The sequence below is a fragment of the Bufo bufo genome, chromosome 1 (genome assembly GCF_905171765.1).
Source record: "Bufo bufo chromosome 1, aBufBuf1.1, whole genome shotgun sequence".
Lineage (NCBI taxonomy): Eukaryota > Metazoa > Chordata > Amphibia > Anura > Bufonidae > Bufo > Bufo bufo.
Genome location: NC_053389.1, coordinates 7,383,700 through 7,527,878, shown reverse-complemented (window position 1 = coordinate 7,527,878; position 144,179 = coordinate 7,383,700). Strand labels below are relative to the sequence as shown.

The 144,179-nt window shown below is 45.4% G+C and overlaps 1 protein-coding gene and 1 long non-coding RNA gene across 4 annotated transcripts; one reads left to right on the top strand and one right to left on the bottom strand.

The window, feature by feature from the left end:
• Nucleotides 1-23,022: 23,022 nt before the first annotated feature.
• Nucleotides 23,023-109,337, top strand: LOC120991112 (guanylate-binding protein 1-like). 2 transcript variants are annotated; one of them, XM_040420003.1, is made up of 11 exons: nt 23,023-23,295; nt 32,996-33,181; nt 33,437-33,564; nt 34,654-34,763; nt 36,433-36,629; nt 71,335-71,577; nt 71,658-71,941; nt 72,579-72,791; nt 83,291-83,393; nt 98,035-98,228; nt 108,866-109,337. In XM_040420003.1, the coding sequence occupies exons 2-11, from the start codon at nt 33,007-33,009 to the stop codon at nt 109,031-109,033; spliced, it is 1,815 nt and encodes a 604-aa protein (XP_040275937.1). In that variant the 5' UTR covers nt 23,023-23,295; nt 32,996-33,006; the 3' UTR covers nt 109,034-109,337. The 2 variants fall into 2 exon arrangements, with proteins under 2 accessions (XP_040275937.1, XP_040275945.1); XM_040420011.1 differs by having other exon boundaries at nt 23,232-23,340.
• On the bottom strand, nt 103,135-130,840 carry LOC120991182. 2 transcript variants are annotated; one of them, XR_005776536.1, is made up of 3 exons: nt 130,695-130,840; nt 109,740-109,745; nt 103,135-103,148 (listed from the first exon to the last, which is right to left on the bottom strand). It is a non-coding gene; the product is annotated as an uncharacterized LOC120991182 (long non-coding RNA). The 2 variants fall into 2 exon arrangements; XR_005776543.1 differs by lacking the exons at nt 103,135-103,148; nt 109,740-109,745 and adding exons at nt 123,940-123,949; nt 124,438-124,441.
• Between the last annotated feature and the right edge of the window lie 13,339 nt (nt 130,841-144,179).

Here is a 144,179-nt window from a genome sequence, read left to right as displayed (position 1 = left end):
AGACTAAGGGCCTGCGAGCTTCTATTCTACGTGTTTCAAGGGTGGAGCGCCCCCTTTATCAGGACAGTAGTACAAGTAACATACACTTTCAGGGATTTAAAAAACACTTTTGGCGCACAGGTTGAGGGGTGAGAGGGGAACAGACAGGGGTTTGTTTATGCATAATTATATACACTCACCTAAAGAATTATTAGTGCCCCCATACTAATACGGTGTTGGACCCCCTTTTGCCTTCAGAACTGCCTTAATTCTACGTGGCATTGATTCCACAAGGTGCTGATAGCATTCTTTAGAAATGTTGGCCCATATTGATAGGATAGCATCTTGCAGTTGATGGAGATTTGAGGGATGCACATCCAGGGCACGAAGCTCCCGTTCCACCACATCCCAAAGATGCTCTATTGGGTTGAGATCTGGTGACTGTGGGGCCATTTTAGTACAGTGAACTCATTGTCATGTTCAAGAAACCAATTTGAAATGATTCGAGCTTTGTGACATGGTGCATTATCCTGCTGGAAGTAGCCATCAGAGGATGGATACATGTTCTCATTCTGTTTACGCCAAATTCGGACTCTACCATTTGAATGTCCCAACAGAAATCGAGACTCATCAGACCAGGCAACATTTTTCCAGTCTTCAACAGTCCAATTTTGGTGAGCTCGTGCAACTTGTAGCCTCTTTTTCCTATTTGTAGGGGAGATGAGTGGTACCCGGTGGGGTCTTCTGCTGTTGTAGCCCATCCGCCTCAAGGTTGTGCGTGTTGTGGCTTCACAAATGCTTTGCTGCAGACCTCGGTTGTAACGAGTGGTTATTTCAGTCAATGTTGCTCTTCTATCAGCTTGAATCAGTCGGCCCATTCTCCTCTGACCTCTAGCATCCACAAGGCATTTTCGCCCACAGGACGGCCGCATACTGGATGTTTTTCCCTTTTCACACCATTCTTTGTAAACCCTAGAAATGGTTGTGCGTGAAAATCCCAGTAACTGAGCAGATTGTGAAATACTCAGACCGGCCCGTCTGGCACCAACAACCATGCCACGCTCAAAATTGTTTAAATCTCCTTTCTTTCCCATTCTGACATTCAGTTTGGAGTTCTGGAGATTGTCTTGACCAGGAGCACCCCCCTAAATGCATTGAAGCAACTGCCATGTGATTGGTTGACTAGATAATTGCATTAATGAGAAATAGAACAGGTGTTCCTAATAATTCTTTAGGTGAGTGTATGTTAATCATACATTAAAATATTTTAAAATACTTTAAAATAGCCTAATTTTATCAGAGTAGGTTTATATACAAAAAGCATAATTCATCGGCTTTACTATTTGCTTTATAGTTCGGCGGTATGTGCTGCTAATAGATGTCAAGCGTGTAGCTGGCCAGCTAAGACCTGTCCTAGGTTGCTAGTATAGCTTATATGTGTATACAGCTAGACCTGCTAATAACCTTAATATAGTTCCTATGTTTATGTGTTAGAGACAAAAGCAGAGTTATTTACTGTGACATCATGTTTGGATGTCATATAACTGTTATATATTTTGTGTTCACATAAGCAGAAAAGATAATATGCCTTTAAGATTCATTATATATTAATGTAAGATAAGCTCAGTAACACAGCAGAAACAACAGAAAGCATAGTGTTAATCTGTTGTTGCTGGGCAGAAATCTAGACCAATCAAAGCCAGCTTCTCACACAGCAAGAGTTTTCACCAATCACAGCCAGCCTCACACACAGCCTGTCTGGGAAATCCCCTAGCAGGAGCTGCTAGAATCATTATTCTCCAGAGACAGGAGCTGAAGAGACATTCACTCCACTGAGAGCTGTGTTTTTATGGAAGCAGAGAGGCCAAAAAAGGTATTTAAAACAGTTATATAATGTTCATATTGTTAGTATTGTGATTAGAACTGTATACTGAACCAGTTATACAGTCCTGATCAAAAGTTTAAGACCACTTGAAAAATGGCAAAAAATCCTATGTATCATGGCTGGATCTTAACAAGGTTCCAAGTAGAGCTTCAACATGCAACAAGAAGAAATGGGAGTGAGACAAAACATTTTTTGAGCATTCAATTTAATGAGAACAATGAATAAACTGAAACAGACTGTTTTTCAGCTGATCAAAAGTTTAGGACCACACCCCAAAAAAAAAAAAAAAAACAGAAATTCAACTTCCAAACATGAACTCAGTAATGAGTAGCTCCGCCGTTATTGTTTATCACTTCAAAAAAAAATTCGGTATGCTTGATGCAAGCGTTTCCATGAGGTGAGTGGGAACATTTCTCCAAGTGGTGAAGACGGCCGCACGAAGGCCATCTACTGTCTGGAACTGTTGTGCATTTTTGTAAACTTCCCTTGCCATCCATCCCCAAAGGTTCTCAATTGGATTTAGATCAGGGGAACACGCAGGATGGACCAAAAGAGTGATGTTATTCTCCTGGAAGAAGTCCCTTGTCCTGGGGGCATTGTGTACTGTAGTGTTGTCCTGTTGAAAAACCCAGTCGTTACCACACAAACGAGGGCCCTCAGTCATGAGGAATGCTCTCTGGAACATCTGGACATAGCCAGCAGCCGTTTGACGCCCCTGCACTTCATGAAGCTCCATTGTTCCACGGAAGAAAAAAGCGCCCCAGACCATTATGGCGCCCCCTCCACTGTGGCGCGTATAAAACATCTCAGGTGGGATCTGCTTGTCATGCCAGTAATGTTGGAAACCATCAGGACCATCAAGGTTACATTTTTTCTCATCAGAGAATAAAACTTTTATCCACCTTTGAATGTCCCATGTTTGGTGCTCTCTTGCAAAGTCCAAACGAGCAGTTCTGTGGAGTTCAAGGAGACGAGGTCTTTGAAGACGTTTTTTGTTTTTGAAGCCCTTCAGTCTCAGATGCCGTCTGATGGTTATGGGGCTGCAGTAAGCACCAGTAAGGGCCTTAACCACCTCAGCCCCTATAGCTTAAACACCCTTAATGACCAGGCCACTTTTTACACTTCTGACCTACCCTACTTTCACCGTTTATTGCTCGGTCATGCAACTTACCACCCAAATGAATTTTACCTCCTTTTCTTCTCACTAATAGAGCTTTCATTTGGTGGTATTTCATTGCTGCTGACATTTTTACTTTTTTTGTTATTAATCGAAATTTAACGATTTTTTGGCCAAAAAATGACATTTTTCACTTTCAGGTGTAAAATTTTGCAAAAAAAAACGAGATCCATATATAAATTTTTGTCTAAATTTATTGTTCTACATGTCTTTGATAAAAAAAAAATGTTTGGGTAAAAAAAAATGGTTTGGGTAAAAGTTATAGCGTTTACAAACTATGGTACAAAAATGTGAATTTCCGCTTTTTGAAGCAGCTCTGACTTTGTGAGCACCTGTCATGTTTCCTGAGGTTCTACAATGGCCAGACAGTACAAACACCCCAGAAATGACCCCATTTCGGAAAGTAGACACCCTAAGGTATTCGCTGATGGGCATAGTGAGTTCATAGAACTTTTTATTTTTTGTCACAAGTTAGTGGAAAATGATGATTTGTATTTTTTTTTTTTTTTCTTACAAAGTCTCATATTCCACTAACTTGTGATAAAAAATAAAAACTTCTATGAACTCACTATGCCCATCAGCGAATACCTTGGGGTGTCTTCTTTCCAAAATGGGGTCACTTGTGGGGTAGTTATAGGGGCCCAAATGTGTGGTAAGTAGTTTGAAATCAAAATGTGTAAAAAATGGCCGGTGAAATCCGAAAGGTGCTCTTTGGAATGTGGGCCCCTTTGCCCACCTAGGCTGCAAAAAAGTGTCACACATCTGGTATCCCCGTACTCAGGAGAAGTTGGGCAATGTGTTTTGGGGTGTCATTTTACATATACCCATGCTGGGTGAGATAAATATCTCGGTCAAATGCCAACTTTGTATAAAAAAATGGGAAAAGTTGTCTTTTGCCAAGATATTTCTCTCACCCAGCATGGGTATATGTAAAAAGACACCCCAAAACACATTGCCCAACTTCTCCTGAGTACGGGGATACCAGATGTGTGACACTTTTTTGCAGCCTAGGTGGGCAAAGGGGCCCACATTCCAAAGTGCACCTTTCGGATTTCACCGGCCATTTTTTACAGATTTTGATTTCAAACCACTTTTCACGCATTCGGCCCCTAAAATGCCAGGGCAGTATAACTACCCCACAAGTGACCCCATTTTGGAAAGAAGACACCCCAAGGTATTTCGTGATGGGCATAGTGAGTTCATGGAAGTTTTTATTTTTTGTCACAAGTTAGTGGAATATGAGACTTTGTAAGAAAAAAAAAATAAAAAATAAAAATCATCATTTTCCGCTATTTTGTGACAAAAAATATAAAATTCTAGGAACTCGCCATGCCCCTCACGGAATACCTTGGGGTGTCTTCTTTCGAAAATGGGGTCACTTGTGGGGTAGTTATACTGCCCTGGCATTCTAGGGGCCCTAATGTGTGGTAAGTAGGTAAATGACCTGTGAAATCCGAAAGGTGCTCTTTGGAATGTGGGCCCCTTTGCCCACCTAGGCTGCAAAAAAGTGTCACACATGTGGTATCGTCGTATTCAGGAGAAGTTGGGCAATGTGTTTTGGGGTGTCTTTTTACATATACTCATGCTGGGTGAGAGAAATATCTCGGCAAAAGACAACTTTTCCCATTTTTTATACAAAGTTGGCATTTGACCAAGATATTTATCTCACCCAGCAGCCTAGATGCGCAAAGGGGCCCACATTCCTTTTATGAGGGCATTTTTAGACATTTGGATCCCAGACTTCTTCTCACGCTTTAGGGGCCCTAGAATGCCAGGGCAGTATAAATACCCCACATGTGACCCCATTTTGGAAAGAAGACACCCCAAGGTATTCAATGAGGGGCATGGCGAGTTCATAGAATTTTATTTTTTTTGGCACAAGTTAGAGGAAATTGATATATTTTTTTTTTCTCACAAAGTCTCCCTTTCCGCTAACTTGGGACAAAAATTTCAATCTTTCATGGACTCAATATGCCCCTCACGGAATACCTTGGGGTGTCTTCTTTCCGAAATGGGGTCACATGTGGGGTATTTATACTGCCCTGGCATTCTAGGGGCCCTAAAGCGTGAGAAGAAGTCTGGAAAATAAATATCTAAAAATTTTTACGCATTTGGATTCCGTGAGGGGTATGGTGAGTTCATGTGAGATTTTATTTTTTGACACAAGTAAGAATAAAAATTATAATTTCTGCTAACTTGGGCCAAAAAAAGTATAAATGGAGGCTTACAGGGGGGTGATCAATGACAGGGGGGTGATCAATGACAGGGGGGTGATCAGGGAGTGTATATGGGGTGATCACCCCCCTGTCATTGATCACCCCCCTGTAAGGCTTCATTCAGACGTCCGTATGTGTTTTGAGGATCCGATCCATGTATCAGTGGATCCGTAAAAATCATACTGACATCTGAATGCAGCCTTACAGGGGGGTGATCAATGACAGGGGGGTGATCAATGACAGGGGGGGATCAGGGAGTCTATATGGGGTGATCACCCCCCTGTAAGGCTCCATTCAGATGTCCGTATGTGTTTTGCGGATCCGATCCATGTATCAGTGGATCCGTAAAAATCATACGGACATCTAAATGCAGCCTTACAGGGGGGTGATCAATGACAGGGGGGTGATCAATGACAGGGGGTGATCAGGGAGTCTATATGGGGTGATCACCCCCCTGTAAGGCTCCATTCAGATGTCCGTATGTGTTTTGCGGATCCGATCCATGTATCAGTGGTACCGTAAAAATCATACAGACATCTGAATGCAGCTTTACAGGGGGGTGATCAATGACAGGGGGGTGATCAATGACAGGGGGGTGATCAGGGAGTCTATATGGGGTGATCACCCTCCTGTAAGGCTCCATTCAGATGTCCGTATGTGTTTTGCGGATCCAATCCATGTATCTGTGGATCCTTAAAAAACATACGGACGTCTGAATTCAGCCTTACAGGGGGGTGATCAATGACAGGGGGGTGATCAATGACAGGGGGGTGATCAGGGAGTCTATATGGGGTGATCACCCTCCTGTAAGGCTCCATTCAGATGTCCGTATGTGTTTTGCGGATCCGATCCATGTATCAGTGGATCCGTAAAAATCATACGGACGTCTGAATGGAGCCTTACAAGGGGTGATCAATGACAGGGGGATGATCAGGGAGTCTATATGGGGTGATCAGGGGAGATCAGGGGTTAATAAGGGGTTAATAAGTGACAGGGGGGTGTAGTGTAGTGTTTGGTGCTACATATTACTGAGCTACCTGTGTCCTCTGGTGGTCGATCCAAACAAAGGGGACCACCAGAGGACCAGGTAGCAGGTATATTAGACGCTGTTATCAAAACAGCGTCTAATATACCTGTTAGGGGTTAAAAAAATCACATCTCCAGCCTGCCAGCGAACGATCGCCGCTGGCAGGCTGGAGATCCACTTGCTTACCTTCCGATCCTGTAAACGCGCGCGCCTGTGTGCGTGCGTTCACAGGAAATCTCGCGTCTCGCGAGATGACGCATATATGCGTGACTCTGCGCAGGGCTGCCGCCTCCGGAACGCGATCCTGCGTTAGGCGGTCCGGAGGCGGTTAATTTGGGTCGAGGATGGTCCAGTGTATTGACAGGCAGCCAATTGGATCCTCCGGCTCAGTGCTGATGACATTTTTTTGGGTCTTCCACTTGACTTTTTTGTTCCATAACCCTCAGGATCATTTAAGAAATTCCAAATGACTGTCTTACTGCGTCCCACCTCAGCAGCGATGGCACGCTGTGAGAGACCCTGCTTATGCAGTTCAACAACCCGACCACGTTCAAAAAGGGAGAGTTTTTTTGCCTTTGCCATCACAACGTGTGACTACCTGACAGAAAATGACAATGAATCCACATCTTTGCACAGATTTGGCCTTTTAAAGGCATGTGGTCCTAAGATTTGGATCAGCTGAAAAACAGCCTGTTTCAGTTTAATCGTTATTTTCAATTAATTGAATGCTCAAAAAATGTTTTGTCTCACTCTCATTTCTTCTTGTTGCATGTTGAAGCTCTACTTGGAACCTTGTTAAGATCCAGCAATGTAAAATATGATTTTTTGCCATTTTTCAAGTGGTCTTAAACTTTTGATCAGGACTGTATAATGTGTTTATTTACAGTTCCACCAAATTGCAAGTATACAGATACAAAATGCAAATGCAAATACAAATACAAATTACAAGCATCCAATTGCAAACTACAAACTTCACAAATACAAATTCAAATTGCCAAATACAAATTGCAAGCATACAAATGAGATTCCATACAAATTGCATATAAACTGCAAACTGCTCATATCGGATCATAAGCAATTGCATACTGCAAACTGCAAACCAAGTTGAGTAAGCAGAACAGTTAGTTAGACCTCAGATATACATCTCTGAGAAATCATAAAGTGCTTAAATAACTTATAGTGAGAGTACAGATACTGAAGAGACAAATATATCCACCATTTTATGTTGAATGAAAAGATTGAACAGTTGAACCACCATCTTATGCATACCGCCATTTTGTGATATCTTTTCAACACGTGTTATGTACATGGACTATCTGCTGAGGAGGCGGCAGTGTTATTTATGAAGAAAAGTTGAAGTTAATAGAGAAGTTATTTTGAGCATTTGTTGTGCTCTTTAAACCTACTGTTTCCATAGAACGGCGCTAGAGGAATTACAGAGTAACAGACAGTCTGGTTGGACTAAAAGTCAGAGATACCAAAATTATTCTAATGCCAGAGCGCAAAAGGCACTTCATAGTGCTGCGCCTGCCACAAAGCGCGATCTCCTGCTTTATTCATTTAGCAGGAGGCGTTTGCGGTTGGCTGTATTTCGGGGTTCTGTGTTGGTAGCTGAATTTGTATTAAGTTCAGTGCTTGTTGCAAAATAATTACTATGTTGAATGGAACCATATGAATAGTCAAACTAAGTGGCTATTTTTATTACATCGCGGCAGTGCTGAGTTCAAGTCACTGGCGTGAACCAGCGTCTTTCACATGGAGCCAGGACTTTAGATGGATCCTGGACCTAGACCTAGAACTCTGTGTTGGCAAAGAGGTTCTGTATAAAGAAGGCTGGGTGTATATCTTCGGCTTGTTTATATGGAGAGGCTGATGTGGCGATGCCTGCATAGATAACGATGTGGATGCTGGGGGAGGGAGAGTTAGATGTCATATTTGTGGATATGTATATCTGTTTGTTGTACATAGGAGCAACAGTATATTGTATATTTTACTATCATGTCGCAGGTTCCCTGTTAAAAATCGCTATCAAAAGAAAAAGAGTGTAAACGGGCAATGAATTAGTTCAAAGGGGGCATAATGAATGCTAAACGACTGTGTGTCTCTCTATCAATTTTGAGTATAATTTAAGATATCATTGGATTAATTTTTCACGACTGGGAGTATCAGATGTTATAGAAAGTTCGGTATGAATAACTAATTAATTATAGCATCAACATAGTAATTATTTTGCAACAAGCACTGAACTTAATATAAATTCATTGAACAAATGTAAGGCTGGCACTCAAATATGCGGGATCAATAGAGGTAACAATTTATTCAAATATAAAATACAGACATCAAATAAGACCATATAATAAATATAAAAACAATGATAAAAAAAATATGTGAAATATGGGTATAATAATATATATGAAAACAGTATATAAAAAACCGCAATTACATAAATAAGCACTGGGGGCAGTGGGCTGTGGGTAGATATCAATAACTCCTGAGATCTGAAAATAGATCTTGATATGAAGTGCTGACCTTCTATCTAAAGTCCTCTGAATCAGGTATGCACTAATCTGAAGATGGCCTCTGGCCAAATGTAGATAACAGTCCAGGGATATGGATATTAGTCCAGGGAGAAAGTGTATAATTCTGACTGCTCACACTGTGTCACAGGATAAATGCCGAAGTAGATACACTGTTGCAGATCGTGGTTAGAGCGGGACCGGTTTAATCTTACCCTCTAGTTCGGGTCCGGACGCTGGGGAGTCTCTCCCTCTCACCGCTACTCACCACGCTGTATCAGCTTCCGTTCGTGTTCTCTGGCGTCCTCGCTCGAGACTATAGTCACGTGATATTAGTCTCGCGGGTTTTGCCTGTTAAAGTGTCCGGTCTGTTTTCTCCTCAAGATAATTAGAGGTAGGATTTCCGTGGAGCGCTCCAATATTCAGAAACCTTCCTTATTGACTCCGGATCCTTGTTGATGGGGGTGAACTCGCCAGACGCGTTTCGGGGACGTCTCTCCCCTTCCTCAGTGGCTCTACCCCCATTGTAGTGTCACTTCCTTTTATAGTCCACTCAGCAACCTTCAAATTCCGGATCAAAACTCCGGTTTTCACTGTTTGCGGTATCAGTGCGTTTATCATGCGGTAATTTTAGGGTATATGCGTTTTTTGTTCTAATCTCTTCTTTTCATTATAATACTCCGATCTATCAAATTAGAGACTTCCACCACATTTATGACAATGTAAAAATATAAAAACTTTATCAAAACTATATCTGTTGATACACAATCGATAGGTTACCATCCTCTATATATAAAAACAATATTAAAACAATAATTTTTGCGGTAATATATATCTGTATAGACATACACAACCCAATTCAAATATAAATATATGAAATAAATACATATATGTAAAAATTACAATGAGAAAGGATATGGAGGAGGAAACGTTATTGCTGGACCGTATGGCCTGATATTCTCTAGTATCCACTATAACTTTTCATCTGTTAAATTCTTTATTAATAGAATAGTGAGGATGTGGGCCTCTCTCCAAGGGGGGATCACAGTGCCGATAAACGGCCTAACATGTCATCCCCCATTAGATGAGAGGCACACAACCTGGATCTATAGGAATCCGAAAATCTCAAGTTCGGCATTTAAGCCTGCCGGAATCAGACTGCCGAAATCATATATATGTCGAGATTCTGCCCGGGACATTCTTTCTACATGTTTCCCCCCTCTCCAGTGTGTGTCTATTTTTTCAAGGGCCATGAATATCAGTCCTTTAGGATCTTGATTATGGGCTTCTTTAAAATGTTTTGAAAGGGAGTGCTTCAGATAGCCCTTTCTAATGTTGGACACATGTTCTGATATCCTCACCTTCAGAGTTCTTTTTGTCCTCCCAATATACTGTCTCGAACAGGGGCACTGTATAAGATATATTACACTGGTCGAGTTACAGGTTAAACAATCTTTAATCTCCCATAGGAAGCTATTGTGTGTCGAACCAATATTTCTGGTGTTTTTTGGGGCTTTGGTTACTTTACAGCCAGCACATTGGCCACATCTGTGAAACCCTTTTAAATGCATCCAATTCTCAGCATTTCGGGATTTCTTCGATCTATTTTTTATTGATGGGGCTACTTTAATTCCCAGATTTGCTGCCCTTGTAAAGGTGATTTGTGGTCTCACTGGGATCAGTGTGCCCAGAATTTTATCTTGTAATAGATGGGGCCAATGCTTCCCAATTATCTCTTTGATTTTCCTATATTGTGTATTATAGGGGAGTATTATACGGAATTGAGATTCTTGTTGTGATTCTTGGGGGGGCTTATTAGTTAAAAGACTGCTTCTAGGTATTTTCCTCACATTTTCCAGTGCGTCATCTAATGTCGCACTTGGATATTGTTTAGAAACAAATCTCTTCCTCATCTCCAAGGCTTCAATTTCGAATTGTGTATTTTCGGTACAGTTCCGTTTCAATCGCCGGAACTGTCCGAATGGTACGTTTAATAGCCAATTAGGTAGATGACAACTTGAATGTAGGATAAAAGCATTTCTTGCTGTAGCTTTTTGATACGTCTGACAGATATATTTGTTATCCTTTTTAGTAACTAACAGGTCCAGGAATTCCGTATTCTCCAATCCAATATTAGCAGTAAAGACTAAATTAAGAACATTATCATTCAATGTGGCTATAAACGAGCGTAAAATTTCCTCTTCTCCTTTCCAAATTAAAATCACGTCGTCTATATACCTTTGCCAGAGCACCAGGTTGCCCCCACGGTATGGATCAATTGCAACCTGTTCCCATTGTGCCAGGAACAGGTTTGCATAACTGGGGGCAAACCTGGTGCCCATGGCAGTCCCTCTTGTCTGTAAATAAAAATCCTTCTCAAAATAAAAATAATTATGTTGTAAAATATGTCTGATACCTTCTAAAATATACTCTATTTGTACCAACTCCATTGCACTATTTCTCTGTAATTGTCTACCAATCGCATCTATCCCTTGGTCGTGGTCTATAACCGTATATAACGATTGTATATCCAATGTGGCCATTATCCAATCTGGTTCAACATTCAGATCTTCTAGGACATCGATAATTTGTGTTGTATCTTTTAGATAGGACGGTGTATTTTTAACCAAAGGCTGTAACCAGGTGTCTATATATCTTGAAAGGTTAGAGGTCAGGGAGCCTATACCCGATACTATGGGGCGACCCGGGGGGCTCTCCATGTCCTTATGTACCTTGGGAAGGCAATAAAAGACTGGGAGTCGTCCGGGCGTCCCCATAATAAAACTGTGTTCTTGGTTTGTCAGGATCCCTATCTGTGACCCCTTCTCGCAATATTTACGTAGATTCTCACAGAATATCATGGTCGGATCGGATGCCAATATCTTATATGTTGAAGCATCGGAAAGCTGTCTTATACATTCTTCTATATATTTCGTTGTTTCGAGAATCACGATTGCTCCGCCTTTATCTGCGGGGCGAATCGTTATATCTTCGTTTTTCTGTAATTCTTTTATAGCCACTATTTCTTTATTTGATAGATTTTTTCTATAGGATATTTTATCTTTTAGTTTTCTAAGGTCAATTTCAACGTTTTTCTGGAAACTCCCAATTTCTGGGCCTATCTCATTGCGGGGGAATTTTTTTGACCTATTTTTTAAGGAGGTATGTCTGAATTTATCCGTTTCTTGAGTATTAATCATTATTGGATTTTTAATAAAATATTTTTTCAAGCAAATATTCTTAATGAACTTTTGGATCCCTATATAAGTACTAAATTTATCCAAATGGTGAGGCGCAGGGCAGCGGGGAACGCAGTGCATCGGGAGGCCGGCAAGAGACGCTGTGTATCGGGGGGCTGGTAAGAGACGCAGTACATCGAGAGTCCGGTAAGAGACACTTACCTTTTAGGTCCGGATAAATTGAGAATTACATTTTAGCAATTAAGGCCGGACTGTTTAGTTTTCTGCTTGGATTGCACATTGCATAAATTGCACGACTGCACTTTATCAATTAAGTTGGCACCATAAATACTGAACAGTACATTGTGGAATTTCATTTTGGAACTGTATTGCAACATCCAACCCAAAGGAGCAGATAGATACAGCGGACGTTTTCCTCTCTAGTGTATTATATGATAAGCTGATTCCATTTCATTTTATTCTAGTTATGTCATTTATGGGATTGTGTTTTAGAGCTTATAGTATTTGTGAATAAATGATTTTCCCTCCCATTGGGTCATATTAACTATTTGTGTGATCCCATATGTGCCCCTCATATCTCTTTGTTGTCACAGTTTGCAACACAGGCCTAGGGTGAGGCCTTTAGAGGTGAGCACCTCTCATCTATAGCCGATTGGTGGGTGTAGCCGCTGTTTTCTATTTTTTGCAAATTTAATATAAATTCAGCTACCAACACAGAACCCCGACACACAGCCGATCGCAAAAACCTCCTGCTAAATGAATGAAGCAGGAGATCGCACTTGATATCTATTAGCAGCACATACCGCCGAACTATAAAGCAAATAGTAAAGCCAATGAATTATGCTTTATGTATATAAACCTTCCCTGATAAAATGAGGTTATTTTAAAGTATTTTAATGTATAATTAACATATATAATTATGCATAAACACACCCCTGTCTGTTCCTCTACCCTCTCACCCCTCAACTTGCGCATCAAAAGTATTTTTTAAATCCCTGAACGTGTATGTTACTTGTACTACTGTCCTGATGAAGGGGGCGCTCCACCCTTGAAATGCGTACACGGTAAATAAACTACTATCTGCCTTTACCAATACTTACCTGGTACTGCATCCCTGCTGACAGCGCCGATATAGAGGTTGCAATTTTCTTCTATTTTCTCAATGAGCTCATGAGATTACTACATACAGATATATACAGCCACCACTAGATTGAGCTCAGGAGATAACTACATACAGATATATACAGCCACCACTAGAGGGAGCTCAGGAGATTACTACATACAGATATATACAGCCACCACTAGAGGGAGCTCAGGAGATAACTACATACAGATATATACAGCCACCACTAGAGGGAGCTCAGGAGATTACTACATACAGATATATACAGCCACCACTAGATTGAGCTCAGGAGATAACTACATACAGATATATACAGCCACCACTAGAGGGAGCTCAGGAGATTACTACATACAGATATATACAGCCACCACTAGAGGGAGCTCAGGAGATTACTACATACAGATATATACAGCCACCACTAGAGGGAGCTCAGGAGATTACTACATACAGATATATACAGCCACCACTAGAGGGAGCTCAGGAGATTACTACATACAGATATATACAGCCACCACTAGAGGGAGCTCAGCAGATAACTACATACAGATATATACAGCCACCACTAGAGGGAGCTCAGGAGATTACTACATACAGATATATACAGCCACCACTAGATTGAGCTCAGGAGATAACTACATACAGATATATACAGCCACCACTAGAGGGAGCTCAGGAGATTACTGCATACAGATATATACAGCCATCACTAGGGGGAGCTCAGGAGATTACTACATACAGATATATACAGCCACCACTAGAGGGAGCTCAGGAGATTACTACATACAGATATATACAGCCACCACTAGAGGGAGCTCAGGAGATTACTACATACAGATATATACAGCTACCACTAGAGGGAGCTCAGGAGATTACTACATACAGATATATACAGCTACCACTAGAGGGAGCTCAGGAGATTACTACATACAGATATATACAGCCACCACTAGAGGGAGCTCAGGAGGTTACTACATACAGATATATATACAGCCACCACTAGAGGGAGCTCAGGAGATTACTACATACAGATATATACAGCTACCACTAGAGGGAGCTCAGGAGATTACTACATACAGATATATACAGCTACCACTAGAGGGAGCTCAGGAGATTACTACATACAGATATATACAGCCACCACTAGAGGGAGCTCAGGAGGTTACTACATACAGATATATATATACAGCCACCACTAGAGGGAGCTCAGGAGATTACTACATACAGATATATACAGCCACCACTAAAGGAAGCTCAGGAGATTACTACATACAGATATATACAGCCACCACTAGAGGGAGCTCAGGAGATTACTACATACAGATATATACAGCCACCACTAAAGGGAGCTCAGGAGATTACTACATACAGATATATACAGCCACCACTAGATTGAGCTCAGGAGATAACTACATACAGATATATACAGCCACCACTAGAGGGAGCTCAGGAGATTACTACATACAGATATATACAGCCACCACTAGAGGGAGCTCATGAGATTACTACATACAGATATATACAGCCACCACTAGATTGAGCTCAGGAGATAACTACATACAGATATATACAGCCACCACTAGAGGGAGCTCAGGAGATTACTACATACAGATATATACAGCCACCACTAGAGGGAGCTCAGGAGATTACTACATACAGATATATACAGCCACCACTAGAGGGAGCTCAGGAGATTACTACATACAGATATATACAGCCACCACTAGAGGGAGCTCAGGAGGTTACTACATACAGATATATATACAGCCACCACTAGAGGGAGCTCAGGAGATTACTACATACAGATATATACAGCCACCACTAAAGGAAGCTCAGGAGATTACTACATACAGATATATAAAGCCACCACTAGAGGGAGCTCAGGAGATTACTACATACAGATATATACAGCCACCACTAGAGGGAGCTCAGGAGATTACTACATACAGATATATACAGCCACCACTAGATTGAGCTTAGGAGATAACTACATACAGATATATACAGCCACCACTAGAGGGAGCTCAGGAGATTACTACATACAGATATATACAGCCACCACTAGAGGGAGCTCAGGAGATTACTACATACAGATATATACAGCCACCACTAGAGGGAGCTCAGGAGATTACTACATACAGATATATACAGCCACCACTAGAGGGAGCTCAGGAGGTTACTACATACAGATATATATACAGCCACCACTAGAGGGAGCTCAGGAGATTACTACATACAGATATATACAGCCACCACTAAAGGAAGCTCAGGAGATTACTACATACAGATATATACAGCCACCACTAGAGGGAGCTCAGGAGATTACTACATACAGATATATACAGCCACCACTAGAGGGAGCTCAGGAGATTACTACATACAGATATATACAGCCACCACTAGATTGAGCTCAGGAGATAACTACATACAGATATATACAGCCACCACTAGAGGGAGCTCAGGAGATTACTACATACAGATATATACAGCCACCACTAGAGGGAGCTCAGGAGATTACTACATACAGATATATACAGCTACCACTAGAGGGAGCTCAGGAGATTACTACATACAGATATATACAGCCACCACTAGAGGGAGCTCAGGAGATTACTGCATACAGATATATACAGCCACCACTAGAGGGAGCTCAGGAAATTACTACATACAGATATATACAACCATCACTAGAGGGAGCTCAGGAGATTACTGCATACAGATATATACAGCCACCACTAGAGGGCGCTCAGGAGATTACTGCATACAGATATATACAGCCACCACTAGAGGGAGCTCAGGAGATTACTACATACAGATATATACAACCATCACTAGAGGGAGCTCAGGAGGTTACTACATACAAATATATACAGCCACCACTAGAGGGAGCTCAGGGGATTACTGCATACAGATATATACAGCCACCACTAGAGGGAGCTCAGGGGATTACTACATACAGATATATACAGCCACCACTAGAGGGAGCTCAGGGGATTACTACATACAGATATATACAGCCACCACTAGAGGGAGCTCAGGAGATTACTACATACAGATATATACAGCCACCACTAGAGGGAGCTCAGGAGATTACTACATACAGATATATACAGCCACCACTAGAGGGAGCTCAGGAGATTACTACATACAGATATATATAGCCACCACTAGAGGGAGCTCAGGAGATTACTACATACAGATATATACAACCATCACTAGAGGGAGCTCAGGAGGTTACTACATACAAATATATACAGCCACCACTAGAGGGAGCTCAGGGGATTACTACATACAGATATATACAGCTACCACTAGAGGGAGCTCAGTAGATTACTACATACAGATATACAGTACAGACCAAAAGTTTGGACACACCTTCTCATTCAAAGAGTTTTCTTTATTTTCATGACTATGAAAATTGTAGATTCACACTGAAGGCATCAAAACTATGAATTAACACATGTGGAATTATATACCTAACAAACAAGTGTGAAACAACTGAAAATACGGTATGTCATATTCTAGGTTCTTCAAAGTAGCCACCTTTTGCTTTGATTACTGCTTCGCACACTCTTGGCATTCTCTTGATGAGCTTCAAGAGGTAGTCCCCTGAAATGGTTTTCACTTCACAGGTGTGCCCTGTCAGGTTTAATAAGTGGTATTTCTTGTCTTATAAATGGGGTTGGGACCATCAGTGGCGTTGAGGAGAAGTCAGGTGGATACACAGCTGATAGTCCTACTGAATAGACTGTTAGAATTTGTATTATGGCAAGAAAAAAGCAGCCAAGTAAAGAAAAACGAGTGGCCATCATTACTTTAAGAAATAAAGGTCAGTCAGTCATCCGAAAAATTAGGAAAACTTTGAAAGTAAGGGCTATTTGACCATGAAGAAGAGTGATGGGGTGCTGCGCCAGATGACCTGGCCTCCAAAGTCACCGGACCTGAACCCAATCGAGATGGTTTGGGGTGAGCTGGACAGCAGAGTGAAGGCAAAAGGGCCAACAAGTGCTAAGCATCTCTGGGAACTCCTTCAAGACTGTTGGAAGACCATTTCAGGGGACTACCTCTTGAAGCTCATCAAGAGAATGCCAAGAGTGTGCAAAGCAGTAATCAAAGCAAAAGGTGGCTACTTTGAAGAACCTAGAATATGACATATTTTCAGTTGTTTCACACTTGTTTGTTATGTATATAATTCCACATGTGTTAATTCATAGTTTTGATGCCTTCATAGTCATGAAAATAAAGAAAACTCTTTGAATGAGAAGGTGTGTCCAAACCTTTGGTCTGTACTGTATACAACCATCACTAGAGGGAGCTCAGGAGATTACTAAATACAGATATATACAGCCACCACTAGAGGGAGCTCATGAGATTACTACATACAGATATATACAGCCACCACTAGAGGGAGCTCAGGCGATTACTACATACAGATATATACAGTCACCACTAGAGGGAGCTCAGGAGATTACTGCATACAGATATATACAGCCACCACTAGAGGGAGCACAGGAGATTACTACATACAGATATATACAGACACCACTAGAGGGAGCTCAGGAGATTACTACATACAGATATACACAATCACCACTAGTGAAAGCTCAGGAGATTACTACATACAGATATATACAGCCACCACTAGAGGGAGCTGAGGAGATTACTACATACAGATATATACAGCCACCACTAGAGGGAGCTCAGGAGATTACTACATACAGATATATACAGCCACCACTAGAGGGAGCTCAGGCAATTACTACATACAGATAAATACAGCCATTACTAGAGGGAACTCAGGAGATCACTACATACAGATATATACAGCCACCACTAGAGGGAGCTCAGGCGATTACTACATACAGATATATACAGCCACCACTAGAGGAAGCTCAGGAGATTACTACATACAGATATACACAATCACCACTAGTGAAAGCTCAGGAGATTACTACATACAGATATATACAGCCACCACTAGAGGGAGCTGAGGAGATTACTACATACAGATATATACAGCCACCACTAGAGGGAGCTCAGGAGATTACTACATACAGATGTATGCAGCCACCACTAGAGGGAGCTCAAGAGATTACTATATACAGATATATACAGACACCACTAGAGGAAGCTTAGAGGATTACTACATACTGATATATACAGTCACCACTAGAGGGAGCTAAGGAGATTACTGCATACATATATATATATATATATATATATATATATATATATATATATATATACAGCCACCGCTAGAGGGAGCTCAGAAGATTGCTACATACAAATATATACAGCCACTATGGCTATTGTGGCTATTTTGTCACTGTTGAGGCCCATGATTGTCTGTAGTGTTTGTGGATGTACAGCCTGGCATTACTTTAGAAATTTTTTCAAATGTTGTGAGGACCACAGAAGTGTTGACACTGCAGCAGTAGAGAACAGAGCAGAGGGGAAATAGAGCAGCAGGGGATGGAGCTGTGGAGAATGGTGCAGCAGGGGATGGAGCTGTGGAGAATGATGCAGCACGGGATGGAGCTATGGAGAATGGTACCTAAGGGGATGGAGCTGTGGAAAATAGTGCAGCAGGGAATGGAGATGTGGAGAATGGTGCAGCAGGGGATGGAGCTGTGGAGAATTGGTGCAGCAGGGGATGGAGCTGTGGAGAATAGTGCATCAGGGGATGGAGATGTGGAGAATGGTACAGCAGGGGAGGGAGCTGTGAAGAATTGGTGCAGCAGGGGATGGAGCTGTGTAGAATGGTGCAGCAGGTGATGGAGATGTGGAGAATGGTGCAGCAGGGGATGGAGCTGTGGAGAATTGGTGCAGCAGGGGATGGAGCTGTGGAAAATTGATGCAGCAGGGGATGGAGCTGTGGAGAATGGTGCAGCAGGGGATGGAGATGTGGAGAATGGTGCAGCAGGGGATGGAGCTGTGGAGAATGGTGCAGCAGGGGATGGAGATGTGGAGAATGGTGCAGCAGGGGATGGAGCTGTGGAGAATTGGTGCAGCAGGGGATGGAGCTGTGGAGAATGGTACCTCAGGGGATGGAGCTGTGGAGAATGGTGCAGTAGGGGATGGAGCTGTGGAGAATGGTACAGTAGAGGATGGAGCTGTGGAGAATGGTACAGCAGGGGATGGAGCTGTGGAGAATGGTACAGCAGGGGATGGAGCTGTGGAGAATGGTACAGCAGAGGATGGAACTGTGGAGAATGGTACAGCAGAGGATGGAGCTGTGGAGAATGGTACAGCAGGGGATGGAGCTGTGGAGAATGGTACAGCAGAGGATGGAACTGTGGAGAATGGTACAGCAGGGGATGGAGCCGTGGAGAATGGTACAGCAGAGGATGGAGCTGTGGAGAATGGTACAGCAGAGGATGGAGCTGTGCAGAATGGTGCAGCAGGGGATGGAGCTGTGAAGAATTGGTGCAGCAGGGGATGGAGCTGTGGAGAATGGTGCAGCAGGGGATGGAGCTGTGGAGAATGGTGCAGCAGGGGATGGAGCTGTGGAGAATGGTACAGCAGGGGATGGAGCTGTGGAGAATGGTGCAGCACGGGATGGAGCTGTGAAGAATGGTACCTAAGGGGATGGAGCTGTGGAAAATAGTGCAGCAGGGAATGGAGATGTGGAGAATGGTGCAGCAGGGGATGGAGCTGTGGAGAATTGGTGCAGCAGGGGATGGAGCTGTGGAGAATGGTACAGCAGGGGAGGGAGCTGTGGAGAATGGTGCAGCAGGGGATGGAGCTGTGGAGAATGGTGCAGCAGGGGATGGAGCTGTGGAGAATTGGTGCAGCAGGGGATGGAGCTGTGGAAAATTGATGCAGCAGGGGATGGAGCTGTGGAGAATGGTGCAGCAGGGGATGGAGATGTGGAGAATGGTGCAGCAGGGGATGGAGCTGTGGAGAATGGTGCAGCAGGGGATGGAGATGTGGAGAATGGTGCAGCAGGGGATGGAGCTGTGGAGAATTGGTGCAGCAGGGGATGGAGCTGTGGAGAATGGTACCTCAGGGGATGGAGCTGTGGAGAATGGTGCAGCAGGGGATGGAGCTGTGGAGAATGGTACAGTAGAGGATGGAGCTGTGGAGAATGGTACAGCAGGGGATGGAGCTGTGGAGAATGGTACAGCAGGGGATGGAGCTGTGGAGAATGGTACAGCAGAGGATGGAGCTGTGCAGAATGGTGCAGCAGGGGATGGAGCTGTGGAGAATGGTACAGCAGGGGATGGAGCTGTGGAGAATGGTACAGCAGAGGATGGAACTGTGGAGAATGGTACAGCAGGGGATGGAGCCGTGGAGAATGGTACAGCAGAGGATGGAGCTGTGGAGAATGGTACAGCAGAGGATGGAGCTGTGCAGAATGGTGCAGCAGGGGATGGAGCTGTGGAGAATTGGTGCAGCAGGGGATGGAGCTGTGGAGAATGGTGCAGCAGGGGATGGAGCTGTGGAGAATGGTGCAGCAGGGGATGGAGCTGTGGAGAATGGTACAGCAGGGGATGGAGCTGTGGAGAATGGTGCAGCACGGGATGGAGCTGTGGAGAATGGTACCTAAGGGGATGGAGCTGTGGAAAATAGTGCAGCAGGGAATGGAGATGTGGAGAATGGTGCAGCAGGGGATGGAGCTGTGGAGAATTGGTGCAGCAGGGGATGGAGCTGTGGAGAATGGTACAGCAGGGGAGGGAGCTGTGAAGAATTGGTGCAGCAGGGGATGGAGCTGTGGAGAATGGTGCAGCAGGTGATGGAGATGTGGAGAATGGTGCAGCAGGGGATGGAGCTGTGGAGAATTGGTGCAGCAGGGGATGGAGCTGTGGAAAATTGATGCAGCAGGGGATGGAGCTGTGGAGAATGGTGCAGCAGGGGATGGAGATGTGGAGAATGGTGCAGCAGGGGATGGAGCTGTGGAGAATGGTGCAGCAGGGGATGGAGATGTGGAGAATGGTGCAGCAGGGGATGGAGCTGTGGAGAATTGGTGCAGCAGGGGATGGAGCTGTGGAGAATAGTACAGCAGGGGATGGAGCTGTGGAGAATGGTACCTCAGGGGATGGAGCTGTGGAGAATGGTGCAGCAGGGGATGGAGCTGTGGAGAATGGTACAGCAGAGGATGGAGCTGTGGAGAATGGTACAGCAGGGGATGGAGCTGTGGAGAATGGTACAGCAGGGGATGGAGCTGTGGAGAATGGTACAGCAGGGGATGGAGCTGTGGAGAATGGTACAGCAGAGGATGGAGCTGTGCAGAATGGTGCAGCAGGGGATGGAGCTGTGGAGAATGGTACAGCAGGGGATGGAGCTGTGGAGAATTGGTGCAGCAGGGCATGGAGCTGTGGAGAATGGTGCAGCAGGGGATGGAGCTGTGGAGAATGGTGCAGCAGGGGATGGAGCTGTGGAGAATTGGTGCAGCAGGGGATGGAGCTGTGGAGAATGGTGCAGCAGGGGATGGAGCTGTGGAGAATGGTACAGCAGAGGATGGAGCTGTGCAGAATGGTGCAGCAGGGGATGGAGCTGTGGAGAATGGTGCAGCAGGGGATGGAGCTGTGGAGAATTGGTGCAGCAGGGGATGGAGCTGTGGAGAATGGTGCAGCAGGGGATGGAGCTGTGGAGAATGGTGCAGCAGGGGATGGAGCTGTGGAGAATGGTACAGCAGAGGATGGAGCTGTGGAGAATTGATGCAGCAGGGGATGATAAGTTTAGTTCTGCTGATACTTTAGTAAATCCTGGACTTTCCCATATTAATATCTTCTGATCTTATTACAGGATGAGCTCGGCTTTAATCTTGGCACTGGGAGGACCCGAATATTAATAATCAGCAGCTTCTAGACTCACAGATGTGTATAAGGAGGACTCCCTGAGTCTGAGGCGTGGAAAGGGTTACCAAACCGATCACAGGAGACGACCGTAGAAGCTAATGATTAAATCCCAAATTATCTCATTTTTGTTGGTCTTTTCTCACATCATATTAATTCGGTTATTATCGCTGCTGCCGGACATTACATTAACATCTGGTCTACGCACACAGCGCTTTGTTTTTGGCTTTTTTGGAGCAGTTTTGGGTACAACTTTCTCTACAGAACCTGAAAAACACCAAATGAAAACGAAAAATGTAGTCAAATAAAAACCAAGATGAAATATGTTTGAAGTTCACGGGAGAGGAACATATGATAGCCCTGAAGGAAAACATGTGAAGAAACTATAAAACTGCAGCGGGTGCCTAGGGGCGGCCATCGGAGACTGTACAGCATCTTGTGACCGGGTGACAACACACAGGATCCAGGAAGACGCCAGGTTAACCCTCTGAGGACCAGAACTTTATACTCACACGCTTCGTCAGCTCTGCTATGTCACTTGTTGCTCTGAGGGTTAAATACTAATGACCGATCCACAAGTTTCTCTTTGTTAATTTTCTATTCTATTTTCTGCACATTATTACGGGGGCGGCCATATTGCCTGAGTTGTCAGCAGCATTCAGAGGTTTGCTTTACAGCAGCGACAGGAACCTGCAGTGCGGAGATGACTCACTGATTTCTGGGAGTGTGTTGTGGGCATGCTCTGTGACCTATGAAGAGGTCATTGTGCAGGGAGGGGGAGGAGGTGAGACGTGACATCATCTATTGTGGCTCTTGTGTTAACTATAGATAGGTGTTATCCGTCATTGTAATCCTGTCTGTGTGAATAAAGAGATGATTGTTGAGAAAACATATCCTGGAAGATTTAATCCCTGCCCCCGATACAGTATAGCTCCACCCACAGGACTCTGGGGACAATTTGCATAAACCCTACCCCCATCCATCCTTCTTCATGATCAGTCTCCTCTTCCAGGACTGAGGATTCAAAAATGAGTCGTACAGGATTAGAAAAACATGGTTTCTGACTTCCAAAAACAGGCCCCCCCCCGTCCATGGCTTGTGTTTAGCCCTGCAGCCCCTGTCCAGTGAGTGGGGCTGAGCTGCAATACCGCACACAGCCTGTGGACAGATGTGGCGCTGTTTATGGAGAAAGCAGCCAGGTTTTTGTAATCCTGTGCAGCAAGGTGTTAATTGTCTAGTGCACGACCAGAAGTATGTGGAGGGAGAGAAGCAGATGAAGTCGTCTTACTTTCACTTTCCGTTGAGAATATATAATAAGGGCGAGCCGGCGGGTGACGACCAGAGAGCTGAGCACGGAGCGGGCGACCTACCTGCACGGTGAGGACGGATTTTCTCATCAGAATTTGCGTCGTGTAAAGTCACGTAAGTCACCGCATTCAGCAACGAGACATAACTCTGCAGCAGAGGCACCGCTTAACCCTTTGAGGGCTGGGGCTTCTTACTTTACCCTTTAGGACTAAGGGAATTTCTTCAAAGAGAAATAACTTTTTTCTTTTTCCGTCGATGCAGCCACGCGGGTATTTCTGTGGGATCAATCACGTTTGGCATTTTTAATTTTCCATTCATATAGTCACATGAGGGGAGAAGTTAGATTTTTATGGCACCATTTAATTTACCGTGTCTTGTATTGGAAAATAGAAAAAATTAAAAAACCCCGACAATTCTGACAATGTTTTTGGGGTTTTGATTTTACAGTGTTCACTGTGCAGGAAGACTGACATGACGTCCTTATAATGTGGTCAGCACCCGGCATACCCGGGCAAGTGCCGGGGCGCACTGCTCTGCTATGAGTGCTGCCATCAGTACAGACGCAATCGCTCATTGCTGGAGCGCAGGGAGCTACTTTCACACTCACGTTTTGTGCGGATCTGTCATGGACGGATCCATTCAGATAATACAGCCGCTCAGAACGGATCCATTTGTATTATCTTTAACATAGCCAAGACGCAGGGCTGGTGCAAGGATTTTTGCCAACACAAGCAAAGCTACATTTTGCGCCCCGCCCCAGAAGTTGAACTCTATGGTTCAGTTGACCCATTGTTGTCCGTTTGTTGCAGCCGTAATACAGACGCTAAAATGCTCCAATAGTTCGGCCATGTGAAAGCAGAGAGGTTTTCATGTTTTATGTAAATATGGCTTAAAAATAAACAAGATGAAAGGCACAATTAAAAAACAAACAAACCAAAATCAGTGTAAAGAACCATAAGAAGGCAGATAGCGCATGCACACAACCGCCATTTTCTGACCCATTAATTTCTATGGGGCTGAATTTTTGCAACTGTTCTGCAAATTACAGAGCAAGTCCTATTCTTGTTCATACTTTCAGACGATAACACCCCCTGCAATTGATTAGTGTGAGAAAAATACAGAACGCACGCAGAAGGACGCCCCCCCCCCCCCCCCCCCCCTCAGCTCACCTGGCCCTGGTCCCGTCTGCATGGCTTCTCCTCTGTGTGGTCCTGGTATCTTCTCTCTGCTTCACACAATCGCTGGTTTGAGGACCGAATTTTTCGCCCTCTAAGACGCACCGGCCCATAAGATGCACCTAGGTTTTAGAGGAGGATAATAAGAAAAAAAAATTCCATTGCACCTCAGACCCCCAATGTTAATCAGACCTCAGATCAGACCCCCAATGCCTCAGATCAGACCCCCATGTCAGACATCAGCCCCCCCATGTCAGACATCAGCCCCCCCATGTCAGACATCAGCCCCCATGTCAAACATCAGCCCCCCATGTCAGACATTAGCCCCCCATGTCAGCCATTAGCCCCCCATGTCAGCCATCATGCCCCCCATGTCAGACATCAGCCCCCCCATGTCAGCCATCATACCCCCCATGTCAGCCATTAGCCCCCCATGTCAGCCATTAGCCCCCCATGTCAGCCATCAAGCCCCCATGTCAGACATCATGCCCCCATGTCAAACATCAGCCCCCCATGTCAGACATCAGCCCCCCATGTCAGACGTCATACCCCCCATGTCAGCCATCATGCCCCCATGTCAGCCATCATACCTCCCATATCAGACATTAGCCCCCCATGTCAGCCATCATGCCCCCCATGTCAGCCATCAGTCCCCTATGTCAGCCATCATGCCCCCCATGTCGGCCATCAAGCCCCCATGTCAGCCATCATCCCCCCATGTCAGCCATCATACCCCCCATGTCAAACATCAGCCCCCCATGTCAGACATCAGCCCCCCCATGTCAGCCATCATACCCCCATGTCAGCCATTAGCCCCCCATGTCAGCCATCAAGCCCCCATGTCAGACATCATCCCCCCATGTCAGTCATCATGCCCCCATGTCAAACATCAGCCCCCCATGTCAGACATCAGCCCCCCCATGTCAGACATCAGCCCCCCCATGTCAGCCATCATGCCTCCCATGTCAGCCATCATACCCCCATGTCAGCCATCATGCCCCCCATGTCAGACATCAGCCCCCCCATGTCAGCCATCATGCCCCCATGTCAGCCATCATACCCCCATGTCAGACATTAGCCCCCCATGTCAGCCATCATGCCCCCATGTCAGACATCATTCCCCCATGTCAGCCATCATGCCCCCCATGTCAGCCATCAAGCCCCCATGTCAGCCATCATCCCCCCATGTCAGCCATCATACCCCCATGTCAAACATCAGCCCCCATATCAGCCATCATACCCCCCATGTCAGACATTAGTCCCCCATGTCAGCCATCATGCCCCCATGTCAGCCATCAAGCCCCCATGTCAGCCATCATGCTCCCATGTCAGCCATCATGCCCCCCATGTCAGCCATCAAGCCCCCATGTCAGCCATCAAGCCCCCATGTCAGCCATCATGCTCCCATGTCAGCCATTAGCCCCTCATGTCAGCCATCAGCCCCCCATGTCAGACATTAGTCCCCCATGTCAGCCATCATGCCCCCATGTCAGCCATCAAGCCCCCATGTCAGCCATCATGCCCCCATGTCAGCCATCAAGCCCCCATGTCAGCCATCATGCCCCCATGTCAGCCATCAAGCCCCCATGTCAGCCATCATGCCCCCATGTCAGCCATCATGCCCCCATGTCAGCCATTAGCCCCTTATGTCAACTTTCTCTCCCTCCATGTTAAATCACCTATGTCACATTTCTCCCCCCATGGAACATCACACACACCCCCCCCCCCCCCCCCGGCTGGCCCTGGCCCCATTCCCATGTCGCAGACTACAGACATTGTCCCCCCTCTCATCATGTCACTGTCACCTTCCCCCCCTCCATTTATCATTGTTGTTTGTGTAATCATTTTTTAAAACACATTTATGCCGTGCGCTCTGGCTCTAGTGCGCTCATCAGTGATCACCCACCTGTCCTGCTGCTACGACAATCTGGCTGTGTGTGAGTCAGACTCACAGACAGTCATCTCCAGTCCCTGCTGCCACCCGCTGCCGAGGCTGCGCCACTCGCCAGTCACGCCACCCTGGCCTGACCCCGTGACCGTGTTGCCGGGCCCGTGCCGCTCTGTGAACTGCAGCGCAACTCACAAATAAGTGATTTAAAAAAAAAAGAAGGTTCACTATTCCACCCTCCCCCAGGGTGCACCCTAAGGCAGCCACTTGGTCTGCCTTATGGTAGCACCGGCCCTGCCAAGACGGATCCGTTTTCTATTGTGCCAGATTGTGTCATAGAAAACGGATCCGTCCCCATTTGGCTCAGTTTCATCAGACGGACACCAAAGTGCTGCAGGCAGCTTCCAGAGAGGAATGGAGACTGAACTGAGGCAAACTGATGCGTTCCGAGCGGATCCTTTTCCATTCAGAATGCATTAGGGCAAAACTGATCCGTTTTGGACCGCTGAGCCCTGAACGTATCTCACAAACGGAAAGCCAAAACGCCCGTGTGAAAGTAGCCTAAGTCACATAAAAGCCATTTTCAGCAGCATACAGACTCTGGCTGCCGCTGCCTCCCTTACAAGCTTCAGTGCTGGGGAGCTTCAGACACGCCCCCTCTTCACTCCAGCAGAGCAGACACGCTCCCTCTTCTCTCCAGCAGAGCAGACACGCCCCCTCTCCGCTCCAGCAGAGCAGACACGCCCCCTCTCCGCTCCAGCAGAGCAGACACGCCCCCTCTGCGCTCCAGCAGAGCAGACACGCCCCCTCTCCGCTCCAGCAGAGCAGACACGCCCCCTCTTCGCTCCAGCAGAGCAGACACGCCCCCTCTTCGCTCCAGCAGAGCAGACACGCCCCCTCTTCGCTCCAGCAGAGCAGACACGCCCCCTCTCCGCTCCAACAGAGCAGACACGCCCCCTCTCCGCTCCAGAAGAGCAGACACGCCCCCTCTCCGCTCTAGCAGAGCAGAGACGCCCCCTCTCCGCTCCAGCAAAGCAGACACGCCCCCTCTCCACTCCAGCAGAGCAGACACGTCCCCTCTTCACTCCAGCAGAGCAGACATGCCCCCTCTTCATAGGAGGTGCTGCCTGAGGAGGAGAGAGACTGCAGGGTTGGAGCAGAAGTGTGAAGACAGTCTGTGAGTGAGTCTGCACTCTGTCTCTTCTCTGTGAGTCTGCACTGTGACTGTCTCTTCTCTGTGAGTGAGTCTGCACTATGACTATCTCTTCTCTGTGAATGAGTCTGCACTGTGACCGTCTCTTCTCTGTGAGTCTGCACTGTGACTGTCTCTTCTCTGTGGGTTGGGGGTGGTCATGGAACTCTTGGAGCTGCTGCTGGATGCTGTAGTAGAGCAGCTGCTGGATGCTATGTAGTTGTTTTACTGCCTCATTAAAGGGAACCTGTCACCTCAAAAACGCATATGACACCGCCAGCATTACCTTATAGTCGCCCCCAGTCTGCTATTAATCATGTGTTTGATCCGGTAATCTGATGTTCCATACATGACAAAAACGATGTTTTAAGCGCCATCAGTGCTATCTTGCCGGTCAGCCTGAAGTCAAGGGGGCAGCGGCCTCCCTGCTTCAAGGCAAGATAAGCCCCCCCTAACCGTCCCCTCTTGGGTGTGATTGACATCCTGCAGTGAGGCCTGGGATCCCGTTAGTCTCGCTCATGCGAGGTGTGCTGATGAAATCCCTTGACTTCAGGCTGACCGGCAAGATAGCGCTGATTGCGCTTAAAACATTGTTTTTGTCATGTATGGAACATCAGATTACCAGATCAAACACATGATTAATAACAGACTGGGGGCTACTATCAGGTACTGCTGGCGGGGTCATATGTGTTTTTGAGGTGACAGGTTCCCTTTAAGCAGTTTGCCTCCATGACACCTGCCCCCCCCCCATATCCTGTCCTATCTCATCCTCATGGAGCCCCTGCCGTCTCCTTTCCTCCCTCATGTATCCAGACCTCTGTTCCACCCTCCTATTGCCCTGCACAGACCTCCTGCCCCTACTTCTTGTATGAATCCCCCTCAGAGCCCCTTCCACCTACTTGCTGTGTCCACCCCTCCTGTCCATCCAGGGCCCCGGGCCCCTGTCTCACTCCTCTGCCTCTCATTATGGTGGCGTCTAAACCACATGCACCATAAGGACCTTCTAATGTCTCAGGGTCACGTGACTGTGCCCCCCACCCCGTACTGTGCCCCTTATGCCCCCTTTATTAAATAAAAGTCTTTATTTTTTTCTGTTACAACGTACACCATGCAGGAAAAATATTTTTATATTTGAATAGTTCCAACATTTTCAGTTGCGGCGATACCTGATACCCGATATTTTTTTAATTGTTTATATATTTTTATATGTACAGTAATATTGAAAAGGGGAAATTATTTGTACTTTTAATATTTTAGTTTTTTTTTTACTTTTCACACAATAAGGCTAGGTCTACACGATGACATTTGTTGCGCAACAATAAGTCGCAAGACAGATAGGGCACAACTACGCTGCAACATTTGTCGCGTGCCAATTTTTATAATGGTAGTCTATGGTGTCGCACTGCGACATGCGACATGCTGCGACTGCGACGCGACCGTGACAGAAATATCCATCCCCAATTGATTTTTTGCGACTGTCGCAGTTGCAGCATGTCGCAGTGCAACACCATAGACTACCATTATAAAAATTGTCGCGCGACATTGGTACGACAATATGTTGCGCGACAAATGTCATTGTGTAGACCTAGCCTAAGGCTACTTTCACACTACTTTCACACCGCATGAACGGATCCAGTTGTATTATGTCTTCTATAGCCATGACGGATCCGTTTTCTATTGTGTCAGATTGTGTCATAGAAAACGGATCCGTCCTGGCACACAATGTAAGTTGTAACGGAACGCCTAGCACCCCGACCGGGTACCTCCGTTGATAGATGCTCCAAGTGCTTCCAGAGGACTCCAAGCACTCCACTTGATACCGTCAGCGCTGCAGACCCCACGAACTGCCGAAGCTTGGTTGAGGTCTCGATGTCTCCTACCCACCCTGGACCTACGACAAGGCTCCAGGCTCCAGTGGGTGAACCTCTCCTAAATCCAGAGACAGGAACCAGGAGCAAGCTCTTACAAGAGCTTATACTCAGGGGAGTATTATGATATAGCAATCCCCAAGAGTGTAGTTATCCCATCCCCCAGACATGAGCCAAGACTTCATAAAGGGGCAAAGCAGGAGCTCTCTTTATTTGAACACACAAGCATTGATTTATACACATCCTCCAACAAGGTTACCACCCACAGGGTTTTGTAAAAACAGCCAATCACATGCATTTACAGTATTCAAACCTTCCCAGCAATTGTACACAAAATCCCCTTCCCTCTGTCTGTAACGCAATCAACAAAATACAATGAGCATTGTCTGAGACGCAATTAACTAACACACTGGCATTGTCTGAGACGCAATCAGCAAAATACAATTACCAAACGTAATGGGCTAACTTAATCACTCACAGACAGAAAACACACATTTTTCCCCAAAACACAGAAAACACCACAAAACCCCACATACCCCCATAATGTATACATCCATGGATAGCTCTGATCTAGGTGAACAACATATCCAAAAATCACCCAGATCCGAGCAGGGGTTCCCGAATTTCATGGAAGTCACATTTGGCCGGCCGCAAGCATGGCTTTCCTGCCCAAAACAGTTCCACAGATTTAAGCTGTGCGGCCGGTCTGTCTTCTCCTTCAAAGTTAGTATGGGCCATAATCCTGGGGCAGGAGGCTGGCAACCAGCCCCCTCCAAAACACTGTGGCGAGGTTGGTTTCGCCACATAAGTCAATAGGGACGGATCCGTTTGGCTACGTCAGGCGGATAGCAGTTCGCATTGCACCCGCACGCAATACTCGCTCGTGTGAAAGGGACCTTATGGTGAATGGGATTCTGCGGCTGTGAAGTGCCTCATGCACAGCTTAGCAGACATCTTACTGTGACAGACCTGGGAACCTTCAGCAGCTCCCAGGTTGTCATGGTAACTGATCGGAGCCCCACTATTTCACTAAGGGGGCTCCTAATAGAAGGCAGCGGGAGCCTTCTCCCTCTACCTACTCCATAGATGCCGCAATTGCTATTAACCGCAGCATCTAAGGGATTAAATGACCAGGTTCGGCGTCATCACCGATCCCAGTCATTGTGGCCAGGTGCTTGCTGTATTATATAGCTGGCACCCGACGCGTATGGAGCAGGCTCACCGATTAAACTTTTTCAACTCTTTCTGGGGGCTAATGGAACAAAAACAACTATTTCGCCCTTGTATTTTTGAGTTTTAAATTCTGAGCTGTTCGCCGTGTGGCACTAATGATGGGGGTCATTTCTTATACCGACTGTTTTTTAGAGCGTGATTAGACCAGCGCAGTTGATTAGACTGTAGTATTTACAAGGAGTCGTGTAGCAAGTGATGAATGAGGCGTCTTTGTATCCGTCAGGGCGCGGGGGGGATCACGTGAATACGACTACGTGTTGGTCACTCACGAATTAGGTGCAAAAGTGCAGACAAAAAGTTGCAGCCATATCGACATGTTTTCTGTTTGTGAAAAGGCGCTCGTCTCCCTGATAATAACACAAAGGGGATGAACAGAACTGCGCCACCGCTGGAGAGGAGTCAAAATTAGAATGTTTTTGCACCTAATTCATGGGTAAAAAAGGCGCACCTACATAGATAGGCCGAAAAAAGGCACAAAAAAAGTCACCAAAATTAGTCTAAAACTGAAAATTGTGGAATGAGGTGCAAACGCTTCGGAAGCAGGAGCGCTTTCATCAGTAAATGCGCCTAAAAAATTAGACCGTCTAAAATAGGAAAAATTAGACTAAAACAGGGGCAAAACACTATAATAAATGACCCCTAATGTGTTTCCTTTGCTCTATGGGTTGGTGCGAATGCAGCGATACCAAATATGTATGTGTTTTTTTCATACGTTTTACTACTTTTACACAATGTAAACAGTTTTAGTTTTTTGTGGTATTTGTTGTTTGTGTTCTCACATTCAAAGAGAAGTAACTTTATTATTTTCCCGTCGATGCAGCAATATGAGGGCGTTTTTTGTGGGATCGATCATGTTTTTAATGCGACCATTTTGAGGTACATATAAATTATTGACTGATTATTTTCCACTTTGTGTTTTTTGTTACTTTATTTGATACCCTGTATCGGCCGCACTGTCAGTACCTGAGATCTGATGGGACGAGGGAGGGGAGTATACAGTATATACAGGGCAGTGGAGGACTTTTTTGCTGTTCTGGGGACCGCACTGTCAGTACCTGAGATCTGATGGGACGAGGGAGGGGAGTATACAGTATATACAGGGCAGTGGAGGACACTTATGCTGTTCTGGGGACCGCACTTGGGACATCTTGCGAGCTGCGCCCTGACCCGATTCAGTTCAATGGCTATCCTGCTACACAGAGATCTCTGGTCATGTGACAGGTGTCTGCGGACAAAGCCATCGTGTAGCCTCAGACCAACCGCTTCTGATCCTGGAGCCTAAAGCAATAACATCCCTACAGCCATATCTGCTCAGGATCGCCAAGATCACCAGGGGAGGGTAACACTATGGCAGTACTGAAGACTGACGAATGCAAGCTGCCGCATTACAGGAGGCACGGCTCTGCTATACACCGGAGGCACGGCTCTGCTATACACCGGAGGCACGGCCTTACTATATACTGGAGGCACTGCTATAGTGGAGGCACGGCTCTGCTATATACTGGAGGAACGGCTCTGCTGTATATCGGAGGCACGGCTCTGCTGTATACCGGAGTCACGGCTCTGCTGTATACCGGAGGCACGGCTCTGCTATATACTGGAGGCTCTGCTATATACCGGAGGCACGGCTCTGCTGTATACTGGAGGCTCTGCTATATACCGGAGGCACGGCTCTGCTATATACTGGAGGCTCTGCTGTATACTGGAGGCTCTGCAGTATATCGGAGGCACGGCTCTGCTGTATACTGGAGGCTCTGCTATACACCGGAGGCACGGCTCTGCTATATACCGGAGGCACGGCTCTGCTATATACCGGAGGCACGGCTCTGCTATATACCGGAGGCAAGGCTCTGCTGTATACCGGAGGCACGGCTCTTCTGTATACCGGAGGCACGGCTCTGCTGTATACCGGAGGCACGGCTCTGCTGTATACCAGAGGCATGGCTCTGCTATATACCGGAAGCACGACTCTGCTATATACCAGAGGCACGGCTCTGCTATATACTGGAGGCACGGCTCTGCTATATACCAGAGGCACGGCTCTGCTATATACCGGAGGCACGGCTCTGCTATATACCGGAGGCACGGCTCTGCTATATACCGGAGGCACGGCTCTGCTATATAATGGAGGCACGGCTCTGCTGTATACTGGAGGCTCTGCTATATACCGGAGGCACTGCTATGCTATATACCGGAGGCACGGCTCTGCTGTATACCGGAGGCACGGCTCTGCTGTATACTGGAGGCACGGCTCTGCTGTATGCCGGAGTCACGGCTCTGCTGTATACCGGAGTCACGGCTCTGCTGTATACCGGAGTCACGGCTCTGCTGTATGCCGGAGTCACGGCTCTGCTGTATACCGGAGGCACGGCTCTGCTATACTGGAGGTAACTTCTATTTCCTTCATTCATAGATTTTCCGATAATGGAGCGTCCAGTGTGTCTGATAGAGAACCACGAGGATGGGACCATCCGGGTGAATCAGGAGGCCCTGGAAATCCTATCCCGCTTTACTCACAAGGTGGTTGTTGTGGCCGTAGTCGGGAAATACCGGACCGGGAAGTCCTATCTGATGAACAGACTGGCGGAAAGTAAAAATGGTGAGAGGCGGAATGTGTGCTGGAGACCCCCGGAAATGAGATTCCTATTCTGTCGAAAGACATGAAATGATAGGACCAGGTCCTGGGCCATATATCTCCTCATGGAGACAATGGAGCGTTAGAGGAAGCGTCTACCACTATTGGCCTCCACCCTCCTTTGCTGACCATGGTCATCTCCACGTTGATGATGGGCACTGCCCTTGGTCTCTTCTTGTATAACCCCTTCCTATTACCTCTGTGTGTTTGTCCATTCAGGCTTCTCCTTGGGCTCGACAGTCCAGTCCATGACTAAAGGTATCTGGATGTGGTGCGTTCCTCACCCTGTGAAACATGGGCACACCCTGGTGCTGCTGGACACAGAAGGCCTGGGTGACGTGAGAAAGGTCAGTGTGAACATTCCTGAAGCCGGAGTCATCGCTGCCGTATATACAGCATAGAGCTAGTGGTGTGAGGTCCATCTAGGGTGGCCACTTTCATAGGCCTTCTGTTGCAGTGATTGGGCTGAGTGCTGGATGATCCTCACGTGCTCAGTCAGGTTCTCCTGTTCTGTGCCTGGTCGAGTGGGATGACACAAGCTGGGCACTCATCTCTGGACTGGTTCAGCAGACAGGGAATAGCTCACGTCACTCCAGTCACAGAGCGGGATGTCCTGTTGGCCCCGGGCCTCTAATGACTAAGCGTGAGAGCCACAGAAAAGGAGGACTTACAGATGGAGGGCAGGGAGCCAGGAAGCTGGACTGTTTGGCCTAAAACCAGACATCTGGCCAGCCTAGATCCATAATCTGTTGTTATCTGTACAGGATCTCTGGTATAACTCCCAGCCAGGTATAACTCCCAGCATCCTATCTGTCTGAGCGCAGTCATCCCTACAGAGGCCGCTATGAGCAGATGCTGCAGACGACTGGTGCTTCTGACCCTAAACCAGATGTAACAATGGAGAGCTAGAGGAATCCATAGACTGACCACACTGCCACACTTCTAACACTGATACCGTGTGATCGGAGCGCATGTGCATTAGAGGCCACACATTAGAGGCCACACATTAGAGGTCACACATTTATTAGATGTCACACATTAGAGGTCATACATTAGAGGTCACACATTAGAAGGTCACACATTTATTAGAGGTCTCGCGTTTGTTACAGATCAGACATTTATTGTGGTCACACATTAGAGGTCTTATTTATTAGCGGTCTCATGTTTATTGGAGGTCACACGTTTATTGGAGGTCACACGTTTATTGGAAGTCACACATTAGAGGTCACACATTAGAGGTCACACATTTATTGGGGTCACACATTTATTGGGGTCACACATTAGAGGTCACACATTTATTGGGGTCACACATTAGAGGTCACACATTTATTGGGGTCACACAGAGGTCACACATTTGGGGTTCGGTTCTGTCGTGTAAACACTTCTCCTTTTTGACCCGGTTTTATTGGATAAAGAAGCCTCTTGTTGTATTTCAGGGAAACAGTCAGAATGATTCCTGGATTTTCGCCCTCGCCGTTCTTCTCAGCAGCACCCTGGTATTTAACAGCGTAGGGACAATCGACCAGCAGGCCATGGATCAGCTCCAGTATCCTTTACATGAGCATGATGGGGGTTGTAGCATCTTACCAGTGGAAGCTGGAGAAATACTAGAAGACTGGCTCTTGGCATCATGCACACTGCGGTGTCATTGTGGCGCCATACAACTCCATATAAGTGATTAACCCTATAAGGTGCTTTCACACCTGCCATATTCATGAAGGAGGGTGAAAAAGGGCACAGGACGGAGTACTGGGCTAATTCTAGAGACAGGTGTGAGTCCCACAGGTGGGACCTGCAACTATCGGATGTTTATAGCATATCATGTGGCTATGCCATACAGATTAAAGATGGGAATACCCCTTTAAAGGTGTTATCCGATTTCTGAAACATCCCCCCAATGTGTCGGGCCCCTCAGAGATAATATACTTACCCCGCTCTTGGTCCCCGCACCGCCACTGCTGCTTCTCCCTGCACATGGATAAAAACATCCGGTGTCGGAGGGAGGGGGGGAGCAGCCAATGGCAGGCGGGGACGAGCCTCCCTAGCATCGCGGAGCAGCCAATGGCAGACGGGGACGAGCCTCCATAGCATCGTGGGTGATGCCAGGGAGGCTCATCCCCATCCCTGCCTGCCATTGGCTGCTATCCCCCTCCCACCCAACACGGGATGTTTTCAACTGTTTGTATGGAGAAGCGGCGCCGGGAGCGGGGTAAGTATATTACCTGTGAGGGGCCCGGCACATGGGAGACATGTTTCAGAAATCAAATAACCCCTTTAACTTAAAGGCTATGTACACCTTCGGAGGCATTATTTTGTATGATTGCATGTTACTCATTTTGGCTAAAAATCTTATTTTCAATTGGCCTTTATTAAAAATATTGAGCTGTTGGGTCACAAAGGGTTAACAGTTTTTCTAGCTGTGTGACTGATACTTTCACTTTCACTTTGTGCCATCTAACAACCCTTAACTCTAAACACTTATTTAAGCCACATTCTTATAGATAAGATAAGAGTTGAGCTATAACGAGTGTTTATAATGTCAGAGAGCAGAGATAAGGAGCCCATCAGCTCCTGGTCTGACGGAAAAGAGAGAAAATCCAAAGGGTGTAAGTAGAGCATCTCAGCTCTGTACAGAAAAAAGGATTCCATATTTTTAATAAAGACCAATTAAAAAAACATATTTTTAGCTCAAAATGTGTACAATGCAGTAATAAAAAAAATTGCCCCCAAAGGTGTACATAGCCTTTAAGAATAAAAGTTGGAGTGACTTTTGTCACTCCTGTTAGCATGTGTTTCTTCTGATCCCCTTTTTTCATTAACCCTCAATTCACTGCTTAAATGCATCTTCCGTGAAGATGGGCTGCCTGCTCACTGAAGGAACAGATTACATGGAAGTGTATTAGAGGTGAGGAGGAAGAGAAGGGACGGTCTTCTGGAGACAGAGAGGCTGACACATAGACTGCTGCTGGTTTGTAAGGGATTTACGTGTAAGCTGCTTAGCTCTGCTGCATAATGGCCTCTATTAATGCGGTTTTGGCCTCATGTGACAGCCGCCCTGTGTGAACGCAGACTGAGAAACAAAGGAAAGGAAGAATGGAGGGAGGGGAAAGTACTTAGCGTTGTGCCCATTCATTGGACATCCTCTTTGGGTCTGGGGAGTAGATCTCCTAGAGAAACCATAGATACTGCACATATTACTCCTTACCTTCTCCTAGTTATGTCACTGAACTGACTGAGAAAATAAAAGTGAAATCCACCGAGCAAGCAGAGTTAGAAGATGATTCATCAGAGTTCAAGAGATTTTTCCCGTCCTTCGTATGGTGTGTTCGAGATTTCAACCTTCAGCTGCAAATAGATGGGAAGGACATCACCGAGGACGAGTATCTGAAAGATGCCTTGAAGCTGAAGCCAGGTACAAACCTTACACTGAAAATGTTCATTCTGATGAAACCAAATCCTGGGGATTGCTATTGGAACCAGTCGACACCCCCCTAATAGTAATGCCTTCTGTTGCACTGCATTTTGGAATACATTACTGTAGTGCCCTAGAGCATAGGTACTTTGGAATATGGATGCTTGGGGACATCCACAACTATCAACTCCCTACTTTATTACACTTAAAGAGGTTGTCCGCTTTTTTATATTGATGACCTTGGATAGGTCTTCAATATCAGATCGGCGGGGGTCTGCCAACCCAGCACTCACACTGATCAGCTGTTTGAAGAAAAGGTCACGCTTAACCCTAACGCAGCTTTCTCTTCATTGTTTACCTGCTTGTTGTCACAACCTCCATGGTGAGAAGGTGTCATTACAAGAAGCCGCCCCAATCACTTCTATGGGACGGCTTCCTCCTATTCTATTCAAACAGCTGATCGGCGGAGTGGACGCCGATCCAGTGCAAGGAGTCAGCAATAGAAAAAGGATAGGTCATCAATAGAAAAAAAGTGGACAACCCCTTTAAGGGTTAAAGTGTGATTTATGTTGTTGTTTATAACTATACTGTTTTATATTGTTGAACTGCATTTTATATGTTTATTGGTTTATTGTTATATATCCTGTTCATTTGCATTGGTATTACACTGTATTTACACTGCAGTGTGGAAAGGGTTAATTCACAGCCAGCTAAGGCTAGTTTCACACTAACGTTAAAATCTTCTGGCAGGCTAATTCAGCAGAGAAACAGCCTATGGGAGATCATTGTATCTAGCATAGCCAAAAAGGAGAAAAGCACTGCCAGGCCCATTGACTATAATGAAATCTGTCCTGTTTCCGGCATTAGTGGCGGTATTCAGCCGGATGAAAAACGCGATGCTTGCAGCATTTATATTTCCGGCTGAATCCCGGCACTAATGCCACAAACAGGCCAGATCCCTGCTGGGTCCCAATATACTCAATGGGCTCGAGCGGGGAAAGGCAGCATCCGGCTATGCTGATACAATGAAGTCGGGCGGGCTACTGCTCTGCTGGAACAGCCTGACGGAAGATTATAACGCTAGTGTGAAACTAGCCTAATACTGAGAGACTTTGGGAATTTCCAGTCTGTACACTGAGAAGCTAGTAATTTCCCACAGTTACTATACATATTTATGCAGAGATGATTTTGGAGGGAAAAAAACAGACACAATGAACTTTTGACTGTCTGCTTTAACTCTGTCAGAAGCATGTTTGTGTCTGGAAACTACTTAGTCATTCCCATTGACTTGTATTGAGGCCTCATACAAGTCCATGGCAGCAGTGAACTGCAACATTGTATCTGTTTAGGCTGTAATCCTTCAGCTTTATCCCTCCCACCAGGAGGTTTCAGATCAGCTACAAACAGTAGAAAAGTAGAGCATTCAGAACCCCTAGAGGTTTCAGTGATAGGAAAGACTCTGACAGACTGTACACCTAGAGGTGGATACTGCGACAGGGATACTTTGACACAGATCTTGGGTCACCATGTTTTGGCCAGGGTATCAATCTTCTAAGAGAGAGAGGGACAGCTAGCTCAGGCCTTTCTTCAGCACAGAACCTTCTTCTGTCCGGGAGGAGAGTGGAAAAGCCAGCCCAGTGCCTCGTCTGTATAATTTTGCAGTTGAGTTCCTACAGTAAGAAGCATACTGGTTCACTGCAGACCCTGACTCTCTGGACTTATTTCCCATTGGGGTGCACCATGCTTTACCATCCCCTCCGGAGAGCAGAATCATGTGGTGATTAGTGTTGATCGAGCACCAAAGTGCTCGGGTGCTCTGGCCGAACACATCGGGATGCTCGGGTGCTCTACCGAGCACCCGAGTACAATGGAAGTCAATGGGAGAACCCGAGCATTAAAGCTTGCACCCCCTGCTCTGAAGAGGGGAGGGTGCCTGGTTCATAAGAAAAGGTCAGAAATTGATGGAAACACCACTGAAATGGATCGGGAACAGTATGGGGAGGATGTCTCAATACTTCTTGGACTCCCAGGTCGCTGCTGGGAACCATGTTGTCCGAGTAGTACGCCACTTTTACAGACTGACAATAATACGCGCCAAACCGAAAAGAAAATCAATTTTAGAGGAAAAATTGTTCGGAAACATTCTTTCCTGTATATTTACTTGTATATAAAGTGCAAGTGCTGCCAAAAATTACAAGGAAGAGGCACTCCGATACAACCTGTATATCACATAAAGGAGGGCCTCATTCACATTGTGGTACAATTGTTCAGGTAGTGGGACTCCTACACTCATAAAGCCTATGCACTAAGTGAAAGGGCTGCCAAAAATACACACCCTTGAAAAATTATGATTGATGGCCTGCTAGTGACCCTCAAAAACATTTGGAGCAAGGGCCTGCTCATCTGACCATCTAAAACATTAGGGGCGAGGGCCTGCTGCCGCATTGGTGACTCTAGATAATCTTTGGGAGATTGCATGTCCCTGTGACGGCAACGATCCATTTGGATGTCTGCCCTATTAACTTTTGATGTTCTTTTCTGTGCCTACCATGGTGATCACGGGTAATGGGCAATCAGTGTTCGATGCCGGAGAGAGAGCCTGAGAAAGGGATTCCACATCCAAGGGAGGTCAATAGCTGAAATCTGATTGGCTGTTGTTGCCTTGCCCCTTTTTTTTACTAATTGGGAACCACCCAGAGAGGGTGGATCAAGTTATTAAAGCAGAAGATTCAAAGGAAGGCAGCAGGAAATTACCCACTCCCGACTCGGTGACGATAAATATCAATACAGCACTCCTAAGCGGCCCTGTTATTGGAATGAGTACACTTTCAGTTAACGAGGATCTATTGGAGGGCAAGTCTGGTGCCAGCAACCAACTTGCTCCCGGCCTCCACAACGTTCACCCAGTGTACCATCATGATGAGGATTGTAAAAAAAAGATTTATGAGACGCACAGGACTGAAGAAAAATCAGGAGGAGGTGCTGCCAGTAAAGAGGATCCGCCCTTCCTCTAACAATTGAATAAATAAAGATAAAAAATACTGGGCACTCTCGCTTATGTAGAATCATACACTTTATTTGTACACATATATAATATAATCAATTGGTCTATAAACGCATAGTCATAATAAAACCATTAAATGGATTAGAATAGAATTGATAACACACAAAAACCACTAGACATTCAACACTATGTATAAAAATGGATATAACCGGCCGTGCTGAGACTAAAACTGGGGGGTGATCAGTCCATATAAATCAATAAATAAGGGGATCCCGACTGGTGGCTTAGGTGGTCTTGTAACTACAGATAATAACCTCGCAATGTCATATAGAGTTCACAATCCTGGTCCTTTGGAGGATTATAAAAATACCGGCGCAATATCGTGACGCAGGTCAGCCGACGCGGGGAAAGGAACTTTGAGTCCCAGAGCTTGCCGGCTCTTAGCTACTACGGAGCGGTAGCCAGAGGACCATAAAGACACGGGAAAGAAAGCCACAGCATTACACAGCTACGACAGGAGCACTCAAGAGCGTTCTTGGACTACAAGTTGACCATCAAAAAGAACCGCACTGCACAGTGAGTAAAAGCGGGACGCCGCGAACATACTCACCTAAGTGAATTTCTCTAACCGCAGTATTTTTATTCTCCTCCAAAGGACCAGGATTGTGAACTGTATATGACATTGCGAGGTTATTATCTGTAGTTACAAGACCACCTAAGCCACCAGTCGGGATCCCCTTATTTATTGATTTATATGGACTGATCACCCCCCAGTTTTAGTCTCAGCACGGCTGGTTATATCCATTTTTATACATAGTGTTGAATGTCTAGTGGTTTTAGTGTGTTATCAATTCTATTCTAATCCATTTAATGGTTTTATTATGACTATGCGTTTATAGACCAATTGATTATATTATATATGTGTACAAATAAAGTGTATGATTCTACATAAGCGAGAGTGCCCAGTATTTTTTTATCTTTATGATGAGGATTGTGTTGACCAGACTCTTGGCTACTGAGGCTACATTTGTAGGTGAGGGCCTGCTGCCGCATTGTTGACTCTAGATAACTTTTAGGCGATCACATGTCCACCTGACAGCGACGATCTATTTGGATGTCTGCCCTATCAACTTTGTAGCAATTTTTCAACAAGGACCTTCTGGTAAAGCACAGTTTTGCTTGTCCTCTCCACCAGAGGGATGAGAGATGAAAAGTTCTCTTTGTAGCGGGGGTCGAGAAGGGTGAACAACCAGTAATCCGTGTTGTCTAAAATGCGTATAACGCGCGGGTCGTGGAAAAGGCAGACTAACATGAAGTCAGCCATGTGTGCCAGAGTACCAACAGGCAAGACTTTGCTGTCGTCATCAGAAGGTGAGCTGACCCTGTAATAAAACATTATACGCGAGGGCCTGCAGTTGAGCTGACCCTGTAAAAAATTATATGCGAGGGCATTATATGCGACGAATAAACATGTTGATATGATGGAAGAGGAGGAGGAAGATGAGAAAAGGAAGATTTAACCATATACCCTTTTTTGTGGTGGAAGGGGTGCATGGGAATACAGTGTATTCAGTACATTAAACAACACATTTAGAGTGCCTTTGTTCATCCGCTTTCCTCTGGTGGAGTAGAGAAGTCTGGGGCAATCCAGGCCTTGTTCATTTTTCTAAGAGTCAACCTGTCAGCATTTTCAGTTGACAGGCGGATGCGCTTATCTGTTATAATGCCACCAGCAGCACTAAATACCCGCTCAGACAAAACGCTGGCGGCAGGGCAAATAAGCATCTCCAAGGCGTGCCACGTGTCCAGGTTGGACACCCAGTAGTTGTAAGGCACAGAGGGATCATTGAGGACGCTGACACGGTCTGCTACTTACTCCTTCACCATCTTCCTAAACTTTTCCCCCTTGTGACACTAGGTCGCGCATCAGGGTGGCGTTGCTGGCAGTGTGTCAAAAAACTGTCCCAGACCTTTGAGAGTGTTGCCCTGCCTCTGTTGGAACTGCTGTGTGTTCCCCTTGTCTCCCCTCCTCGGTTGGCCAAGGAAGTACGCTAGTGTTGTCAGATGGAAATTTTTGGAGCAATTTTTCAACAAGGACCTTCTGGTAAAGCACCGTTTTTCTCGTCCTCTCCACCTGAGGAATGAGGGATGAGAAGTTCTCTTTGTAGCGGGGGTCGAGTAGGGTGAACACCCAGTAATCCGTGTTGCCTAAAATGCATATAACGCGCGGGTCGGGGGGAAAGGCAGCCTAACATGAAGTCAGCCATGTGTGCCAGAGTACCAACAGGCAAGACTTCGCTGTCGTCATCAGGAGGATCACTCTTAATCTCCTCATCCTCTTCTGCCCACCCACGCTGAACAGATGGATTTACACTTGCATGGGTACTACAGTCTGTAGCGGAGGCAACCGTCTCCTGCTCTTCCTCCTCCTCTTCATCGTCCAATTCGCGCTCAGAAGACGTACGGAGGGTGGTCTGGCTATCACCCTGTGTAATGTCCTCCCCCATTTCCACCTCTTCCACATGCAAAGCGTCCTCCTTCATTGTGAGCAGCGAGCGTTTGAGTAGACACAGAAGTGGGATGGTGACACTGATAATAGCGGCATCGCCGCTCACCATCTGTGTTGATCCCTCAAAGTTGCATAAAACCTTGCAGAGGTCAGACATCCATGCCCACTCCTCGCTTGTGAAGAGCGGAAGCTGACTGGAAAGACGACGACCATGTTGCAGCTGGTATTCCACTACTGCCCTCTGCTGCTCACAAAGCCTGGCCAGCATGTGGAACGTGGAGTTCCAGCGCGTGCTCAAGTCGCACAACAGTCGGTGAGCTGGCAATTTCCAGCACTTCTGCAGCGTTTACAGACCGGCTGAAGCTGTCGATGACTTGTGGAAATGTTCACACACGCGGCGCACCTTTACCAGTAGCTCAGGCAGGGCCGGTGCAAAGATTTTTGCCGCCCTAGGCAAAGATCCATTTTGCCGCCCCCTCATGTCACTCACTTACTGACAGACACACACACTGACAGACAGACACACACTCAGACACTCACTGAATGATGTACACAGAAACTCACCGACAGACATACTTACTGACAGACACACATACACTCACTGACAGACAGACACTCACTGACAGACAGACACCTACCCACTGAAACACACACACACAGAAACTCACTGACAGACTCTCACTCACTGGCAGACAAACACACACATACTCACTGACAAACACACAGACACTTACTGACCGACAGACATCCACACTCACTGACATACACTCACTCACTGACATACACTCACTCACTGACATACACTCACAGACACTCAATGACAGACACACATACATTTACTGACAGAAAGACAGACATACATACACTCACTCACTGACATAAATACACAGGCAGACACTCACTCAGTCAAACACTTAAACACTCACCTCCCTGGGGTCCAGTGTGGTGCAGCTCCTCAGTCCTCCAGCGCGCCGTTTAGTATGCCGGGGCCGGAATGACGTCATATTCCGGCATTACAGAGGGCTCACGAGGGAGGAGTGGGGAGCTGCTAGAACAGCCTCCCTTGCCGCCCGCCTCCTCTCCTCCGGTAATTAACTGGCAGAGCAGGCACCTGCCATTAGGGTAAGCAGATGCCTGCTCTGCCATATTTAAGAAGGACCTCCACCTCCTAGCCTCCCTGTAACGGCGCTGGGGGCAGCTCAAGAGCCGCTCGCCCAGGGCTGCAGCCCCAGTCAGGGGGAGCCCACCAGGGTGCCCCCAGCAGGCCGACGCCCTAGGCGAACGCCTAGTTCGCCTATATGGTTGCGCTTGCCCTGAGCTCAGGCAAATTGGGGTAGGTTTTGAGAAACCGCTGAACCACTAAGTTTAAGATGTGGGCTAGGCATGGGATGTGTGTGAGCCTGCCGAGCTCCAAAGCCGCCACCAAGTTACGGCCATTATGAGACACAACCATGCCTGGTTGTAGGTTGAGTGGCGAGAGCCACAGCTCAGTCTGGTTTCTTATCCCCTACAACAGCTCTGCGGCGGTGTGCTGTTTGTCCCCTAAGCATATCGGCTTCAGCACGGCCTGCTGACGCTTCCCCACTGCAGTGCTACACTGCTTCCGGCTGATGGCTGACTGGTGCTGCATGCGGATAATTCGGAGGTGGAAGTGGAGGAGGAGGCGGAGAAGGAGAAGTGGGGGTTGGAGCCACTAACATAGGTGCTGGCAGAAACCCTGATGGAATTAGGGCCCGCAATCCTCGGCGTCGGTAGAACCTGTGCCACCCCAGGGTACGACTCGCTCCCAGCCTCCACAATGTTCACCCAGTGTGCCGTCATGGAAATGTAGCATCCCTGGCCGCCAGTCCATGTGTCCGTGGTTAAGTGGACCTTCCCAGTAACTGCGTTGGTCAGGGCTTGTGTGACGTTTCGGGACACATGTTGGTATAAGGCGGGCACGGCACACCTAAAAAAATAGTGGCTGCTGGGGACAGAGTACCGCGGGATGGCCGCCGACATCAGGCTGTGGAAGGCACTAAGTGTCCACAAGCCTAAATGGCAACATTTCCAGGGCCAGTTATTTTGAAAGGAGCACATTTAGTGCTATGGCCTGTGGGTGGGTGGCTGGGTATTTGTGCTTGCATTCAAATCCCTGGGGTAAGGACATTTGGACGCTGCGCTGGGACACAGAAGTGGATGTGGTCGCTGATGGTGCTTGCGAAGGTCCAGGGCAGGAGGCATCCTCGCCTGCGCCTTCAACAGGTGATTGGCCAGCACGTACCATGGGGGAAGAGGAGGCAGTGGTGTGACTCGCAGACACAGTCTGTGGACCCAGGCGTTCGTCCCACTTATTATGGTGCTTGGATGCCATGTGGCGGATCATGCTGGTGGTGGTGAGGTCGCTAGTGTTCACACCCCGGCTCATTTTGGTGTGGCACAGGTTGCAAACTACTATTCTTTTGTCGTCCGCACTTTCCTCAAAAAAGCTCCATACTGCGGAACACCTACCCCTTGGCAAGTTATAGGCCTGTTTGGTGTGGCCCGCCTTCTCCCTTTTGCCACCCCACTGCCTCTTCCAGCCTGTTGCGGTGCTGCAGATCCTTCCCCCTCTGTACTGCTGTCCTCACTCGGCTTTCCACCTTCCCAGGTTGGGTCAGTAACCTCATCGTCCACCACCTCCTCTTCCACTTCCTCACTCTGATCATCCTCCTGATTTGTTGACCTAACCACAACCTCAGTGATTGACAACTGTGTCTCATCCTCTTTATCAGCCTCTTGAGACAGTAATTGTAGTTGACTCATTGGCAACTGTGTCTCATCATCATCCACCTCTTTAAAATCTCATGTCCCTCTTCAAGTGTGCTTGGCGAGAGGGCCAAATCAAGTAATGGCGATGAAAAGAGCTCCTCGGAATTTCCGAATGTGGGATCACTTGTTTGGCAAGACTCTCCATGGTGGGAGGAAGGAGTATCAGGGAGAGGATTGTGTTGACCAGACTCTTTGCTACTGAAACTGGGCTTGGTGAAAGACAGGGTGGTGCTTAACCAACTGGAAGCATTATCTGCTGCAATCCAACAGACCACCTGGTCGCACTGATCTGACTTCAAGAGTGGTGTCCTGCGACACCCTGCAAACTGGGACATGAAGCTAGGTATCGTGGATGATTGTTTTTCTTGTGCTCTGGCAGCAGGCACAGTTTCACCGCTCCCAGGGCCACGGCCTCTGCGTGAACCATCAGCATCACGGCCACTTCCCCGTCCCTTACTGCTCGTCTCGTGCATATTAAATATTATATGCATACTTGAGTAAAACGAATCCCAGCGAGTGCTTGTAACTGTAATGGATCTCTTAGCACCCCGACCGGGTACCTCCGTTGATAAATGCTCCCAGTGCCTCCCGAGGACTCCAAGCACTCCGCTCGACACCGATACCACCACAGGAACCAGGAACAGCTCTTACAAGAGCTAGGAGTAATAGCCAGGGGAGTATACAAGTATAGCAATCCCCACACACATGAGACGAGGCTCTATGTTGAGTGTAAAACAGGAACACTTTATTGAGGGCTACCCGTCCGTATTTATGCAGGTCCCCATCTGGTGTACACGCCCCTAGGGGACCAGAAGGAAGACTGTGACACAAGACAGATACGTAGCACTCAGGATACACAGACACAACACATCCCCACAATGCATCATGGTTTCCTCCTCTCTGCCCTGGAGACACCCGAGGAGTAATTCAATTATCTCTCAGGACAAAGGGAAATCGCCAATACACATGTGGATACAACAGGGCAGAAATCACCACCCAAACACACAATATCACACCCCTACAGCAAACACAGACATTTAACATATTCCCAGATAGCTCAAGTCTGAGTGCATATCATTAGGTGAATGGCACTCAGAATATACAAATACAATAAAATTTGCTATCTGGGTACCCTCACATAACAAAATACAATTGCAAAGACAGATTTAAGCTGTGCGGCCGGTCTGTCTGCTCCTTTAAAGTTAGTATGGGCCATAATCCCGAGGCAAGAGGCTGGTAGCCAGGCCCCTCCGAAACCCAGTGGCGAGGTTGGTTTCACCACACATCTCCCCCTCCCAGGGAAGACTAACCAGATACCTGACCTCACGCCGGTCGGTACCTGAGTTAGTCTGGCAGCCCACCCACAACTAAATACTGGACCTGTTGAATTTGGTAGCCTGTCTCTGTCCAGTGAGTCCACCAAGGTAGCTGGTACTCCCGGTCTCTATGTTGCTCCCTGGCTTGGAGTGGAGGTTGCTTTGTGGGCAGGGATCAGCAGTACTCTGCCCTGGTGCCAGCGTTACCATGGAAGAAGCCTGGTTGTTGGAGGGGGAGACCGACTGTCTCCCCTTTGGATACCCAGCTCTGCTGCTGGAGGGGGAGACCGACTGTCCCTACCCCCTGTGCTGTAAGTGCAGAGACCACGGTCCCATCTGCACTGTTCTGGGGCTTACTGTCTCCCCCTGGTGCGTTAAGCTGCTGCTGGGGAGAGGGGGTAATGAGCTCCTCTCCCATACATACTTCCAGCCGCTGTGGAGGGCGACCGACCGTTTCCGCTCCCAATACAGTGTCCTGCTGCTGGGGAAAGGAGACTGGGCTCTCTATTCCTTGCTGGACACTCTGCCGCTGGGGGACAGGACCGACTGTCTCTGCCCCCTGTAACTCCGCCTGCCGCTGGGGAATGGAGACTGTGCTCCCAATTCCCAATAAATCACACGGCCGCTGGGGAATGGAGAATGGGCTCCCAATTCCCTGTAAATCACGCAGCCGCTGGGGAATGGAGACTGGGCTCCCAATTCCCTGCAATTCACACTGCCAATAGGGAGCGGGGGTAACAAGCTCCTCTCCCATACATACTTCCAGCCTCTGGGAGGGAGACCGACTGTTTCCGCTCCCAATACAGTGTCCTGTTGCTGGGGAAAGGAGACTGGGCTCTCTGTTCCCTGTAGGACACTCTGCCGCTGGGGGACAGGACTGACTGTCTCTGCCCCCTGTAACTCAGCCTGCCGCTGGGGAATGGAGACTGGGCTCCCAATTTAGGTGAATGGCACTCAGAATATACAAATACAATAAAATGTGCTATCTGGGTACCCTCACATAACAAAATACAATTACAAAGACAGATTTAAGCTGTGCGGCCGGTCTGTCTGCTCCTTTAAAGTTAGTATGGGCCATAATCCCGAGGCAAGAGGCTGGTAGCCAGGCCCCTCCGAAACCCAGTGGCGAGGTTGGTTTCGCCACAGTAACGAACTTCAAGGTTTAATTATTTCATATTATATCCAATTGATACATGGACGCATTTCAGCATATCCAGCTTTCATCAGCATAAACATAGAAAGTAAATCTCCATCTTTATATAGCAATACAATTCACCTAATCAATGACATCAGACGTCACATGATTTAATAGCAACCGAACGTCATTTCCTAGTTACAAAATAACAAATCACCATGTCACTCCTGAACAATATCATGTCACTCCTGTACATAAATCCATAAATAGAATAAACAAATAGATAAATAAACAGGAGCTTAACTTGATGCAGCTCATATTTCATCTTTGATTCGCTATCTGTAAGAAAAAAATTCTGTAAGAAAAAATTCATAAAATCAATACGTATTGCAGCCTACAACCTCATCACCTCATATTCCCTATTAAGCCCCTTCGGGTGTAACGTACTTAAGGTATGGATCTAGTAAGCCTCTCTCCGCAATAGAGGGGATTTAATATCCCCACCTCTCCTATGTCGTTTGACTTGCTCCAATACCTGAAATCTTAGTTGGGAAATTGAATGATGGAACTTACTGAAATGTGAGGGTAATGGTAACAATAAATTGCCAGTACGAATGTCGGACTTGTGCTTGCTGATGCGATCTTTTAAAGATTGCATAGTTTCTCCAATGTACAATACAGCACAAGATGTTGGCACGGATGTCACAGTTCACAGCAAGCACAGTACCGTATTTTTTGCCCTATAAGACGCACCTGCCCATAAGACGCACCTAGGTTTTTGAGGAGGAAAAGGTGTGCTTTTGGTGGGTTTTGAACTAATGGTGGTCTGTGGATGACACTATTATGGGGGATCTCTTGAGGACACTGTTATGGGGGATCTATGGGTGACACTGTTATGGGAGATCTGTGGGTGACACTGTTATGGGGGATCTATGGGTGACACTGTTATGGGGATCTCTGGATGGCTCTTATTGGGGTCTCTGGATGACACTGTTATGGGGATCTGTGGATGACACTGTTATGGGGGGGATCTGTGGAAGACACATATATGTGTCATCCACAGATCCCCTCCATAACAGTGTCCCTGTAGTGTGAATGACCCCCAATACAGGGGGTGGGGGTCGCATCTGGTTTTATAATGACAGCGTGGCCCGTGTAGTGACTGTATTCTACTACACGGGCCCCGCTCACTGTATATACTGTAATCTTATCTATAATTGTGGCATTGTTAATAGTAATCAGCGCTGTGTATTACTACAACAAGCGCTCGGTAGCAGAGAGGAGGGGGGAGGCAGGCCGGGAGGACGGACGCTGGCAGTGTAAGTCACTACGTCATGCGCCTACGCCGCCTGCTTCATTCATATAGTGGGCGGCGCAGGCGCGTGACGTAGTGACTCACGCTGCCAGCGCCCGTCCTCCCGGCCTGCCTCCTCCCTCCTCTCTGCTACCGAGCGTTTGTTGTAAGTAATACACAGCGCTGATCACTATTAACAATGCCACAATTATAGATAAGATTACGGTAATACAGGCGCTGATTACTATTAACAATGCCACAATTATAGATAAGATTACGGTATATACAGTGAGCGTGGCCCGTGTAGTAGAATACAGTCACTGCACGGGCCCCGCTGTCATTATAAAAGCAGATGCCGGCCCCCAGCCCCTCCTCCCTCTCAGCTGATACACCCGCTGCGCGGCATCGCGGCGTATCATTGACAGTTCGGCAAAATGCAGCATTCGCCCCATAAGACGCACTGCTATTTTCCCCCCACTTTTGGGGAAAAAAGTGCGTCTTATAGGGCGAAAAATAGGGTATATGGAAAAAGTACATAAAAGTATGGAAAACGGAAAATAGATTTCACTTATATTTTTCCTATCTCTGGCCCTGACACACAGAAGGTATTGGACACATGTCTGTAGTCACTGCAGACACCCTCTATAGAAAAAGTATTGAAAATGATGGAAAAAATATATTAATTTTCAGTTATATTTCTTCAATTTCTGGCCCTGACACACAGAAGGTATTGGACAGATGTCACTAGTAGGATTGAGCGAACCCGAACTGTAAAGTTCGGGTTTGTACCGAACTTTAGGATTTTTGGACCCCGGACCCGAACCCGAACATTTCAGAAAAAGTCCGGGTTCGGGTTCGGTGTTAGGCGATTTCTTGGAGCTTTTGGAAAGGCTGCAGAGCAGCCAATCAACAAGCGGTTAACTGTCTGACCTTAGAAGCCATCACAGCCATGCCTACTAATGGCATGGCTGTGATTGGCCAGTGTAGCATGTGACCCAGCCTCTATATAAGCTGGAGTCACTCTACTGTGCTTAGTGTAGGGAGAGGATGCGGCTGGTGATTTCAGGGAGAAAATAGGAGAGAATCTTTGCTCAAAATCTGAATCTAACTCAGCGATCTACATACATTGGGCCAGATTTATCATGACTCTGACAGCTCACTCCACTTTCACATATGGCTAAAGTCAGTTTTAGCCAAGTCAGATTTATGATCGGCCCTTTAAGACTGTAATAAATGTGGTTTGATGGTAGCAGTTTATCTGTCAGTGAGCAGCTTTACAAAAGTCGCACATCTTTACGAAAAAGTCGCATGTTCTATTAAAAAGTCTCACTGGAGTGAAATTGCGAATTTTTTTGCGACTTTTTTGCGACTTTTTAAATAGTCCCAATAGTAATTCTGTCTAGAGATTAATTTACATAAGAAAACACGCCCACTTTCAGAAAACTGGCGAGCATAGTGCAGAGCAGAAAAAAGTAGCAAATTTGTGCGCATTTTTTTGCGACTTTTTCACTCCATTATTCTGACTTGAGCTAATGATACATCTGGCCCACTGTGTTTTGTGGGTGCACGGCACCAATTTTTTATCCTGCCCTGAGCCCAGGGACCGAAAAAAAAAAAAAACTTTAATAAGTCAGTTAGGCGGCCGGCGGCGGCGGCCATTTTATGCAAGCTCAGTACACCAGCACTGCATCTGAGCTTTTGGGACATTGAAAATCCCAATTTTTTGGGCAATTTAAAACATTTGGTGCATTAGCAGGCTTAGTCAGTGCGCAATTTAAGCTAGAAGTACAGCCATCATTTTCTGGAGTTTTAAAAACACACTTTTTTAGCCAAAAACACTATTTTCCTGATCTGCAAGTGTTAAATTCAAGTTTAATATATACAGCTTTCATATTCTGTTACCAAAAAAACACTTTTTTGGCAATATACATCATCTGGATTAGTCAGTGTGCAATTTAACCGCCTCCGGACCGCCTAACGCGGGATCGCGTTCCGGAGGCGGCAGCCCTGCGCAGAGTCACGCATATATGCGTCATCTTGCGAGAAGCGAGATTTCCTGTGAACGCGCGCACACAGGCGCGCGCGTTCACAGGATCGGAAGGTAAGCGAGTGGATCTCCAGCCTGCCAGCGCCGATCGTTCGCTGGCAAGCTGGAGATGCGATTTTTTTAACCCCTAACAGGTATATTAGACGCTGTTTTGATAACAGCGTCTAATATACCTGCTACCTGGTCCTCTGGTGGTCCCCTTTGTTTGGATCGACCACCAGAGGACACAGGTAGCTCAGTAATAAGTAGCGCCAAACACCACACTACACTACACCCCCCCTGTCACTTATTAACCCCTTATTAACCCCTGATCACCCCATATAGACTCCCTGATCACCCCCCTGTCATTGATCACCCCCCTGTAAGGCTCCATTCTGACGTCCGTATGATTTTTACGGATCCACTGATACATGGATCGGATCCGCAAAAAACATACAGACATCTGAATGGAACCTTATAGGGGGGTGATCACCCCATATAGACTCCCTGATCACCCCCCTGTCATTGATCACCCCCTTGTAAGGCTCCATTCAGACGTCTGTATGATTTTTACGGATCCACTGATACATGGATCGGATCCGCAAAACACATACGGACGTCTGAATGGAGCCTTATAGGGGGGTGATCAATGACAGGGGGGTGATCACCCCATATAGACTCCCTGATCACCCCCCTGTCATTGATCACCCCCCTGTCATTGATCATCCCCCTTGTAAGGCTCCATTCAGACGTCCGTATGATTTTTACGGATCCACGGATACATGGATCGGATCCGCAAAACACATACAGACATCTGAATGGAGCCTTATAGGGGGGTGATCACCCCATATAGACTCCTTGATCACCCCCCTGTCATTGATCACCCCTGTAAGGCTGCATTCAGATGTCCGTATGTTTTTTACGGATCCACTGATACATGGATCGGATCCGCAAAACACATACGGACATCTGAATGGAGCCTTATAGGGGGGTGATCAATGACAGGGGGGTGATCACCCCATATAGACTCCCTGATCACCCCCCTGTCATTGATTACTGTGATGTTTGTGATAGATCACTGTGACCTTTACCCTCTTTCTCCTGATGCATGATGGGGGAGGAGGAGCTGTACCAGGAAGTCAGACAGTGTGTGAGGGGAACCGGAAGCAGACACATGAGGCTGAGAAGGGATTGCATCTGATAAGGACAGAAGCTGTTTGGAATAAGACTCCTCCATGTAAGAATGCCATAATGTTCCGGGTAATAAACCTTGCTCTGGTTAAGTAGTACATCGGCCTGTGTGTGTAACTTGCTGAGCAGATACTGGCAGCATTGCCAGCGGCACCTGAGAGACACAGAGTGTCCAGGGGACATAACAGTGGCGACGAGGATTGTGGATTTTAGCACACATGGCCTTCATAGGGTTTATTCAACCATTTGATCCTGCAGCTGAGTCATGGATCTCCTGGGTGGAGAGGCTGGAACAGTATATGGAAGCAAATAATGTGACTGTTGAAAAGAAAGTTGCAGTTTTTCTCACTGCATTGGGTCAAGCTGCATATGGAACCCTCAGAGACCTTGTTTCTCCAGACAAGCCAGCCTCTAAGTCCCTGCCTGAGTTAATTCAGACGCTACATACACACTACAACCCGAAGCCGTTAGAAATCGCAGAGCGGTTTAAATTCTACAGTAGAAGGCAGCAGGCCGGGGAGGATATAAAGACATATATCATTGCTTTACGTAAACTACCTGCCACTTGTCAGTTTGGAGACTACCTACAGACGGCTCTCCGTGACATGTTCGTCATGGGACTCTGCGACCCAGCCATACAGAAATGTTTACTCACAGAACCCGACGTGACTCTGACGAAAGCCACTGACCTTGCTACGGTCATGGAGTTGGCAACACGGGACGCCACCCTACTGAAGGCACCACCTACAACTCCTGCAAGCCAGGGTGAGGAAATATTCCACACTGCTATCACTCAACGCTCGAGACGCCCGTCCCCTGCCACTCAGCTTAAACCTCGCCACCCTAATTCTTCTGTCTCTGGGACCCCGACTTGCTACCGTTGTGGTAACACTACTCACAGTGCGCCTGCTTGCAAGTTCAAGGATGTCGTTTGTTTTCGCTGTGGAAAGACTGGTCATATTGGGCGCGTTTGCCGCAGCTCTCGCTCCCCGAACACTACCACAAAAGATAGACGTAAACAGACATTCCGTGTGGATATGGACAATAACGGTTTTAGCTCTGATGAGGAGACATGTGTCCAGCATGTTGGACTGTTTCAAGTAGCTGGGAGTACTCCTGTGATTAAAGTGGATGTCACACTCAATGGCTGTCCTGTCTCCATGGATGTTGATGTTGCTAAAACCTACAAAGCTTACACTACAAACCAACAGCAAGGAACTACTACAGCCCTTGGGTTATGTAAAACCCCTTGTTACATTAGGCAACCGCAGTCAAAGTCTACGCCTTTATGTTGTAAGGAATGCAGGTCCTCCGCTGTATGGAAGGGACTGGATCAAAGCCCTGGGCATGCCTCCTTTTACCTGTCACGGCTGAGGATGGGGGAAATCCTCAGCCGTGTAGCGCCAGGTCATGTTATGGCCTACTCGGCCAGGAGAACAGGATAGGGAGCAGGTCACCTCCTAAGAGCGTCCCTACCCTGACCCTAACTCCTAACTGCATGGGCCGACCTTAAAGGTAGGAGGACCCATGCGCAGGAACCTCGGATCCCTAACTCACCCTCCGTCCGGTCCCTGCGCTAGGAGTCAGAGTAAGACGCCCCACTCCTCCTAGGCACGGAGGAGCAGGAGTCTCAACGGCCAAGCTGTTGGGAAAATGGGGGAACACAAACAGTACTATGGATATGGCAGGTAATGTGAACTAGATCCACTTACCTGCCACAGCCTTGCTGACTGGATCCCTGTGCAGGCAAGCTGAAGTCCAGACAAGATTCAATGAACCCAGCAAACACACAACCACACACAGGAACCCAGATCCATAGCTGCACAAATATACACAGGAACAAATCAACTGATCATAACACAACATAGAGTATAACAATTTATGATCACAAGGGTGGCCCACACTGGCAGATGGAAAAGACCAGGAGAGTTCCTCCAGCTTACAAGGCTGGAGTACCCCTCAGAAGTCTGTCTCAACTGAGGCTTTATAGCCCAGGCAGCCACACCCACAAACGGACACACCCAGTGCACACACTAGGAAGGAGATTAACCCTTCCATCACCAGGGAAGGGAAAACACCACTTAAAGGGGACGTGCACACAATAACATAAAACACGGTGCACACAACACACACACCTAACAGAAGGTTGCTAGGTGTGACCGCATGCCAGGGCAGCAAGCTACCTAGCGACGCTCAGGCTGCTCTGCTGCTAAAAACACTGGTTGCCCGCGGCAACTACAAGTGAGGCCACAGACAAGCGGCCCTCACCCGTGGTTGAACGCCCATACAAAACCGCAGGCAACCGCATGCGGTAAAGGAGTCACGGTCATGGGCATGGCCGTGACATTACCATTGCCCAATGTACATTGCTTTCTAAAGTAGACCATTGGGTGGAATCCCTGAAGTCACGTTTTAAAGAGGTTTTTGAGGACTCTTTGGGCACCGTAAAAGGAAAGATGGCCCACCTCCTCTTGAAGCCTGGTGCTACACCTCGTTTTTGTAAGGCAAGATCAGTACCTTTTGCCTTGCGAAAAAAAGTGGAAGCAGAGCTGGACCACCTATTGGCTGAAAAGATCATAACGAAAGTGGATAGAAGTGAATGGGCATCACCAATTGTGCCTGTCAAGAAAAAGAATGGAGACATTAGGATTTGTGGTGATTTCAGGGTAGCTCTGAACAACCAACTTCTTGTGGATCAATACCCATTGCCTCGACTTGAAGATTTATTTGGCTCACTGGCTGGGGGGCAAAAGTTTACAAAAATAGACTTAAAGCAAGCTTACCTGCAACTGCAAGTACACCCAGATTCACGCCATCTGTTGACCATTAACACTCATAAAGGATTATTCCAGTATAACCGCATGGTTTTTGGCATAGCCCCAGCTCCAGCCATCTGGCAGCGGATCATGGATGAGGTACTGGCAGGAATACCTTTCACCCAATGTCTACTGGATGACATGCTCATCACTGGTCCCACTGATGAAGAACACAGAAAGAATGTTGAAGCTGTGCTAGAGAGACTCCAAAAGTATGGTTTGCGTGTCAATCTTTCAAAATGCGAATTTCTCAAGTCTCAACTGGAGTTTTGTGCCCACACGGTGGACCGACATGGGTTACACACTACTGAAGAAAAGGTTAAAGCCCTTACCCATGCCCCTACCCCCCGGAATGTCACCCAGCTCAGGTCCTACCTTGGCCTCCTAAATTACTACCACCGTTTCTTGCCGAACCTAGCACACCAGCTCTACCCATTACATCGCTTACTGGATGCAAGAGCTAAATGGATATGGACAGACAAATGTGAAGAAGCTTTTCGGCTTTCTAAAGAACTCATTCTGTCTTCTCGAGTTCTGGTCCACTATGATTTAAAGAAACCCGTCATCCTGGCTTGTGATGCCTCGCCTTATGGACTGGGTGCCGTGCTTTCCCATGTCATGCCGGATGGCACGGAGCGCCCCATTTCTTTTGCCTCCAGGTCTTTAACCTCAGCAGAACAAAACTACTCCCAGATTGACAAGGAAGCTTTGGCCATTGTATGGGCCACAAAAAAATTTCACGCGTACATCTATGGTCGGGAGTTCACACTTATCACTGACCACAAACCTCTGTTGTCAATACTGAACCCTCAGAAAGGAATTTCTACAACAACCGCATCTCGCTTACAAAGGTACGCTTTATTTTTAGGAGCTTATGCTTATTCTATCAGATACCGCTCCCATGATACCCATGGAAATGCAGATGCATTTTCCAGATTGCCACTAAGAGATGACCACCCACTAAGAGAGGTACGTGTAGTGTAAGTACACAGGCCACAATCTTGCATGTCCACCTCCCTGATTGCCAGACATACAGCCACAGATCCTTTCCTGTCTCAGATATTCTCTTATGTTCAGACTGGATGGCCAGAGAGAGTTTCAGGTGAATTTCGTCCGTACTTTGCCAGAAAATGTGAGTTTGTGACTAATGCTGGTTGCCTACAATGGGGCAATAGAGTGATTGTACCCCAGTACTTGCAATCAACCATGCTAAGGATACTGCATGAAGGCCATCCTGGTGTGGTGCGCATGAAGCAGCGAGCCCGGAGCTATGTTTGGTGGCCACAAATGGATACAGCAATTGAAGATTATGTTGCTCAATGTCCTGGGTGCTGTCAAGCCCAGCGACCCCAAAAGAGAGGAACCCTGCAACCTTGGCCATGGCCAACAGAACCGTGGTCCAGACTCCATCTTGATTTTGCTGGCCCCATCCAGGGTAAAATGTATTTGATCGTGGTAGATGCGCATTCAAAATGGCCGGAGGTTTTTCAAATGCCTTCTATTACCTCAGCTGCTACCATTCTAGTCTTAAGGAAGCTCTTTGCTCAATATGGCTTGCCAACAGCCATAGTCTCCGACAATGGAACTCAATTTACATCGCATGAGTTTCAATCCTTCCTTAGTGGCTTGGGCGTCCAACACTACAAAACAGCTCCTTATCATCCAGCTTCAAATGGGCTGGCAGAACGATTTGTGCAGACATTTAAGAAGCACTTACTGTCCACTCTGGACCAGGTTGAGAGAAGCTGCTGGAATTCTTGATCATGTACCGTAACACGAAACACGCTACTACTGGGCTGTCACCGGCTTTTCTTATGTTTGGCAGGCATCTCCGCACCAAACTTGATTTAGTTCGTCCGCAGGAACAGTCACCAACGCCTCCTCTGCCGGGCCGTCTGGGATTCCGTGCCGGTGATCTTGTATGGTCTCGGAATTACAGAGCTTTGCCTCCTTGGCTTCCTGGCGTTATTGATGGAACTCTTGGCAGAAGAATGTACCTTGTCCGCCTGGAGGAAGGCATTTGTGTTCGGCGACACCTTTCACAATTGAGGAAACGCATTTGCCGGCCACTAGTGACAAAACCGACCCCTCTTTCTAACCACCCACCAGAGTCTACTCTGAACTCTGCTGGTGACATATGGCATGGTGTCTGGCATGATCCCACAAGTTTACAACCAAACCCTGAACCGGTTGGTGGCCATAATCCTGAGGAGCCCGGACATGTGCCTGGAGTTACAGAGACTGATTTGTCTGTGGGACGCCCACTGACATCTCCAGAACCTTTGACTGACTCTATCCCTCCCGGTGCTGTGCCTCTGCGTAAGTCTACCCGTCAAAGACGTCAAACGCCGCGCTGGCAAAGTGCTGAAATCTTACGGGACACATTGGAGGTCAGGGAACAAAGACAAAGGGCTCATGAAGTGCTGCGGAAATCACAGAACTGAGTTGGAGATACTACTTGCTGAACTGATCTCGCTTGCCTTGTTATGTTATGTGTTCAACATTTGTTCTCTTGTTATGTTTTTTTTTTTTTTTTTGGGAAGGAAAGGAGGTGTGATGTTTGTGATAGATCACTGTGACCTTTACCCTCTTTCTCCTGATGCATAATGGGGGAGGAGGAGCTGTACCAGGAAGTCAGACAGTGTGTGAGGGGAACCGGAAGCAGACACATGAGGCTGAGAAGGGATTGCATCTGATAAGGACAGAAGCTGTATGGAAAAAGACTCCTCCATGTAAGAATGCCATAATGTTCCGAGTAATAAACCTTGCTCTGGTTAAGTAGTACATCGGCCTGTGTGTGTAACTTGCTGAGCAGATACTGGCAGCATTGCCAGCGGCACCTGAGAGACACAGAGTGTCCAGGGGACATAACAATTACCCCCCTGTCAATGATCACCCCCCTGTAAGGCTCCATTCAGACATTTTTTTGGCCCAAGTTAGTGGAAATTATTATTTTTTTCTTACAAAGTCTCATATTCCACTAACATGTGTCAAAAAATAAAATCTCACATGAACTCACCATACCCCTCACGGAATCCAAATGCGTAAAAATTTTAAGACATTTATATTCCAGACTTCTTCTCACGCTTTAGGGCCCCTAGAATGCCAGGGCAGTATAAATACCCCACATGTGACCCCATTTCGGAAAGAAGACACCCCAAGGTATTCGCTGAGGGGCATATTGAGTCCATGAAAGATTGAAATTTTTGTCCCAAGTTAGCGGAAAGGGAGACTTTGTGAGAAAAAAAAAAAAATCTAATTCCGCTAACTTGTGCCAAAAAGAAAAATTTCTATGAACTCCCCATGCCCCTCATTGAATACCTTGGGGTGTCTTCTTTCCAAAATGGGGTCACATGTGGGGTATTTATACTGCCCTGGCATTTTAGGGGTCCTAAAGCGTGAGAAGAAGTCTGGGATCCAAATGTCTAAAAATGCCCTCATAAAAGGAATGTGGGCCCCTTTGCGCATCTAGGCTGCAAAAAAGTGTCACACATCTGGTATCGCCATACTCAGGAGAAGTTGGGCAATGTGTTTTGGTGTGTCATTTTACATATACCCATGCTGGGTGAGATAAATATCTTGGTCAAATGCCAACTTTGTATAAAAAATGGGAAAAGTTGTCTTTTGCCGAGATATTTCTCTCACCCAGCATGAGTATATGTAAAAAGACACCCAAAAACACATTGCCCAACTTCTCCTGAATACGGCGATACCACATGTGTGACACTTTTTTGCAGCCTAGGTGGGCAAAGGGGCCCACATTTCAAAGAGCACCTTTCGGATTTTACAGGTCATTTACCTACTTACCACACATTAGGGCCCCTAGAATGTCAGGGCAGTATAACTACCCCACAATTGACCCCATTTTGAAAAGAAGACACCCCAAGGTATTCCGTGAGGGGCATGGCGAGTTCCTAGAATTTTTTATTTTTTGTCACAAGTTAGCGGAAAATGATGATTTTTTTTTTTTCTTACAAAGTCTCATATTCCACTAACTTGTGACAAAAAATATAAACTTCCATGAACTCACTAGGCCCATCACGAAATACCTTGGGGTGTCTTCTTTCCAAATTGGGGTCACTTGTGGGGTAGTTATACTGCCCTGGCATTTTAGGGGCCGAATGCGTGAGAAGTGGTTTGAAATCAAAATCTGTAAAAAATGGCCGATGAAATCCGAAAGGTGCTCTTTGGAATCTGGGCCCCTTTGCCCACCTAGGCTGCAAAAAAGTGTCACTCATCTGGTATCCCCGTACTCAGGAGAAGTTGGGCAATGTGTTTTGGGGTGTCTTTTTACATATACCCATGCTGGGTGAGAGAAATATCTTGGCAAAGACAACTTTTCCCATTTTTTTATACAAAGTTGGCATTTGACCGAGATATTTCTCTCACCCAGCATGGGTATATGTAAAATGACACCCCAAAACACATTGCCCAACTTCTCCTGAGTACGGCAATACCAGATGTGTGACACTTTTTTGCAGCCTAGGTGGGCAAAGGGGCCCACATTCCAAAGAGCACCTTTCGGATTTCACCGGCCATTTTTTACAGATTTTGATTTCAAACTACTTCTCACGCATTCGGGCCCCTAAAATGCCAGGGCAGTATAACTACCCCACAAGTGACCCCATTTTGGAAAGAAGACACCCCCAGGTATTTCGTGATGGGCATAGTGAGTTCATGGAAGTTTTTATTTTTTGTCACAAGTTAGTGGAATATAAGACTTTGTAAGAAAAAATAAATAAATAAATAAATCATCATTTTCCGCTAACTTGTGACAAAAAATAAAAAATTCTAGGAACTCGCCATGCCCCTCACGGAATACCTTGGGGTGTCTTCTTTCCAAAATGGGGTCACTTGTGGGGTAGTCATACTGCCCTGGCATTCTAGGGGCCCTAATGTGTGGTAAGTAGTTTGAAATCAAAATGTGTAAAAAATGACCTGTGAAATCCTAAAGGTGCTCTTTGGAATGTGGGCCCCTTTGCCCACCTAGGCTGCAAAAAAGTGCAATGTGTTTTGGGGTGTCATTTTACATATACCCATGCTGGGTGAGATAAATATCTTGGTCAAATGCCAACTTTGTATAAAAAAATGGGAAAAGTTGTCTTTTGCCAAGATATTTCTCTCACCCAGCATGGGTATATGTAAAATGACACCCCAAAACACATTGCCCAACTTCTCCTGAGTACGGCAATACCACATGTGTGACACTTTTTTGCAGCCTAGGTGGGCAAAGGGGCCCACATTCCAAAGAGCACCTTTCGGATTTCACCGGCCATTTTTTACAGATTTTGATTTCAAACTACTTCGCACGCATTTGGGCCCCTAAAATTCCAGGGCAGTATAACTACCCTACAAGTGACCCCATTTTGGAAATAAGACACCCCAAGGTATTTCGTGATTGGCATAGTGAGTTCATGGAAGTTTTTATTTTTTGTCACAAGTTAGTAGAATATGAGACTTTGTAAGAAAAAAAAAAAATAATAAATCATAATTTTCCACTAACTTGTGACAAAAAATAAAAAGTTCTATGAACTTACTATGCCCATCAGCGAATACCTTAGGGTGTCTACTTTCCGAAATGGGGTCATTTGTGGGGTTTTTCTACTGTCTGGGCATTGTAGAACCTCAGGAAACATGACAGGTGCTCAGAAAGTCAGAGCTGCTTCAAAAAGCGGAAATTCACATTTTTGTACCATAGTTTGTAAACGCTATAACTTTTACCCAAACCATTTTTTTTTTACCCAAACATTTTTTTTTTATCAAAGACATGTAGAACAATAAATTTTGAGAAAAATTTATATATGGATGTCGTTTTTTTTGCAAAATTTTACAACTGAAAAATTTCATTTTTTTGCAAAAAAATCGTTAAATTTCGATTAATAACAAAAAAAGTAAAAATGTCAACAGCAATGAAATACCACCAAATGAAAGCTCTATTAGTGAGAAGAAAAGGAGGTAAAATTCATTTGGGTGGTAAGTTGCATGACCGAGCAATAAACGGTGAAAGTAGTGTAGGTCAGAAGTGTAAAAAGTGGCCTGGTCATTAAGGGTGTTTAAGGTAGGGGGGCTGAAGTGGTTAAGCAAGAAGTACAGCCATCATTTTCTGGGGTTTTAAAAACACACTTTCTTGCCAAAAACCACTATTTTCAGGCCTTGCAGCATCAGCACGTGTGAAATTACAGGCTTATATACTTCTGTCAAATTCAGTTGTTAAACAAACACCCGTTTGGGCAAAAATTTTTTAGTTGGCAGCCTTTGATGCAGATGTCATTGTGAGATACACCCTTATTACATTTGGGTTAGATTTAGATATTTGAAATACCGCCATTTGGTGCACAAATCTTTAATTGAGGCCTACTGTGGGTCAGGCCGTGTGAGATACACCCTGTATATACAGGGCTTATATTCTTTCATTAATAAAACACCCTTTTTGGGGCAAAATACACAATATTTCAGGCCTTGCAGCATCGTGACGTTTGAAATTCCTGGGTTATATACAGCTGCCATATAGAGTTATCAAACAAACACCCATTTGGGCAAAAAAAAGTTTATTTGGCAGCCTTTGCTGCATATGTCATTGTGAGATACACCCTTTATACATTTGGGTTATATTCGGATATTTGAAATACAGCCATTTTGGGCAAAACAATCTTTAATTGAGGCCTATTGTGGGTTAGGCCGTGTGAGATACACCCTTTACATACTGGGGTTTGATTCAGGTATTTGAAATACAGCCCTTTGGGGCAAACAAATCTTTAATTGAGGCCTACTGTGGGTCGGGCCGTGTGAGATACACCCTTTACATACTGGGTTTGATTCAGGTATTTGAAATACAGCCATTTGGGGCAAACAAATCTTTAATTGAGGCCTACTGTGGGTCAGGCCATGTGAGATACACCCTTTACATACTGGGGTTTGATTCAGGCATTTGAAATACAGCCATTTTGGGCAAAGAAATCTTTAATTGAGGCCTACTGTGGGTCAAGCCGTGTGATATACACCCTTTACATACTGGGGTTTGATTCAGGTATTTGAAATACAGCTATTTGGGGCAAACAAATCTATAATTGAGGCCTACTGTGGGTTAGGTCGTGTGAGATACACCCTGCATATACAGGGCTTATATTCTTTCATTAACAAAACACCCTTTTTGGGGCAAAATACACAATATTTCAGGCCTTGCAGCATCTTGACGTTTGAATTTCCTGGGTTATATACTGCTGCCATATAGAGTTATTAAACAAACACCCGTTTGGGCAAAAAAAAAAAATTTGGCAGCCTTTGCTGCATATGTCATTGTGAGATACACCCTTTATACATTTGGGTTATATTCAGATATTTGAAATACAGCAATTTTGGGCAAACAAATCTTTAATTGAGGCCTACTGTGGGTCAGGCCGTGTGAGATACACCCTTTACATACTGGAGTTTTATTCAGGTATTTGAAATACAGCCATTTTGGGCAAAAAAATCTTTAATTGAGGCCTACTCTGGGTCAGGCCGTGTGAGATACACTCTTTACATACTGGGGTTTGATTCAGGTATTTAAAATACAGCCATTTTGGGCAAACAAATCTTTAATTGAGGCCTACTGTGGGTCAGGCCATGTGAGATACACCCTTTACATACAGGGGTTTGATTCAGGTATTTGAATTACAGCCATTTTGGCCAAACAAATCTTTAATTGAGGCCTACTGTGGGTCAGGTCGTGTTTAGCACGGCAGGAGGCGTCATCACAGACAAGCGCTTCCGCCTGTCCACAGCCAACGTGGACAAGCTCACGTTCATTAAAATGAACCAGGCATGGATCCCTCAGGACTTGTCCGTACCTTGTGCAGAATAGACATTTATACCTGCACTAAGCAGCCATTGTTATACTGCAGCGCAATTGCTCATTCCTGTATTTTGGATATTTCACACTCTTTTAGAGTGTAACCTAATTTTAAAAAATAAAATTAATACCAAAAACCTGTGTTGGCTACCTCGTCCTCCTCCATCGCCGCTTCCACCTACACCGCTACGTCCACCGCCTCCTCAAACTCCTACTCCATATGGAACTCCACCTCATAAATCAAAATATTTTTTTTTATTTGTACGTATTTTATTTTATATCATTTCACTACTTTGTCATTTACATTTTCGGGTGAAATTCACCAATTTTTGGGTGTGAAGTACCCCTGCTATACCTAGTAGACCAGTAAAAAAAAAAAAAAAAAATTGGCAGTGACATTTTCTGGTGAAATTCTGCAATTTTTTGGTGTGATGTACCAATGCTATACCTATTAGACCGGTAAAAAAAATAACATTTGTCAGTTACATTTTAGGGTCAAATTCACCAATTTTTGGGTGTAATATACCCCTCCTCTACCTAGTTAACAGCTTAATAAATTTCAGTAATTTTTATTTTACATTTTCGGGTGACAATAAACAATTGTTTTCATAGACCCCTGCTCTACCAAATAGACAGGTTAATACATTTCTGTAATTTTTCTGTTACATTCTTGGGTTGACATTATACAATTTTAGATGTGAATAAACCCCTGCTCTGCATAGGTGACAGGGAATGAAATTTCTGAAATGCTTCTTTAACCACCTCCCGTCTCGCTAACGCCAAAAGGCGTGATTGCTGCGGCGCTCCCAGGTCACACTAACGCCAATAGGCGTCATCTCGCGTGAGCCGAGATTTCCTGTGAACGCGTGCACACAGGCGCGCGCGTTCACAGGATCGGAAGGTGAGCGAGTGGATCTACAGCCTGCCAGCGGCGATCGTTCGCTGGCAGGCTGTAGATGCGATTTTTTTAACCCCTAACAGGTATATTAGACGCTGTTTTGATAACAGCGTCTAATATACCTGCTACCTGGTCCTCTGGTGGTCCCTTTTGCTTAGATCGACCACCAGAGGACACAGGCAGCTCTGTAAGTAGCACCAAACACCACTACACTACACCCCACCCTGTCACTTATTAACCCCTTATTAACCCCTGGTCACCCCATATAGACTCCCTGATCACCCCCCTGTCATTGATCACCCCCCTGTCATTGATCACCCCCCTGTCATTGATCACCCCCCTGTAAGTCTCCATTCAGACGTCCGTATGTTTTTTACGGATCCACGGATACATGGATCGGATCACCAAAACACATATGGACGTCTGAATGGAGCCTTTCAGGGGGGTGATCAATGACAGGGGGGTGATCAATGACAGGGGGGTGATCACCCCATATACACTCCCTGATCACCCCCCTGTCATTGATCACCCCCCTGTAAGGCTCCATTCAGACTTTTTTTGGCCCAAGTTAGCGGAAATTTTTTATTTTTTTTTATTTTATTTTTTGTTACAAAGTCTCATATTCCACTAACTTGTGTCAAAAAATAAAATCTCACATGAACTCACCATACCCCTCACGGAATCCAAATGCGTAAAATTTTTTAGACATTTATATTCCAGACTTCTCACGCTTTAGGGCCGCTAAAATGCCAGGGCAGTATAAATACCCCACATGTGACCCCATTCCAGAAAGAAGACACCCCAAGATATTCGCTGAGGGGCATATTGAGTCCATGAAAGATTGAAATTTTTGTCCCAAGTTAGCGGAAAGGGAGACTTTGTGAGAAAAAACAAAAAAAATCAATTTCCGCTAACTTGTGGCAAAAAAAAAAAATATTCTATGAACTCGCCATGCCCCTCATTGAATACCTTGGGGTGTCTTCTTTCCAAAATGGGGTCACATGTGGTATATGTATACTGCCCTGGCATTTTAGGGGCCCTAAAGCGTGAGAAGAAGTCTGGGATCCAAATGTCTAAAAATGCCCTCCTAAAAGGAATTTGGGCCCCTTTGCGCAGCTAGGCTGCAAAAAAAGTGTCACACATCTGGTATCGCCGTGCTCAGGAGAAGTTGGGCAATGTGTTTTGGGGTGTCATTTTACATATACCCATGCTGGGTGAGATAAATATCTTGGTCAAATGCCAACTTTGTATAAAAAATGGGAAAAGTTGTCTTTTGCCGAGATATTTCTCTCACCCAACATGGGTATATGTAAAATGACACCCCAAAACACATTGCCCAACTTCTCCTGAGTACGTCGATACCAGATGTATGACACTTTTTTGCAGCCTAGGTGGGCAAAGGGGCCCACATTCCAAAAAGCACCTTTAGGATTTCACAGGTCATTTTTTACACATTTTGATTTCAAACTACTTCCCACACATTAGGGCCCCTGAATTGCCAGGGCAGTATAACTACCCCACAAGTGACCCCATTTTGGAAAGAAGACACCCCAAGGTATTCCGTGAGGGACATGGCGAGTTCCTAGAATTTTTTATTTTTTGTCACAAGTTAGTGGAAAATGATGATTTTTTTTTTCTTACAAAGTCTCATATTCCACTAACTTGTGACAAAAAATAAAAACTTCTATGAACTCACTATGCCCATCAGCGAATACCTTGGGGTGTCTTCTTTCCAAAATGGGGTCACTTGTGGGGTAGTTATACTGCCCTGGCATTCTAGGGGCCCAAATGTGTGGTAAGAAGTTTGAAATCAAAATGTGTAAAAAATGACCGATGAAATCCGAAAGGTGCTCTTTGGAATGTGGGCCCCTTTGCCCACCTAGGCTGCAAAAAAGTGCCACACATGTGGTATCGCCGTACTCAGGAGAAGTTGGGGAATGTGTTTTGGGGTGTCATTTTCCATATACCCATGCTGGGTGAGATAAATATCTTGGTCAAATGCCAACTTTGTATAAAAAAATGGGAAAAGTTGTCTTTTGCCAAGATATTTCTCTCACCCAGCATGGGTATATGTAAAATGACACCCCAAAACACATTCCCCAACTTCTCCTGAGTACGGAGATACCACATGTGTGACACTTTTTTGCAGCCTAGGTGGGCAAAGGGGCCCATATTCCAAAGAGCACCTTTCGGATTTCACCGGTCATTTTTTACACATTTTGATTTCAAACTTCTTACCACACATTTGGGCCCCTAGAATGCCAGGGCAGTATAACTACCCCACAAGTGACCCCATTTTGGAAAGAAGACACCCCAAGGTATTCCGTGAGGGGCATGGCAAGTTCCTAGAATTTTTTATTTTTTGTCACAAGTTAGTGGAAAATGATGATTTTTTTTTTTGATTTTTTTTTTTCTTACAAAGTCTCATATTCCACTAACTTGTGGCAAAAAAGAAAACTTCCATGAACTCACTATGCCCATCAGCGAATACCTTGGGGTGTCTTCTTTCCAAAATGGGGTCACTTGTGGGGTAGTTATACTGCCCTGGCATTCTAGGGGCCCAGATGTGTGGTAAGAAGTTTGAAATCAAAATGTGTAAAAAATGACCGGTGAAATCCGAAAGGTGCTCTTTGGAATGTGGGCCCCTTTGCCCACCTAGGCTGCAAAAAAGTGTCACACATCTGGTATCTCCGTACTCAGGAGAAGTTGGGCAATGTGTTTTGGGGTGTCATTTTACATATACCCATGCTGGGTGAGATAAATATCTTGGTCAAATGCCAACTTTGTATAAAAAAATGGGAAAAGTTGTCTTTTGCCAAGATATTTCTCTCACCCAGCATGGGTATATGTAAAAAGACACCCCAAAACACATTGCCCAACTTCTCCTGAGTACGGTGATACCAGATGTGTGACACTTTTTTGCAGCCTAGGTGGGCAAAGGGGCCCACATTCCAAAGAGCACCTTTCGGATTTCACCGGCCATTTTTTACAGATTTTGATTTCAAACCACTTCTCACGCATTCGGGCCCCTAAAATGCCAGGGCAGTATAACTACCCCACAAGTGACCCCATTTTGGAAAGAAGACACCCAAAGGTATTTCGTGATGGGCATAGTGAGTTCATGGAAGTTTTTATTTTTTGTCACAAGTTAGTGGAATATGAGACTTTGTAAAAAAAAAAAAAAAAAAAATATCATCATTTTCCGCTAACTTGTGACAAAAAATAAAAAATTCTAGGAACTCGCCATGCCCCTCACGGAATACCTTGGGGTGTCTTCTTTCCAAAATGGGGTCACTTGTGGGGTAGTTATACTGCCCTGGCATTCTAGGGGCCCTAATGTGTGGTAAGTAGGTAAATGACATGTGAAATCCGAAAGGTGCTCTTTGGAATGTGGGCCCCTTTGCCCACCTAGACTGCAAAAAAGTGTCACACATGTGGTATCGCCGTATTCAGGAGAAGTTGGGCAATGTGTTTTAGGGTGTCTTTTTACATATACTCATGCTGGGTGAGAGAAATATCTCGGCAAAAGACAACTTTTCCCATTTTTTATACAAAGTTGGCATTTGACCAAGATATTTATCTCACCCAGCATGGGTATATGTAAAATAACACCCCAAAACACATTGCCCAACTTCTCCTGAGTACGGCGATACCAGATGTGTGACACTTTTTTGCAGCCTAGATGCGCAAAGCGGCCCAAATTCCTTTTAGGAGGGCATTTTTAGACATTTGGATCCCAGACTTCTTCTCACGCTTTAGGACCCCTAAAATGCCAGGGCAGTATAAATACCCCACATGTGACCCCATTTTGGAAAGAAGACACCCCAAGGTATTCAATGAGTGGCATGGCGAGTTCATATAATTTATTTTTTTTGGCACAAGTTAGCGGAAATTGATTTTTTAATTTTATTTTTCTCACAAAGTCTCCCTTTCCGCTAACTTGGGACAAAAATTTCAATCTTTCATGGACTCAATATGCCCCTCACGGAATACCTTGGGGTGTCTTCTTTCCGAAATGGGGTCACATGTGGGGTATTTATACTGCCCTGGCATTCTAGGGGCCCTAAAGCGTGAGAAGAAGTCTGGAATATAAAGGTCTAAAAAATTTTACGCATTTGGATTCCATGAGGGGTATGGTGAGTTCATGTGTGATTTTATTTTTTGACACAAGTTAGTGGAATATGAGACTTTGTAAGAAAAAATTAAATAAATTTCCGCTAACTTGGGCCAAAAAAATGTCTGAATGGAGCCTTACAGGGGGGTGATCAATGACAGGGGGGTGATCAATGACAGGGGGGTGAAAAATGACAGGGGGGTGATCAATGACAGGGGGGTGATCAATGACAGGGGGTGATCAGGGAGTCTATATGGGGTGATCACCCCCCTGTCATTGATCACCCCCCTATAAGGCTCCATTCAGATATCCGTATGTGTTTTGCGGATCCGATCCATGTATCCGTGGATCCGTAAAAAATATACGGACATCTGAATGCAGCCTTACAGGGGGGTGATCAATGACAGGGGGGTGAAAAATGACAGGGGGGTGATCAGGGAGTCTATATGGGGTGATCACCCCCCTGTCATTGATCACCCCCCTATAAGGCTCCATTCAGATATCCGTATGTGTTTTGCGGATCCGATCCATGTATCCGTAAAAAACATACGGACATCTGAATGCAGCCTTACAGGGGGGTGATCAATGACAGGGGGGTGAAAAATGACAGGGGGGTGATCAGGGAGTCTATATGGGGTGATCACCCCCCTGTCATTGATCACCCCCCTATAAGGCTCCATTCAGATATCCGTATGTGTTTTGCGGATCCGATCCATGTATCCGTGGATCCGTAAAAAACATACGGACATCTGAATGCAGCCTTACAGGGGGGTGATCAATGACAGGGGGGTGAAAAATGACAGGGGGGTGATCAGGGAGTCTATATGGGGTGATCACCCCCCTGTCATTGATCACCCCCCTATAAGGCTCCATTCAGATGTCCGTATATGTTTTGCGGATCCGATCCGTGGATCCGTAAAAAACATACGGACATCTGAATGCAGTCTTACAGGGGGGTGATCAATGACAGGGGGGTGATCAGGGAGTCTATATGGGGTGATCACCCCCATCATTGATCACCCCACTGTAAGGCTCCATTCAGACGTCCGTACGTGTTTTGCGGATCCGATCCATCTATCAGTGGATCCGTAAAAATCATACAGACCTCTAAATGGAGCCTTACAGGGGGATGATCAATGACAGGGGGGTGATCAGGGAGTCTATATGGGGTGATCAGGGGTGATCAGTGGTTGATAAGGGGTTAATAAGTGACAGGGGGGGGGTGTAGTGTAGTGTAGTGGTGTTTGGTGCTACTTTACTGAGCTGCCTGTGTCCTCTGGTGGTCGATCCAAGCAAAAGGGACCACCAGAGGACCAGGTAGCAGGTATATTAGACGCTGTTATCAAAACAGCGTATAATATACCTGTTAGGGGTTAAAAAAAAATCACATCTCCAGCCTGCCAGCGAACGATCGCTGCTGGCAGGCTGGAGATCCACTCGCTTACCTTCCGATCCTGTGAGCGCGCGCGCCTGTGTGCGCGCGTTCACAGGAAATCTCGGCTATCGCGAGATGACGCGTATATGCGTCCACCCAGAGTAACAGGACCGCCGCAAAGACGCAATCCTGCGTACGGCGGTCCTGAGGAGGTTAAAGGGAGTCTGTCATCAAAGTTTCACCTTTTTAACCCTTCCCATAGCTTTCCTTCAGCCTTACAGTTAATAAAAACGTGACCTTTATGAGCAATCCTGGACTTACTATTCCGGGACCAGCAGCAGCGCAAGTAACTGTCCCTGTTGGGACACAGGACTGACTTTCTGTTCTATTTTGTAATCCTGGACTTATAAAACCGGCAAAAAACAACTTAGTAGCATATGCAAATGAGGGCTCGCAAGTGCCCAGGGGCGGCGTTACCCTCGTAGGTGCCCAGCTAGCTCAGCCTTATTGTCTCTCCCCCCCCCCGCCCATTCTTTCCCTCGGGGAATTGATTGCTATCAGACTCCCTACACTCTCTGTCCCTTCCTATCCTCAGCTCTCCCTGACTACAAATGAGCCGAACATGCATCATCAGGTGCTATATAGCACACGATGACGTGTTCCGCCCAGCAAATCACTGTAATGCCAGTAGCCAACATGACTACTGACATTACAGTGAGGGCAGTACTTACCTGCATGTTTTATTGGCTGCATAGCAGCCACGAAACGTGCGGGAAGGAGACTCGAGCATGTCTAATGTTTTTAAAACTGTCCACTATTCCTGCTGTGACCACGTCCTGAGGAAGTCTATTCCACAGATTAACGGTTCTTACAGTAAAGAAGCTTTGATGCTTTTGGAGACTGAACTTTTCCTCTCCAATCGGAGGCAGCACCCCGTTGTCTTTTGAGCGCATTTTACATGGAACAGTTTTTCAATATATTTTTTGTATGGCCTAAAGACTAAATAAATTCAATTCTGTTAATCTTTCTTCATAACTAAGACCCTCCAGGCCCCTTATCAGTTTAGTCGCTCTCCTCTGTACTCTCCCCAGCTCCAGGGCATCCTTTCTATGTACTAGTGCCCAGAACTGAACTGCATATTCCACATGAGGCTGCACCAACGCTTTGTAAAGTGGTAATATTACATTCCTGCCCCGTAAGTCCAGGGCTCCTTTAATGCATGACAATATCCTGGTGGCCGTAGAAGCAGCTGATTGACATTGTGCTGTTATTCGAACTACCATCCACAAGGACACCCAAATCCTTCTCTATAAGTCACTCTCCCAGTGCTACATCACCTAGGACATATGATGCACGGAGATTATTACTACCCAGATGCAGAACTTTACATTTATCCACATTGAACCTCATTTGCCAAGTTGATGCCCAATCACTCAGAGTGTTCAAGTCAGCTTCTAGTTTATGGACATCTTCCATAGACTGTACAGTATTACACAGCTTAGTGTCATCTGCAAAAATAGAAATGGTGCTATTAATCACATACTATTACAGTCACATACTCCTGTATTAAGTCCCTTAAGATTCCTTCAAACATTTTCCCACAACAGAAGTTAAACTAACTGGTCTATAATTACCTGTGGAGGACCTAGATCCTTTTTTGAATATGGGCACCACGTTTGCCTTGCGCCAATCACTTGGCTCTGTATTAGTCCCTACAGAATCTTAAAAAATTATAAACAAGGGCACAGCAATGACTGAACTGAGCTCTTTAAGCACTCTTGGGTGTAATCCATCTGGACCTGGAGCCTTGTTCACATTTACCTTATTTAACTTATCTTGGACCATATCTACAGTTAGTCAATTCAGTATATCACTGGATGTACTAACAGCCCCAGCACCACAGATATCAGCTCCTTTCTCTTCTTTTGTATAAACAGAGCCAAAAAAAACATTTAATAACTGCCTTTTCCTTTTCTTCAGTGACTACCCCCCCTTTACCATTATTTATGGGACCTACCTGCTCAGACCTTGGTTTTTTAGCATTTATATATTTAAACAATTTTTGGGGATTTGTCTTGCTCTCTTTTGCCACCTGCTGCTCGTTTTGTATTTTTGCTAATTTTATCTCCTTTTTACAGTAGCTGTAAGCCATGGGGGGTTTAGTTTTAGATATGAAGATAATACTCTACTTCTGTGATGTAGCCTTGTTCCAAGAGGAGAGTAATGTCCCCTAAACATGATTTCTCAAGGACAAGCAGAATCTGCGAGGCCTACAGTAGGTAGGAGTCATTATAGTGATGAGGATCCCATGGCCATTGACTTGTGTTTCACTAAATCCCGCCAAGGAACCTGATGATGAAGTGTCTGCAACCCTGATAAATATCCAGCTCTATAATCTATTTCCAGGAATGAGTGTCGCAGTGCGGAATTACAACCTACCCCGGGAGTGTATCCACCATTACTTCCATTCACACAAATGTTTTGTGTTTGATCGTCCAGCATCTAAGCTGGCTCTCCAGAACATGGATAAAGTGCAGGACTCTCAGCTGGACCTTGCCTTTATACAACAGACGAAGAAGTTCTGTGAGTACATTTATGAGAAGAGTCCAGTTAAAGCCCTATCAGGCGGGTACACGATAACCGGAAGAGGTAGATCCTTGCTCTATGGTGTGACTTTCTGTCCATCATCTTCTGCAGATGGTCTTATTCTCACACTTCTATATCATTAGGTCTTGGGGACGTTGCAGTCTCCTATGTAGAGGCGATCCGCAGCGGTTCCATTCCTTCAATGGAAAATGCAGTTATTGCTTTGGCGATGATTGAGAATTCTCGAGCCGTAGAAGACGCTTTATCTAAGTATGACGAGATGATGGCTCTCCATGTCCGCAGATTTCCAACTGAGACACAAGAGGAGTTTCTGAACCTGGACAAGGAATGTCATTCTGAAGCAGTGAAAGTCTTTATGAAACTCTCCTTCAATGATACAGATCAAGAATACCAGGCCAGGCTGATAGTAAGTGAGGTGGAAGAAAAATATGCAAAAAGTTTGTGGAAAGAAAAAGTCTGTCTTCTGCACATAACAAGAGTACTGTCTGTAAGAGCTCATGTGCAGTGGAGAACAGTCTGCATATGGACAGCTCCTGTAACAGACACTGTACACGGACTGACCCATCCTGTCCCTAATGATAAAACCTGACTTTCAATCGTGTCATTCAATCAACCTAACTAAATCTATCTTCACAATCCCTATGCTGTCCATAAACTCGCCTATGTCTGCATCTCCCCTGCCCAGTTTCCCACACTAGTGTTCTTAATTTGAAATATCAAATGGTGGGCAGCATTTTGCCCAATTTGCCCAAGTCAGATCGTCATAATTTTGTATTTGTTTGGAATTTTTATTTTTTGGATATTTGTAATAAATTTGATATTTTGATACATTTAGAGTTAATTTGCTTATCTCTACTGTCTATAACAATGGGCACTGATATTATAGAGGGGGGGGGGGGCGGTCTTTAACTATGCCATAGCATAAAAACGTCCCCATAGATCTAATGGCTGTGAAGGTAAATGACAGAAAAGACGACTGGAATGTTCCAAGGAATGACCTGAATTTGCTATGGGAACCATTTCTGAATGTTATTCTCTTGTAGGAAGCGTTGGGTAATAGAAAGGCAGAGTATCTGCAGAGAACTGAAGAGGCGTCTGAGAGGAGGTGCAGAGCTATACTGCAGGAGCTGAGCGCGGGGCTGGAGAACGAAATCAAGGAAGGAAGGTTCTCTGTGCCCGGGGGATATAAGATGTTCACTGAGGAGAAGAGATCTCTGGAGGTGGAGTATCTGAAGGTCAAAGGCAAGGGGGTAAAGGTAAGCTGCTCCTAACTCCCTTTGTAATCTTTAATATGTCCTATAACAATACATGACAATCTCCCATTCCTGTAACTCTGGGCATGACTTATTAGGAGCGAAGATTCCATCCGGCTGATGCCCTACACCCCCCAGCCATACAAAACACACAGAGACTCTTTCTTTGGTGTAGGGCCGTAGAAGCCAAGTTTATTAACAAAGTAAAGCATTATGAAATATATTAAATTGCAACAACTTGTATGTATGTATGTATGTATGTGTGTGTGTGTGTGTATATGTGTGTATATATATATATATATATATATATATATATATATACTAGCAGAAGGACCCGGCTTCGCACGGGTATATTTCATCTTTTTTATTTAATGTTTGTGTGTGTCTTTAAAAAATATCGACAGTATCCACTATAACAGTGACCTCTACAGCACCCCGCCCCCTTAACAGTGAACTCCACAGCCCCTCAACCCTTAACACTGACCCCCCCCACAAGGACCACAAATCCATATCCACATCATTAAGGTGCTTGCCGTCCACCCACAAGAATTTGAGCTGGCGCCACTTCCAGCTCCCTGTGATGTACCACAAACCCCCCATGGCGCCACACAAAATGCCCCATCTCCTTGTTCATCTTTGCCTGAGCTTTATTAAGACAATCAACAGAACTGAAGAACCGACATGACCCCCGAGCCACCACATTGGACCAGATAAGTAACATAGCCGGAAAGTCCACCCATAAGTGCAAAAAGTCCAACTTAACATCCCTTATGACATCCCCTGATCGACGGACCCCTATATCATTCCCACCTATGTGGATCAACAAGATATCAGGGGGCCTATCCAGGGACGGATTTGCCATACACCTTACAGGGAAATTTCCCGGTGGGCCGATGCCCAGAGGGCCACCCAAGCCCTCCTCTCTGCCGCTGGCCGGGTACATAATGAACTGTCAGCGGTAATTAAAGCTGTGAGAATCAGGTACTCGAGTACCAGGCCAGCAACCGCAGGTGCCCTCCTGAATTTAACTGCTATGGCCTGCATCTGACCTCTTAAGCCTTCTGCTCTTTATTTTATTTAGAACCACATAAGAACAGTTTTTGGGGCAATATATGGGGCTGCACTGTGGTATATGTTTCTGATGGGTCAGTATTTTGCACTATTGTACTGCTGACCCCCGCCTGCTTCTGTTGCCCCACCTTCCATCAATTTTAATCTGCCAACAACATGGGGCCACTTTTAGTTTTCTTTTCTAGGGCCACTCTAGGTTCCCAATCCGCCCCTGAGCCTATCCTAAGAGGCATAGAACCGAAACTCGGGCAGCAACCCACCCCATAAGGAACCATGCAGGCCAATCCAACAAACCTGTTAAACACTGTTGTCAAAAAGCAATTGTCGTCTATTCCCACCAAACATCAGCTAACAAGGACCCACAGTGCATGAGAAGGACCCTGAAAACAGAAAAAAACTAAAATATCAGCATCACAAATCATGCAAAAAAAGGATCCCACCTACTACTCCTAAAAACATCCCAGTGCAACAACCCCGAACAAACATCACAGCAAATTAAGATGAATATAAGAATGAAAACATGTGGACTCCCATCATCCAATGCACATGATTGCCACATCACCCAAACCCCACCGAGCTGCCTCCACTAGAAGGAATTAGAAGCAAACTCCCCAGCCAGCAAACCTGCGGCCGCCAAAGACTTAGGAAACATTGCCACAAACTGAAAGCAAGACAGAGCAGTGCCATCCCGATGTACTAACAAAGGCACATCCTCCACTGGGCGATGCTGCACAAAAACTCTTCCACACACCAAATCGGACATACCACGGTGCCAGCCAAAGGATGTCTAACCCCTTTACCCTCCAGATCAGCCTTCGACCTCTGCGCTAAACACTGCGAACCTTCCGGACCAACGACCACACCTTCCTGAAGCAAACCCCGAACTGTGAATGACTACTAACCACCAACTCCGAAACCCTAAATGCTCTGTAAAATGCTAGAGAAAAGCTGCCGGACAAGCCTCATACCACCTCATAACATCGAAAAGGAAACGGGGTGACAAGTGTCCCTCCACCGTTAACCCTCTTGGAGACAGCCAAAAAAGACACACTGGAGTTAAAGGACAACCCCACAAAATAAACCAACAACATCTGAATATCATTCATAGAACCCAACCTCCAACTAACTCACTAACCGCTTGCACTGAGACCACACTGAAGCATACGCCGACCACGTACTGCTACTCACAGATGGCTTAATCAAATCCCATTAGATCCCAAGGTCACGCTACAGAGCCATTGAGGACAAGGCCACCCTTGTTCATCCGCTCCCGGCACCAGTCAGGCAAAAACGACCCCACTTAACACAAGAAAGGGAATCAACCACCGAATTGTCCATACCTGGCACATGAACAGCCACAAAACAAGCATTCAACACCAAACGCAGAAGGACCAAATGGTGGAGCAAGCACAGCAGCGTAGGAGAGACAATTTTCCATGAATGGCCTGCACTATCCCTAAATTGTCGCAACACGCAACAGAAACTTATATGTTTGTTCCTCAACCAGTCTCACCAGAACAATTGGAAACCGTTCCAACAGGGCCAAGTTAGGAAACCCGCTGTTCGCCACTCCTCAGGCCAAGGGCCAGCCATCCACTGCCCCTGACAAAAAGCATCGTAACCACAAGCCTCTAACACATCTGTATAAAGCTCCAAATCCGCGCTAGAAATTGCCACCTCCATCCAGACCATTCGACCATTATACAAAAAGGATGGGCTTGGATTGATTACACTTCAATAGATACACAGTATGGTGAAGTCCAATTGATAGTATGTAGACCAAGGTATCATATAAAAGTCCATTAATATGGTAAGAAATCTTGCATTCTCCTATCCAGGAGATCTATGCTCACAAGTCTATTGCATGGATGATGCACCTGTAGTATGTGCTAATATTATGGCTCCAATATGAGGAGAGAGTATCCTCTTCCAGTCTCTGGCCGACTGCTTTAAGTGAACTCCTGTATAAGACCTTAGGTGCTGATTTGTATGCACCAGTTAGCTGTATAATGTTGCAAAATCCCGTAGTCACTGTGGGTATAGCAGCTAATAGATACAGTGCTTCTTACCTCCCTCGTGGTGGACGGGTTGTTTCCAGCGTGAGTCGGGCGACGCGGGGTACTGCCGGCGTCAAGCTTCGTTCAGCTGCAGCTGACTTACCCGATGTCTCACGAGATTTCCAAGCGGGATTTCGCCCAAGCACAGCGGGGAGGACACAGTAAGTCTCCGATATGTTCCTAGTTATTGAAGTCCTTCAATTCAATTTACAGCATGGCCATGCTTGTGGACGTGGAGGTGCTTTAATTACAGGTATGCGATCCGGCCCATACGCGTTTCGGGAACTCTCCTTCCCTTCATCAGTGGTGCCGCATCACCTGTGAGCCTCCACCTTTTATATCTTAGATAGCACCAAAATATGGATCACTGGATTTTTCCTGCTCCAATGCAAAACATGTGATTTTTGTGCATGCACTTGATAAACAACTCATGTAGTTTTCCACATCATTATATATATATTTGTCTACATATAATCGATAGTATATGTTGCATATAAAAGTTATTCAATTGAAAACGCCAAATAGGGGTTATTTGGCGTTTTCAATTGAATAACTTTTATATGCAACATATACTATCGATTATATGTAGACAAATATATATATAATGATGTGGAAAACTACATGAGTTGTTTATCAAGTGCATGCACAAAAATCACATGTTTTGCATTGGAGCAGGAAAAATCCAGTGATCCATATTTTGGTGCTATCTAAGATATAAAAGGTGGAGGCTCACAGGTGATGCGGCACCACTGATGAAGGGAAGGAGAGTTCCCGAAACGCGTATGGGCCGGATCGCATACCTGTAATTAAAGCACCTCCACGTCCACAAGCATGGCCATGCTGTAAATTGAATTGAAGGACTTCAATAACTAGGAACATATCGGAGACTTACTGTGTCCTCCCCGCTGTGCTTGGGCGAAATCCCGCTTGGAAATCTCGTGAGACATCGGGTAAGTCAGCTGCAGCTGAACGAAGCTTGACGCCGGCAGTACCCCGCGTCGCTCGACTCACGCTGGAAACAACCCGTCCACCACGAGGGAGGTAAGAAGCACTGTATCTATTAGCTGCTATACCCACAGTGACTACGGGATTTTGCAACATTATACAGCTAACTGGTGCATACAAATCAGCACCTAAGGTCTTATACAGGAGTTCACTTAAAGCAGTCGGCCAGAGACTGGAAGAGGATACTCTCTCCTCATATTGGAGCCATAATATTAGCACATACTACAGGTGCATCATCCATGCAATAGACTTGTGAGCATAGATCTCCTGGATAGGAGAATGCAAGATTTCTTACCATATTAATGGACTTTTATATGATACCTTGGTCTACATACTATCAATTGGACTTCACCATACTGTGTATCTATTGAAGTGTAATCAATCCAAGCCCATTGTTTTTCAGATATTTTATTGTATTTTAATTTATTGTGTGACTATTTTATTTTTCATCACGTGTTCATCTATTGGATTTAATTAAATTTTATGTATTGGATGATACAAATGCAGTGTGCTCGCCCATTATTCTAGTTTACCCATATTATCTTCTGAGGGTGGGTGTCCCTCACATTTGGGCTAGCAGCACCTGTTCCACATCTCCGCCTTGAGTGAGCCACCATCTCATTGCTTGCATATTATACAAAAAGGGTTCCCAGATTTCCAGCCCCCACATGCACCAACAGCCTTAAAAAATGGAACAGAGACGCCACATCTGACGTTACCATGGGCATCTAGCTGCAGAAGACACACTCCAATAGCAGAATACGAAAACCTGGCAAAGGAGGCTCTAGAAAAGGGCCTGTTCTGAGGCACACCCACACCTCCTTGTCTATCTTCAGGACAACTGGACAGGCTGTGACTGCTCCAACATCCAGAGCACTTGTGCTTGTACCGGCAATCGGAAAGGAACTTACATAGAAACATAGAAACATAGAATGTGTCGGCAGATAAGAACCATTTGGCCCATCTAGTCTGCCCAATATACTGAATACTATGGATAGCCCCCGGCCCTATCTTATATGAAGGATGGCCTTATGCCTATCCCATGCATGCTTAAACCCCTTCACTGTATTTGCAGCTACCACTTCTGCAGGAAGGCTATTCCATGCATCCACTACTCTCTCAGTAAAGTAATACTTCCTTATATTACTTTTAAACCTTTGCCCCTCTAATTTAAAACTGTGTCCTCTTGTGGTAGTTTTTCTTCTTTTAAATATTCTCTCCTCCTTCACCGAGTTGATTCCCTTTATGTATTTAAAAGTTTCTATCATATCCCCTCTGTCTCTTCTTTCTTCCAAGCTATACATGTTAAGGTCCTTTAACCTTTCCTGGTAAGTTTTATCCTGCAATCCATGTACTAGTTTAGTAGCTCTTCTCTGAACTCTCTCTAGAGTATCTATATCCTTCTGGAGATATGGCCTCCAGTACTGCGCACAATACTCCAAGTGAGGTCTCACCAGTGTTCTGTACAGCGGCATAAGCACTTCACTCTTTCTACTGCTTATACCTCTCCCTATACATCCAAGCATTCTGCTGGCATTTCGTGCTGCTCTATTACATTGTCTTCCCACCTTTAAGTCTTCTGAAATAATTACTCCTAAATCCCTTTCTTCAGATACTGAGGTCAGGACTGTGTCAAATATTCTATATTCTGCCCTTGGGTTTTTACGCCCCAGGTGCATTATCTTGCACTTATCCACATTAAATTTCAGTTTCCAGAGTTCTGACCATTCTTCTAGTTTTCCTAAATCCTTTTCCATTTGGCGTTTCCCTCCAGGAACATCAACCCTGTTACATATCTTTGTGTCATCAGCAAAAAGACAAACCTTACCAGCGAGGCCTTTTGCGATATCACTTATGAAGATATTAAACAAAATCGGTCCCAGTACAGATCCCTGTGGAACCCCACTGGTAACATTACCTTGTTTTGAATGTTCTCCATTGACTACAACCCTCTGTTGTCTGTCACTCAGCCACTGCCTAATCCACTCAACAATATGGGAGTCCATGCTCAATGACTGCAGTTTATTAATAAGTCTTCTATGTGGGACAGTGTCAAAAGCCTTACTAAAATCTAGATATGCGATGTCTACTGCACCTCCACCGTCTATTATTTTATTCACCCAGTCAAAAAAATCTATAAGATTTGTTTGACATGATCTCCCTGAAGTAAACCCATGTTGTTTTTCATCTTGCAATCCATGGGATTTTAGATGTTCCACAATCCTATCCTTTAATAGGGTTTCCATTAATTTGCCTACTATTGATGTCAGACTCACTGGTCTATAGTTGCTCGATTCCTCCCTACTACCTTTCTTGTGAATGGGCACGACATTTGCCAATTTCCAATCTTCCGGGACGACTCCTGTTACTAATGATTGGTTAAATAAATCTGTTAGCGGTTTTGCCAGCTCACCACTAAGCTCTTTTAATAATTTTGGGTGTATCTCATCAGGCCCCTGTGACTTATCTGTCTTCACCTTAGACAGCAAACTTAGAACATCTTCCTCTGTAAAGATACATGCATCAAACGATTTAATAGTCATTCTTTCTAGTGGAGGTCCTTCTCCTTTTTCTTTTGTAAAAACTGAACAGAAGTATTCATTAAGGCAGTCGGCTAGCCTTTTATTCTCTTCTACATACCTTCCGTCCTTTGTTTTTAATTTAGTTATTCCTTGTTTTAATTTCCTTTTTTCATTTATATATCTGAAAAATGTCTTATCCCCTTTTTTCATAGACTGAGCTAGTTTTTCTTCTGCCTGCGCTTTAGAAGTTCTTATAACTTGCTTGGCCTCTCTCTGCCTAATCTTGTAGATTTCCTTATCTTCATTGCTCTGGTTTTTTTTATAATTACAAAATGCTAGCTTTTTATTTTTAATGATTTGGGCAACTTCTGCTGAGTACCACATTGGTCTCCTCCTTTTTTTGCTTTTACTGACAAGTCTAATGCAATTTTCTGTTGCCTTCAATAATGCACCTTTTAAGTAGTCCCATTTCTCCTGGACTCCATGTAATCCGTTCCAGTCTGATAAGGACTCATTTATGACTAATTTCATTTTTGAAAAGTCTGTTTTTCTAAAATCTGAAACTTTAGTTTTTGTGTGGTGGAACTCTTTCACAGTTCTTATATTAAACCACACTGACTGGTGATCACTAGATCCCAAGGTTTCGCCTACAATGACATCATATACCGAATCCCCGTTTGTGAATACCAAATCCAAAATGGCCTCCCTCCGGGTTGGCTCCTCAACCACTTGTTGTAGAGATAACCCCAGTAGGGAATTTAGAATATCTGTACTCCTGGTAGAACTTGCTATTTTGGTTTTCCAGTTTATATCTGGAAGATTGAAATCTCCCATAATGATAACTTCTCCTTTCATTGTCATTTTAGCTATTTCTTCAACTAGTAGATCATCTAGTTCTTTAACTTGACCAGGTGGTCTATATATCACACCTACACGAGTTACTGCATGGTTAGCAAACTGCAACGTAACCCAAACTGACTCTATGTTGGCCTCACCAACTTGTATTAGGTTAGATTTAATGCTATCTTTCACATACAGGGCCACTCCTCCTCCTTTCTTGCCTTCTCTGTCTCTTCTGTATAAAGAGTACCCTGGTATGGTTATGTCACAGTCATTTCTTTCATTAAACCATGTCTCCGTAACAGCCACTAAATCTACATTCTCAGATGCCATTATTGACCCAAGTTCATTGATTTTTTTACCTAAACTGCGAGCATTTGTAGACAGGACTCTGAGCTTATCATTTCTTAACCTCTGTGCTTCTGACCTGTTCTGGCATTGTTTCGGGGGGCAATTGGACTCTTTTATTTTCACTCTTTTGCCCCCCCTTCCTAGTTTAAATACTCTTTCGCAAATTCTTGGAGTTGTTCACTAAGTACATTTGTTCCTTTGAGAGAAAGATGCAAACCATCTTTTTTGTACAGTTCCTTTCTATTCCAAGTAGAGCTATCATGAGAAACAAAGCCAAATCCTTGCTCTTGACACCATTTACCAAGCCATATGTTGAACTCCTTTATGCGCCTCTGCCTATCATTCTGAACATTATGCACAGGCAGAACTTCAGAAAATGAAATGGTGCCAGCAGCACACTCTTTGCCCACCAGCTGACGACCCTGCTGCTGAGAAGAACCTGGCTGCCCCGCAAAAGGACTGAGGCCCTCCCTTCGGCACCATCATCAAATGCATTCAAAGACTGTATTTGTGATCCCTATGGCATCCATATGGCAAAAGAGGGCGGAGAATTCTCCCCCACCACAGACGCCTGGAGCCAATTCAAGAAAGTGCACGGAATCAAACAATACCTTTGCTTCTCCTTCTCTTTTTTCCCAGTGTCTTCTGGCTACACCCTATCCAAATTAAACTTTTCCAGGGGAAGCAACGAAAATATCTCCACATAGTCATTCTTCCAAATCTTTTCCTAAACCTCAGGCTTCAAAGGACACATACACGTCCCCGAGTACCGCATCCGGTAGCCTAACATCCTCCACAGTAGCGGCCTTCCCTCCACTACTAGCCACTGACACTGGAACCTTCACCACAGCCCCCATGGGCAACCCTGTCTGCCCAACAACCCCTGACGGAAGAGCAGGGGATCAAACTGCTGCAGGAGAACCCCCAGCACAAGACCACAACGAGATAGGAGGCCAACATCCCTGAAAACAACTCCTGTATCAAACCTTCAGACCAAGAAACCCCAATGGTGCTCGCAATCCCTGCCCTCAAACCTCCTGCCTGGACCGACCTAGTCTCACCTGGGAAATCTCAGCGCTGGCCAATCGTAGCACACAGCTCATAGCCTGGGACTCCCAGGCTATGAGCTGTGCGCTACGATTGGCCAGCGCTGCAGCAAGGGACAACCCTAATACAAAAACTCTGCCCAGTACAAAAGAGGGAGCTGCACACACCGGAGCCTATACCGGGCGAACGGAGCGGCGCCCAGACATACTAGTAAGTGCAGGGGGACCCCTGGGCACCGCTCTGCCCACTGATATAGTTAGTTTTTAGTTTTTAAACTAGTGAAAGGTCCTCTTTAAAGGGGAAGTGTCCAAATAAACATCACACTGCAGCTGTTACCGCAGGCAACGACATGCGTGGCAACCATGTCCTGGGAGTCAGCCAGAAGGCCGAGACACTGCCACCACATGTACACAATACAACACGTTGCCACGGGCAGCCACAAGTGAAGGGAAGTGTCACAGTGCACACATACATAAACCTTGTGCACACCAAACATACAAAGTGCATACATACACACACAGCCAACCAGGTGTAACCGCATGCACTTGACAACAAGCTGCCTAGCAACAGCTCAGGCTGCTATACTGCCAAGTACCAATCATGTTACCAGCGGCAACCACACGTGAGGCAACATACCAGCAGCCCTCACCATGTGGTTGACAATAAAAGCAAACCGCAGGCAACTGCATGCGGATCCTGAGTCACGACCATGACCATGGTCGTGACAGGCACCCCACGAGTTCTGGCTCCATTCCCTTTCTTAAACCGAACAGACCCACCCAAAGATGGCCGCCAATCATATGCTCTTTGGCCACAGTAGACCGCAGACTCTGCCGAGTTGGAAGGCCCCGCATCCTCCCTCGTATTCCTGGGGCTGGGACAGCAGCAGCCGCACCCGACTAGTCCCGGACACACACTAGTAAGGGGGTGGGGCTACGAACACTCCATCCCCAGATGGCTACCAGCCCTCCTCAGCAGGCACCGGCTGCATTCATCCAGACACAGGACAACTGACCAGGCCCCCTCCAGTAGAAGGAGAAGCCGCTCCTGCTGCTTCCAGATGACCCGTCCGCTGTGCACCATAGGTGGCCTACAGCTCGCTCACCGCTTAGAGACTCACACGAGGAGAATCCCGGCAACTGCCAGGACTCACTCCGCCGACCAGGAGAACCAGAAAAATGCTTTGCGCATGCGCGACCTCATGTTCGGCCGGGGAGAAGGTAGGACATTGTGCGCAGGCGCGGCCCATACAAGCGCCGCAAGTATGTGGCCGTAACCAGGGGATACAGGCAGACAACACAGGCGGGGATGAATTGATTTTTCAGGAGAACGGTGCAATTTAGGAAATAGAAGTTATTTAGAAGATTATTCACTGACACTTGGGGAAACGAATTAACAGCAATTAATAAGATGAGAATACCCCTTTAACCCTTTCTTGCCTACCAACTTTCCCCTAAGCCAAGCTGCATTTTGCTATGTCCGTGCCCCGCTCCATTGCTCTTCTTACTGAAGGTCAGAGAGAAGTTACCAGGCCGTAGCTTCTGGTGGGTTCTGCAGATCAGTCATTCTGTCTGTAACGTATCTGTATCATTGTCTGATTTCTCCGCAGTCTCTGGAAATATTACAAGAGTTCCTCAAAGAGAAGGAGACCGTGGGATCCACCATCTTGATGGCTGATAAAACTCTAGAAGAAAAAGAAAAGAAGTTGGCTGGTAAGATGTCAGCGCGGCTGCGGGGACCGGAGATACAGGGTCCACAATCCTGCGCATGAACCTGTAATGATACAATGTCACAGGGAATCTCTCCGCCAATGAGAACCAATCAACCGCCTGTCTGGTAGAAATGTCCATATTTCAGAAGATGCCATCTTTGATTGAAAATAGCTTTTATTAGCAATCAGTCGTCAATACAAAACATACATTTTACTGCGACGCAGCGCAGGCTGTCTTATTAAAAGACAGACACACTGGGGGGAGAGGAGGGAAGGAGAGGGGGTTTAATCCTCTTCTTCGTCGACGTCCAGACTGCCCATGATGGAGTAGTCCTTTAGCAGGCTGAGAACAAGCCTGCCGCAGTTCTGGACGGACATCCTCTCCCAGTTGATCACTAGGCGTTTCCTGGCAAGCCACACAGCGTCCTTAAAACAGTTCATAAGGTGCAAGGCCTCCTGGATAGCCTCAACCGAATGGGTCCCATGGAATAGTCCGTAAAGCACGGCGGTGTGCATCAGGCTGCTCCTGGGAATAATGTCTATGAGTTAATTTTCCAGGACGTCCAACAGGGCCTGCACAAACGGGCACTGCAAAAAGAGGTGCAAAGGTGTTTCTTCCTGGAAAGGGCACAGTCTCAGCGGTGGCAGCAGGGAGCCCTGGAATAGACTCCATTAAATACTTTGCTCGGATCAGCTTGTGGATAGTCTTTGGTTTCGACAAGTCGGGCTCCAGTCCCTCCAGCTGGTGTTCCCTTGAGAAGGTCCTGGTAATACCAGGGGATATCCCAGTTGTAGTGGTAGGAGCTGTCACATTTGTCCCAACCCAGCCTCCTCCAGAGAGGCAGGAGAAAGAACCGGGACACAGACCGGCCCGCGAGCCATCGTCTTTCGCTGTCAGAGTCCTGAGGATGCTGTCGCACACAAAGGCCACCCGCAGCAGAGTGGGGATGTCTGGAACACCTTTCCCACCCTTGCGGGTCTCTTTGTGCATGACCAATTTAGATAATGACCCCTGTAACCTCTGAAATCAAACCAAGCCAAAGACCTTCTGTCACCCGTGGTCTCGCAGCTTAGGCAGGGTCCTGGCTCTCCTTAAAGAGACCAGCTGTGTATGGAGACTTGTAGGCAATGCTCCATGGGAAAATAATATGCAAAGAGGCATCTCCCAGGGAAGGAGAACCATCTCACTAGCGCCATCTTGTGGAAGTGGCTCCCTGTGAGTCAAAGTCTAACTGTTTAACAAGCCTGGATAACATTGCACTGATGGGGCGAACACCCCGAAACAGCTGTCTACGGATGAATATTCCGCTTGACTATTCCCTTGTCCTGAGAGGTTGTCAAAAAGTCAGACTCTAACTCATAGGGAAAAACTTCCAAAAGGTTCGCTAGTGAGATGTTATTATATACAGAGGTCAAGAGTTATCCTTTATTATATACAGAGGTCTAGAGTTATCCTTTACTATATACAGAGGTCTAGAGTTATCCTTTATTATATACAGGGATCTAGAGTTATCCTTTATTATATACAGAGATCTAGAGTTATCCTTTATTATATACAGGAATCTAGAGTTATACTTTATTATATACAGAGGTCTAGAGTTATCCTTTATTATATACAGAGATCTAGAGTTATCCTTTATTATATACAGGGATCTAGAGTTATCCTTTATTATATACAGAGATCTAGAGTTATCCTTTATTATATACAGGGATCTAGAGTTATCCTTTATTATATACAGAGATCTAGAGTTATCCTTTATTATATACAGAGATCTAGAGTTATCATTTATTATATACAGGGATCTAGAGTTATCCTTTATTATATACAGAGGTCTAGAGTTATACTTTATTATATACAGAGATCTAGAGTTATCCTTTATTATATACAGGGATCTAGAGTTATCCTTTATTATATACAGAGATCTAGAGTTATCCTTTATTATATACAGGGATCTAGAGTTATCCTTTATTATATACAGGGATCTAGAGTTATCCTTTATTATATGCAGAGATCTAGAGTTATCCTTTATTATATACAGAGGTCTAGAGTTATCCTTTATTATATACAGAGATCTAGAGTTATCCTTTATTATATACAGGGATCTAGAGTTATCCTTTATTATATACAGAGATCTAGAGTTATCCTTTATTATATACAGGGATCTAGAGTTATCCTTTATTATATACAGAGATCTAGAGTTATCCTTTATTATATACAGAGATCTAGAGTTATCCTTTATTATATACAGGGATCTAGAGTTATCCTTTATTATATACAGAGGTCTAGAGTTATCCTTTATTATATACAGAGATCTAGAGTTATCCTTTATTATATACAGGGATCTAGAGTTATCCTTTATTATATACAGAGATCTAGAGTTATCATTTATTATATACAGGGATCTAGAGTTATCCTTTATTATATACAGGGATCTAGAGTTATCCTTTATTATATACAGAGGTCTAGAGTTATCCTTTATTATATACAGAGGTCTAGAGTTATCCTTTATTATATACAGGGATCTAGAGTTATCCTTTATTATATACAGAGATCTAGAGTTATCCTTTATTATATACAGGGATCTAGAGTTATCCTTTATTATATACAGGGATCTAGAGTTATCCTTTATTATATACAGAGGTCTAGAGTTATCCTTTATTATATACAGGGATCTAGAGTTATCCTTTATTATATACAGAGATCTAGAGTTATCCTTTATTATATACAGGGATCTAGAGTTATCCTTTATTATATACAGAGATCTAGAATTATCATTTATTATATACAGGGATCTAGAGTTATCCTTTATTATATACAGGGATCTAGAGTTATCCTTTATTATATACAGAGGTCTAGAGTTATCCTTTATTATATACAGAGATCTAGAGTGATACTTTATTATATACAGAGATCTAGAGTTATCCTTTATTATATACAGAGATCTAGAGTTATCCTTTATTATATACAGGGATCTAGAGTTATCCTTTATTATATACAGAGATCTAGAGTTATCATTTATTATATACAGGGATCTAGAGTTATCATTTATTATATACAGAGATCTAGAGTTATCATTTATTATATACAGGGATCTAGAGTTATCCTTTATTATATACAGAGATCTAGAGTTATCCTTTATTATATACAGAGATCTAGAGTTATCCTTTATTATATACAGGGATCTAGAGTTATCCTTTATTATATACAGAGATCTAGAGTTATCCTTTATTATATACAGAGATCTAGAGTTATCCTTTATTATATACAGGGATCTAGAGTTATCCTTTATTATATACAGAGATCTAGAGTTATCATTTATAATATACAGGGATCTAGAGTTATCCTTTATTATATACAGAGATCTAGAGTTATCCTTTATTATATACAGAGATCTAGAGTTATACTTTATTATATACAGAGATCTAGAGTTATCCTTTATTATATACAGAGATCTAGAGTTATCCTTTATTATATACAGAGATCTAGAGTTATCCTTTATAATATACAGGGATCTAGAGTTATCCTTTATTATATACAGAGATCTAGAGTTATCCTTTATTATATACAGAGATCTAGAGTTATACTTTATTATATACAGAGATCTAGAGTTATCCTTTATTATATACAGAGATCTAGAGTTATACTTTATTATATACAGAGATCTAGAGTTATACTTTATTATATACAGAGATCTAGAGTTATCCTTTATTATATACAGAGATCTAGAGTTATCCTTTATTATATACAGGGATCTAGAGTTATCCTTTATTATATACAGAGATCTAGAGTTATCCTTTATTATATACAGAGATCTAGAGTTATCCTTTATTATATACAGAGATCTAGAGTTATCCTTTATTATATACAGGGATCTAGAGTTATCCTTTATTATATACAGAGATCTAGAGTTATCCTTTATTATATACAGAGATCTAGAGTTATCCTTTATTATATACAGGGATCTAGAGTTATCCTTTATTATATACAGAGATCTAGAGTTATCATTTATAATATACAGGGATCTAGAGTTATCCTTTATTATATACAGAGATCTAGAGTTATCCTTTATTATATACAGAGATCTAGAGTTATACTTTATTATATACAGAGATCTAGAGTTATCCTTTATTATATACAGAGATCTAGAGTTATCCTTTATTATATACAGAGATCTAGAGTTATCATTTATAATATACAGGGATCTAGAGTTATCCTTTATTATATACAGAGATCTAGAGTTATCCTTTATTATATACAGAGATCTAGAGTTATACTTTATTATATACAGAGATCTAGAGTTATCTTTTATTATATACAGAGATCTAGAGTTATACTTTATTATATACAGAGATCTAGAGTTATACTTTATTATATACAGAGATCTAGAGTTATCCTTTATTATATACAGAGATCTAGAGTTATCCTTTATTATATACAGGGATCTAGAGTTATCCTTTATTATATACAGAGATCTAGAGTTATCCTTTATTATATACAGAGATCTAGAGTTATCCTTTATTATATACAGAGGTCTAGAGTTATCCTTTATTATATACAGAGATCTAGAGTTATCCTTTATTATATACAGAGATCTAGAGTTATCATTTATAATATACAGGGATCTAGAGTTATCCTTTATTATATACAGAGATCTAGAGTTATCCTTTATTATATACAGAGATCTAGAGTTATCCTTTATTATATACAGAGATCTAGAGTTATACTTTATTATATACAGAGATCTAGAGTTATCCTTTATAATATACAGGGATCTAGAGTTATCCTTTATTATATACAGAGATCTAGAGTTATCCTTTATTATATACAGAGGTTTAGAGTTATCCTTTATTATATACAGAGATCTAGAGTTATCCTTTATTATATACAGGGATCTAGAGTTATCCTTTATTATATACCGCATCTTCTCTGGCTCACTGTCCACATTTGACCCAGTAATGGAAGAAGTCTCCAGGCTCCTTTCTTCTTCTCGTCCTACTACTTGCGCCTCTGACCCCATTCCCTCACACCTACTCCAGTCTCTCTCTCCGGCTGTCACCACTCATCTAACAAAAATATTCAACCTCTCCCTCTCTTCTGGTATCTTCCCCTCTTCTTTCAAACACTCTATCATTAGTCCATTAATTTAAAAAACATCTCTCTACCCATCCTGCACAACTAACTACAGACCAGTCTCCAATCTCTCCTTCATCTCTAAACTCCTGGAGCGTCTGGTATACTCTCGCCTCACCCGCTATCTCTCTGATCACTCTCTCCTCAATCCATTACAATCTGGTTTTCGCCCCCTGCATTCGACAGAAACTGCCCTCACCAAAGTGACAAATGACCTCCTGACAACAAAATGCAACGGTGACTACTCTCTGCTCATTCTCCTTGACCTCTCTGCAGCTTTTGACACTGTAGACCACCATCTCCTACTCGCCATGCTTCAATCCATCGGCCTAAAGGACACCGCCCTCTCCTGGTGTTCTTCCTATCTCCCTGGTCGCTCTTTCAGTGTATCATTCGCTAGCTCCACTTCCTTACCTCTCCCCCTCGCTGTTGGAGTTCCTCAGAGTTCAGTCCTAGGCCCTCTCCTCTTCTCCCTGTACACAGCCCCAATTGGACAGACCATCAGCAGATTTGGTCTCCAGTACCATCTCTATGCTGATGACACACAACTATACACTTCATCCCCTGACATCACCCCGGCTGTATTACAGAACACCAGTGACTGTCTCTCTGCCGTCTCTAACATTATGTCCTCTCTCTATCTGAAACTGAATCTTTCAAAAACGGAACTTCTTGTGTTCTCTTCATCTACTAACCTACCTAAACCTGATATCTGCCTCTCGGTGTGCAACGCCGTCATCACTCCTAGGCAGACTCTCCCCTCTTCAATCTATTCTTAATACAGCAGCCAGGGTCACCTATCTGTCCAACCGCTACTCAGATGCCTCCGCCCGGTGTCAATCATTGCACTGGCTACCCATACACTATAGAATCCAATTCAAACTGCTCGTCCTCAGCCACAAAGCCCTCCACAGTGCTGCACCACCCTCCATCTCTTCCCTCATCTCTGTCTACCACCCTATCCGTGCCCTCCACAGTGCTGCACCACCCTACATCTCTTCCCTCATCTCTGTCTACCACCCTATCCGTGCCCTCCACAGTGCTGCACCACCCTACATCTCTTCCCTCATCTCTGTCTACCACCCTATCCGTGCCCTCCACAGTGCTGCACCACCCTACATCTCTTCCCTCATCTCTGTCTACCACCCTATCCGTGCCCTCCACAGTGCTGCACCACCCTACATCTCTTCCCTCATCTCTGTCTACCACCCTATCCGTGCCCTCCACAGTGCTGCACCACCCTACATCTCTTCCCTCATCTCTGTCTACCACCCTATCCGTGCCCTCCACAGTGCTGCACCACCCTCCATCTCTTCCCTCCTCTCTGTCTACCACCCTATCCGTGCCCTCCACAGTGCTGCACCACCCTCCATCTCTTCCCTCATCTCTGTCTACCACCCTATCCGTGCCCTCCACAGTGCTGCACCACCCTACATCTCTTCCCTCATCTCTGTCTACCACCCTATCCGTGCCCTCCACAGTGCTGGACCACCCTACATCTCTTCCCTCATCTCTGTCTACCACCCTATCCGTGCCCTCCACAGTGCTGCACCACCCTACATCTCTTCCCTCATCTCTGTCTACCACCCTATCCGTGCCCTCCACAGTGCTGCACCACCCTACATCTCTTCCCTCATCTCTGTCTACCACCCTATCCGTGCCCTCCACAGTGCTGCACCACCCTACATCTCTTCCCTCATCTCTGTCTACCATCCTACCCGTGCCCTCCACAGTGCTGCACCACCCTACATCTCTTCCCTCATCTCTGTCTACCACCCTACCCGTGCCCTCCACAGTGCTGCACCACCCTACATCTCTTCCCTCATCTCTGTCTACCACCCTATCCGTGCCCTCCACAGTGCTGCACCACAATACATCTCTTCCCTCATCTCTGTCTACCACCCTATCCGTGCCCTCCACAGTGCTGGACCACCCTACATCTCTTCCCTCATCTCTGTCTACCACCCTATCCGTGCCCTCCACAGTGCTGCACCACCCTACATCTCTTCCCTCATCTCTGTCTACCACCCTATCCGTGCCCTCCACAGTGCTGCACCACCCTACATCTCTTCCCTCATCTCTGTCTACCACCCTATCCGTGCCCTCCACAGTGCGGCACCACCCTACATCTCTTCCCTCATCTCTGTCTACCACCCTATCCGTGCCCTCCACAGTGCTGCACCACCCTACATCTCTTCCCTCATCTCTGTCTACCACCCTATACGTGCCCTCCACAGTGCTGGACCACCCTACATCTCTTCCCTCATCTTTGTCTACCATCCTACCCGTGCTCTCCGTTCAGCCAATGACTTACGACTGACTTCTACAAAAATCCGAACCTCTCTCTCGCAGCTCCAAGATTTCTCCCGAGCTGCACCGGTTCTCTGGAATGCCCTACCCCAAGAAATCAGGCTTAATCACAACATGCACAGTTTTAAGCGTTTGCTAAAAACACATCTTTTCAGGGTGGCCTCTCACCTCCCTTGATCTAACCTCCTACAGCCCATTTATCATTCCTTGAAGCTGAGCCTCCACTGCACCCAGAAGCACTTCGTATATTGGCCGCTGACCGGCTCATGTGGCTCTATATCTGCTCCCCTATTCTTCCAAGATGGCTGGACTATCGTACATAACAAGCACTTCTACCTTTTGTGTCACCCCGATCCCCTCATAGATTGTAAGCTCTTGCGAGCAGGGCCCTCATTCCTCTTGTAATAATTGACTTGTCTGTTGCTATGTTATTTCTGACTGTTTGTACATGAATCCCTGAATTGTAAGGCGCTGCGGAATATGTTGGCGCTATATAAATAAAGATTATTATTATTATACAGAGGTCTAGAGTTATCATTTATTGTATACAGAGATCTAGAGTTATCCTTTATTATATACAGAGATCTAGAGTTATCCTTTATTGTATACCGAGGTCTAGAGTTATCCTTTATTATACACAGAGATCTAGAGTTATCCTTTATTATATACCGAGGTCTAGAGTTATCCTTTATTATATACAGAGGTCTAGAGTTATCCTTTATTATATACAGAGATCTAGAGTTATCCTTTATTATATGCAGAGATCTAGAGTTATCCTTTATTATATACAGGGATCTAGAGTTATCATTTATTATATACAGAGATCTAGAGTTATCCTTTATTATATACAGAGATCTAGAGTTATCCTTTATTGTATACCGAGGTCTAGAGTTATCCTTTATTATACACAGAGATCTAGAGTTATCCTTTATTGTATACCGAGGTCTAGAGTTATCATTTATTATATACAGAGATCTAGAGTTATCCTTTATTGTATACCGAGGTCTAGAGTTATCCTTTATTATATACAGGGATCTAGAGTTATCCTTTATTCTATACAGAGATCTAGAGTTATCCTTTATTGTATACCGAGGTCTAGAGTTATCCTTTATTATATACAGAGATCTAGAGTTATCCTTTATTATATACCGAGGTCTAGAGTTATCCTTTATTATACACAGAGATCTAGAGTTATCCTTTATTGTATACCGAGGTCTAGAGTTATCATTTATTATATACAGAGATCTAGAGTTATCCTTTATTGTATACCGAGGTCTAGAGTTATCCTTTATTATATACAGGGATCTAGAGTTATCCTTTATTCTATACAGAGATCTAGAGTTATCCTTTATTGTATACCGAGGTCTAGAGTTATCCTTTATTATATACAGGGATCTAGAGTTATCCTTTATTGTATACAGAGATCTAGAGTTATCCTTTATTATATACAGAGTGTTAGCGCAATTCATGCGCTTCTTCTTCTTCTTTGTGTGGTGCCAAATCAATTAGAAGTATAAGTATGTGCATGCCATACAGCTTTATAATGAGACCAGACACAGTAGGTGGTTTCATGAAAGCATCTTCTCATCTTCCCTGAGCCATGGTAGAAGAGACCCTTTATTCACAGTACATTCACTTAAATAGCAGACATGACATCACAAAAGGGGTGTTCCTTAAGAAGAGACTATTGGCTCCTTAACCTGATAGGAGTGGTTTCAGCAACTTCAACTGAGTTTATAGGTGTATTTGAAAACTGTAATGTAATCCCCTCTTCCCCCTCCCTTATTGACCTTCTCATACATATGGTTTGCAGCCATCTAGTGGACAGAAATGTGTACTACAGAATATTCTCATTATATATGCATAAAATAATAAATCCTTCTCTCACAAATCCCTCCTTTTGCGGGAAATAGACCAGAGGTGAACAGGCAAAGTGAGGTACTCTCCCAACGCCCTAAACAGCGAAGAGCTGGACTTTCCTTATTGCTTCACCAGGTCCCCTCAACTCCCTTTCGGGTTTGCCTTCACCTTGTCCTATTTACCCCGCAACCATCAACAAGGTTTTATTTACTTAAGGATGGAATAATCTTTGTCTTTGACAGGGGCACAGCACATATACATAGTGTGGGCATGGATGTATTATACATTTTCAAAAACAATTTTCCTAAAATGTAGAACTATATGACAGCCCATTAAAACCAAATTCTAATAACATTGTAGTCGCTGAACCAGTTCCCAAAACATTATTCTGGCCATGATATTAATTTCAGAATTTTTCCCTTCAGTTCATTTGATAAAGTCCATCAGTTTCTTCAGATCCTTGGTGATCCTTCCATCAGGGGCCGTGTTGTCCGGAATGTAGATGCAGCAGTTCCTGTAGACCCCTCCTTTTTCTGCTGTCAAGGACCAGTCGGTTCTGTAGAGTCATCACTGGAAAAGAGCTCAGTTGTTCCACCATTCCCTTAACAGCATCACAGATATAATTCACAAATCTCATCACCACCTCCTCAGGCAGAGAGCTCCATAGTCTCACTGCTCTTACAGTAAAGAATCCTTTTCTATGTTTGTGTACAAACCTTCTTTCCTCCAAACGCAGAGGATGTCCCCTCGTCACAGTTACAGTCCTGGGGATAAATAGATGATGGGAGTGACCTCTGTACTGACCCCTGATATATTTATACATAGTAATTAGATCTCCCCTCAGTCGTCTTTTTTCTAACGTGAATAACCCTAATCTTGATAATCTTTCAGGGTACTGTAGTTGCCCCATTCCAGTTATTACTTTAGTTGCCCTCCTCTGGACCCTCTCCAGCTCTGCTATGTCTGCCTTGTTCACTGGAGCCCAGAACTGTACACAGTACTCCATGTGTGGTCTGACTAATGATTTGTAAAGTAGTAGGACTATGTTCTCATCACCGGCATCTATGCCCCTTTCCACTTTGTACAATATGGAACAAACAATAAGGCATGAAACAACATAATGGCTCTTATAGTCCTGGCACTTGATTGCAATACGATCAGTTTCTCCTTGCAATTCGACAGCAGTGGGGGCGGTTATCAGGACTTGATGTAGGTCTTCAAACCGTAGCTCTAGGACTTTCCGCCCGTCTCTTGTTTCACCACTATCCAATCTCCTGATTGTGAAGAATGAATCGCTTCTATACAGTCTGGATTCTAGGAAACAACTAAAACTTGGAAATACACATTAGACAATAACTTGTGCAACAGACAACATAATTTGGAAAACTACTATGCTGCATCTGGAACTATTGGGGAAATAGACACCTAATCCAGGAGCATTCTCAAAGAGTACTTCATGAGGACTTAGGCCTATCTTCCAGTTAGATGTATATCGGAGGAAGAAAAACCCCAGGGATAGGTACTCTCACCTCAGTCAGTATCTTTTAGCTGTAGCCTTCGCTACAGGCCAAATCTCCGAATATCCTGGAAAGAGATCAATATAGACACAGACATATTCACACTGTTCCACCTTTGTTCTGAATGTAGTCAATCCGCAGTCTCTGAAATGGGTAAGATGACCTTGGCATATGCCTTCCTGGAACTCCCATAGTTCTCCCATCATTATTACAGCATTCACCTAGTGGCAGCATTGTTGACCCCAGGAGTCATCCACCACAGAACCCAATCACCCCTTCTCTCTCTCGATTTGCCCATGTTCTAAATCCATCCTCTTTAGGTAGAGTGCCCTCTGAAGGAAGAGTTTATTACCAACTCTCCAGAGTCCTATTATCACTTCTACCTTTATCCTTCAGCCTCTGTAGCCTTTATCTGAAAAAGGCAAACTTTTTGGAAGTCCACTGGCCTTAAGCCATCCTATATCACACAGATTTCCACTTAGGGTAGACTTCAGGTAATAATGCAACCTCTACCTTCTCAGGCAGGTATCAGGGCATCAAACATCTTTCATACACTCAGCATTCATTATTGATGGGCTTAGCCATGGATCAAACAAAATCTCTGCTTCACTAGATTAGACCATAATAATGAGTGATACCGAAGGCATACCTGGATGTTAGCAGTCTTACCCTCAGCCATCTTACCAACCTCAGCGAGTGTCTTCAGCTCTGTCTCCTGCACTACCATTGCTGGACGGAGTGGTTCTTTCTTGACAACATCAGATTAAGTAGGAACAGCATATCCTGTTCGAAATGATCCATCTTCCAGGAACCTGAAATGATCTACCAGAAACTCAAAAATGTGGTTATTAATTGGACGGAGACATTAAATTTGAATTTGAATTTTTATATTTTTATTTACTACTCCCAGAAAGCACTTTTTATTTTTATTTACAGAGGTGGGAAAAAGTATTTTTATTTACAGAGGTGGGAAAAAGTATTTGTATTTACTACTCCCAGCCTCCCCCCCTCCAGATGCAGCAGAGTAATCGGATCTAATTTTGCACACCCTTAAGACAGTGATTAATTGGTGAGAGGAGTAGGAATTGCATTACTAGATGCTCCTACACATGTGATACTACCCTCAGTCATGAGAGATCATGGAACATGTTTGCTATGAGGCAATGTAATTAGATCCCAAGGATTATATAAATAATAGGGATCCAGTATTTGATTCTGGGTTGTTAAATTCCCTATGGGTGTTTCATTTGAAGGGGCTGAACATTTATCTTCCTCCCACAGGCGAGGAAGTGGGCAAGTACATACAAAGTCTTCCTCCCCCCCTTGTGGGGAGGACTGATAGGCAGCCACCCCCGCCTTAGGTCTTTGTTCGATTTAACTTTAACAATATGACAAAATAGGGACAAAATGAACTTCTCTCAAGCCTAGCCAACACTAGACCTTTCTAGATGATTCTCAAGATCATACACAAAGGCAGCACTTAGGATTTTCTCATAAAGTAATCTCAAAAATCCAAATCCACCCAACTTTCCTGGAGTCTAGTGAAAACTTTCTCCACACTCTCTGTCCTGAGGACAATGTGACTGACTGATGATCTAAACACTTCCTCCCAGACTCACTTATCTTCACTATGCATTAAATCCCCAGCTCTACATTGGACTCAATTTTCCAAATCTCATAAATAATATGAGAAAACTCTCCATATTTTAACTAATTTTCTATAAAGCAGCATAAGTAAGTCCTCTGAATTGGGAATTCTATTCATCATGGCAAAATTGATGTTACTACTGGGTGTGGTATAATGATGCAGATATCCCTACATTTTCACTCATACCTGAATAAGGACTTAGAATGGGTGCAATCTAGATTGAGTAGACTGGCCTGGAATATTTCTAGTAGGCATCATAGGGGCAATTACTGCAGGTACATTTTTAACTGATGGGACATACAATTGGGAAGGGTTATTGGCAGACATCACTGGATATAATCCAGTGTTGGGAACTATGATAGGAATTGTGTCCTGTCTTTGAGATCCACACATAACACACATGTTATTCGTCTCAGCATTCCTGTGATTGCACACACACTCCCATCCCCCATAAGGAGGCGGTTGATGCTCTATGGAAAGAGTTTTAGGGGAGGGGGAAGGGATAGAGGGAGCAGAAGGCACAGTGGGTGGTGCTGATAAGCACATTCCAGCACATGGTGTAGAGGAGGGGCTGACACAAGGATTGTTTGTTGGACCACAAGACCCAGGATTACTTACAACAGAAGTGGTGGGGGAAGGGATGCCGCATGGCAAACTGTCCTGTTCTTTGTTCCTTACCACACCCAAATCCTCCATTTTACTATAGCAATATTGTCCATTCTTCTCAATTTCTTTCAACTTTCCATCATTCACATCTGCAGACAACTTCCACCATAACTCTGCTTGCACCAGCCTATTATTATCTCTCAGCCATCCTTTCTTTTCTTGTAATATATTTTTCCATAAACTTTCATTTAATCTTCCAGTTTCATGCATACCAATTGCCTGCATGAACGATTTTAACTTAGTTACTGAAACTTTTCCTTCTCTTTCTCTCATCAACTGAGCTGCTGTTAACATTTTTTTTTTCACTCTGTCCTGCAACATTAGAATTTCCCATTATTGTAGTTACACAAAGTTCAAACAATTGCTACTTATCAAACCCGCAAACTTAAGCGTAGTTGCACAAAGATCAAACGGTATCCGATTACTATAAGTAATCGCCACCGAACCCACAAACTTAAGCGCAGTTGCACAAAGCTCAAATGATATAATAGTATTGAACCCACAATCTCTCAAAGTGAAGACCCCTAGTCAATTCACCGGGATACAAAATCTTAATAACTTCCAATTGCCTATGACAATTGGTGTTAACCCTTTTCTCCAGATTCTCGTCAGAATCTTGGCTGGGATCCAATTCTACGTCACAGGATATCCGGCTCAGCCGTCTAACAACTTCCGTTTAGTTCCAGCATGTTCCACCACACAAAGAAGGAATATTTCAACAGGTTCTTTCTAACGGACAGATCAGCTATAATTTGAACCCTTATATCGCGATAACACCAATTCAACTCTTGAGAAAACACTTGGGCAAAAGACTCAGAGGAGGTTGTAAGAATAAAAGCTTCTTACCTTGCTGCAGCTTATGCCTCGTCTGATGGTTTTACGCAAGTCCTCTCCTGGCTTTTGAATCGGAAGTTACGCAAGCTGTCTGCCCCACGCTCGGCGCCATTTTGTTAGCGCAATTCATGCGCTTCTCCTTCTTCTTTGTGTGGTGCCAAATCAATTAGAAGTATAAGTATGTGCATGCCATACAGCTTTATAATGAGACCAGACACAGTAGGTGGTTTCATGAAAGCATCTTCTCATCTTCCCTGAGCCATGGTAGAAGAGACCCTTTATTCACAGTACATTCACTTAAATAGCAGACATGACATCACAAAAGGGGTGTTCCTTAAGAAGAGACTATTGGCTCCTTAACCTGATAGGAGTGGTTTCAGCAACTTCAACTGAGTTTTTAGGTGTATTTGAAAACTGTAATGTAATCCCCTCTTCCCCCTCCCTTATTGACCTTCTCATACATATGGTTTGCAGCCATCTAGTGGACAGAAATGTGTACTACAGAATATTCTCATTATATATGCATAAAATAATAAATCCTTCTCTCACACAGAGGTCTAGAGTTATTCTTTATTATATACAGGGATCTAGAGTCATTCTTTATTATATACAGGGATCTAGAGTTAACCTTTATTCAAATATTCTAACATTAGCCCGTCTCCATTTATTTCTCCAGAGCAGCGATCACAGACTGAAGCCGCAGCAAGAGAGAAGGAGATCCTGGAAAAAGCTAACATGGAGCTGAAGAGGAACCAAGAGAAGGAGCAGGAGAATTACAAGCTTCACATGGAAATGCTGGAGAAGAAAATGCTGGAGGAAAGGGAGAAGATGAAGGAACAGAATGAGTGGCTGATAGGAGAGAAACTGAAGGTAACAGATCTCATGTCCTCCTCCTGGGACGGCCCGACCTCCACATATTCCATGAGGAGCAGTTCACTCTTCTGCTCTCTGCTGCCCACTACAGCCCATGTAATCTACACTCTATCATGTTCCTAAGTCAGTGGGGGATGGGGGGGGGTGACAACTGCTCCAAGCACAGAAAAGTAGTTGTCACTGATTATACCCATGATAAACATAGGTAATAGGACAGCACGAGGTGAACCAACCATAATGTGGCCCCTGGAGAGAGGGGCCGGGCAGGGGCGTAACTACCGTAGCTGCAGACCATGCGACTGCTATGGGGCCCAGGGCAAGAGGGGGCCCAGTCTTAGCTATGATTATCTCCTCTTCTACTGGAGGTGAAAACTTGGTCAGGACTCTACCTTCTAAAGTCCCACCATGCCCTGCTGTAGGCTGATAGCTGTAGGCTGTCCGGGCATGCTGGCAGTTGTAGTTTTGCCGCAGGTTGAGCATCCCTGCTCTAAAGGAATACATTTTAGCAAATGAAGCAGTGGAAAAATGACCTAAGAGTCATTGAAAATGGTTTAGGCGGAAACCCCTCAGTCCTGTGTGGGGGGCCTAGTTTGATCCTTGCTATGGGGTCCCTACTTCTCTATGTACACCATAGGGGCCGGGCCCTGGTGGTCCTTCTTTTACTGGCACAGGAAGGGCACTGTCAGCAAACCAGGAGGTGAGGGGTTAACCCAAGGGTCATGGACATGGGGTGGGGCTCTTCTGTCCTCTGTGTCTAAAATTGATATGATATGGAGGGGCCCATTAAGGTGTGGGGCCCACTTTGCTCTGTGTACACCACTGACTAGCACAAAACAGTGTAGTACGGCATCTACTCAGGGGCGGGCTAGGCATTTCTGGGGCCCCATGCAAAGTTATGTGTTGGGGCCCTAATGAGGACAGCCAGCCAGGAATCGATATTCCCAGGAGTGGTTCCCTTCCTGTCCACCACTGTATCTGTGTCTTTAGGACGCAGATACAGTTGAAAGTTGTGGGTCGGGCCGATTCTACCTCTTCTACTGCCTGAGGTGAAAACTGAAATAGCGCCCCCACCTGGTGCCAAATTCTCTGTCTAACCCATACCCCCAGCCCTACTGCTGAAGGCCTATTCGTATTGGGCATTACGTATGCATTACATACCTCTTCCATCCAGTGATGTCTCTTCTGATGTAGACGTTCTCTTCCCTCATTTTCTCAATTCGGACCAGACCACCATGACAAAGTATTCCAGCCACAGCTCGTCTCTGTAGTGTTTACCGCACAGACATGTTAGATTCCTCACTTTTCTATCATTCTTCTCCTCCTGGTGCACCAACTGTGCTACTTATTACTGCTACCTCCAATAGTGTGCCCGCTGTGCCCCCAGTGCCCACACTATACTGCATAAATAACAGTGCCATACAGATAGTCCCTGAAGTGCTCCTAGAAGTCCCATCAATAGTGATAATGCTATCCCAGCAGTGCACTATTTATTTATAATGCTCTCCCCTCTGTAGTGCCCCCAGTAGAGCCCCCTGTTTTTTGCCCCCCCCCCACAGTGCACTATTTATTTATAATGCCCCCAGTAGTGCCCCCTGTTCTATGTCCCCCACCACAGTGCACTCCATTTATAATGTTCTCCCCTCTGTAGTGCTCCCAGTTTTATATCCCCTGCAGTGCCCTTTTATTTATAATGCCCTCCCATCTGTACTGCCCCCAGTAGAGCACCCCATTTTATGTCCCCCGCAGTGCACTCTTTATTTATAATGCTCTGCCCTCTGTAGATCTCCCAGTGGTGCCCCCTGTTTTATGTCAACCGCAGTTCACTCTTAATTTATAATGCTCTGCCCTCTGTAGTTCCCCCTGTTTTATATCCCGTCACAGTGCACTCTTAATTTATAATGCTCTGCCCTCTGTAGTTCCCCCTGTTTTATGTCCCCTCACAGTGCACTCTTTATTTATAATGCTCTACCCTCTGTAGAGCTCCCTGTTTTATATTCCCTGCAGTGCCGCTTTATTTATATTGCCCTCCCATCTGTACTGCCCCCAGTAGAGCACCCTATTTTATGTCCCCCAGCAGTGCACTCTTAATTTATAATGCTCTGCCCTCTGTACTGCTCTCAGTGGTGCTCCCTGTTTTATGTCCCCCCAATGCACTCTTTATTTATAATGCTCTCCCCTCTGTAGTGCCCCCAGTAGAGCCCCCTGTTTTTTGCCCCCCCCCAGTGCACTATTTATTTATAATGCCCCCAGTAGTGCCCCCTGTTCTATGTCCCCCACCACAGTGCACTCCATTTATAATGCTCTCCCCTCTGTAGTGCTCCCAGTTTTATATCCCCTGCAGTGCCCCTTTATTTATAAAGCCATCCCATCTGTACTGCCCCCAGTAGAGCACCCTATTTTATGTCCCCCAGCAGTGCACTCTTTATTTATAATGCTCTGCCCTCTGTAGAGCCCCCTGTTTTATGTTCCCCCACAGTGCACTCTTTATTTATAATGCTCTCCCCTCTGTAGAGCTCCCAGTGGTGCCCCCTGTTTTATGTCAACCACAGTGCACTCTTAATTTATAATGCTCTCCCCTCTGTACTGCTCTCAGTGGTGCTCTCTGTTTTATGTCCCCCGCAATGCACTCTTTATTTATAATGCTCTTCCCTCTGTAGTGCTCCCAGTGGTGCCCCCTGTTTTATGTCCCCCCGCAGTGCCCCTTTATTTATAATGCCCTCCCCTCTTTACTACCCCCAGTAGAGCACCCCATTTTATGTCCCCCAGCAGTGCACTCTTTATTTATAATGCTCTCCCCTTGCAGTACGCAGCCCTGCAGGGTGAGTGAGTGGCAGGTCACGGTTAATAGGCAGAAGAAGGGTTGCTCTTGGTACTCACAGTTCATAGAAGACCCTGGGCAGGCGTACAGCAGTGATGGAGATGCTGGCACATGAATCCTCTGGGGCACTCTCTGTGTATAGGGACCAGACCAGGTGGTAGGTGAGGTGCCCTGGGTGTTGCAGGTTTAATGTGCCGGTGGCAAGATCCCTTTAAGTTTGTGACGCCAGTGCTGGTAACGGTGGCACACCGATTTATTATAGTAATAATGGAGGAACACACGTTGCAGTGAACCAAAACTTCATTTTACTGGAACAGTTAACTATTTACAGTCTTTGGTCAAAGTTCCATATGTAAGCAGTAACATGCAGGCTTTATATCAATTGGCAGGCACAATGTTCTTGCAAGATACTCAGAGGGTTAAAACTTACAGATCAGGCTGCACTTTTCCTCAGAATCCTGTCTGTCTTTATCCCAAGGCCCGTATGCCCTATTGCTGGCTTTATCCTTGGTTAGGGAAAACTTTCTCAGGTATATGTCTCCTTGATTTAAATATATCCTTCTGCCCTTCAGCTCTCTGTTTGGCTGGAACAAACTTGGCTTTGCTCTGTACTCTTATGGGAACTTCAGGTTTCTCAGGAGGCAACCCCTCTCCTGGTGGCAACTTCTGAGCTTCTCTGGCTCAGGAACCTCAGGCAGGCTAGACTGCACTCACTAGCCTCCTGGACTACACTGCCCTCCCCTTTCCTGTCTGGGCCTAACTATATATACTAAGGGTTCCCTAGCTCCCTCTACTGTCTAGGAGGAGGAAAAGACAAAAGAACTAAAGCTCATAAGCGTCCAATAATGAAAAATAGTATACTTTATTAATTACAAAAAATCAATGGATAATAAATAACATAAAACAAGGGCGATAGGGAGCACAAACACCATCCCAGCATTACAGTGTCGACATGAATAACATCGGCAGTAATAAGCATGAAATTGATAAACATGAGTCCTAATATGGAAACATCATGGCAATTAACGGACAATATAACTGTAGCAGGTAGTATCCAGGGGGTATTTCACACAAGAAAACCCTCAAGCAAAAGCGGTTGTATGAGCCCACTGGAACTATGTCTTGCCTATATAACAGAAGCCATGAATGAAGATGGAAATAAAATGGACTCACCAGAAGATGGCAGCGACCTGAATGCCTGGGATGGCGTTACCCCGACGCGCGTTTCGGTGTACCTTCGTCTAGGAGGAGGAACTACCCCTAACAGGCCTGATACAGGAAATACACAGGAAAAATCACATAAAACATCATATAAAATACAATGGCCATAGGTCATGCCCTGCTCTGACTATGTGCGGAGGTCGGCCAGAATAGCAGCACGTGTTTAGTGTTTGTTTTGGAGTCGTGCTGGATCCGCCTCCCATCAGGTGCACTGGGTGGGGTCATTAGTTTAAATAGCTCTCAATTCCAGTGCTCTGGGCGGGTTATAGAAATCAGTCTGGCCTTGGAAGCAAGGAAAGAAGGTTGTCTGTTCCAGCTCAGAAAAGATAAGTGTGGTTTCAGTTTTTGTTGTTTGCTGTCTAGGTTGTGTTTGTGTCATCTCTCCGATCCAGGTTCTGTGCGAGCAGGCTGCTCCTATTTCCCCTTCTCACCATCTCAGGGAATCTAGGGTGTTTTAGCCCTAGATTTAGCCCAGGCACGGGGACACATCATTCCTACCACCAAGGTCTGAATGTGGGCTGAGCAGTGCAGGGAGAGAAGTCATGGATTAGCTAGGAGGTGACCCTTCCCCTGCTTCTCGCCTAGAGCCTGGTTGTCGGTTTATCTGTGTGTCTGAGTGCTCGTCCACTGTGGCATTATAACCCGCCAAACTTTGACTGTCATTGCTCAGCGGTTTTTGTGATGGCATCAATTGATGCGTTAGTTGACCGCATGCAGGGGCTATCCCTAGAGGTTGCGGAGCTATGTGGTTCGGTCACTCGGTGTCAGAATGCTCTGGCATCAGGTGCAGGTCAAATTTGTGTGGAGCCTAAAGTGGCTCTTCCTGATCGATTTGCAGTGGGTACGGATGACTTTATCCGTTTTAGGCCTCTTTCACACTTGCGTTGTCCGGATCCGGCGTGTACTCCACTTGCCGGAATTACACTCCGGATCCGGAAAAACGCAAGTGTACTGAAAGCATTTGAAGACGGAACCGTCTTCCAAATGCTTTCAGTGTTACTATGGCAGCCAGGACGCTATTAAGGTCCTGGTTGCCATAGTAGGAGCGGGGAGCGGAGGAGCGGTATACTTACAGTCCGTGCGGCTCCCGGGGCGCTCCAGAATGACGTCAGAGCGCCCCATGCGCATGGATGACGTGATCCATGTGATCACATGATCCATGCGCTTGGGGCGCCCTGACGTCACTCTGGAGCGCCCGGGGAGCCGCACGGACGGTAAGTATGCTGCTCCCCCGCTCCCCACTACACTTTACCATGGCTGCCAGGACTTTAGCGTCCCGGCAGCCATGGTAACCATTCAGATAAAAGCTAAATGTCGGCTCCGGCAATGCGCCGAAACGACGTTTAGCTTAAGGCCGGATCCGGATCAATGCCTTCCAATGGGCATTAATTCCGGATCCGGCCTTGCGGCAAGTGTTCCGGATTTTTGGCCGGAGCAAAAAGCGCAGCATGCTGCGGTATTTTCTCCGGCCAAAAAACGTTCCGTCCGGAACTGAAGACATCCTGATGCATCCTGAACGGATTTCTCTCCATTCAGAATGCATTAGGATAATCCTGATCAGGATTCTTCCGGCATAGAGCCCCGACGACGGAACTCTATGCCGGAAGACAAGAACGCAGGTGTGAAAGAGCCCTTAGAGAGTCTTGCAAATTGTATTTTCGGTTTTCGGCTGCATCCATCGTCGTCAGGTGATGAGAGTCAGAGGATAGGTATAATCATTTCTCTGCTTAAAGGGGACGCGCAATCCTGGGCCTTTTCTCTGCCGCCCGGTTCTCAGGCCCTCCGGTCAGTAGAGGAATTTTTTAAGGCTCTGGGATTAATCTACGATGACCCAGATCGCGTCTCGATGGCGGAGTCGAGATTACGTAATTTATTTCAGGGTGAACATACTGCAGAGGCTTACTGTGTTGAGTTTAGGAGATGGGCTACTGAATCAGAGTGGAATGATCCCGCGTTACGTAGTCAGTTTTGTCAGGGGTTATCTGAGAGATTGAAGGATACCCTTGCTTTTCATGAATACCCAGACTCTTTGGAGAATGCCATGTCTTTAGCAGTACGGTTAGATAGACGTATCAGAGAAAGGTGTAGGGCTCCCTCCGCACAAGGGATCCCTTCTGTGAGTGGTTTCGCCTCTACTGCCTCCCCGGGTGATGTTACAGGTAACTCTGGGGTAGCGGAGGAACCCATGCAGCTGGGTCAGGTTTCTTGCCATTCTGATAGTAGAGACTTTAGGAAATTGCACACACTGTGTTACTACTGTGGAAAGAGTGGTCATTTTATTTTTGCTTGTCCTTTTGTTAAACCGCAGGTGGAAGAGAAAAAGAAAAAAAAAACTTCCCTGACATATGCAAGCTCCCTGCATTTCCCGTTTTCTTCTTCCAGCTGTGGTGGCGCTAGAGCCAAGAATTTTTTTTGTTGAAGTATTCCTTGATTGTAGTGCTTGGGCAAACCTAATTGACTTTCTTTTTCTTCAAGGTCTTGGACTAAGTACTTGCACTTTGGAGAATGAGATTCGAGTTTTTGCAATTGATTCTTCCCCTCTTTCTCAAAGGAGTCTTACTCACATTGTTCATGGTATTCACTTAAGGGTGGGTGATTCACATGTTGAGATTATTTCTTGTTTTGTCATGAAGGATTTGCCAGCTCCTATAGTTTTGGGGTTGCCATGGTTGTCTAAACATAACCCAATTATAGATTGGCAAGTGAGACAAATCATTGGTTGGAGTGAGGTTTGTTCAGATAATTGTCTTGGCACATCTATCTCTGGTGTGTCCACTACGGCTTTACCTCAGTATCTCTCAGATTTTGCGCATGTCTTTTCGGAGGGTGGGGCTCAGGAATTGCCCCCTCATCGAGACTATGATTGTCCAGTTAATCTCATCCCAGGGGCTAAATTGCCAAAATCTCGGCTTTACAACCTTTCTCAACCCGAAACAGAGGTCATGCAAAAGTATATCACCGAGAGTTTGGCAAAAGGTCATATTAGGCCATCTAAGTCTCCGGTGGCAGTAGGCTTGTTCTTTGTAAAAAAAAAAAGGATGGATCGCTGAGACCGTGTTTGGATTTCCGGGAATTGAACCGTATTACGGTCCGGGATCTATATCCCCTGCCTTTGATTTCTGACCTTTTTGATCAGATTGTTGGAACCAAGAGGTTCTCCAAGTTGGATTTGAGAGGGGCCTACAACCTGATCAGAATCAAGGAGGGGGATGAGTGGAAAACGGCCTTCAATACGCACGAGGGTCATTTTGAGAATCTGGTGATGCCTTTTGGGTTGACGAACGCGCCAGCAGTATTTCAGCGATTCGTCAATGATATTTTTCATCATTTGGTGGGGAGGTTCGTGGTGGTTTATTTGGATGACATTTTAATTTACTCTCCTGATCTGAAGACCCATCAGGATCATGTGAGACAGGTTTTGACGATCCTTCGGGAGAATAAATTATATGCTAAATTGGAGAAATGTTTGTTTTCAGTGCAGGAGCTTCCGTTCTTGGGATATTTGCTTTCTGACTCTGGTTTTTGTATGGACCCCGAAAAGGTCCGGGCGGTTCTGGAATGGGACCGACCAGAGAATCAGAAAGCTTTGATGCGGTTCTTGGGGTTTACTAATTATTATAGGAAATTTATTTCGAACTATTCCACCATTGTAAAACCTCTCACTGATATGACCAAGAAGGGCGCCGACGTCTCTGTCTGGTCGGATGAGGCATTGCAGGCCTTTTTCGGCTATTAAGGAGCGTTTTGCGTCTGCTCCCATTCTGGTGCAGCCCGATGTGTCTCAGCCATTCATTGTGGAGGTTGATGCATCTGAAGTGGGGGTTGGAGCGGTGCTGTCGCAGGGTTCATCTCCTGGCAAATGGGTCCCGTGTGCTTTTTTCTCCAAGAAGCTCTCGGTCGCCGAGAGGAATTATGATGTTGGAGATAGAGAATTGCTGGCTATCAAGTTGGCCTTTGAGGAATGCCATCACTGGTTGGAGGGGGCGTCTCACCCCGTTACGGTATATACAGACCATAAAAATTTGGCTTACTTACAATCTGCCAAGCGTCTGAACCCTAGACAGGCCAGATGGTCACTGTTTTTTACCAGGTTCAATTTCGTGGTTACCTTTCGCCCAGGGGTTAAGAACGTCAAGGCAGATGCCTTGTCTCGCAGCTTTCCTGGGGGAGGTGATTCAGAAGATCCTGCTCCGATTTTGACTGATGGAGTGGTGGTCTCTGCTCTGTACCCCGAATTGGAGATGGAGGTGTTGGGAGCTCAGGAGGGGGCTCCTGGTTCTTGTCCCCCAGGGAGGTTGTTTGTTCCTGAGGGCCTGTGATATAAGGAATTCAAGGAACATCACGATACTGTCCTTGCTGGAAATCCTGGTGGTAAGTCCACCTGTGATCTGGTGTCCCGGAGGTTCTGGTGGCCAGGGTTACGTAAGAGCATTGAGAATTACGTGGCAGCTTGTGAAACCTGTGCTCGGTCAAAGGTTGCTCATACTCGACCGGCTGGTTCACTTCTTCCATTGTCTATTCCGTCTCGTCCCTGGACGCACTTGTCTATGGACTTTATTACAGATCTGCCGAGTTCCTCCGGGAGAACAGTAATTTTGGTGGTTGTTGACCGTTTCAGTAAAATAGCTCACTTTATATCTTTAACTAGTCTGCCTAACGCCAAGACTCTTGCGCAGATTTTTGTGGATAATATTGTGAAATTGCATGGTATTCCTTTGTATGTGGTCTCCGATAGGGGCACGCAGTTTGTCTCCAGGTTTTGGAGGGCATTCTGTTCTCGGATTGGCATTCAACTTTCGTTCTCTTCGGCTTTTCATCCACAGTCGAATGGACAGACAGAGCGTACTAATCAAAACCTGGAGACCTACTTGAAGTGCTTTGTGGCTAAGAATCAGGAGGACTGGTCCTCATTCTTGTCTCTAGCAGAATTTGCTTTGAATAACCGTAGGCAGGAGTCCACGGGTAAGTCGCCGTTTTTTGGCGCATGCGGCTTTCATCCTCAGTTTGGTACCTTTTCTGGGACTGGTTCCACGGGGATGCCAGATGAGGAGAGGATGTGGGTTCCGGCGCTGGATGTCAGTGCCAGCCGTCTGGTGAGGGCGTTTCATAGATCCCATTCGGATAAGGTTGGTCCGGGGTGTCCAGAGGTCACCCGTAGAAGGGGGGGTACTGTCATGCCCTGCTCTGACTATGTGCGGAGGTCGGCCAGAATAGCAGCACGTGTTTAGTGTTTGTTTTGGAGTCGTACTGGATCCGCCTCCCATCAGGTGCACTGGGTGGGGTCATTAGTTTAAATAGCTCTCAATTCCAGTGCTCTGAGCGGGTTATAGAAATCAGTCTGGCCTTGCAAGGAAAGAAGGAAGGAAGGTTGTCTGTTCCAGCTCAGAAAAGATAAGTGTGGTTTCAGTTTTTGTTGTTTGCTGTCTAGGTTGTGTTTGTGTCATCTCTCCCATCCAGGTTCTGTGCGAGCAGGCTGCTCCTATTTCCCCTTCTCACCATCTCAGGGAATCTAGGGTGTTTTATCCCAGGCACGGGGACACATCATTCCTACCACCAAGGTCTGAATGTGGGCTGAGCAGTGCAGGGAGAGAAGTCAGGGATTAGCTAGGAGGTGACCCTTCCCCTGCTTCTCGCCTAGAGCCTGGTTGTCGGTTTATCTGTGTGTCTGAGTGCTCGTCCGCCGTGACACCATATTCCACAAAAGGTGGGGAATAAGGCTCTATTCACACGTCCGCAAAATGGTTCCGCATCTGTTCCGCAATTTTGCGGAACGGGTGCGGACCCATTCATTCTCTATGGGGACGGAATGGATGCAGACAGCACACAGTGTGCTGTCTGCATCCGCAATTGCGGAGCGCGGCCCCGATCTTCGGGTCCGCAGCTCTGCTAAAGATAGAACATGTCCTATTCTTGTCCGCAGCTGTGGACAAGAATAGGCATTTCTATAGAGGTGCCAGTCGGGGTGTTGTGAACCCGCTTTTTGCGGGTCCGCAACACACCACGGACGTGTGAATGGAGCCTTACGTGACCATATTGACCCTTGTGTAGTGCCCACATTTACCTAGTGGGACACTACACCCTCTGTAGAGCTCCCAGTGGTGCCCCCTGTTTTATGTCCCTCACAGTGCACTCTTTATTTATAACGCTCTGCCCTCTGTAGAGCTCCCAGTGCTCTGCCCTCTGTAGTGCCCCCTGTTTTATGTACCCTCGCAGTGCACTATTTATTTATAATGCTCTGCCCTCTGTAGTGTCCCCTGTTTTATGACCCCCCGCAGTGCACTCTTTATTTATAATGCTCTCCTCTCTGTAGAGCTCCCAGTGGTGCTCACTACTTTATGTCCCCCCTCAGTGCACTCTTTATATATAATGCTCTGCCCTCTGTAGTGCCCCCTGTTTTATGTCCCCCTGCAGTGCACTCTTTATATATAATGCTCTGCCCTCTGTAGTGCTCGTAGTGGTGCCCCCTGTTTTATGTCCCCCCTTCAGTGCACTCTTTATAATGCTCTGCCCTCTGTAGTGCCCCCCAGTGGTGCCCCCTATTATTCCCTATACCTACATCCGTCATGCAGTCATCATTTCTGTTCTGTCTCTGCAGGAACAACAAGAGATGCTGGCCGGGGGCTTCAAAAGGCAATGTCAATCGCTGGAGGACGAGATCAAGCAACTACAAGAGAAGAACACGTTCATGTCATTATTTGGACAAGTCGTCACTGGCATATTACCTGGGATATTAGAGAAAATGTTTAAAAAGTTGCTTCTATAGGAGGAATATACAGTATATGCCGTAGGCCTGGTGCAGGGCCTGAGAGGGCGAGGAATGACCCGAGGATTCGAAGATCTTCAAGTCGTGGCACCTACCTCAGACCCTGCGCTATGCAGAGTGCTCCTTTACACATATCTTGTAGCCAAGTATAATAAATGACAAGAAATACACATTTACTCATCTACTTTGAAGAGCACCTGTCAGCAGGATCAACAGCATTAACCCCCACATGCTGTCTGGTAGGGTTGATCCTTTTGATTAGAATGCTACCAGTCTTGTGAATATCCGCTGCGGCGTTCCTGAGTTTTTTTTTTTCACTGGAACACCACAGCGGATTTTCACAAGACAGACATAATTTTAGTCAGCAGGATCACGCCCACCAGACAGTATGCTGGGTTCAATAAGGTTGATCCTGCTGACAAGTCTTCTTTAACCGCCTCCGGACCGCCTAACGCAGGATTGCGTCCTGGCGGCGGTCGATCTGTTCCTCCTTGACCCGCCGGCGCGTCAATCTCGCGAGACGCGAGATTTCCTGTGAACGCGCGCACACAGGAGCGCGCGTTCACAGGAACCGGAGGTAAACGAGTGGATCTACAGCCTGCCAGCGGCGATCATTCGCTGGCAGGCTGTAGATGCGATTTTTTTTTTAACCCCAAAAAGGTATATTAGACGCTGTTTTGATAACAGCGTCTAATATACCTGCTACCTGGTCCTCTGGTGGTGCCTTTTGCTTGGATCGACCACCAGAGGACACAGGCAGCTCAGTAATATGCTGCACCAAGCACCACTACACTACACCCCCCCCCCCCCCGTCACTTATTAACCCCTGATCACCCCATATAGACTCCCTGATCACCCCCCTGTCATTGATCACCCCCCTGTAAGGCTCCATTGAGACGTCCGTATGTGTTTTGCGGATCCGCACATTGCCAGAACTATATAGAAAATGCAATTGCGGACAAGAATAGGACATGTTCTATAGGCTCTACAAAAAACGCAGTGTTCGCCCGATCAGGCCTGATCTTGTGCGCACACTTGCGTTCAGTCCGCCCCACCGCAGTGACAGAAATTTTTTTTTTCTGATCACTGCAAAAACACCGTAAAATCGCTGCGGCGCAATAAAAAGATCACTTTTAAGGGGCATGGCCAGTTCATAGAAGATTTTTTTTTTTTGGCACAAGTTAGCGGAAATTGATATATATATTTTTTTTCTTACAGAGTCTCATATTCCACTAACTTGTGACAAAAAATAAAATCTCACATGAACTCACCACAGTGGCGGATCCAGAGCCTGGTCTCGGGAGGGGCACTTTCAGATTTTTTTCTGTCCGCCGCCACAAAACAATGGTGCTTATAGAACAGACTCCACAGTGTAGCGGTATACTGTATATTGTGTCCAAGAGCAAAAGAAGAGGTTGATTCCAGCTTCAGCATATAAAAGTTTTCTTTATTCAGCTTGTAGTATAAAATCCGACACAAAATCACATGGAGAGACACAGATAGATTGTGACGCGTTTCGGGCTATGGTATTGAGCCCTTCTTCAAGACAATACATCAGTGTGCTAAAAACAAAAGCTTTATATACCACACAAATGGATATGCTCCTCCTTCTTCAATTTCTGAATTGATTGGAGACTGTGTCCCAAACCCAGGTGCTACTAGATTAGGAGAACCTCCCAGGAACACATGGGTGGGGACACAGTGTTTCAACAAACCTTCACATGCAAAGAAGCCAATAAATGTATATATATATATATATATAAAAGTCTGCAAGATCATACGCAAACATCTTTATGTTCTAAACTATAATGAAGAATGGCATAATATAGTATCCACAGGTGTAAAATGTGTAGCAAAAAGAGCCCCCACAGTGGGCCAAAAAATCAGCCCTAGCTTGTTTAGGGAAAATTCTCCTAGAACAAGCATGTGGCCTAAAATAAACGGGAACTATAAATGCGGCAGCAAAAAATGTATCTGCTGTCGACATATGTCCATATCAAAAGAGGTTACATCCATGGCAAACAATAAAAAACATTTGCTGAAACAATATATAAACTGTAAAACAGACCATGTGGTATATGTTATAACATGTAAAATATGCAATTTACAATATGTCGGTTGTACCACCAATGAACTGAAGGTGCGTATAAGAAAACATTTGAGCGATGTCCCTCATTTCATGTCTCGCAATGTCTCAGCGGCAACAAGACATTTTGCCACTGTTCACAAGGGCGATACCTCTGCGTTTTCTGTACAGGGAGTGGAGGTGGTCTCCACACCTGTCAGAGGAGGCGATCGCAAACAGAAGCTTCTAAGTAGGGAAACATACTGGATGTTCATTTTAGACACTTGCATACCGAAGGGTTTGAATAGAAAGCATGATTTAACCCTGCAGTATATGTAGTGCACTTTTATATATATATACATTTATTGGCTTCTTTGCATGTGAAGGTTTGTTGAAACACTGTGTCCCCACCCATGTGTTCCTGGGAGGTTCTCCTAATCTAGTAGCACCTGGGTTTGGGACACAGTCTCCAATTAATTCAGAAATTGAAGAAGGAGGAGCATATCCATTTGTGTGGTATATAAAGCTTTTGTTTTTAGCACACTGATGTATTGTCTTGAAGAAGGGCTCAATACCATAGCCCGAAACGCGTCACAATCTATCTGTGTCTCTCCATGTGATTTTGTGTCGGATTTTCTACTACAAGCTGAATAAAGAAAACTTTTATATGCTGAAGCTGGAATCAACCTCTTCTTTTGCTCTTGGACTTATCAAGTGTGGCTAGGTTCAAGCCACTCCTTTTCCGTGCTTCATGCAGGTGACCAAAGGTGAGAGCTGCTAAAACCCTTTCTCTTATCATACTGTATATTGTGTGGCACAGTGTAGAGGTATACTGTATATTGTGTGGCACAGTGTAGAGGTATACTGTACATTGTGTGGCACAGTGTAGAGGTATACTATATATTGTGTGGCACAGTGTAGAGGTATACTGTATATTGTGTGGCACAGTGTAGAGGTATACTGTATATTGTGTGGCACAGTGTAGAGGTATACTGTATATTGTGTGGCACAGTGTAGAGGTATACTGTACATTGTGTGGCACAGTGTAGAGGTATACTATATATTGTGTGGCACAGTGTAGAGGTATACTGTATATTGTGTGGCACAGTGTAGAGGTATACAGTATATTGTGTGGCACAGTGTAGAGGTATACTGTATATTGTGTGACACAGTGTAGAGGTATACTGTATATTGTGTGGCACAGTGTAGAGGTATACTGTATATTGTGTGGCACAGTGTAGAGGTATACTGTATATTGTGTGGCACAGTGTAGAGGTATACTGTATATTGTGTGGCACAGTGTAGAGGTATACTGTATATTGTGCGGCACAGTGTAGCGGTATACTGTATATTGTGTGGCACAGTGTAGAGGTATACTGTATATTGTGTGGCACAGTGTAGAGGTATACTGTATATTGTGCGGCACAGTGTAGCGGTATACTGTATATTGTGTGGCACAGTGTAGCGGTATACTGTATATTGTGTGGCACAGTGTAGAGGTATACTGTATATTGTGTGGCACAGTGTAGAGGTATACTGTATATTGTGTGGCACAGTGTAGAGGTATACTGTATATTGTGTGGCACAGTGTAGAGGTATACTGTATATTGTGGGGCACAGTGTAGCGGTATACTGTATATTGTGTGGCACAGTGTAGCGGTATACTGTATATTGTGTGGCACAGTGTAGAGGTATACTGTATATTGTGTGGCACAGTGTAGAGGTATACTGTATATTGTGCGGCACAGTATAGCGGTATACTGTATATTGTGTGGCACAGTGTAGAGGTATACTGTATATTGTGTGGCACAGTGTAGAGGTATACTGTATATTGTGGGGCACAGTATAGAGGTATACTGTATATTGTGGGGCACAGTGTAGAGGTATACTGTATATTGTGTGGCACAGTGTAGAGGTATACTGTATATTGTGGGGCACAGTGTAGAGGTATACTGTATATTGTGGGGCACAGTGTAGAGGTATACTGTATATTGTGGGGCACAGTGTAGAGGTATACTGTATATTGTGTGGCACAGTGTAGCGGTATACTGTATATTGTGGGGCACAGTGTAGAGGTATACTGTATATTGTGGGGCACAGTGTAGAGGTATACTGTATATTGTGTGGCACAGTGTAGCGGTATACTGTATATTGTGTGGCACAGTGTAGAGGTATACTGTATATTGTGTGGCACAGTGTAGCGGTATACTGTACATTGTGGGGCACAGTGTAGAGGTATACTGTATATTGTGGGGCACAGTGTAGAGGTATACTGTATATTGTGGGGCACAGTGTAGAGGTATACTGTATATTGTGGGGCACAGTGTAGAGGTATACTGTATATTGTGGGGCACAGTGTAGAGGTATACTGTATATTGTGGGGCACAGTGTAGAGGTATACTGTATATTGTGTGGGGCACAGTGTAGAGGTATACTGTATATTGTGGGGCACAGTGTAGAGGTATACTGTATATTGTGTGGCACAGTGTAGAGGTATACTGTATATTGTGTGGCACAGTGTAGCGGTATACTGTATATTGTGTGGCACAGTGTAGAGGTATACTGTACATTGTGTGGCACAGTGTAGCAGTATACTGTATATTGTGTGGCACAGTGTAGAGGTATACTGTATATTGTGGGGCACAGTGTAGAGGTATACTGTATATTGTGTGGCACAGTGTAGAGGTAAACTGTATATCGTGGGGCACAGTATAGCGGTATACTGTATATCGTGTGGCACAGTGTAGAGGTATACTGTATATCGTGGGGCACAGTGTAGCGGTATACTGTATATTGTGGGGCACAGTGTGGAGGTATACTGTATATTGTGTTGCACAGTGCAGAGGTATACTGTATATTGTGTGGCACAGTGTAGAGGTATACTGTATATTGTGTGGCACAGTGTAGCGGTATACTGTATATTGTGTGGCACAGTGTAGAGGTATACTGTATATTGTGGGGCACAGTGTAGCGGTATACTGTATATTGTGGGGCACAGTGTAGAGGTATACTGTATATTGTGTGGCACAGTGTAGAGATATACTGTATATTGTGTGGCACAGTGTAGAGGTATACTGTATATTGTGTGGCACAGTGTAGAGGTATACTGTATATTGTGTGGCACAGTGTAGCGGTATACTGTATATTGTGTGCACAGTGTAGAGGTATACTGTATATTGTGTGGCACAGTGTAGAGGTATACTGTATATTGTGGGGCACAGTGTAGAAGTATACTGTATATTGTGTGGCACAGTGTAGCGGTATACTGTATATTGTGTGGCACAGTGTAGAGGTATACTGTATATTGTGTGGCACAGTGTAGATAGGGCTGGTGCAAGGATTTTTGCCACCCGAGGCAAAAGCTAATTTTGCCGCCCCCTTGACTCCGCCCATTGACCACACCCATTTCCCCGCCCACTTTTCCGCCCCTTTTTCAGCCACCTATTGCATGCAACATTTAACTATGGTCGTGTACCCTGTGCCAGTCTATGGTCATGTACCCTGTGCCAGTCTGACTATGGTCGCGTACCCTGTGCCAGTCTGACTATGGTCATGTTATATAATATCCAGCCATTGTCTGCCACCTAGTACCATCCCAGTGATGCCAATCACTCTGCGCTGTTCAGCAGGTTGGCACACCAAACACGAGCAGTGCCACCTATTCGCTGCCAGGCGCCATTCAGCCACTGTCTGAAATCCTGTGCCACCAGGGCAACATAAAACAGTATACTGCCTTGTGCCCTCTGCCAGTCTGGCACTGTCCTGCACCCTGTACCATTCATAGCCCTTTAGACATTCTGTGCCACCTATTAGGCTCCATGTGCCACTGCTGGGCACCCTGTGCCAGTCAGAATCTATGACCCCTAGTCAAGCAGCAGGTGTGCCCTGACCCCTGTACACAAGTGTGTGCCACCCTGCTGCCAGTCACTGTCCTGCAGCCTCTGACACCCTAGTGCAGGTTGTCAGAGTGCGGTTGCCAGGGGTGCTCACCAGGTTCTGCTCCTCGTTGTGCTACAGGTCCACATTGCCTTGGCTCTTGCCAAGATCATGTGTCTTTGGCGCGTGATCCCGCGAGACCCACCTCTGGAGGTCACTGGTCTCGCGGGATTGTGCGCCCGAAGTCAGGGCCGGTGCAAGGATCTTTGTCAACAGAAGCAAATGTACATTTTGCCCCCCCCCCCCCATCATTTCACATTTCTGCCCCTCATGATTCATGTCCATTTCTTGCCCCCCCATCATTTCACATTTCTGCCCCTCATGATTCATGTCCACTTCTTGCCCCCCCCATGTGCTAATATCATAGTGCCATCCTCTCCCCCTGCCCCCTAATGTGCCAGTATCAAGTGCCTCTCTCCTCCCCCCTCCATGTGCCAGTATAATGGCGCCAATAGCCCCCCCTCCCCGTGGCAGTAAAGTAACAGTCCGGTATTAAAAAAAAAAAAAAACACTTTCAGAAAAGTTTTTCCAGGGATTTGAACTCACAACCTTTACACATCAGAGGCAAGGCACTTACCCTCACAGCTATGAGAGCTGTATAGACAATTGCTTAAAAAAAAATATATAAGACTTCTACTGTAGATAACTGATACTTAGTGTACATCCATACACATGACAGCTGCCCCAGTACACTGTGTATGGATGTAGCAGAGCTGGGTGTGTTGGGGCAGCTGTCATGTGTATGGATGTAAACTAGGTATCAAAGTTAAGCAACTGGTAATACAGCTTTCATAGCTGTGAGGGTAAATGCCTTGCCTCTGATGTGAAAGGTCGTGAGTTTGAATCCCAGGAGAAACTTTTCTGAAAGAAAGCCTAAAAGAGATTTAAATACACCAGGGTCTTGTAGCTGTGTGTCAGCTGCGTGCAGCTCTCTCTGCCCGAAGTGAACAAACTCATGCTCGCACTCATCGGAGCGCATCCGGCCGGCAAGTACAGGAACAGAAGGAGATGATGACAAGTAGTCAGGAGAAGTTGGGCAATGTGTTTTGGGGTGTCATTTTACATATACCCATGCTGGGTGAGAGAAATATCTCTCTTTTGCCAAGATATTTCTCTCACCCAGCATGGGTATATGTAAAAATACACCCCAAAACACATTGCCCTACTTCTCCTGAGTACGGCGATACCACATGTGTGACACTTTTTTGCAGCCTAGGTGGGCAAAGGGGCCCAAATTCTAAAGAGCACCTTTAGGATTTCACAGGGCATTTTTTACCATCTGGATTCCAAACTACTTCTCACGCTTTAGGTCCCCTAAAATGCCAGAGCAGTATAACTACCCCACAAGTGACCCCATTTTGGAAAGAAGACATCCCAAGGTATTTCGTGATGGGCATAGTGAGTTCATGGAAGTTTTTTTTTCACAAGGTAGTGGAATATGAGACTTTGTAAGAAAAAATTATAAAAAATCATCATTTTCCGCTAACTTGTGACAAAAATTAAAAACTTCTATGAACTCACTATGCCCATCAGCGAATACCTTAGGGTGTCTACTTTCCGAAATGGGGTCATTTGTGGGGTGTTTCTACTGTCTGGGCATTGTAGAACCTCAGGAAACATGACAGGTGCTCAGAAAGTCAGAGCTGCTTCAAAATGCGGAAATTCACATGTTTGTACCATAGTTTGTAAACGCTATAACTTTTGCGCAAACCAATAAATATACACTTATTGCATTTTTTTAAATCAAAGACATGTAGAACAATAAATTTAGAGAAAAATTTATATAGAAATTTTACAACGGAAAGTGAAAAATTTCATTTTTTTGCAAAAATTTCGGTAAATTTACTTATTAATAACAAAAAAAGTAAAAATGTCAGCAGCAATGAAATACCACCAAATGAAAGCTCTATTAGTGAGAAGAAAAGGAGGTAAAATTCCTTTGGGTGGTATGTTGTATGACCGAGCAATAAACCGTGAAAGTAATGTAGTGCAGAATTGTAAAAAGTGGTTGTAACGGACCGTTTCAGCAGACACGGGGTAAAAATCCGTTTAGGCGATATGCCCCTTTCTGAGAGACAGGCACAGCTACTGCAGAACACCAAACTCCCGAACTGGATACAAAATAGCACTCCGAGCTGGAACCTCACGAATAGCTGCTAGCAGACGAACAGGAAAAGCAGACATCAGCTTACACTCCTGGCAATCAGTCTCCAACAGCATATGGTGGATCCCCCCAATAACGCCCAGCCTGGTTTTTATTACAGTTGTTGCAATTACAGGTCCGCCCACAGGGTTTTAAAATACAACCAATCAATATGTTACAACACATACAATGTAAGTACAGCAACCATTCGTTCACGCCCCTAGGGGACCAGAAGGGAGACTGCGACATAGGACAGATATGTAGCAATTCAGGATAAACAGAGACAATACATCCCCACAATGCATCATGGTTTCCTCCTCTCTGCCCTGGAGACACCCGAGGAGTAATCCAATTATCTCTCAAGACAAAGGGAAATCACCAATACACATGTGGGGACAACAGAACAGAAATCACCATTTAAACATACAATGTCACAACCCTTTTCAATACACAGACATTTAACATCCCACAATGCCACAAATTAGACCAGGAGTTCAAGTTAGTTCAAGTCCTTTGTGAACAAATGAGGCCTGGCTGATGAGAGGGCCCATAATCCTGGGGCAAGAGGCCAGCAGCCAGGCCCCTCCAAAACCCAGTGGCGAGGTTGGTTTCGCCACACATCTCCCCCTCCCAGGCAAGACTAACCAGGTACCTGACCTCACGGTCAGTACCTAAGTTAGTCTGGCAGTCCACCCACAACCCAATACTGGACCTGTTGAATTTGGTAGCCTGTCTCTGTCCAGTGAGTCCACCAAGGTTATGTTGGTAGCTGGTACTCCCGGTCTCTGTGTTGCTCCCTGGCTTGGAGTGGAGGTTGCTTTGTGGGCAGGTATCAGCGGTACTCTGCCCTGGTGCCAGCGTTACCATGGAAGAAGCCTGGTTGGAGCCTGGTTGTGGGAGGGCGAGACCGACTGTCTCTACCCCCTGTGCTGTAAGTGCAGAGACCACGGTCCCATCTGCACTGTTGTGGGGCTTACTGTCTCCCCCTGGTGCGTTAAGCTGCCGCTGGGGAGAGGGGGTAACGAGCTCCTCTTCCATACATACTTCCAGCCGCTGGGGAGGGCGACCGACCGTCTCCGCTCCCAATATAGTGTCCTGCTGCTGGGGATAGGAGACTGGGCTCTCTATTCCCTGCTGGACACTCTGCCGCTGGGGGACAGGACCAACTGTCTCTGCCACCTGTAACTCCGCCGGCCGCTGGGGAATGGAGACTGGGCTCCCAATTCCCAATAAATCACACGGCCGCTGGGGAATGGAGACTGGGCTCCCAATTCCCTGTACATCACTCGGCCGCTGGGGAATGGAGACTGGGCTCCCAATTCCCAAAAAATCATGCTGCTGCTGGGGGGCAGGAACAACTACCTCTGCCCCCTGTAACTCAGCCTGCCGCTGGGGAGGGAGGACGCTGCTCTCCTCTCCCTGCATTTCACACTGCCTTCCCGGCATATCACCCTGCTGCTGGGGGGCAGGAACAACTACCTCTGCCCCCTGTAACTCAGCCTGCCGCTGGGGAGGGAGGATATAGCTGGTGAATTTAAGGTTAAAGTGGTTCTTGTTAATGTCCGTTATAAAGGACTCGAGTCCCTCTTTCTCGCCCGACCAGATGAGGAGGCAGTCGTCGATGTATCTGCGCCATGTTAAAAGACGTCCTCTTCCAAGGTCTTTGTTGAGGATTGTGTCTATCCTCCCTCTCTCCCACATAGTCATGAACAGATTGGCGAGGCTTGGGGCGAATTTCGCCCCCATCGCCACACCAGAATGCTGAAGATAGAACTGATCGCTATATAGAAAGTAATTGTGGGTGAGACAGACGGTTACACAATCCAGAACAAAGTCCCTCTGTGCTGTCCCCATCTGGGCATCGCTATCTAGGGCTTCTCTAACTCCTCTTATGCCTAGATCTTGTGGTATGCAGGTATACAGGGAGGAAACATCAACTGTGGCCAGCCAAATGGTTCCTTGTAGTGATCCCATTCCTTCAATTAAATCAATAACACTCGCGGAATTTTTTAGGAAAGAGGGGGCCATTGTTACATATTTTTGCAAAAAATAATCGATATACTCCGAGACTCTGCTGTTTAAGGAGTCGATCCCCGAAACAATAGGTCTCCCAGGAGGACGTACTGGATCTTTATGTATTTTTGGCAAAAAATAAATAACCGGGGTGACCGGGTTTTTATTGGAAAGCTAATCAAACTCCTTTTTTTTTTCCAGTTTTCTTAAAGCCTCCTTCTCTTTACTGGAGAGATTCTGTTTTGTTGGTTTGTTATTAATTTTCTCTAGACCATTTAGAAGGCTCCTCTTGAAGGCATCTATGCATTCATTGTTTTTATTCTTAGGGCAAAATTTGGATTTGTTGCGGAGGTCAGTATGTACGACCCCCACTGTCTTTACACTATCGGTCACCTGCGGAGGCTGGACGTTGTTATGGAGGTCAGTATGTACGACCCCCACTGTCTTTACACTATCGGTCACCTGCGGAGGCTGGATGTTGTTATGGAGGTCAGTATGTACGACCCCCACTGTCTTTACACTATTGGTCACCTGCGGAGGTTTGATGTTGGGATGGTATTTTGCCATATTTAATTTTCTGATGTACCTATGGATGTCTAAAAATAGGCCAAATTTATTGATCCCATTGCTAGGGGCAAATTTCAATCCTTTTTGCAGAATGATTTTTTCTTCTTCAGAAAGAGGATACTTACTTAAGTTAAATATTCCCATTATGTCCCCTTGCACTTTTTTTCTTTCTGCTTTTGTTTTTTCCCCCCTCTACTTACCTCTGTGTCCTCGGTGTAGCCTTTTTTGTGGTGTTCTTTTTTGAGGCATACTCGATATTACTTTTGTAATCTTTTCTATTTGAGGGTCCCTCTGTACCCCTCGCATGCTCTGGTGTGGAAAATTTTGACTCAAAATTGCTGCATGTTGATCTATAGTGGATGGGTGTTTCTCTTTATTGATAGAAAAATGATTTGGGTCTTCAAACTCTTCTATCTCCTTATGATTGTGTTCTTTCTGTTGCGCACTACGCGGTGTATTTTTATGTTTACTACAATTACCCAAAACTTCTGGTTTGACAGGGTTACTGACATTATTTATTTTGGAGGGGTCTTTGCAATTGTTTAATCTAAGTTGATCCCTAGTTGGATAGACATATGTGTTATGAGTCCTATTATGGGTCGAGGTGGAGTGGATGTTTTTATTAAACACCATTCAACCCCAGGGACTAAACACTGAATGCGACGTAAATCCCTGCATAGTCTAATATCCTCTATATAATAAATAAGTTTGCGTTGTATATGATAGGGAGATATAGGTCCCAAATGCGATTGTACTAGGTTTGTAGATCCTGCATGTGATTTTATTTTGTTTTTATCTTCTTTATTTTATATTTTATTTATATTTTTATTTATTTATACTGTTCTATATGTGTCTGCACTTTTCTGGCTCGTTGGAGTCGGCATACGAGGTGGGAGAGTGTGTGCGCATATATATTATAGAATATATTGCTATTTTAAGATTTTTTCAATGACGCCCAACAGGGGAGGTTCCCGAGATCCTTTATTTTCAGCTGCATCCACTTACCAACACACGCCCCAGACGAAGCATCATGGCGAAACCCGGGTCGGGCACTGTGTACTTTTTTTAACTCGCTCCTATACTTGTGTTTTTTGTGAGTATAATAAATCTTTTTCACTCAACACTGTGGTACGTACTTCACTATTGGTTGACCTCCTTTCTTTGAGAACCTGAAGAGTGGAGAGTCTGGTGATATCCTGTGAAAGTGGTTTTTCCTAACTTGGGATCGTGGATCTTTGCAAGATTCTTTACAAGCGGTAAAGCACCCTGTCTGTGCGGTTTAGAAGGCGACATTTAAGGCTGACTGAACATCTACCAGCCACAGTATACACCTATATCTGTCCTCCGGACCTTCTGACCACTTCAGCTTTACCTTCACTTCAATACATGAAGTTCTTTGGTGGATGACATCGCTGAGCCTGCTTGTGATGCTTAATACCATCTGAGTCTTGCGAGTATAACCTGTTCACAGGCGACACCTCCTTTGAGAAGTTACTACACCATAGTGCGGTTTCTATTTTTTTCAGATTTCCACACCATAGCTGAGTTTGATGTGTATAGATGAACCTGTTTGACTGAAGATTTCCATAGACTATAGAACACCAATATCCTTGGACTTGAATACAATAAGAATACTCTCCTGCAGCGCAATCTTTCTTTTCCCACTGCAGAACACCAAACTCCCGAACTGGATACAAAATAGCACTCCGAGCTGGAACCTCACGAATAGCTGTTAGCAGACGAACAGGAAAAGCAGACATCAGCTTACACTCCTGGCAATCAGTCTCCAACAGCATATGGTGGATCCCCCCAATAACGAGACAAGGCTCCGTGTTGAGGGTCAAGCAGTGGTCTGAGGTGCTGGCACCCCCAGCCTGGTTTTTATTACAGTTGTTGCAATTACAGGTCCGCCCACAGGGTTTTGAAATACAACCAATCAATATGTTACAACACATACAATGTAAGTACAGCAACCAATCGTTCACGCCCCTAGGGGACCAGAAGGGATACTGCGACATAGGACAGATATGTAGCAATTCAGGATACACAGAGACAATACATCCCCACAATGCATCATGGTTTACTCCTCTCTGCCCTGGAGACACCCGAGGAGTAATCCAATTATCTCTCAAGACAAAGGGAAAACACCAATACACATGTGGAGACAACAGGACAGAAATCACCATTTAAACATACAATATCACAACCCTTTTCAATACACAGACATTTAACATCCCACAATGCCACGAATTAGACCAGGAGTTCAAGTTAGTTCAAGTCCTTTGTGAACAAATGAGGTCTGGCTGATGAGAGGGCCCATAATCCTGGGGCAAGAGGCCAGCAGCCAGGCCCCTCCAAAACCCAGTGGCGAGGTTGGTTTCGCCACAGTGGTCTGGTCATTAAGGGGGTTTAAGCTAGGGGGGCTGAGGTGGTTAATATAAAGAAATATAATCTACTATTTTGTGTTTACACCATAAGTATAATCTTCCCTTAGTGTCTGGCAATTAATGCCTTGGTACATTTTACACCCACCCTCAACTTTTTGTGTGTATTGCACCATCCGTATTCCCCCTGCTTTATTTATGCTGTATTACTATATACTTTATATGTTGTGTTAACGTTGCAGCGCTCACTGCTGACACTAGGTGTCACTTTTACATAAGCTATATATGACAGAGTCTGTGGCTGAAGCCACGTGGTGTGACAGAAGAGCCTGCTGTTCTCTTCACTCTATGCAGTCTCGCAGGTAGTACACACTCCTAGTGCTTTCTGCAGGTGGTCATCCTTCTGTATATCCAGCGGAAGGAACTTTTTGGTGGTCTCTAGAAGCACTGCTCCACTTCTTCCTCTTTTGCTCTTCCAAACTCCCTGGGTTCAACACAAGCTCAGGTCTTTGGTTCTGACCAAATTTGCCCTGGGGGATGAAGGACAAAGACACCTTGTGCTGCACGTTTTGATAAAATACAATACATTTTCACAAGCATAAAATGGACCATCCCTCTCCCCCGACCGGCTACATTATAAACTCATCATTTATGTGCCGACAAGGTGTCTTTGTTCTTGATCCCCAGTAGGATTCGGGCAGAATCAAGCAGAGGAGGATGAAGGGGTGTAGCGAGACCGCGGGACAATTCTCATTGTTCCATTGGAGGGATACGTAAGACGGATGACCCCCTGTAGAAGGCACCAGGAGTGTCGACTACCTGCGGTTCTGCACACAGCGGACGGATGTCTTTTTTATGTTACAATGTTGCAGCGGTGAGAACTTTATCACCTGTAACGTCGTTTACAAAGAGCTCCGGGACATCGACTGTAGGCACCAGTTCTCCTGTGATTCCCACACTGCCTCTATAGCTACATTGTGACCATTGACTGCTACCAGGGGAACGCAGGAGGCGTCCACTGATTAGTCCATGATTTGAACAGATTAATTTAGCAAAAATAACTGTGGTATGCGTGTACCAGAAATTGAAGGGTTAACTGCCTGAAAAGGATATGCTAAAATTAAACTTCATTAATGATACAGATAAAATAAGTGGCTAACCACGATATAACCCTACTTCAGAAAAAACATAACCGCTCCTCTAATTCCTGTCCCAAAGAAACGTTGCCTCTGAATTAGCACCAGCCGATGGTTGGAAGGATCACTTTTGGACAGGTGCTGCTCTTCTCCAAACCACCATAAAGAAGGATCGGGCAGGTTATCAAAACATGGACAACCTAGAACAGTGATGTCAAACCTTTTAGAGGCCGAGTGCCCAAACTGCAACCCAAAACCCACTTATTTATCGTAAAGTGCCAACACGGCAATTTAACCTGAATACTATAGTTCAATATAGCATATATTCCATGTACTTTATCATTTAGCTATTAAAGCCTGCCTACATTCAGTGCCCTGCCTGTGCTGTTCATAGTGCGCCCTGCGCTGATGAATGGCAGGAATTGTCTAAGGCACATTGGTACACCATAAACTTTTTTCACAGTGCGGGTGCCCACAGAGAGGGCTCCGAGTGCCGCCTCTGGCACCCGTGCCATAGGTTCGCCATCACTGACCTAGAACATCTATTCTTATGGCTCTATGTTCTGCCGTTCCTTTATTACTTCTACTAGAAGTTATGAATAAATTACTAGCAGTCTGCAGTAAGGGTACAGAGGGGCGGTAACCAGTATGGGGGGAGTGTCCTTGCACAGTCTGAAAATTGCAGCTCTGATTGGATAGAGTGAGTCTGTGCAGGGACACACCCCCAACTTGTTACCGCCCCTCTGTACCCTTACTGCAGACTGCTAGCAATTCATTCATAACTTCTAGTAGAAGTAATAAAGGAACGGCAGAACATAGAGCCATAAGAATAGATGTTCCAGAATGGTAATTACTAGAGATGTCCCGAACATAGCTTGTTCGCGTTCGCCGCGGCGGGCGAACATATGCGATGTTCGGTCCGCCCCCTATTCGTCATCATTGAGCAAACTTTGACCCTGTACCTCACAGTCAGCAGTCAAATTCCAGCCAATCAGCATACTCTCCCTCTCAGACCCTCCCACCTCCTATCAAAAAGCAAGGACAGCATCTATCTTAGACTCATTCTGAAGCTGCAGTGTTAGTGAGAGCAGGGACAGTGCTGCTGCTGCTGAATTAATAGGGAAATCGATAGCTAGGCTAGTGTATTCAGTGTCCACTACAGTCCTGAAAGACTCATCTGATCTCTGCTGTAAGGACAGCACCCCAAAAAGCCTTTTTTAGAGCTGGTACATCAGTCGGCTTTTTTTTTTCCCCTCTGTAATCTAATTGCAGTTGCCTGCCAGCGTGTGTGTCAGGCTCACAGCGTATACTGTGCCCACTTGCCCAGTGCCACCACTCATATCTGGTGTCACAGTAGCTTGCATTTAAAAAAAAAATTTTGACTGTAATATGATAGCAGTCAGTTGCCGGCACGCGCGTGTGTTTCATGCCCTGCAAGTGCACAGTGTCACCAGCGCAACTCATTTCTGGTGTCACATTCGATTCCATTTAAAGAAAAACAACAATTTTGACTGTGAATAAATAGCAGTCAGTTGCCTGCACGTGTTTGTGTGTTTAAGGCCCTGCTGCAAGTCCATAGTGTCACTTTAGCGCAACTCATATCTGGTGTCACAGTAGCTTGCACGCATAGTACAACTTAACGAATCAAAAAAAAATGGCAGGCAGAGGCAGGCCACCCCGCAGGGGCCGTCGTGGTCGTGGTGCTGTGATTTCCTTTGGCCCTACAATAATGCCCAGTGTTCAGAGGCCACGTACCCTGAACTCAAAAAGTTCTGAGGACATAGTTGACTGGCTAACACAGGACACCCAATCTTCTACAGCTTCCGCTCGGAACCTTGACGCACCATCCTCCTCCAGCTCAGCTTCGGGCACCTCTCAAGTTACCACTCGCCCGCCTGCCGCCACCACCAACACTAGCACCACAGCCACTTCACTTGATCTGTCAGAAGAGTTATTTACACATCAGTTGGAAGAAATGAGTGATGCAACCATTATTGCCAGAGGATGTAGATAACAGGGATCTGTCTCAGTCAGGCAGCATTACACACATGGACGTACAGTGTGATGATGATGATGTTGTACCCGCTGCTGCTTCCTTTGCTGAGTTGTCAGATACAAGTGAAGCGGTTGATGATGACGATGTGTCCGTGGATGTCACGTGGGTGCCCACTCGAAGAGAAGAAGAACAGGTCGAAAGTTCTGATGGGGAGACAGAGAGGAGGAGGAGACGAGTTGGAAGCAGGGGGAGGTTGTCGCAAGGAGCTAGTGGCACAGTCAGACAGCATGTATCGGCACCCGGGGTCAGCCAGACAGCACGTCAATCAACGCATGCTGTTGCCACCACCAGAATGCCGTCATTGCAGAGCTCAGCAGTGTGGCATTTTTTTTGTGCGTCTGCATCTGACAACATCGATGCCATTTGCAACCTGTGCCAAAAGAAACTGAGTCGTGGGAAATCCAACACCCACCTAGGTACAACTGCTTTGCGAAGGCACATGATCACACATCGCAAACGCCTATGGGATCAACACATGAGTACAAGCAGCACACAAACTCAAAGCCGCCATCCTCCTCCTGGTCCAGCATCTTCAGTCACGTCAACCACTGCTGTCCTCCTTGCCCCCTCTCAACTATCCGCCACCCCGTCTCTCGCCTTGAGCAGTTCCTGCTCATCTGCCCACAGTCAGGTGTCTATCAAGGACATGTTTGAGCGTAAGAAGCCAATGTCACAAAGTCACCCCCTTGCCCGGCGTCTGACAGCGGGCTTGTCTGAACTCCTAGCCTGACAGCTTTTACTATACAAGCTGGTGGAGTCTGAGGCCTTCAAAAAAATTGTAGCTATTGGGACACCGCAGTGGAAGGTACCCGGCCGAAATTTCTTTGCACAAAAGGCAATCCCCAACCTGTACTCGATTGTGCAAAATGAAGTCATGGCATGTCTGGCACACAGTGTTGGGGCAAGGGTCCATCTGACCACTGATACCTGGTCTGCAAAGCACGGTCAGGGCAGGTATAACACCTACACTGCGCATTGGGTAAACCTGCTCACGGCTGCCAAGCATGGAATGCGTGGCTCTGCAGAGGAGTTGGTGACACCGCCACGACCTGCAGGCAGGCCTGCTGCCACCTCCTCTACTCCTCCTACTCCATCTTCTTCCATAACCTCCTCGGCTGAGTCCTCTTCTGCTGTTGCGTCTTGCTCCACATCAACGGCACCCCCCCAAGCTCCCCAGGGGCTATTCCACATCCCGGATACGACAGTGTCACGCCGTCTTGGGGTTGACTTGCCTGAAAGCAGAGAGTCACACCGGACCAGCACTCCTGTCCGCCCTGAACGCACAGGTGGATCAGTGGCTGACTCCGCACCAACTGGAGATCGGCAAAGTGGTGTGTGACAACGGAAGCAATTTGTTGGCGGCATTGAATTTGGGCAAGTTGACACATGTGCCGTGCATGGCACATGTGTGTAATCTGATCGTACAAAGCTTTGTGCATAAGTACCCAGGCTTACAGGACGTCCTCAAGCAGGCCAGGAAGGTGTGTGGCCATTTCAGGCGTTCGTACACGGCCATGGCGCACTGTTCAGACATTCAGCACCGAAACAACATGCCAGTGAGGGGCTTGATTTGCAACAGCCCGACACGTTGGAATTCAACACTCCTAATGTTCGACCGCCTGCTCCAACAAGAACAAGCTGTCAACGAGTATTTGTATGACCGGGGTGCTAGGACAGCCTCTGCGGAGCTGGGAATTTTTTTGCCACGTTACTGGACGCTCATGCGCAATGCCTCTAGGCTCATGCATCCTTTTGAGGAGGTGACAAACCTAGTCAGTCCCCCCGAAGGCACCATCAGCGACATCATCCCATTTGTTTTCTTCCTGGAGCGTGTCCTGCGAAGAGTGCTGGATCAGGCCGTAGATGAGCGTGAAGAGGAAGAGTTGTGGTCACCATCACCACCAGAAACAGCCTTATCAGCATCGCTTGCTGGACCTGCGGCAATGCTGGAAAAGGAGTGTGAGGAAGAGGAGTCAGAGGAGGAATGTGGCTTTGAGGAGGAGGAATGTGGCTTTGAGGAGGAGGAGGAAGACCAACCACAACAGGCATCCCAGGGTGCTCATTGTCACCTATCTGGTACCCGTGGTGTTGTACTTGGCTGGGGGGAAGAACATACCTTAAGTGAGATCACTGAGGACGAGGAATGGGACATGAGTAGCTCGGCATCCAACCTTGTGCAAATGGGGTCTTTCATGCTGTCGTGCCTGTTGAGGGACCCTCGTGTAAAAAGGCTGAAGGAGAACGACCTGTACTGGGTGACCACGCTACTAGACCCCCGGTATAAGCAGAAAGTTACCGAATTACCGGAAGTCGGAAAGGATGCAGCAGTTCCAAAATAAATTAAAAAGTATGCTTTACATAGCATATAAGGGTGATGTCACAGCACAACGGGAATCTAACAGGGGAAGATGTGAAAGTAATCCTCCTTCTCCCACGACCACGCCGGCAAGGACAGGACGCTTTACAGACGTGTTGTTGATGGAGAACATGCAGAGCTTTTTAAGTCCTACGCATCGCCACAGCCCTTCGGGGTCCACCCTCAGAAAACGACTCGACCAACAGGTAGCAGACTACCTAGCCTTAACTGCAGATATTGACACTCTGAGGAGCGATGAACCCCTTGACTACTGGGTGTGCAGGCTTGACCTGTGGCCTGAGCTATCCTAATTTGCGATAGAACTTAGGGCCTGCCCCGCTTCAAGTGTCCTGTCAGAAAGGACCTTCAGTGCAGCAGGAGGCATTGTCACTGAGAAGAGAAGTCGCCTAGGTCAAAAAAGTCTAGATTACCTCACCTTTATTATGATGAATGAGGGATGGATCCCAAAGGGACTGACAGTGGGCGATACATTAGACTAAAAAAGGCCTGATGAGATGAGCTGCCTTGGGCTATAAAATGGTCCACACTCTGCTGTATTAGGGTTCAAGCCGCAATGTTTTAGTGCACTTTCTGCCTGGGAAACATAATTTTTTTTGGCCTGTACATGCCTAATTTTCTGGCCTCTGGTGCTGCACTGTGGCTTCAAAAACCAAACAAAAAAAAAGGCACATTCATGTGTCAATTCCCCTTCGTGATCGTTACCTTGTTGTGGTGAAGGGGCTTGCGTATCACAATGAAGCGACCACCTCTATTAGTTGGCAATGGCAATGTTGGCACACCCCAGATGATAAGGTCGCTGCTTCATTGTGAACAGACCAAAAGCGATCGGCTGGATAATTTTGCATAGAAAAAACATTAATTTTCTTTGTGATCATCTAAGGTGATCATTAAAGCCTACTAGGCCAACAATGGGCCCACACTGCAGAATCATTGTTTTCTGGGTCACTTAACTGTCACTGAACTACCTCAGCAAGACCATAGGCTTTGAAAAACCCCCATTACCTGCAATCTCCCAAACGTGCGCACGAGCACAGTCATCACTACACCAAGATTGACGCATAGAGGAATAAAATTTATGTCATGAGTGTGTCAACTATTGACAACTCTTTGCGGTTGTCTAAAATCTATTCCATACACGTCACCTGATAGGGGACATAACAGGGATTAAACTGATAGGAATAGTACTACTTAACACACCGCTCCTGTCTGGTGGCACAGTACATTGCACGTGCAGTGCCCCAAATTGGAAGTAGGAGGACGACCAAGCATCTTTTTCCATCTCCCGGTCCCTAAAATCGATGCCATATACACGTCCCCTGATAGAGGACGTAACAGGGATTAAACTGATAGGAATAGTACTACTTAACACACCTTATAATAACGCAGAGAGAGGCAACGCAGAGAGAGGCAACGTAGGGAGAGGAGTCTGAAGAAGAGGAGTCAGAGGAGGAAGGTGGCTTTGAGGAGGTGGAAGACCAACCACAGCAGGCGTCCCAGGGGGCTTGTTGTCACCTTTCGGGGTACCCTTGGTGTTGTACGTGGCTGGGTGGAGGAAAAGACCTTCAATGACGTCAGTGAGGACAAGGAACGGAACATGGCTAGCTTGGTATCCAACCTTGTGCAAATGGGGAGTTTGCGGTTGTGCAAATGGACTGTTTGCGGTTGTTTGCGGTGCGTTAAACGGGGAGTTTGGTCTGTCACTGTGAAGCGGGCGTAACCCTTACACTACCTGATCGATACAACATCATACCTGATGTTTTAAAGCACGTTATTCCAAACAATTTAGGAATGTTAGGTGATTTATGCCCTTTATGGATTAAAACCAGACTCTGCGTCAACTATGTAATTTTCCATGGGAGTTTTGCCATGGATCCCCCTCCGGCATGCCACAGTCCAGGTGTTAGTCCCCTTGAAACAACTTTTCCATCACTATTGTGGCCAGAAAGAGTCCCTGTGGGTTTTAAAATTCGCCTGCCTATTGAAGTCTATGGCGGTTCGCCCGGTTCCCCGTTCGCGAACATTTGCGGAAATTCGCGTTCGCCGTTCACGAACGGAAAATTTTATGTTTGCGACATCTCTACATCATAGATTACCATGATGCTGTGCACGTCAGGCCGCCCTCGGGGCTATTTTCCCGCACTTATAAGATCATATTAGTGATGAGCGGGAGGTGCCATATTCGATTTTGCGATATTCGTATCATTTTCGTCGAAATCGAATATTCGTAATTAATTTATTTTTCGCGAATAATATGCGATTAAATTAATCGTACGATTTTTTTTTTTTTTAATTTCCTGTATAAGGCAACGTTCCTATGACTATGGCTAGGCTAATATGTGTATTTTACGAAATTTCTTAATATTGCTCTAACTTCGTCTTTTAGAATATTCGGAATATTGCTCTAACTCCGTCTTTTAGAATATTACGAATATTCTAAAAGACGAAGTTAGAGCAATATTAAGAAATTTCGTAAAATACACATATTAGCCTAGCCATAGTCATAGGAACGTTGCCTTATACAGGAAAAAAAAAAAAAAAAAATCGTACTATTAAATTAATCGTACGATTTTTATTTTATTTTTTTGAAAAAAAAATATACGAATATTCGATTTCGCGAATATTTGGAACTATATTCTAAATATTCGCAAAATCTCGAAATTGCGATATTCGAGAAAAATATTCGAAATTCGAATATTCGCGCTCAACACTAGATCATATGACTGCGGGACAATATATATAACATGTGAGAGTGAATCTAGATCGCACATCCTCAATGCTATGCTTTTGATATGACAACTGTTTTTCAGCATAATAAAACATGGCTTCTCAGCACAATTTATAATAAATATAACCCTATGCTATGCATTAAAAGGAGGCAATTAGTATACAGTTTGATCAAAGAGCATAGGCCCACTTACCACGACAAGGTTGCCTCTTCAAGTGGGGACCTACTCTAACTTTGGCGCGGCACATGAGCGCGGGACAATAGCATCGCGGGCGGCCCAACGTGCACAGTATCATTGTAATCTATGATGCTGTGCGCTCCCGTGCGCACGATCAATGCCGCTCTGGGACATATGGCCCGATCACGGACCGTATGTCTCGGAGGGCATACGGTCGTGTGCAAGAGGCCTAAAGGAGAAGCTTACCCTTACACACTGGGTACTTGTTGTGGCATCACAGAGGTCTCTGGAAAGAAATCCAGTGGACTTATGGTAGCTTCACTTGACAACAATGTCAGGATTGTTGAATGTAACCAGATACCGTCTAAGGCTACTTTTACACTTGCGTTCTGGCAGAGGATCTCAATTCTGGAATTAAACGGATCCATTTTGATTTTGCACATCAGGATGCATTCGTTCCATTAGGATGCGGTTGTGTGAAATCAAAGTGAGAAAAAACGGATCCATCACTAAATACATTGAAAGTCAATAGGTGACGGATCTGTTTTTTATGCCCGGACACATAACCTCAGCTTGTATCGGTTTTGAGTACGGTCACAAAACGGAATGCTGATGAAACGGAAGACATCCTGATGCATCCTGAACGGATCTCTTTGCATTCAGAAAGCATGAGGACTAAACGGAAACGTTTCTTTCCGGTACTGAGATCTTCTGCCGGATCTCAATGCCGGAAAGCAACAACGCAAGTGTGAAAGTAGCCTAATAGAGAGGAGATTCCTGCGCCAGAAATGGCTCTTCATCATACTCATCTAACGTCTATAGCCAAGGAAATACCATCTCTTGACAAAAATTCTAACATCCTACTTCTGCTTGGCAGAGACATTCTCCGGGTACACAAGGACCACATGATGCTCCATTCGCCCAACACCTTGATCTAGGCTGGGTGATAATAGGTAATGTTTGCATGGACCAGACTAAGAAGCCTACTAAGATTTCCTCATTTACAGGTGAAACTCGAAAAAATTAGAATATCGTGCAAAAGTCCATTTATTTCAGTAATGCAGCTTAAAATTAGAATTTTGGGAAAAGGTTCAATTCTAGGCTCAAAGTGTCACCCTCTAGTCAGCTAATTATTCAATACCCCCTGAACAAAGGGGACCTCAAAATTGTGACTTTGGGGTTTCATAAGCTGTAAGCCATAATCATCCAAATTATAACAAATAGAGGCTTGAAATATCTCGCTTTGCCTGTAATCAGTCTCATGTGTTAGTTTCACCTTTTAAGTTGCATTACTGAAATAAGTGAACTTTGCACAATATTCCAATTTTTCGAGTTTCACCTGTATTTTCACTTATTTTTGCACTTATTTTCAACCATGTCCACACCATTACTGGGTGAAAGAGAAGTTCACTGACAGTAAGTGGCCGCATGACCTTCAAAATAACATTCCTTCTTCCTCATACTGGGATGACAGCCTTGGATCGGCAATTTTTACTCTAAGACAACAAACTAGCATCTTCAAGAGAGGATAAGGAATTTCTTAAGATTTTGGAAAAGGAATTTACCCAAGATGACCCAACAGCTGGTTAGCACCGTTACCCTTCCACTCTCCAAGAACAAAACTTCCAAACAATCTACAACGAGCAGTTGTTAGATTCTCTTCATTAAAATGCACCTTAAAATGGAAACCAGAAATGGAGAAACATTTTGCAAACTTTATGTAGAACAGACAGAGATCATGCAGAACCTGCACCACCACTAGAAGAAGGAGAAGAATGCTGGTACCTCCCATTTTTTGGTGTGTATCACCCTCCCAAATCTGTCTGGCAACAGCCCCTCTCCTGCCATAGCAATCTATGGACTGGGAAGGACAGCCCAAGGAGGAGAAGAGGAGTTTAGATCTGATTCTCGTCAGTTCGTTGATAAGAACTTTTATGTGGATGACGGACTGAAATCTTTACCTACCAGAGAAGAAGCAGTTGATCTCACCACCAGGACGCAGGAAACGCTGTTTGTAGCAAATCTCAGGCTTCACATGATTATCTCCAACAGTCCAGAGTTATTGAATGCATTTCCCTCTGTTGACCATCAGTGATGGTCAGTTCGCAGTGTTCGCCAGCGAACACATGCGGGCTGCCATCTTTAGTAAGGTAGACTCACCCGTCCGGCGATGCACAGGTATGCCCTTACCTGTGCCTATGCCGGGAGCCGGTCTGAAATCAAATGCAGTCACCGAGAGCAGGCAGTTCCAAGAACAGCCGCTGGGGGCCTTCATCGGGCTGTTATCGGAACTGCCTGCTCCCGGTGACTGCATTTGATTTCAGACCGGCTCCCGGCATAGGCACAGGTAAGGGCTTACCTGTGCATCGCCGGACGAGTGAGTCTACCTTACTAAAGATGGCAGCCCGCATGTGTTCGCTGGCGAACACTGCTAACTGACCATCACTGTTGACCATGCTACCAACTTGAAGGACCTTGATCTTGGTTCTAATTCCCCTCCCATTCAACGCAGCCTAGATTTGCTGTGGGACATCAAGCAAGATACATTACCATTCCAAGTGTCTGCTTATGACAAACATTTTGCTAAGCGGACAATCTTGTCTGTTGTGAATAGCAGTGGCATACCGCCAATAGCGGCAGACCACACAACTGCAACGGGGCCTGTGGCGGGGGGGGGGGGGGCTGGAGTGGATGGAATGCCCCGCTCCCTGCAATATCTGCAGTATGGCTCATCTTCAGTATGGCTTGGACGGGCCCTGCTTCTTCTGTGCTCAGCCCCCCCTCTTCATTTCCATAAATAGTGTTGCATGCACTGCACGGCCCAGAGGCCATGACTGCCACCAGGTGAGCAAGCAACTCTCTCACCTCTGTCTGCTGGGCGCTGCACTGGCCAATCAGCTTTTAGCTGGATGGAATGCACCGCTCCCTGCAATATCTGCAGTATGGCTCATCTTCAGTATGGCTTGGACGGGCCCTGCTTCTTCTGTGCTCAGCCCCCCCCCTCTTCATTTACATAAATAGTGTTGCGTGCACTGCACGGACCGGAGGCCATGACTGCCGCCAGGTGAGCATGCAACTTGCTCACATCTGTCTACTGGGTGCTGCACTGGCCAATCAGCTTTTAGCAGTGCTAGGCTCTTGCTGCTGATTGGCTATAGTATCGCAGCAGCAGGGGAAAGAACTGAGCGGGCAGGACGTGCTCACTGCCCGGCTCAGTCAGCTAGCGGACTCCAGCCCAGAGCATCACTGGCAAGAAGAACATGTGCCACTGCCACGCTCCCCTCACAGAGACAGTAACTCCTGCGCTGACCTGGTGGTGGCGGAGGAGGGGGGCACCGATTGTTCACAGCAGCAGGGACAAAAGTTTACTGGGTAGGAGGGGCACACTGTTCCCCCATGAACTCTGCTGCTGATGCATATAATAGAGAGAACAGTGTCCCCAAAGGACCACCCCCCCATGAACTCTGCTTGCTGCTGCAGCTGCTTATATAGAGGACAGTGTGCAATAGGCAGCACCCCTCGCCATGAACTCTGCATGGGGCACAGTAAGCATCAGAAGCAAGCAGAGTTTATGGTGGGGTGCACACTATCCTCAATATAAGCATCACAAGTATAAATATATGTACAGTCGTGGCCAAAAGTTTTGAGAATTACATAAATATTCGAAATTGGAAAAGTTGCTGCTTAAGTTTTAATAATAGCAATTTGCATATACTCCAGAATGTTATCAAGAGTGATCAGATGAATTGCATAGTCCTTCTTTGCCATGAAAATTAACTTAATCCCAAAAAAACCTTTCCACTGCATTTCATTGCTGTCATTAAAGGACCTGCTGAGATCATTTCAGTAATCGTCTTGTTAACCTCAGGTGAGAATGTTGACGAGCACAAGGCTGGAGATCATTATGTCAGGCTGATGGCAGACTTGACATGTTAAAAGGAGGGTGATGCTTGAAATCATTGTTCTTCCATTGTTAACCATGGTGACCTGCAAAGAAACGCATGCAGCCATCATTGCGTTGCATAAAAATGGCTTCACAGGCAAGGATATTGTGGCTACTAAGATTGCACCTCAATCAACAATTTATAAGATCATCAAGAACTTCAAGGAAAGAGGTTCAATTCTTGTTAAGAAGTCTTCAGGGCGTCCAAGAAAGTCCAGCAAGCGCCAGGATAGTCTCCTAAAGAGGATTCAGCTGCGGGATCGGAGTGCCACCAGTGCAGAGCTTGCTCAGGAATGGCAGCAGGCAGGTGTGAGCGCATCTGCACGCACAGGGAGGTGAAGACTTTTGGAAGATGGCCTGGTGTCAAGAAGGGCAGCAAAGAAGCCACTTCTCTCCAAAAAAAAACATCAGGGACAGATTGATCTTCTGCAGAAAGTCTGGTGAATGGACTGCTGAGGACTGGGGCAAAGTCATATTCTCCGATGAAGCCTCTTTCCGATTGTTTGAGGCATCTGGAAAAAGGCTTGTCCGGAGAAGAAAAGGTGAGCGCTACCATCAGTCCTGTGTCATGCCAACAGTAAAGCATCCTGAGACCATTCATGTGTGGGGTTGCTTCTCATCCAAGGGAGTGGGCTCACTCACAATTTTGCCCAAAAACACAGCCATGAATAAAGAATGGTACCAAAACACCCTCCAACAGCAACTTCTTCCAACAATCCAACAACAGTTTTGTGAAGAACAATGCATTTTCCATCATGATGGAGCACCGTGCCATAAGGCAAAAGTGATAACTAAGCGGCTCGGGGACCAAAACATTGATATTTTGGGTCCATGGCCTGGAAACTCCCCAGATCTTAATCCCATTGAGAACTTGTGGTCAATCCTCAAGAGGCGGGTGGACAAACAAAAACCCACTAATTCTGACAAACTCCAAGAAGTGATGATGAAAGAATGGGTTGTATCAGTCAGGAATTGGCCCAGAAGTTGATTGAGAGCATGCCCAGTCGAATTGCAGAGGTCCTGAAAAAGAAGGGCCAACACTGCAAATACTGACTCTTTGCATAAATGTCATGTAATTGTCGATAAAAGCCTTTGAAACGTATGAAGTGCGTGTAATTATATTTCACTGCATCACAGAAACAACTGAAACAAATATCTTAAAGGGTTTCTATCACTTCATATGACATAATTAGCTGGCAGACACTAGCGATCTGCTAGTGTCTGCTCTGGCCAACCATCCTACTATAATCACTTGTGGGGCAGCGGTTTTGCTAAAAAACTAACTTTTATAAATATGCTAATGAGCCTCTAGGTGCTATGTGGGCGTCATTAGCACCTAGAGGCTCCGTCTACCTTCATACACAGCCGCCGCCCAGCGCGTCCCTCCAGCCCGCCCATGTCCTCCTCCGTGTGACGCAGCGGACGAGTTCTCGCGCATGCGCCGTGCGCGGCTGTATTCGGCGCATTTGAGATCTCAGCTCGGAGCGGTCAGACATTTAATGCGCATGCGCGGCAGTATTCGGCGCATGCGCATTGAATGTCTGACCGCTCCGAGCTGAGATCTCAAATGCGCCGAATACAGCCGCGCACGGCGCATGCGCGAGAACTCGTCCGCTGCGTCACACGGAGGAGGACATGGGTGGGCTGGAGGGACGCGCTGGGCGGCGGCTGTGTATGAAGGTAGACGGAGCCTCTAGGTGCTAATGACGCCCACATAGCACCTAGAGGCTCATTAGCATATTTATAAAAGTTAGTTTTTTAGCAAAACCGCTGCCCCACAAGTGATTATAGTAGGATGGTTGGCCAGAGCAGACACTAGCAGATCGCTAGTGTCTGACAGCTAATTATGTCATACAAAGTGATAGAAACCCTTTAAAGCAGTTTAGCAGCAAACTTTGTGAAAACGAATATTTGTGTCATTCTCAAAACTTTTGGCCACGACTGTATATATGTTACTTAAGTTGCACTTCATATTTGTGGCCCCATGATTTTTATGTACACCCCTGGTGAATAGTATCTACGATCCTCTTGGATTCATAGCTCCAATTACCATTCATGGCAAGATGTTGCTGAGACGGTTAAACGCAGAGAACGTAGACTGGGACCATCACAACCTACTGAAAACATCACAGGTGGAAGGCATGGAAAAAGACTTTGAAAGTGTTGCAGGAACTTCAAGTACCACGTTCCTATGTTCCCATTTCCCTTACAGCTACTTTCAGAAAGAAGTCCACGTCCTCGGAAGCATCCATTGAGGCCATAGCTGCAGTAGCCTACCTGAGGGTGATTGGAGTTAACAGCAAGCCGCATTGTGGATTTCTCTTGGGAAAGGCCTGTCCCTATGCTTGGACTTTGTGCAGACGTCCTAGCAGTAGAAATCGCTGAGGTCATAAAGGATGAAATGGACACTGCTATTGATTCATTTATGTTGTACACCGATATTTAGGTTGTACTCAGATACATATACAACCAGATGAGACAATTTTATGTAAACATAGCAATAGAGTTGAATGCATCAGAAGCTTCTCCACCCCTGGACAGTGGCAAAATATCTCCTCTGACCTCAATCCAGCTGACCACGGAACAAGGTCTGCTCCTGTTTCAGGCCTCACTGACCACAGATGACTGTCACCCACAAGTTTCTTCTTTCAAGACCCTTGTTCATTACCTGCTGATGCCAGTTATGAATTGGTGGAACCTGAGTCTGATAACGAAATCAGACCTACAAACTCTACGCTGTATACTACAGTGATTCCCAAATTAAGGCTCAAGACACACCACTTTGAGCGTTTCTCAGGATGGATGTCTCTTGTACGAGCTGTTGCTCATCTAATCCACATTGCTCGATCCTTTGCAAAGGAAGCGTCATCAGGCTGCCACGGCTGGCACATCTGTAAGGAGCACTCTTCAGTTGCAGATATTAAACTTGCAGGAGAAGTTATCATCCAATGTGCAGAGCAAGAAACTTACTATAAGGAGAATGTCACCTGAAGGAGGAAGCCTACCATAAGGAACTTCCAGCCTCATCGTTCTTCTGATTTACCACTGGATTACAATGTGATTTGGTGGAAGTGTTGGCATGGTGCAGCTCCCCAATCTGAAGATGGGTTTTCTGTAAAAACTTGTTGCCCTACTGGATTCCCTTCTTCAGAATCTGCTGTTCCATAGTGTGACTACACTTGTTATTAATTCATGTTTTTTCTCCTGTTCTAGGTACAGAGATTTATATAGAACATTTTGTTAATATATATCATTGTGAAATCTTAAGATTTCAGATGTGGAGTGTCATGTCCCAAGTCTTCATGTTTCATTATCATTAATGTCATCGCTGTATTGCATTGTATTTCTTCTTACGTTTGTCCCACTTGTTTCCCTGTATGTGAGCTCTATGTTTGCAGCCCCCTCTCTCCTTACTGTTGGTAGCAGCCATTTTGGTTATGAACCTGCACTGATGTCTCATGTTCTGCTCAACTCTGCCAAATTATCATCTTTTCACCTACTGTTTTGGTGCATAACTACAAATTCATCTGGTTTCTTCACACACCTGAGCAGCTGAGTGATCGCTGTGTAAGGGTCAGCCCCTAGAAACACCAAGTTATATTGCGCTGTTTTGCTAGTGATAAGGTTTCACACAGACTGTGATGCCCTTCCTCCAGCCTCAAGAGGCCGCTGTGTCTTTGAGTAACAAAAAAATGAAGTTGTTGGTTCCAGAGGATGTAGGAGGAGTTTAAGTTCCCGGGCTTTGGCTGGTTTTGTGTGTGTTCTTCCTTGCTGATGGTAGCTGAGACTGTAAAGTGAGTCTTCCTGGCTGCTGTTGGACAGAGCAACAGAGACTGTAAAGTGTGTCTGAGAGGAGTGTTATCGTCCAATTCAGAGACTAGTGCCAGGACGGGGACTCCTGGCAGAGCTGAACTATGTGGATGCCTGTACCTGCAATTTAGACAGAGAGAGGAAAAGACAACGTGCTGGGACAAGCAAGTGACCGCTTTAGGAGCCAGACTACACCTGCCCCCACGTACCAGACCAAGACAAGCAGCTACCTCGTGGGAGAATGTGACATGACTGATCTCTGCCCAGCTACCTATAGAACTGTGAGTGTGCACCGATGCTTATCTGCGATAGGGCATAGAGCAGGATATTTTAGTCAGAGCGTTGTAGAAATGTGCCCTGGTTAGCAGGGGTCAGACAGGAAAATAGTAGCAGAGAGCAGACTGTATTTCTATGTGCTCGCTGGTTGGAGCGCATTTGGTATATCACGTTCAGTTAGCCATCCTGGTGCATCGGCACAATACTGTTAATCCGATTTTCCGGCCATTATATTTTGTTATTTAATAAAACCGGTATTAGAGATGACCTTGCGGTTCGCCCGGCGGTCGTTTCACGGTGAACGTTGCGTGTTCGCGATTCGCCGAACATGCGAACATATGGAGATATTTTCGCCCACCATATTCTTTTACATTGTGAAGAACAGCACATGGACACACCCCCTACCTTATAAATAAACCCGATCTGGCCGCCATTTTACATTCAGTCTTTTGCCAGTGTAGGGAGAGGTTGCTGTGTGGAGCAGGACAGGCTGTTAGGGACACCAAACGCTAGCTAATAGGGCCACAAAAGTCCTTTTAAGGACTGGTATAGGTGTTCTATCGATAGGTGTGATATACTGAGGGGTGCGATATACTTATAATATACTTTTATAATGAGTCAAAAACACATAGATCTATATAGTGATCACCTGGAAGTCAGGGGGCTAGGGGCTTACTAGGGCCATCAGGGCCAGAATAGCCCCCCCACTAGGGTTATCAGGGCGGGTGGTCTGTGGTTAGGCTATCAGGGCCAGAATAGCCCCCCCTGTCGGGCAATATCAGGGGCAGTTCTTTGCCCACCCTGTCCCTCAATACCACATCATCATCTAGCACAGGGATGTGCACTGGAACCCCCCGGATTGTGGTAGGACATATGGTTTCTGATTTAGTGCCTCCGAGCACCTGATTTAATGCCGCCGAGCACTTGTTATTGCCGACCACATCTATGTTTTTTGCATAACTTTAATAACTTAATTTATTTTAATTTTGAGGGATATCTTTTCCATTTACACGTCCGCAAAATGGGTCCGCATCCGTTCCGCAAATTTGCGGAACGGGTGCCGACCCGTTCATTTTCAATGGGGCCGGAATGTGCTGTCCGCATCCACATTTGCGGATCCGCACTTCCGCAAAAAAATTGCAATCAAGATTAGGCATTTTCTATTAGAGTGCCGGTGATGTGCTGTCAGCAAATTGCGGAATGCACATTGCCGGTGTCCGTGTTTTGTGGATCCGCTAAACACTTACGGACGTGTGAATGAACCCTCATAGTAACATTATTAAAGGTTACGTTTTATCTTTATGTATATTCTAATGGATTGCCTTCCGTGTACAATGTTATAATATACTTTCTATGTTAGATGGTATATTATAGTGCATTTGTATTGTGCGGCAGTCGTGTGCGGTTCTGCTGCGATACCGCAAGTATATAGAGGGACAAGCGGTATTGGAACAAATCATTTCTACTGGTGTGATATACAGTACCAGTCGCCCCCCAAAAAAACTGATTGAAGCCGGGTGTTATATACCAATATACAGTCGTGGCCAAAAGTTTTGAGAATTACATAAATATTGGAAATTGGAAAAGTTGCTGCTTAAGTTTTTATAATAGCAATTTGCATCTACTCCAGAATGTTATGAAGAGTGATCAGATGAATTGCATAGTCCTTCTTTGCCATGAAAATTAACTTAATCCCAAAAAAACCTTTCCACTGCATTTCATTGCTGTCATTAAAGGACCTGCTGAGATCATTTCAGTAATCGTCTTGTTAACTCAGGTGAGAATGTTGACGAGCACAAGGCTGGAGATCATTATGTCAGGCTGATTGGGCTAAAATGGCAGACTTGACATGTTAAAAGGAGGGTGATGCTTGAAATCATTGTTCTTCCATTGTTAACCATGGTGACCTGCAAAGAAACGCGTGCAGCCATCATTGCGTTGCATAAAAATGGCTTCACAGGCAAGGATATTGTGGCTACTAAGATTGCACCTCAATCAACAATTTATAGGATCATCAAGAACTTCAAGGAAAGAGGTTCAATTCTTGTTAAGAAGGCTTCAGGGTGTCCAAGAAAGTCCAGCAAGCGCCAGGATCGTCTCCTAAAGAGGATTCAGCTGCGGGATCGGAGTGCCACCAGTGCAGCGCTTGCTCAGGAATGGCAGCAGGCAGGTGTGAGCGCATCTGCACGCACAGGGAGGCCAAGACTTCTGGAAGATGGCCTGGTGTCAAGAAGGGCAGCAAAGAAGCCACTTCTCTCCAAAAAAACATCAGGGACAGATTGATCTTCTGCAGAAAGTATGGGGAATGGACTGCAGAGGACTGGGGCAAAGTCATATTCTCCGATGGAGCCTCTTTCCGATTGTTTGGGGCATCTGGAAAAAGGCTTGTCCGGAGAAGAAAAGGTGAGCGCTACCATCAGTCCTGTGTCATGCCAACAGTAAAGCATCCTGAGACCATTCATGTGTGGGGTTGCTTCTCATCCAAGGGAGTGGGCTCACTCACAATTTTGCCCAAAAACACAGCCATGAATAAAGAATGGCACCAAAACACCCTCTAACAGCAACTTCTACCAACAATCCAACAACAGTTTGGTGAAGAACAATGCATTCTCCAGCACGATGGAGCGCCGTGCCATAATGCCAAAGTGATAACTAAGTGGCTCGGGGACCAAGACGTTGACATTTTGGGTCCATGGCCTGGAAACTCCCCAGATCTTAATCCCATTGAGAACTTGTGGTCAATCCTCAAGAGGCGGGTGGACAAACAAAAACCCACTAATTCTGACAAACTCCAAGAAGTGATGATGAAAGAATGGGTTGCTATCAGTCAGGAATTGGCCCAGAAGTTGATTGAGAGCATGCGCAGTCGGATTGCAGAGGTCCTGAAAATGAAGGGCCAGCACTGCAAACACTGACTCTTTGCATCAATGTCATGTAATTGTCGATAAAAGCCTTTGAAACGTATGAAGTGCGTGTAATTATATTTCACTACATCACAGAAACAACTGAAACAAAGATCTAAAAGCAGTTTAGCAGCAAACTTTGTGAAAACTAATATTTGTGTCATTCTCAAAACTTTTGGCCACGACTGTACTTTCTTTATAGTGCATTTGGGTACTGTATAATGCATTTGCGCATGCACCTACGCAAAAATTATATTGCCAATATTTCGCATTGAAAAAAATAATGAATGGAGATCGCAAATTCGAATAATACTTCTGGTATGTCACTGTCCTGTTGTGCGACTATTTGTGCGCTTCTAGTAATTATTTCTTGGCTGCAAATATGAGCTGAAGGCTTTTAAGGTTCGCCTGCCATTAAAATGAATGGGACCCGCCGCGAACATTTGATCGTGTTCGCGCGATCGCGTTCGCGAACCGTCCCGGCAGATGTTCATCCATCACAATCCGGTATATGCTTCAGCCTCCTCGTCTGCTGTACTGTATTTGAACCCTGCCCTGCGGTCTCTTCCTCCCCTCACCGCTACAGCTGTCTGATGAGAGTCTGAAGTAAGTACACAGGTCATACAGACTGTGATTGTTACATGGAGCCATTGAGCACAACACTTATTGTCAGGATACTGAGTCAGGACACACATTCATATTCTGCCGATTTGTGGTGCAGTGTCTTGGTGTCAGTTCGGTCCTCATCTACTCCTCCTGTCAGCTGCTTCCCAGGAAAACCCATTCCAGCCATGCTACCAGGATCCAGGGTCGGATTGGCCCACCAGAGGCCCCTCCGCTGGGCCCAAGCTCTGATACTGTAATGGGCCCCAAAGATCCAGGAGAAATATAAACATTTGGCTACCTTAGGAGCCAATCACCTGCCACCAGGGTGTATTTCTCTTATTTTTATTTAATGCACTTATATGGCGCTGACATATTCCGCAGCACTTTACAGACATCATCACGCTGTCCCCAATGGGGCTCACAATCTAAGCTCCCTATCAGGATGTCTAGTGTGGGAGGAAACTGGAGAACCCGGAGGAAACCCCCGCAAACATGGGGAGAACATACAAACTCCATGCAGATGTTGTCCTTGGTCGGGTTCAAACCCAGGACCCCAGCGCTGCAAGCACCAGTGCTACCCACTGAGCCACCGTGCTGCTTTATTTATAATAAGGGGTTGGGCCTCAAGAATAAATTCCTCTGGTGGGCCCCAGGATCCGCAGTCCAACCCTGCCCGGATCTGACATTACTGCTGCTTGGAGCGCTCTGCCATCCCTTATACTGATCGCCATGGATACAACACACACTTTTTTGTAACATTGTATACCCCAGTATAATAAACGTCTCTTAAAGGCACATACACATCTTTTACTTGTAAGGAGGTGAGGGTTACTTTTATTCTCCCAACCCCTCTATTTCAAGAGAATAGGAATATTTAAGAATTTTTTTATATGAATTGTCACATATATATCTGTATCGTTTTCAGAATTTCTATTTTTTGACAAATTTTCCATTTTAAAACAATTTTTTCAAGTAACAAAGCAAGGTTTAACAGCCAAACAAATCTCAATATTTATTGCACTGATTCTGTAGTTTATAGAAACACCCCATATGTGGTTGTAAACAACTGTACGGGCACACGGCAGGGTGTAGAAGGAAAGGAGCGCCATGTGGTTTTTGGAAGGCAGATTTTGCTGGACTGGTTTATTTACACCATGTCCAATTTGAAGCCCCCCTGATGCACCCCTAGAGTAGAAACTCCAAAAAAGTGACCCCATCTAAGAAACTACACCCTCAAGGTATTCAAAACTGATTTTACAAACTTTGTTAATCTTTTAAGTGTTCCAGTAGAGTTATTGGCAAATGGAGATGAGATTTCAAAGTTTCAATTTTTTGGCAAATTTTCCATTTTAATCCATTTTTTCAAGTAACAAAGCAAGGGTTAACAGCCAAACAAAACTCAATATTTATTGCCCTGATTCTGTCATTTGTAGAAACACCCCATATGTGGTCTTAAACTACTGTATGGGCACACGGCAGAGCGCAGAAGGAAAGGAGCGCCATGTTGTTTTTGGAAGGCAGATTTTGCTGGACTGGTTTATTTACACCATGTCCCATTTGAAGGCCCCCTGATGCACCCCTAGAGTAGAAACTCCATAAAAGTGACCCCATTTTGGAAACTACGGGCTAAGGTGACAGTTCTTTCGGGACAATTTTTAGGGTACATATGATTTTTGGTTGCTCTATATTACATTTTTGTGAGGTAAGGTTACAAAAAATAGAAATTCTGAATTTTCATCTCCATTTGCCACAAACTCTTGAGGAACACCTTAAGGGTTAACAAGGTTAGTAAAAATCAGTTTTGAATACCTTGAGGGGTGTAGTTTCTTAGATGGGGTCACTTTTTTGGAGTTTCTACTCTAGGGGTGTATCAGGGGGGCTTCAAATGGGACATGGTTAAAATAAACCAGTCCAGCAAAATCTGCCTTCCAAAAACCATATGGCATTCCTTTCATTCTGTGCCCTGCCGTTTGGTCATACAGCAGTTTACGACCACATATAGGGTGTTTCTGTAAACTACAGAATCAG

What these genes read in the sequence shown, in the direction of transcription:
- LOC120991112 (XM_040420003.1), top strand. Translation starts at nt 33,007, where the DNA reads ATGGAGCGTCCAGTGTGTCTGATAGAGAACCACGAGGATGGGACCATC. An exon ending in TGCCTTGAAGCTGAAGCCAG is followed by an intron (nt 36,630 to 71,334) that starts GTACAAACCTTA and finishes ATCTATTTCCAG; the next exon opens with GAATGAGTGTCGCAGTGCGG. An exon ending in GTACACGATAACCGGAAGAG is followed by an intron (nt 71,578 to 71,657) that starts GTAGATCCTTGC and finishes CTATATCATTAG; the next exon opens with GTCTTGGGGACGTTGCAGTC.